We start from the raw sequence: 128,472 nt of genomic DNA, 5'->3' as shown, positions 1-128,472 counted from the left end.
GGAGATAAATCAGAGTGTTAATCTTTAACCCATAATGCAGCAGCAGCTTGTGTCTTCAAAAGCATATTCTTGATCTAAGAGATGTCTACTTTCATGTGGATGGAAAATTTTTAGCTCGGAGCAAAGCCAATGTTTAAATTCCGATTAGATTGTGCTGCTCTGCTCTACTCCTCTCCTTCGTTGAAACCACAGTTTGTGGAAATAAGACAGTGGACATTGGTGGGATTACAAGCATACAACTGGCACTGATGGAGTTAATTGGAAATAAAAAACATGAATCCTTTAAACACCTTTAGAAAATGTTTCTACTACATAGCTCATCAGATATTTACATCCAATGTCTCTACTTAAATACATTGTATGTACAGTAGTGATTTGCCGATCGTTTGTACTCACACTGAACATCTATATGTACAGATGTGGAGTTTCTCTGGCCATACTTATTCTCAGACTGTCAGTGGTAGTTCCCGCTATCATCTAAGCTGATAGAAGTGAAATGATAAATATATTTTGGTCTTAGAAGCGGAATCTGGTTCTCCTTGTACTGCTGCTGGGTTAGCATCAATGCTACAGGTCAGAGTCACTGAACTGCCCTCCACTATCTCAGCAGAGGGACTCACTGACACAGAGCGAAGCTTTGGAGCATCTGGAGGAGAAAAGAGGGACTAATTATGATTTTTTTATTTAGGCATAGACTGCCACAGGCTAGGAGGAGCAAAACAAGTATTGTGGTGACTATGTTAGAGCTGAAGAGCTTTGCCGAATTATTAAATCAAGACGAGTTCAGTCTTAATTTCCATCTTTTTACACAGGCTTGAGCCGGGCTCGGGCTTGTGCTCTGGATTCTTGTGGGTTAATGAGCGGTCAGGTGATGCGTTTTGATTAGCGCAGGATGGATGCTGAGGAGGTGAAACAGAGGCTGGCCTCTGGAGGACTTATTTTGTGCCAGGATTGTGTTAACGCTCACAAAATTGTGCTTGGTTTAAGCTTTTGCCCAGTTTTTAGGGAAAGAATGGCCCAAATACATTTACTCATATGTAAAATAATAAGTAGGTTTTAATGTAATGTAATGTTTTATACTTACACTGGACATCTATAAATTGAGATGTAGAGTTGATCTGTCCGTGTTGATTCTCAGACTTGCAGTAATAGTTCCCTCTTTCCTCAGATCTGATGGAACTGAAATGGTAGATTGGTTGTTGTCCTTGAATCAGTGTTTGGTTCTCCTTGTACCAGGTGTATTTAGCTGCTGGGTTAGCATCACTGCTACAGGTCAGAGTCACTGAACTGCCCTCCACTATCTCAGCAGAGGGACTCACTGACACAGAGGGAAGCTTTGGACCATCTGGAGGAGATGTGTTAACAGAGATTAATCTAGGTTAAAGGTGACTCACTACAGAAGAACACATGGTATTTTTAATTACTGACTGTGAATAGTTGTCTATATCAGCATTTTAGACTTTGAAGGTGGTCTGACTACAATGATGTGTGATGGTTTGAGTCCTAAAACCCACAAAACCCTAAAATCTCCTGGAGCTGCTCAGTGAATATCAGAAGACTGAATGGGAAGCAAGAGCTAGAGCTGAAGAAAGTAGTTATGATCAGTACAAATATTTTCCTGGACTGGACAGATTTAAGCTTAATATTTTTAAATAAACTGTTTCACTCACATTTCACATCAATATGCGTGTATTGAGATGTCCTCCTCCCAGCTTGTTCTCAGCTGTACAGGAATACTGTCCAGAGTCAGAGGACTGGATGGAGCTGAAGACGAGCTGTGGTTGACGTTGAAGGTTTAGATTTCCATTCTCCTTGTACCAGGTGTATTTAGCTGCTGGGTTAGCATCACTGCTACAGGTCAGAGTCACTGAACTGCCCTCCACTATCTCAGCAGAGGTACTCACTGACACAGAGGGAAGATTTGGAGCATCTGGAGGAGACATTAACATGAATAACTTAAAGATTAGAATACATGAACAAATGACAAATGAATTATTTAATTATTACTTTTAAACTATCCCTATTATTATTGTCCCTGGCAGCTGTCCAGAGTGCAGATCACTTCCTTGTCATGATTTGTAAATAATTCTGCCTATTCTGTTGTCAGTGAGGAGTAAACCTTGAGTTTTATTTCAGAAAAATGCTCTTATTAATATTTTCATTGGGCCATCCATCCATCCATCTTCGTCCGCTTATCCGGTGTCGGGTCGCGGGGGGAGCAGCTCCAGCAGGGGACCCCAAACTTCCCTTTCTCGAGCCACATTAACCAGCTCATATACAGGTACGGTGTGATAAATTGAATGTAATACCGCACCCGCTGCGCCGATTCTCTGACCAATCTCCCGCTCCATTGTCCCCTCACTCACGAACAAGACCCCAAGGTACTTGAACTCCTTCACTTGGGGTAAGGAGTCATTCCCTACCTGGAGTAGGCACTGCATCGGTTTCCTGCTGAGAACCACAGATTTAGAGGTGCTGATCCTCATTCCAGCCACTTCACACTTGGCTGTGAACCGATCCAGTGAGTGCTGAAGGTCACAGGCCGATGATGCCATCAGGACCACATCATCTGCAAAGAGCAGCGATGAGATCCCCAGCCCACCGAACTGCAACCCCTCCCCACCCCGACTACGCCTTGATATCCTGTCCATAAATATTACAAACATTTTGGTGACAAAGCGCAGCCCTGGCGGAGGCCAACACTCCCCAAACAAGTCAGACTTACTGCCGAGAATCCGACACACAGCTCTCACTTTGGTCATTCAGAGATTGGATGGCCCTGAGAAGAGACCCCTCACCCCATACTCCCGCAGCACCTCCCACAGTATCTCCCGGGGAACCCGGTCATACGCCTTCTCCAAATCCATGAAACACACGTAGACCGGATCCCAGGCTCCCTCCAGGATCCTTGCGAGAGTGAAGAGCTGGTCCATTGTTCCACGACCAGGACGGAATCCACATTGTTCCTCTTCAATCAGAGGTTCGACTATCGACTGAACCCTCCTTTCCAGCACCTTGGAGTAGACTTTACCAGGGAGGCTGAGAAGTGTGATACCCTGTAATTGGCACACACCCTCTGGTCCCCCTTTTTAAAAGGGGAACCACCACCCAGTCTGCCACTCCTTTGGCACTGTCCCAGACTTCCACGCAATGTTGAAGAGGTGTGTCAACCAGGACAGCCCCTCCACACCCAGAGCCTTGAGCATTCCTGGACGGATCTCATCAATCCCTGGGGCTTTGCCACTGTGGAGTTGTTTGACTACATCAGTGACTTCCGCCTGGGAAATTGATTTTCATTGGGCCGTCCCCCATGAATTAGAGAAATACAACAAACTACCTCCTAATTTTCTTTATACTACACACGTGTTATCTTTACAAGAGTAAACATAAATATTGAGTCTTGTTTGTGTTCAGATGCTGTTTTAGTTTTGTTGTTACAGTTTAAAAATGTTACAGGCCAGTTTCATATTATTTTATCCAGCCTTTGTGGTTATAGCATCACTATGTTGTGTGAAAAGTTACAGACTAACAGTAACCTATGGATTCTCTCTCAGTCAAAAACTGTTCAATTAACTGCAGTTTAGAGTTATTGATCATGATATCATCTATCATCAAGTAATGGAGAATGTGAATAACAGAAACAATAAACATAACAGAATATTTTACAGTTCAAATATTCCTGAAGTAATAATAGGAACACATTTTGAAATGTTACATAAAAAATAAAATATATATCTGAATATTTATTCTACTTGTAGTATTTTAGGTTTTTGTCATGGCACAGTAATATCTTCTCAGTGTTCATTTCTTCTGTCCCCTTTTCATTGACTAAATCTTTTTTTCTTTGTCTCTTCATGTTTTGAATGTCATGTTAGGAGGATTTTTTCTGGGTTTCCTTTGCATTTTACTTAATGTATCTTTTGTTGTGTTTATTTTTTTTTTTAACATATAAATAAATCAAACCAAACTTACACACTGAAGGAGAGGGGAACTTCTCATGTCCTTTTAAAGCACAATAGATTATGTCTCTGAGAGAAAACCAGCCTTTATAAGTAGATGTCTCCACCAAGTAATGTGTTTTCCGTTCTTGAACCAGACATAGGGGGAGACGACCAGCTGGACTGCAGCTGCTGTGACACTTCAGCTCTGCATAGATCTGAGACTGATAGACTGCTACTCTGATCACCTGCACCTGCAGAGCTGGATATGAGGACAAAAATCTATATTTTATCACAGGTTCTAAAAAAAAAAAAGAAAGAAAAGATGTCCATATCGTCAACACAAAAATCCTAGAAGTAGTAATGAGCATTGGTATTTATTAATTAACAGTAATTTCCAAAACTAAACGTTATCAACATGTTCAGTGTTTTTAAATGTACTGTGTAGGTGTATTTACATCTGTTTGTAATGATCAGTACCTGTGACAGTCAGAGTTGTTCCAGGTAAACTACTCCTCCATTCAAATCTTGGTGTTATGAACTTGAAGTGATACTCAGCTGAGTCTCTCTCTCTCAGGTCAGAGATTCTCAGAGTGGAGAATCCTCTCTCTGTTTCAACATGAACACGACCTGTATACTGGGAGTCTGTACTAAGGTCTTCAGGCTGGGGAGGATTCTGCCCTCCATGATTACGCTCACGACTGAACCACAATGTTGATTTGTCAGGATAATTGTAGCTGTTGTACAAGCAAGAAATGTTCACTGAAGAGCCTTTGGAGGCACAGATGCTTCTGTCAGTGTACGTCACTCTGTAGCAGGATTCACCTTGGACACCTGAAAGATAAAACCATTTTGACCATTTGTAAACCAGAGTCTGTGAGGAATCACAATAGGAATTTCCAGATTAAAACTACACTACATGAAGTTATAAGGCTCCACTAAATGGTGTTGTGTTGGAAGAATGTTGAGTAAACTCACACACTGAAGGAGATGGGAAATCTTCATATCCTTGAAGAGCACAGGAATAGCTGTCTGAATAATACACAGGGTATAAATAATAAGATGTTTGTGTCTGAATTTCCTGTCCATTCTTGTACCAGACATAGGAAGGATTATTAGGTAGACGACAACTGCTCTGACACTCCAGCCTGTTAGAATACTGTCTGCTCAACTGGAGACCTGGATCTGTAAAGAAGGAACATTAATGTTATGTTAGACAAAACTGTCAACATACAACAACTGATTTATTAAACTGTCAACTAACAACTGCAAATAAACACACAACACATTTATATTATTGTTTTCTAGATCTTGAACATTTGGAAATAATTAACATATTAATAGAAATGTTACCTGCTGTGACAGACAAAGTGACTCCAGGTGAACCGGTATATCTTCCACCTTCTTGGTTTGTTGTGAAAATGAACTCATACACAGCTGAGTCTCTCTCTCTCAGGTCTGAGATTCTCAGAGTGCAGTCCTTGTTTTTATAACTGTACTGCACACGACCTGAATATTCTGAGTCTGTTGTCAGATCTACAGGTTCAGTATTATTAATTTTAGTAAACCAAAATTTTCTCTGAACTCTAGTAACACTGCTTTTCCATCTGTATGGGTATCTGTAGCTGCAGGGTATGATCACTGTTGATCCTTTAACAGCACAGATCTGAGTAGAGGTGTAAGTCACTCCCCAGCCATCCTGACCCTGTATCACTGTAACACAGAGAACATCAGGAAGACCAATCAGACTCAGAACTACATCAGGAGACAGACTTACATGTAGTGAAGGGGCTTCAGTGTGTGAAGCTACATTTCCCAAAACTACTTCTACTCTCACACTTACCACTCACATCCCAAGTCAGTGTGCAACACAAATAATAGTACCAACTTGTTTTTGAGTTTTGGGGACGTGGACAAACTTTACTAAACTCAGACTGCTTTACTAGAACTGAGCTTAACACTGTATCACACAGATTTTTCTTATATTTGTACTTCTTTGTTGGGGCTCTTTCTAATGTCTGTTTTTAAAAATGTGTATATGAATCAAGTACTAATGTTATTTTTAGTTTATGCCAAAGTGAACAGAGGAATGATGAAATATGCAAATCGTTCAGTTAGAACAAAAATATAAAGGCAGAAGATCAATATTACAAGGGTGAAGTGTGGGTCTGCTATCGGGCGACATAGTTTTGAATGAACACAAAAGATTATGGGTTCGTCCGGCCACAATAACAGGGTGTAGAATAATAGTAAGAGACTGGAAATCAACTAGTCCATCCTGTTTTATGGAATGGATCGAGTTGATGACAAAGATGGCTACTTTTGAATGGGTTACTCATAGACAAGGGGGTAAGATTCGCTTCAGAACTTGAACCTCCTATGGCGCCACATTAATGCTACCAGACGATCACCCGACGTTAGCATTCCTTTGACTGCCATTCATTTGGACGTCACTTTGACAGCGAAATAACTTTACATCTGAAGCGTTTAAAGACTTCATTTGTCCATTGTTTATTTCTAAAAAAACACGACAATGTTTAAAAGGCTCCATTACCTTCTTATGTACGTTATGGCTCCGTAGCAGACGTTTTTATAAAAATAGGCTAATGATTGTGTCATAACCACGCGACTTACTGTCGCATAGTAAAGGAATTACCATACAGTACAGGAGAAGCTCGCAGGCAGTTTCGACTTACATTAGCTGTTTAAGTTGAATTACTAATGTTAACTAGCATGGTAGTTAGCAATAATTAGCCTGTGCCTATGTTATCTCCTTACATATATCTACGCTCTCCGTCTCTGTAAGATTGGGAATGATTGAGATTTCTCTTGGCACAGCTACCAAAAGACTTATAACTTTCAGACACGTTGCTCACGCCACATCTACGTCTTCAAGCTCAGTTGGAGGCTGCGCAGTAACACTCAGCGTTCACTGTTAAAGTGCTTCTAATAACCTTCACTGGTCTCCAGGGGCGTAGCACAAGACCCTGGGCCCTATGCATAGGCAGTCCTGATGGGCCCCCATGTTCCTCAACTCACCCCTCCCAAAAAAAAATTATAATAATCAGGCCTCTGTACACATTAATCTGTAGGCCTAGATGTTTATAGGGTAATAACTATTAACTGTAATGCTTAGAGTAGCCTGATGACACACATTTCAAACCTCCTTTCTCAACATTCTCTAGCCTACTTTACTGTGGTTACTACTACATTTTGTTTGTTTTCTCTGTACCTTTACTTGCCAACTTGCATACTATGGTGTCTCTCTGATCATCTGTTAATTTATCTATTTATTTATCTGGCCATAGTCCTGGATCCTCTGGCAAAAACTGGTTTACACTGCTCTGCCTACTTTCCAGTTCCTCAGCTCTCATTTCCACACTGTGCTCAGAGCAACAGCTCCCTGCTGTCTTCACTCCCATCATCCTCAATCACATCTTCTCCATCATCTTTCTCTATGAAGGATACATCTTATATTAACCTCTTATCCTAATTGTAACCTAATATAATAAAACACACTGAGATGTTAGTGTTACTTAACACCTTTCAGTCAAAATGGCTAAACATGGTTTACTTTAATTTTGATATAAGCTCACCTTGTCTCAAATCCAAAGAGGAGGCTGAGGGGTCTGTTGCTCCCTGGTGTGACAGTTTCTGAAACTGAGGGCCTTGTGTTCCACAATGTTAACATCTACTGAATCTGACATAACTATAATGTTGACATGATATGTATCTACCGATGAGCTACCAAGCTACCCATGACACTGATTAACCTATTATTGCTAATTATAGACATTATAGCCTATTCATTTAAAATTAAACATGTTTTAAATTAGGCTATTACAATGGTGTGTTGTATGCAAACAGCATTGTTAGTGTAGTTTATTTATTTAACCTTTAGCTTAGATTACATGTATAACCAAATTATCATTTAAAGTGTATGTTCTGCTCTTTCAGTGGGTTGTCTCAGTTTGTTTTTAGCACTAACAGTCGCAGAGATATTCAAGCAGTTTAGCACCATGGATTTTGTTTTCTAGTTAGTGCTCACCTTTCTTTGAAAAGAAGTCAGTTACCAATTGTTTCCCCTCCTTTCGTTTTCTCTCCTCCTCCTGTCTTTCCTTTCTTTTGGTAGCCTGATTTGGCTTTCTTTGAGAAAGACATTTCTACAGCAGAAGTTTGCGCTCCACCAGACGCTCAACTGAACTAACATAAACAAAATGCGTGCAGATGGACTAAACCATTTGGCGCATTAGCAAGGGTGGGTGAGACCTTAGATAGTCTTTTTTGTAAACAAAATGTAGTCAGTCAATCAACCAAGTCATTCAGCCAGGTCATCTGGCACAGCACCATCACTCTCCTTCTTGGTCAAATAGCCCTTACACAGCCTGGAGGTGTGTTTGGGGTCATTATCCTGTTGAAAAATAAATGATGGTCCAACTAAACGCAAACCGGATGGGATGGCATGTCGCTGCAGGATGCTGTGGTAGCCATGCTGGTTCAGTATGCCTTCAATTTTGAATAAATCCCCAACAGTGTCACCAGCAAATCACCCCCACACCATCATACCTCCTCCTCCATGCTTCACGGTGGGAACCAGGCATGTAGAATCCATCTGTTCACCTTTTCTGCGTCGCACAAAGACATGGCGGTTGGAACCAAAGATCTCAAATTTGGACTCATCAGACCAAAGCACAGATTTCCACTGGTCTAATGTCCATTCCTTGTGTTTCTTGGCACAAACAAATCTCTTCTGCTTGTTGCCTCTCCTTGGCAGTGGTTTCCTAGCAGCTACTTGACACTTGTTGTGTATCAATCTGACTTCTGAGGCCTGTACTACGAAGCAGGATTTGGCGTTAACGAGCTAACTTAAGGCTCAACCCAGGATTTTCTATACTACGAAGGTGGATCAGTTGTTATCGGGTTCAATCGCCGTGGTAACTCATTCTGAACACCTAACCTGGTCGGGAGCAGGTTAAGTTGGAGATCAGAGATCAACCGGTATAAAAGCACCGCCTTCTGACCAATCAATAGATCGATTAATAACGGCGTCACCCTTCTTAAAGAAGATCGGGCGGAGCTCGGTGCAGAGAGAGAGAGGGGGAGAGAGAGGGGTGCGCTCATAAAAGTTAAAACATTTACATTTATTTTTTTTAGAGACCAACAACCCCGTTAACATGGGTATTTTTATGAAATATAGCCTATATATTTTAATGGGAGGGAATTACATATCGGCTTCTTGAGCCGTGTGTCGCCAATATGCACATCGGTTTGAATTATGTTTTTATATGTTTTATTTGCTCTAACAATCGCTTCCCACTGCCAAGGTTGCAACTGAAATAATAGGCTAAAGCAACGACAGTTTATGGAAAGCACAAGTGTAATTATGGTCAGATCTTGGTCCTGACTGATGAGGAAGTGATATTAATAAGCGTTGTGATTTAAACATCTACAGCGTCGGCTATTTATTTATTTTTTTGCCAGCTTTCCTTCCTGTTTTAGGAAGCAGCGACTGTATTGCGTTTTCCCTGTAAAACTGTGTCTGTGTTCTTCATATTTATGGAGAATTATAATTTGCTCTTCTTATATATAACATGCGGCTCTGGTAGATGTTTGTGATTGGTCGTGGTGCGCAAACACCGCCTCTTTTATGTGAACGTGCGCGCCGCTGGATTGGGAAACCCTGAGTTGACTGAACTAGTTGATAACCAGCGTTGTAGTACAGGTTATGCGGGACCGCGGTTGTTAGGTTAGGTAAAGCCGGATAACTGAAAGAAATCCAGGACAAGTTGATCTTGCTTCGTAGTACAGGCCTCTGCACAACACAACTGATGGTCCCAACCCCATTAATAAGGAAAAAAAAATCCACTAATGGCTACTTTGAAGAATCTAAAATATAAGATATGTTTTCAGTTATTTCACACTTTTTGTTAAGTACATAATTCCATATGTGTTCATTCATAGTTTTGATGCCTTCAATGAGAATCTACAATGTAAATAGTCATGAAAATAAAGAAAACGCATTGAATGAGAAGGTGTGTCCAAACTTTTGGCCGGTACTGTATATATATATATATATATATATATACAGTGGGGGGAAATAAGTATTTGACCCCTTGCTGATTTTGCAGGTTTGCCCACTTACAAAGAATGCAAAAATCTACAATTGTAATCATATGTACATTCTAACAGTGAAAGACAGAATCCCAAAGAAAATTCCAGAAAATCACATCATATGAATTTATTAAAATTGATAACCATCTGATGAGGAAAAACAAGTATTTGACCCCCTGGACAAACACAGCCCCAATTCGAACCAATTATCTACATCAAATACACCTGCCTCACCTCGTTACCTGTATAAAAGACACCTGTCAACACCCAAACAACCAGCATCCAACATCACCACCATGGGCAAGACCAAATAGCTTTCTACGGACATCAGGGACAAGATTGTTGATCTGCACAAGGCTGGGATGGGCTACAAGAGAATCGGAAAGCAACTTGGAGAAAAGATCAACTGTCGGTGCAGTTATCAGGAAATGGAAGAAGCACCACACCACCGCCAACCTCCTCGGTCTGGGCCTCCACACAAGATCTTGCCTCGTGGGGTGTCCCTGATCATGCGAACGGTGAGGAATCATCCCAAAACCACAAGGGGGGGAACTGATGAATCAACTGAAGGCAGCTGGGACCACAGTTACAAAAGAAACGGTTGGTAACACACTACGCCGTCATGGATTGAAATCCTGCAGCGCACGCAAGGTCCCCCTGCTCAAGAAGAAACATGTACAGGCCCGCATGAAGTTCGCCATTCACCACCTGGATGACTCAGAAGAGGCCTGGAAGAAGGTGATGTGGTCAGATGAGACCAAAATAGAACTTTTTGGCCTCAACTCAACTCGTCGTGTTTGGAGGGCAAAGAACACCGAGTACAACCCAAAGAACACCATCCCCACCGTCAAGCATGGTGGTGGCAACATCATGCTTTGGGGGTGCTTTTCAGCCAAGGGGACGGGACAACTCCATCGTATTGAGGGGAGGATGGACGGGGCCATGTATCGTGGAATTCTGGACCGACATCTCCTTCCCTCAGTGAGAGAGCTGAAGATGGGTCGAGGACGGGTGTTTCAGCACGACAACGACCCTAAGCACACCGCCAAAGCAACAAAAGAGTGGCTGAAGAAGAAGCACATCAAGGTTCTGGAGTGGCCTAGCCAGTCTCCAGACCTGAATCTGATTGAAAATCTTTGGAGGGAGCTTAAAATTCGAGTTGCCAGGCGACAACCTCGAACCTGAATGATTTGGAGGCTGTCTGCAGGGAGGAGTGGGCCAACATCCCTGCCGAAATGTGCACAAACCTTGTCACCAACTATAAAAACCGTTTGACATCTGTGCTGGCCAATAATGGCTTTTCTACAAAATATTAACATGGTGTTTGTCCAGGGGGTCAAATACTTGTTTTTCCTCATCAGATGGTTATCAATTTTAATAAATTCATATGATGTGATTTTCTGGAATTTTCTTGGGGATTCTGTCTTTCACTGTTAGAATGTACATATGATTAAAATTGTAGATTTTTGCATTCTTTGTAAGTGGGCAAACCTGCAAAATCAGCAAGGGGTCAAATACTTATTTCCCCCACTGTACACACACATATATATATACACACATATATACACACACACATATATATATGTATATGTAAATATAAAGAACATGCCAGTGATTAAGTTCATGGATAGACAAAGCAGGCCAACCAACCCTAGCATACAGGGATCAAGTTAGGGCCTTAAGATTTGTTATGGACCTCAATGCTCCATGGTATACAGTATCTAAGAAGTGAAGGCATTAGGAAGATGCATATATAAAACAGCACCATAGTCAAACACAGACATAAAAGTGTCAAAAGAAAAGCAAGACTTATTTCTGAAATAAAAACCCAGCCTCAGCTTCAACTTCTTCACAAGTTGCTGAATTTGAGGCTTAACCCTTGTGTTGTCTTCCCATCAACCATGCAACTTTGTTTTTCTGGGTTGAAATTTCAACATTTTGTTGTTCTTTTTCTACACTTTTCTCAATGTTTTTGTCGATTTTATTCAAATTTTTTGTCACATTTTTGTCAAATCTTTTGTCACTTTTTTAATTATGTTTTTGTCAGTTTATGTTTAAGTTTTTTGTCGCTTTTTCCAATGTTTTTTTCCCACTTTTTTAAACAATTTTTTTTTTCTGCATTCTTTTGTCATAGTTCAGATATAGAACATTTTTGTAAATGGGTCAAATTTGAGGACAACAGGAAGCTTAAAAGAAAGATTCAAAATCAATTTCAGCTCATGAAAGCTGTGTTGTAGTATCAATAATAAAAGCTGCTAAATGTCTTACAATATACTGTAAATGTAGATGTGCACTACAGTACCTTGTACAGAGAGAAGGAAGACAACAAATCCACTCGCTGCTGCTGTTAAACTCATAGCTGCTCCTCTGGTCTCTGTTAAATCAGCAGGTAGATCACATACATGAGAAATACTGGGTGGCACTAACTCAAAATAAACATGTCTACATTAGAAAAAGGGAGGATGTGGTCTCTGAAGACAGTGTGTGTCTTCTGGTCTCAGTACAGTAGTGTTAAATAGATATCAAGCTGTTTAAAACCCGCCTGACTTCCTTCCTCTTTACATCATTAATACGCATGAGCAGACAAATGTCTGTAAATCCCCAAGTTGAAATGAAGAAATGATTCTTACTGGTGTATTGCAAACAATGCATTAAGTTCTTAAAATACAGTTTATGGAAATGAAGGGCAGGGAAGTGCCTCTAACACTTTCCATGAGAGGACAAGGTTCAGCAAAAAACACGTTTAAATCACTCCTTTTTTCACCCTATATTGAAAGTCAGGTCCAATTTTATTTATAGCCCCAGTCCATATGATAAACGGGCCATAAATAGAGATACAATGTACGTAAAGCACTTTGGTCTGGGTGTGCATAAACCAGGTATGAACAAAAACTGAAAGTGAAACTAATAAAACAGATTTGTTTTGATTCATTTGACCTTTTCTTTTCCAAAGTGTTGAGAGCCAAGCTGGACTGTTGCCCAACAGCTGAGGACTGCATGTACATTTCCTCAACGCTCTCTGAAGGTTAGAATTATTTGGGTTTAGTCTAATGTTGTTATCAGAGTGAAAGTGATCTTTAAGATAAGTGCATTGGAAAAGTTTAGTGTTGAGAGCAGATGTTAGGGTGTGGTTGGCATGGAGCACATCACAGCTTCCTGTGTGAACCACTGGGAGGAGTTGTGCTCTAATTCAAAAGAATATCTTAGGTAAGAGGTGCAATAATAATAATTACAATACTGTTTCCATCATTTCTGCAACAAGAGAAACCAGAACAAAGGTTAGTCAAATCAACAGCAACATGTCTAGATACTGAGATAAAACGATTACTGAGATAATAAGTAGATAAAGAACATGCAAAGACAGATAATATCTGGTGCTGGAGTGTAAAACACAAGTTCGATCATGATACATTATTCTATCAATTACAAACGAATAGCTAATTCAAAACATGCTTGGCTTTGCAAACTGAAACACTTTCATACTGCAGCATTTTTCGTTTAATAACAACGCCATGATAAGCAGAAGCATGTTAATATCAATCACAACATGAAACAAACACTGACAAACCCTGTCCACTTATTAGTCAGGTGCTAGACAGTGAACACAAATTCATAATGAAAGTGACACAAACAAAACCATATAAGAAGATAGATGGATAAGCATTGAGTATGGCAGACCAAATATTTAAAGTTATTTACAGCAAAAAGATTTTTCCACATGTGGATCTAGGTGGTGGGAAGGTGGTGGTTGGATCTTGAGCAAAATGTGCTGCACTTAAAGGTGCAGCAGTGGTTTCTGGTCGCTTCCTCCTGTACTTAACTAGCGTTGTGACAGCTTCAAGGAGTTAATAATTAACATTACTGACATCAAATTTCCACACAATGCTATGTTGTTCTGTGTGAAACTCAATAACACATTGTTAGGATAATTATTTATCAAAGAATAGACAGAGACACTGAAGATATCTTAAAGTTTGTTTTTTACTTGCGAACTCAAGCAGTCAATTTCAGCACTACAGCATAGTACAGAAAATGTCTAACAAGAAGCCCTCTACTTCAGCTTATTTATGGTGAAATACTGTTATAATACAGAGTCGGTGTCGTCAGTTGTTATCTGGTCAGAGTCGATGACGTCTCCCTTATCTGGTCAGGGGAGTGCATCTTCTAAAATGTAAATTACAATTTTTCGAACATTCCCGTCTTTGTAAACGTTTGCATCTTCACTAATACAATATTAAATGGTTATAAGCATATGAATATGAGAGTAAATATTACATGAGTATATGAATATGTGTATAACGTTGTGTATTTCTGCAATTTCTCAGTACATTTACTCTTCTTTCGATTTTCATAATGTACATCATTAAGCATTCACGTCAACATGAAACAGTTTTTAAGTAGAGGTTGGTCATGGTTTCAAATCCATCTCAGTACTAAAGATCAAACAATATCCACAGGTGGTGGTGGTGTGATAGTGTGGGGGATGCTATCCTATCGATATGGGCCAACATTTCTAAAGAATGCTTCCAGCACCTTGTTGAATCAGTGCCACAAAGAATTAATTTAAGTTCTGGAGGTGAAAGGGGGTTAAACACGTTATTAGTATGGTGCACCTAATAATCCTTTAGGTGAGTGTATAATTAGTGCAGCTGTGGAAAGAAAACACATCGTTCCTCTGAGACTGCACAGTCCTGGAAGTCTAAATGGATGCCTTGTGCGTTGGCGGCCCATTTCATTGGGTTTCTGGTTAGAGACTCCTTACTGATAAGTCTAGTTCACTCTAATGTGGTTGAGGGATGTTATATATATATATATATATATATATATATATATATATATATATATCCCTTGTGTCGTCTTTGGGTCAAATTTGACCCGTTTTCAAAGTTTCTTTATCAGAAATATGGGTTTCTTTCAACCAAATTAACCAAAAATAGCATGGATGGTTCCCAATTAAGTTCTTCGCAAGTAAAATTAATGATCACTGCTTTCATAGAATTTTGGGTGTTTTATTTAATTTTATTGCATTTGTGTTCTTCCCGGGTCAATTTTGACCCGGTGGTGCAATGGGGCACTTTTGCGCTCAACAGCAGATGAACACACACACACGTACATGAATGCACATGCGGAGACACACAAACACCCCCACACACATGCACACACATACACCCCCAAACACACACACACACGGACAACAAACGTGCACATGTACACATGTGTGCGCGCACATGCATTCACACACACACACACACACACACACACACAGAGACACACACACACACACACACACACACACACACACACACACACACACACACACACACACACACACACACACACACAGTAGCTGAGACCTGCAAAAGATTACACTATTGTGCTTTTCAGCACATGAACGCACGCACACAAACACACACACGCACACAAACACACACACGCACACACACGCACACACACACACACACACACACACACACACCCGTTGCAGTGGATCACACTACTGTTCTTTTCAGCAGATGAACACGCACACACACAGACACACATGTACACATGCAGACGTGCACATGCACGCACGCACGCACATGCGTGCCCACACACACACACACATGCGCGCGCACACACACACACACACATGCGCGCGCGCACACACACACACACACACACACACACACACACACACTCAGAAACAGCTGAGACCTGCAATATATCACACTATTGAGCTGTCCTGATATAAAAATGTACACAGACACACATGCACACACATATATGTGCGCGTATGTACACAAACACACACACACACAAATACAAACATACAGACACAACTTCAAACTACAGTTTTGTAAACTTATTGTTATAACACCTTTGATGTGTCTTTTCCTAAAAGGGGCCAAGTAAACTTTCCGTAAATATTTTTTTTCCCTTTTTGGTAGCTCTCCTTTGTTTGTGAATGCAATTGCATTCGTTAATTTTAACCTGGGAATATAATAATTGTCACATACCAGCCATTAATCCAAACACAACTTTCTCAATATCTCAGATCTCAACTGATTTTACTCAGAAGGTAGGTATAATTTTATGTAAATGAGGTCTGTTGGCCATAAATAGAACAGAATAAGTGTAAAACTAGTTGAGATGAATTGAAATGAAGTTGAATAAAAGTGGTTACACAGATTTGAGTGATTAATTATAATTGCCTATGCTTTATAAACACGCAAAGCAGATCAGGTCACTTTTTGCCCAGGAAGACACCAGGTGTGATTATTGGCTGCCATTCAAAATAATAAAATGGTTTCAAAACCATATCCTGACTAATCACTACCATATACCAGTCAGTGATTATCCACAAACATAGGTTCATCTGAGCTTAACTATAATGAAAATAATTCATAATTTGATTATTTTACCCCTAAAATTAGGTATTATTTCATGTAAATGAAGTTTATTCACCATAAATTCCAAAAATAAGTGTAAAACTAGTGGTAATGAGTTTGAATGAAGTTGTTAAGAAGGTGTTAAATAGAATTGGGTGATAATTCATACTTTAAGCTTTATTAATAGCCATTAGCCAATAGCTATTCCATTAAAAAAATTGAAATAGTTTCAAAACAGTATTTTCACTAAACTTTGACTTATACTTGTCCGTGATAACCCATCAACATATGTTCCCATTGATCTCAACTGTTAGTCAAAATAATTCATAATTTCAGCTTTTTTGAACTCAGAAATTAGATATAATTTGATATAAATGTGTTTTTTTGACCATATATAAAGAAAATAAGTGTAAAACTAGTGGTAATATGTTCAAAAGAAGTTGATAAGAAGGTGTAAAATAGAATTGGGTGATAATTCATACTTTATGCTTTTATTAATAAAAGGAAAAGGAAACTTCAGAAAGATGCAAGCTTTCATGAGGAGTACAACAACTTTCTTGCTGATATCATTAGCAATAGCTATGCCGAAGAAGTGCCGCAGCATCAGTTGAAAACACCAACAGGGAAGGAAAGCTACGAGTGGTGTTTGTCTGTGGAGCAAAGTACAAAGGGGTCTTGCTCAACAGTCAGCTCTTGCAAGGACCGAACCTCACCAGCTCGTTAGTTGGAGTTCTTATGAGGTTCAGACAGGAACAAGTGGCCATAATGGCGGACATAAAGGCTATGTTCCACCAGGTTAAGATGGCAGAGGAACATCGGGACTACTTAAGATTCTTATGGTGGCCTCAAGGTAACCTGGAGCAAGATCTTGTAGAGCATCGCATGGTTTCATTATCCAGTGTCGCCTGCCTTGCTCTTAGAAAGACCGCTGAAGACAATCAGGCCAACTTTCCAACAGAAGTGATTGAATCGGTCATCCGAAACTTCTATATGGATGACCTACTGAAGAGTCGGCCCTCTGAAGAGGATGCAGTCACCATGGTTAAGAACCTTATAACCATTTGCGGCAGAGGAGGGTTCACCCTCACTCAATGGATCAGTAACAGTCGAGAAGTGTTTCAAAGCCTCCCAGAGGATCTCAAGTCCAAGAACCTGCATGAGCTTGATCTGGACAGGGATAAGCTGCCATTGGACTGAGCTTTGGGTTTGCAGTGGTGTATCGAGACGGACACTATCAAATTCAAACTGAAAGCCAAAGAGAAGCCGGCAACCAAGCGAGGCATGCTATCCATCATCAGTTCCGTCTACGATCCATTGGGATTCCTGGCACCTCTAGTACTCCCCGCCAAGCTGCTGTTGCAGGAGTTATGCAGGATGAAGTGTGATTGGGACGATCCAATACCTCCAGCTTTCCAGCAGAAGTGGAACAAATGGCTGACAGATCTTGAGAAGGTGGCATATTTCAAGATCCACAGATGTGTGAAGCCTGAACGATTTGGGAGGACTGTCAGCGCCCAATTGCATCACTTTGCCGACACAAGCAAGAACAGCTACTTACCTGAGGATGCAGAACATGGATGAGAGGGTTCATCTTGCTTTTCAGTGGCCCCTCTGAAGCCTGTCACCATTCCCCATTTGGAGCTCACCGCTGCCGTTGTTGCAGTACGAGTGTACAAGATGCTTCAATCAGAGATCCAGCTTCCACTAAAGAAGACTTGCTTTTGGACTGACAGCACATCAGTTCTTAAGTACATAAAGAATGAGGACCTAAGATTTCAAACCTTTGTAGCAAACAGGGTAACCACCATCAGGGACAACTCGGAAGTTGAGCAGTGGAGATACGTTCCCACATCCCTGAACCTTGCTGACAATGCTTCACGTGGATTGAAGGCAGAAGATCTTGTGAAGCAAAGATGGATAGAAGGCCCAGAATTCCTACGAGAACCTGAAGAAACGTGGCCAACATTTCCTGTGGATACAAGTGTCACTGCCGACGACCCAGAAGTAAAGAGAAGTCTGACAGTCAATGCAATACTTGTTTACACCATTGCCACATCGCAACTGATGACTAGTAATGGTCAAATGAAGCTTCGCGAACCACTGTCTTTACTTTCTGAGCTCACTAGATGGCGCTCTCTGTTCAAAGAAAAAGGTTAAATGAATGGCAATTCAATGGGTTTTCAAACACTTTGTTGAACAGAGAGCGCCATCTAGTGAGCTCTGAAAGTAAAGACACTGGTTCGCGAAGCTTCATTTGACCATCACTACTGATGACCCATTTCTCTGATTGGCAAAGATTGAAGGTTGCAGTTGCATGGCTCCTTAAGCTGAAAGGAACTCTGCTCAAACTGAGGTAGAAAAGAAAAGAGTTGGAGCGTGCAAACACAAGTGCTATTGGAGCAGCAAGGTTGGATGTGCAAAAGGAGATGCAAGTTTTCTCAACATCACTTGGGAATCAGAAGGTGACGCTGGAAGATCTCTTGGAGGCTGAGACCTCCATAATCGCTTTTTGCCAGCAAGAGAGATTCCCCACTGAATTTTTCTGCACTAACCTCTGGCAAGCCACAAGTGCTAAGAAGTAGCATCATCCTCAAATTGGATCCGGTTCTAAAAGGAGGACTTCTATGAGTTGGGGGACGGCTGAATAAGGCAGCAATCCCTGAGGACATTAAACACCCCCTCATCTTGTCAATAAACCAACACATCTCCGACCTTATCCTCCGTCATGTCCATTTACAGCTTGGACATGGAGGTAGAACTCATGTTCTTTCGGCTACAAGGAGAAAATACTGGATCACAAGTGGACCTACTGCAGTGAGGAAGATCATATCAAGATGCCTCATCTGTAAGGAGGAGGAAAAACCGGTGAGCAAAAAATGGCAGACCTGCCAGAAGAGAGAGTGGTTCCTGATTTACCGCTGTTCACTAACGTTGGCGTAGATTACTTTGGGCTTGTTGACGTGAAAAGAGGGCGTAGCATCGTGAAAAGATATGGAGTAGTATTCACTTGCATGACAAGCAGGGCCGTGCACCTGGAAGTGGCCTATTCCCTTGACACAGACTCGTGCATCAACGCATTGGGAAAGGTTCATCTGTCGAAGAGCACAAGTCTCACTCTTGAGAATCGACAATGGCACCAACTTTGTGGGTGCAGAAGGCAGCTGCGAGAAGCCTTAGCCTCTTTGGACCATGACCACATTGAAAGAACCTTGTCCAAGAAGGGAATCAAGTGGAGCTTTAACCCCTCCAGCTGGGACACATCATGGTGGCGCTTGGGAGCGCATGATACGGATGATCAGGAGGATTTTGTGCTCTGTGCTCAGTCAGCAAACCTTGGATGACGAAGGGTTCCATGCCGTGCTCTGTGAGGCTGAAGCTATGCTCAACGATCGCCCCATCACAAGGCTGTCAGAGGACCCCAACAACCTTGAGGCGTTGACGCCAAACCATCTGCTACTGCTCAAAGGAAAACCAGTTCTCCCACCAGGACTGTTCGACAAAAGGGATGTTTACGGAGAAGGTGGAAACAAACCCAGTACATCTCGGATTTCTTTTGGAAGAGGTGGATCCGCGAGTGTCCAGGAGCGTCAAAAATGGAACCAGGAGAAGAGGAGCTTTGTTCCTGGAGACCTGGTCATGGTTGCGGACTCCACAGCACCACGTGGGTCATGGATGCTAGGAAGAATCCTGGAAACCTTCCCTGATAGGAAAGGTCTGGTATGTGTGGTTCGTTTGCAGAACAAGACAAACATCATTGAACGACCCATAACCAAAATATGCTTGCTTAATGAAGCTAAAGAGTAATTGGTTCCCATTTAAAATGGGCTAGTTTTTCAGTATTTATGTCTCTTTTGAATTTGGTGTAATTGCTCTGGCAGACGCAATTAGGGGCTGGAGTATATGAGCCATAGGCTATTCATTTTGTATTATTTCATGTAATTTTGTTGCCACTTAGGGGGCTGTATGTGCTTTGTGGCTCAGCTGACTTCGGGTCAGCCCAGGTAGGCCATTTACCCTAGAGGTAACCCAGACACAGGTGTTGCTGATTTGGGAAGCAAACAGTTTTCGACTGTGCCTTTGTGCCTTTGTGCTTTGCCTTCGTGTTGAGCAATTCAGTTTGTTGTTTTGTTTCGTTACATGTATTATTAGTCAAAGTTATGGCCGCTGTATGATATATGGAGGTAAATAAACGGTGCAAGATAATTGTAACATTGAACTCTCTGTTCGCTATATTCGAGCGCACTGGGCGCACGTCTAAACCTAATCCGCCGTATTAGCAACTAGTACAAGACTTCGTTTAGGACTTAGTCAGTACATTATTCATTTTATAATGTTGGCCCTTGAGGTAACAAGTCTCCCCTGGTTTTCTGACCACGGTTGGAAGCAAAGTAATCAGGAAAGGTTAACACATTCAACATTTTAACAGCTTATTAACGTGCGCTTGTTGCCCCTTGTGCGCCGATGCGCTAATCTGTTGACCTTTCCGAATGCCTTCCTACAGTTGCTTAATAAAAGCAGGCTTTCCACACAAACAAACGTACATGTGTCATTAGTATGAGAACAAATTTAGATTTTAACTGTGTCTGGCTCGGGTCGGGCTCGGACACAAATTTCTTAATGCCTGTCGGGCTTGGGTCGGGTTCGGTCACGGCTTTGTCGGACGTGGGCCGGGCTAGGACAGAAAAATTCTCATTACTCTCCCTCCCTCTCTCCCTTTGCAGTTTGATTCCTAGAGTTTTGGTTATTTCTAGTGTTCTGGTTTCTGAGTGTTTAGGATTATTTTTTAGATATTCCTTTTGAAAGTTTTTTACCTGCCTGCTTCAGGACACCTTTTGTTGTAGCCGTTTTTGAACTTGTACTTTGAGTATTTTCTTTGCATGCTACTTTCTACTACTCCACTACATCAATCTGACAGCTACAGTTACTAGTTACTTTACAAATTAAGATTTTTGCACACAAAAACTGTAGTTTATAAATGTACAATGTTTTATCATAAATTAAACTACCCAACAATATAAGGGCCTACAAGTATAGCTGAAATAAATTGCTGATAAGACATTTACAGTAGTTGATTGAACAAAGTGTTTTGATCATTTCCAGTTTCTAAAATGTGAGGATTTTTCTGCGTTGACAATTTTTGCTTTTAATACTTTAAGTAAATTTTTGTGATGATGCTTACATACTTCTCCTTAAGTAAAATTTTCAATGCAGGACTTTAACTTTTAACAGAGTAATTTTACAGTGTGGTATAAGTAATTTAACTTAAGTAAAATATGTGAATACTACTACCACTGACCAGGTGTGTTTAGCTGCTGGGTTAGCATCACTGCTACAGGTCAGAAACATTGAATAATCTTTCATAATGTCACCAGGGAGACTTGAGTGTGACTGAACACCAGAGATGGCAAAAGTACTCACTTCCCGTACTCAAGTAGAAGTACAGATACTTGTGTTAAAAAATACTCTGGTAAAAGTAGAAGTACTGATTTAACTTCTTTACTCAAGTAAAAGTAACAAAGTAAAGGCTTGGAAATTTACTTAAAGTATAAAAGTAAAAGTAGCCTTACCAATGACAATAATTTTTTATGCAAAGCTACCTGGGCCTCATTTTTAAAACGCAGATTCTATTCTGAAAGATTTTGTGCACCAAAATGTCAGAATTTTCATACACAAAAACAAAATTCTGATTTATAATACCTTGCAGCGCACACCCGTACGCACTCTTCTCGTTATGAATACGGATGTGCGTTACCTTATGCGGTGTCATGCTCCTCCCAAGGTCGTCCCATATATCCTAATAAGGTCCATGTTAATCAATTAATGAATATAGTAGCCTTGTAAAGAAGCCCTTGATGACCAATCATGAAACAGAACAAATGGGGAAAAAACATGATTCAGTGATTGTGAGATCGATGTACTCCTAACAGAGGTAGAACATCGAAACAAAATCCTGTTTGGAAGCCCTTGTGTGGTGTTCATATTTTTGTTACACAGCCTTAATACTTAACAGATTTAGTTCAATTACCAATGATTTATACATCATTTATGGTTCATATTTGCCATTTACCCCTGTGAGATCATATGATCATTTTACAAGATTTTTGATCATTATTGGTGCTTATTTCTTAGAACTTAATCAGAACAGGTGAAAATGCTTGAAATGTAACAATTTTGTAACTTTGTGTGGGAATAACAGGTGCAGAAAGACAACATTCCCACACACAGACACCTAAAATTTAGAGCGTGCTCACATCAACAGATTCTCACTCCCATCTAGTAAAATACGGACGTTTGGTCAGGTGCCTTTGTTGTTCTTATTGATGCTAAAAGTCTCCTTTAGCGTCCCCTGCATGGTGTGGGAGGATCCCCTGCCTCTCCCCGTTGCTGGCAGCCCCTCGCCGGGCACTGCGACCGGCTCTGGGTGGGCTTGGAAAGAATGGGATTGTTGGGTTCAGGAAAACAAAATCTGGGTTGGGTTCGAAAAACGGGGATACCATCGTATAGTTCATTAAAATGCAGTCTATAAAACCTTGGGAGCATTATGCACGATCGCACGCATGGTCAAAGGGTTTTCCGGAAAACTGGGCCCATTTTTACACGTGGAAATTCTTTATAAATCCCAACTTTTGCAAGGAATGTTGCGACGGCAAATTTCACCATGCTTCACGCAACTTTTTCTTGCGTAACAGGTCTTATAAATGAGGCTCCTGGACCACACAAATGTTACTAGAATGCAAACTGAGAAACTTCAGTGGACATGGAAAAAAGGCTCCTTATATGCCATTGCCTACATTTTAAAGCACCCATATTATGCTCATTTTCAGGTTCATAATTGCATTTTAAGGTTGTACCAGAATAGGTTTACATGGTTTAATTTTCAAAAAACACCATATTTTTGTTGTACTGCACAGCTCTCTCTCACTGCTGCAGATTCTCTTTTCACCTTGTCTCTGTTTAAGCTACAGAGGGAGATATCTTTTCTTCGCACATTTCCAGTAGCTCAGATCGTAGATCATGTCAGCTAGCTCCATAGACAGTAAAAGAATGGCTGTTTCTCCAACTTCGGTCAGTTACAAGAGACTTGTAAATGGACTGTTCTTATATAGCGCTTTTCTAGTCTCAACGACTACTCAAAGTGCTTTAATATAGCACAGGAACCATTCACCATTCACACACATTCATACACTGTGGCCGAGGCTGCCGTACAAGGTGCAACCTGCTCATCAGATAATCATTCACACACACATTTACACACCGATGCACAGCATCGGGGGAAACTCTGGGTTCAGTGTCTTGCCCAAGGACACTTTGACATGGGACTGCAGGACCAAGGATTGAACCACCAAGCTTCTGATTGGCAGGCAACTGCTCTACCACTCAGCCACAGCCCCCCCTTCTGAAGGAGGGCGCAAATGTAAGTAGTTCATTTGTAGATTATGGTGAAGTTGTGTGTGTTGCAGCAGTGCTTTGCTAGGGAGAACGAGGTAGCATGCTAACGGTTGCGGTTAGACAGCTCGTGTCGGCTAGTGACGTAAAAAGCCGTGCAGATTTTGACCAGCTCACCCGGAGACTGAAGGCAGGATACATTCAGAAACCGTATCTCACTCAAAACAGCATGGGTGGATTTCTTTCAAAGTCTGTATGCGTGTGGAAGAACCAGAGACACAAAATAACACCCCAAATCCCAGAAAAAGTGGGGTTTTTTTCATAATATGGGCACTTTAAACAGATGTTTGTTAAAATAAAGTAAAAATATCTGGAAAATCTACTGGAGTACAGTAACAAAGTATTTGTACTTGGTTACTTTCTAGTACTTTTTTTAAACGCAAGGGTTTTACTTCCTATGTAATTTCAACACTGAACACAGAAGAAAAATAGTGACAGTTGGAACAATATAAATTAGTAATTGAATATCTTCAATTAAATATCAGGTTATTTAAAGGGGAGATAGAATGGTTATATACGGTATTTCACGTTGCTCCTTAAGGTCTCCTAATAGGGTATGTAACATTGGTTGGGCTGAAAATAACTCTTTTGCTGTTTTTTTTGGCCCTAATGCTACCCTGTTAAATGGGACTGGACTGAAATGAGAGCTTTTCTGCCTTATATAGTCTGCTCATGACTATTTCGATGAGCTGCACGCTGATTGGTTGAGCTTAAAACACACACACCTCTATCAGTACTATCGGTATTGATTCAGTGTTTTTTTTTTCTAGCTACAGTGTTCATTTAATGAAAAGTATATTTTTTTCAGACATCAGCAATGGTTTAACTTTTTACCACCTAACACTTCAAACTTGATTTCTGACCCGAGCCCCCGACACAAACTCATCAACTAATCATACTGTGCAAAGCACCAGATACAGTGTTTCATTACAGTCTATTCATCCTCCTGCGTGTCGCGCCCACACACACACACTTATGCTTTCGGCACTGTTCGCTGAGGATCCATGTTGGGGGAAAAAAAAACACTGAGAACCGTGAACCACTGCCAGTAGGCAGTTCCTGCACACCGCCCCTTGAGAGTCCACTGCACTACTGATTTAAATCCACATGTCCCACTCAATTGTCCGATATCTACTCCTTTTCTCTGGGCTAGTATTCCGCATCTCCTGAGAGAGCTCCAGCCAGCATGCAGCGGGGTCTGACAGTCCAGGCAGAAAGTCAGTGATCTGGGCAGGTACTGCGCCGCTGTCACGGCAAAACTGTGGAGCTCCTGAACTCCGAAACGTTGTACTAAATATGCAATTAGTCATACATTTTTGTAAAACGGCCCATATTTGAGCTTTATATAGTTGATTTCTCTCATAAAATCTCAGAAGTGAATTTATTAATGTAATAGATGAAAAATGTATAAAATTTGGGATTTGCATGAACGAGATTTAAAAGACTAACTGGCCTATGTAAATTTTGGGGCATTACAAAGATAGAGCCAAATGAGGAATTGAGAAGTTGACAACTTTTAGCTTTGTTCAGAGTCGCTAATTTTCAGAGGCAGTTTCAAATTGTGAGATTTGCGGAGGAAAGAGGTGTCAATGGGATTTTGAGCTTCTATGTATGTCCTATTTACCCACCAAACTGTTTTTCCAACTATGAAAAGATAAAAATCGGTTTTGCATTCTATCATTCCTTTAAACAATAGAAATCAGTGCAATCAATTCAGTTTAACAAACTCCAGCCAAAGAATGAAAAACAGTGTGAAATAAGAACAAAACCAGTTTAAAAAAAAAAAAAAAAAAAAAAAAAAAAAGATTAAGTTTTAAGATCGGTATCCTACTTAAACAAAAGATTAACTTACTGTAGGAAAGGAATGCGCCAGAAGTAAAATAAAAAGAAAATAGAATAAAAACTGATAAAACAGGAGAGCAGAGAAAATTTGTGGTAAAGAAATATCATATACAAAGAAATACTTGACAAGATTTGTTAACACTGGCAGTAGAACATTGCTCCTTAGTAACTTTTCAGAAAATTGTGTATTGGTATTTATAAATTACAAGCTTACCAGCAGTTAACTGATGACACTAGAGAAATGACCCAATGCAGCATGTCATAACAAATACTCAATCTTAATATTCATAAGTGTGTTGACTTGCTTGAACACTGCTAAAGAGACCAAAGATCTGTATTGTGTTCAAACTCTTGGGTGTTTGCTGACCGTGCTGTACAGTTCATATAAATCCTCCGCAGCCTCTTGATAGTCAGATCTGTGAGTGAATGAAAAAAAAAAAAAAAAAAAACAATAGTTAGAGAATAATAACCTCAAAAAACTCACAATATTAATTAGGACAGGTTAAAAAAACAAGCAGATGCAACAGCAATAAAACAGTGGGAATAAAAACATTGACCATTCCAAACTTTGTGCAGCAAAGGAAATTTTCTGATGGACTCACTCTGCGGTAGCACTGGAACTCTTAAAGTTGACAGTAGTGTACTCCACATCCTCGTCCTCCTCTTCCTCCTTGTGTCTGTGAGGCTGAGCTAGCCTGATGTTGGAGTAGAGAGGATCTTCCTGGTTTTTAGAGAAGATCACGCTGGCATAGCAAAGGTCTTCGTGCGGCTCTGCTGGAGTTCTCTGGACTGGAGCTGAAGGGCTGTCATACACTGAACCCTGAAGGTAAAATAGACAAGAGTCCTCAGCCTCATAGGTAAGTGTTTCAAGGTCCCATACTATGTTTATTTTTTAGGTTCATACTTGTATTTTGGGTTTCTACTAAAACTGTCAGGCTTGTAGGCTAAGACCCAAATGCAGAGATGAGAGGAGAGGCAGCAGTAGAAATAATAGGTTTAATAGGAATAGACTTACAAATGTAAGCAGAGCAGGTGAGCAAATCCAAAAAACAACTCCAGGAACACGGAAAGAAGGAGTACAAATCCAGGAGGCAACAAAAAACGAGAAATCCAGGAACACGGAGATACAGCAAACTCACAGGAATAGAACCACAAGGACTGCCGACAAACGACAATCCACCAACAACAGACACAGCAGACACATGGACTAAATAAACAGGGTAATGAGTAAACGAGAGACAGCTGACACAAGGAGAAGGAAACAGGTGAAACACATTAGGGCAATCACAAGGGTGGGAAAACATAGAAAGAAAGCCAAAGAAGACTAGGGAGAAAAGACAGACTTCAAAATAAAACAGGAAATGGGAAAACCAACAGAAACAGGAAACCGACTAAAACAAAGAAACTTGACACAAGGACTGGTGAACAGGTGAAAGACATCAGACAATAACAAAGGCGGGAAAACCAAAAGACAGTAAGTAACAAAACAAGAAATACTAAGGGCAACAGAAAAACTTCGAAATAAACACAATAAGAGCGGGGCAGGCGTAACAAAAACATGTTTACATGCTTTAATTCTAAAAAGACACCTTATTTTCCTCATACTGTCTGTCTGAATATACCTGTATTCACCCTCTGTCTGAAGCGCTCCGTTTTAGTGCCTTTCTCTTTAAGCCCCTCCTGAAAAAGTCTTGTCTGCTCTGATTGGTCAGCGTCTCCGGATCTTCTGTATCTGCTCTCGCTGTGTCTCTGCACCATCATTACAGCCAGAAAATGACTGTAGCAGCACTTTTTACCTTTATATATATAGTATAGCTGTGATATCAGAACCATACTGGAGTCCTAATGGCTCATTTAAAGGGGTGATAGAATGGTTATATAGGGTATTACACACTGTTCCTTAAGGTTTCCTAATAGGGTTTGTAACATTGGTTGGGCGGAAAATGGCCCAGGTGCTATTCTATGGGTCTGTAAATACCCTGTGAATATGGCCCTATTTGGAACGACAGCTTTTCTTCCAAATATGGTATGCTCTTGAATATTTAGATAAGCTGTGCGCTGATTGTTTGAGCGAAGCAGGTCTCATATTTCAGACACTGCAGTGTTATACATTGTTTGTCTACTATTTAATTACTAAATTCACTTCTGAGACTTTTTTATGCGAGAAATCAACTTGTAAAGCTCAAATATGGGCTGTTGTACGAAAATTGATGACTAATAGCAAATTTGGTAAGACATGTCGGACTTCAGGAGCTCTGACGAAACAGACACAAACACAGACACAGCGCTGCACGCAAACACACGCATGCACAGACACACAGAGCTGCGTGCACACACACACATATACACACAGACACACTGTCTGTTACCGACAGACTTCCAAAAGTACAGACATGCCCAGACATGCAGCGCGGCTAAAACAGGCAAGACAAAATGCTAAGTTTCTACACTTTCATTACAACTAGTGTTGTTGTAATGTTACCCTTGGGACATAAAAAACCTCCACCAAGGAATCACAACTCACCCTGTAGCTAGTAAGCACTAGGGTTTAATATTTTTCCCGAAAATGAGATGAATCAGATCCCGGGAAATAGACAGCCCATATTCCGGGAATCCCGGGAAATGGCCGGGAAATGGCCATTTCCATTTCCATGTTTTTTTTTGGTTTGTTTTTAGCCCAAGTAATGTATTGATATCATTCAAATATGCATTCCCAAAATCCCAAACTGACATTTTTTATATTATTTGTCTCATTTTTAGGACTAAAGAACACAGTTTATGTCCATCATCAACACAGTTTGCAATGATCAATTCTGCTGCGTGATCAAGTGAGCTGCGTGCTGCAGCGTGACATCTGCTGCAGCGCTAATTATGAAATGCCAGGTGGAATGTCTGGGACTTGTCTTCTGAAAATCTAGGAAACCCTTATATAATCAATGTTTTATAGAAATCTATTATAAAAACTAATGAAATATGCTTAAGTAAACCATTGAATGATTCCTAAACCATTACGTTATCGAAATCCATTCTGTGGCTGTTGAGGATGTGTAAGCGGCTGCAAACGGGGAATAATCACTCAAAGTTAACCAAATATTTATTTCGTTCTCGAACGTTTTGAAACTTTCGGTGGGTTTTCTTCGGGAACTTTCTCATGCTGAGATTCTAAATGTCTGCACAATCCGGTTGTCGACCCCCCGGAACACCTTATAAACCGGTCACACAACTTGCACTGAGCTGTTTCATTGTCCGGTCTTTCAAAATGCTCCCAACAAAGCTGGCCGCAGACATCATTAGCGGAGCTAGGTAGCCCAGCTGCGTAGTGCGTGCTGCGCAATGAACTTCTTCTTCTTTAATGAATGAATGTACTGCACCTGTGTAATGATTTAGGGAGCCTGTATTACCGTAGCTACCGTCGCCTGCATCAGCGTTACCGTATGAGAAAAATAGACACGCACTCCTTGCCTTTTTTTATTTTATTTTATTTCCCGTTTCCCGTCATAACCTTTCCCGGGAAAGGGGAAATGGTTTTGATCAGATTTCCCGGGATTAAACCCTAGTAAGCACGGGGAAATTTTGCGGAGAGTGAAGCCCTGCAGGCACGTCCTCTGCGCTGCTGCATTAGATCCACAACTCCCGCTCCATTGTCCGATATCTACTCGTTCTAAACACTTTTCTCTGGGCCAGTAGGCTATTCCGTTTTACAGCCTGGAACACTGCATTTACGACCGTGGTTTCTTTTCAATATCCTTGAAAAACGTTCTTCTTTCTAAAGTACACAGCGCAGCTCGTGTGTGAGATCCTGTCAGAGCTCCAGCTCATAGCGGGTCTGTGAAGGTGGAGAGGCCGACCGGGAAGGCACTTGTCACTAGTGATGGTCAAATGAAGCTTCGTGAACCAGTGTCTTTACTTTCTGAGCTCACTAGATGGCGCTCTCTGTTCAACAAAGGGTTTGAAAACCCATTGAATTGCCATTCATTTAACCTTTTTCTTTGAACAGAGAGCGCCATCTAGTGAGCTCAGAAAGTAAAGACACTGGTTCGCAAAGTTTCATTTGACCATCACTACCTGTCACAGCAGATTGTGGAGCTCCTGAAGTCCGACACAGACATACAACATTTTAGTAAAACAACTCTGTGTAGTTGATTTCTTGCATAAAAAAACTCTCAGAAGTGAATTTAGTAATGAAATAGCAGACAAACAATATATAAAATTTCTGAGATCTGCGCAACCTATTCAGAAGACTAACTGACTTCATATCAGTCAGTGGCCTATGTAAATTTTTGGGCGTTACAAAGATAGAAGGTAGAGCCAAATAAGGTAGGAGTTGAGGAGTTGACGTCAACTTTCAGCTTGGTTGAGATTCACCCTTTTTCAGCAGCAGTTTCAAATTGTAAGATTTGCATAGGAAAGATGGGATTTTGAGGTACTATGTATTCAATACAATTTTATTTATAGTATCAAATCATAACAAGAGTTATCTCGAGAAACTTTACAGATTAAAGTAGGTCTAGACCACACTCTATAAATTCCAAAACCCCAACAATTACAGTAATTCCCTCAAAGCAAGCATTAGCAGTGGCTATTGCGAGAAAAAACTCCCTTTTAGGAAGAAACCTCGGCAGACCCAGACTCTTGGTAGGCGGTGTCTGACGGGGCCGGTTGGGTGTGTGATGTATGTCCTATTTTACCCACCGAACTGTCGTCATTCAACTATGACAAGGTAAACTTGGTTTTGCATTCTATCACCCCTTTAAAGACACAGTTTCTGAATAAGCACTGTGTGTGTTTCTCTGTGGATTGAGCAGTTTGATACATTTACAGTATTTATATAGCACCTCGACCTGCTTTATACTAAAAAGACATGACTAAATATGGGACCTTTAAGTATGATTTGTATTGCCCTGTAAAAAAAAAATCCTCGTATTGTAAAGCATCTGCAGGGTTAAAGGTGAGGGGCTTGTTCTGCAATTCCAGTGAATTTACAAATACTTCACCAGGCGATCCAAATTCCTGGTTTCAACATTTATTTCATTGTCTCTGTTGTGGGATAAAGTCTCGTTTTCAAAGCCAAACAGTGAACCACAGGTTTGAGGTCACTTCTGTTTTGTCATTGTAATGCCTACTGATCACCAGCAGAGGGAAATACAATTCAAGGATTGCCTAAATCCTCTTTATTTACAAACACTATCATGTCTGTGTAGATGGAGAGGTTTATATTATTTTATACAGTGTCCCTGTCTCAGCACCTTATAATTTAGCAGAGGACATGAAGCATAATTCAAATGTTTCCAGGTGAGAGAGGACTCTGACTGAACTCTTCTTCTGACCTGAGCTTGGTTGTCTGGTCTCTCTCCAGGCTCGCTGGTTCGTTTCCAGAACCTCTTTCTTCTGGAAAGGAGAATGAATGAACAACCAAATTAATCATCAAAATACAATTCTAAATGACTAATGTAATGAAGGATGCATTACTGAATGTAATCACAGTAAAACTGAACTGTTCACCTAATAAATAGGAAGGCACAGAGGAATATGATAGCCAGGAAAATAGCAGTGATGGATCCAGCAGCTACTGATTTCATTGAACCTGGGAAACAGTGATGAAACCAGACGATTCATTATGGAATTACAAGTTGTTTGGGTCCTTTAGCAACTGATAATTAGACATAAGATCATGGATCCTCAGACAGATGCATTCCACATAATGACTCATGTGTACTGTAGTTTTGCTTGTGGTTTTTACTTATGTCCCATAATGTAAAAATGATCTTTCCAACAATGTGTGTTAATGTGAGTTTTTATGAATGTCAAATCTTTAGATTAGCTATTATTGTTTGGTGCAAACATTTCATTTGCAAATGTATTCATGTTGACATCTATTTGTCATTAGATAGGTGGATAAAGAAATGGAAGGTTAAGATCATGTGGAAATATGATTACCTGCTACAACAGTCAGATGTAAGGTGGAGGTCTGACGTCCTCTTCTGTTCTGGGCTTCACAGTAATAATTCCCACTGTGTTCAGGTCTAACATCAGTGATGGTGAAGATCTGTCCTGATGCTTTTGGTGAGTCTTCATTCCCCTTGTACCAGGTGTAGTTAGCTGCTGGGTTAGCATCACTGCTACAGGTCAGATTCACTGAACTGCCCTCCACTATCTCAGCAGAGGGACTCACTGACACAGAGAGAAGCTTCGGAGCATCTGGAGGACAACATATACAGAGAAAACTGTTGTTAATCAAAGGTAAATTAGGTTGATTATGACTGCCACCTGGGAGCGGCAACAAACTAAAATGTTAATAACATAACGCAAAAACAAGAGACACTCATCATGCTCCCCCTGATATCATGAAGCTGTGCTGCAGGCTGCTCAGGGAGAAACTGTGTAGTGACTAACTTGCATCTATAGCATTTAGAATCTTTGTCCTGGTAGTTGTGTGTAGGTTTACTGCCAGTGTCTCAGCAAGAAGGCCAATCATCCCTCTGTGGCCTCATTTGTTACCTCTCTGAGTTACTCCCTGATTTGGTTTGTGTTCTACTGTACGCAAATCTCAGGAGATAAATCAGAGTGTTAATCTTTTACCCATAATGCAGCAGCAGCTTGTGTCTTCAAAAGCATTTTCTTGATCTAAGAGATGTCTACTTTCTGCATGGACAGTTCAATTGTTAGCTTGGAGCAAAGCCAATGTTTAAATTACATATTAGATTGTGCCACTCTGCTCTACTCCTCTCCTTCGTTGGAAACCAGTTTGTGGTAATAAGACAGTGGACATTGGTGTGATCACAAAAATACACAACCCGGTATCAGGCCAGGTCTCACACCCGCGCAGGGGCACACAACAACGGGGAAATGAAACGCCGCACGGCGGCCAAAACAACGGACCGGCCGCCACTCGCGACCCGCCACTCGCAGGACACGATCCCCGGCCGCAGGGACACACAACAACGGGGAAATGAAACACCACAACGGGGAAATGAAACACCACAATAACGAGACGGTTGGGGTTAGGAAAAAAAAAAGAACGGGGAAAGGAACCGTCACACGCGGCACACGCCGACAAAGGAACTGCAATACGCGGGACAAAGTTACTGCCACACGTGTGTTTTCTGACCCATCCACCACCCAGACCAACCTCCCTACGCGGACTTTCGCCTTATCAACTACTCGCTACCGTCAGCGTTCTGGGATCACGAAATATGCTTCCCATTAAAATGCAATGCTTTCAATTGCGTAATCGCCACACGAAAAAAAAAACGGCATTTACGTAACCTGTCCATGACTTAATAGATTACAATAACATGACCATATAACAACATGGCATGAGACTGGGCTGAAAAACAACCGGCAATGATGGAGTTAATCGGAAAAAAAAACATGAATCCTTTAAACACTTTTAGAAAATGTTTATACTCCGTAGCTAGTGACTATGCAGGTCTCCGGCGCCCCAGTGACTGCCCCAGTGACTTTGCCGGTCTCCGGCGCCCAAGTGGTTTGGCCATTCTCCGGCACCTGCTTGGCCGCCTGAGGGGATCTACCTTCGCCCACCTTTGGCCGCCTGAGGATCTTCCCTGTCCTGTTCGACCTCCTGAAGGTCCTCGATGGCCTGTTAGGCCACCCAAGGGGTTCCGCCTTCGCTGCTGTCCGCAGCCCTGGACCCCAGGACTAGCTGTACTCTCTTTCCCTTGCCCCGAGTGACTCTTGTGCCTTCCCTCGCCCCTCGGGGTTGCTTTATTTCGTCTATTTGGGTCGTCCCTCCTCCGGGCCCCCTCCGCCCTCCCATGGTTGGTTTTTGTTGTCCCTCCTCTGTTTCCCTCCGCCCTCCCTGGTTTGACATTTGCTCCTTGGTTGCTTTTTAACATCTGGGATCTGTCCCTTGGGGGGGGTCGTTTTTAGTCTGTTTTGTATTTCGCTCAGTTTCCTGTTTTATTTTGATAGTCTGGTTTTACTTCCTGTCTTGTGTTTTAGCATCTTGTTTGATTACTCTGCCCAGTCCTAATGTGTTTCACCTGTTTCCCAGCCATTGTGTCACCTGTCTTGTGTTATCTCATTACCCTCTGTATTTAGTCTTGGTGTTCCCCTTGTCCAGTGTCAGATCATTGTTTGTCTTGTTGCCAGTTTGGAGTCTTGTGTGTTTTTGTGTTTGCTTGTGCCTGTCGTGTCTTCCACAGTCAGTTCGTGTCTGGTTCTTTGCTCCCTGGATTTCCTTTGTTCTCAAGTTTTTGGTTTGTTTCTGCTCTTGTTTTTTGGATTCCCTTTTTGTTTTCTTCACTCTGGATTAGTTTTTTGCCTGCTGCTTTCAGGACTCCCTTTGTTAATTTGTACTTTGTTTTTATGGACTAATAAACCTTCCACCTCAAACGTTCTCCTGCCTGCTCTCTGCCTTTGGGTCCTCAACTTCACTGAACCCTAACATTATTATTGTGTCGGACAATTGATTGTACTGTTTACCTCTTTCACGAACTGCAACAACTAACACTAATTGACACACCTGTAGAACCCCGTTCACATCAGCAATCTAATTTGCCAGTTGCTCAGACCACTCCCAATAAAAGGATGCTAGATCCCTTACCGAAGAGAGAGAGAGAAAACACTCTGGACGAATGGACGTGCCGTTTGCTGCAGCGGACTGGTTTGCCGATCTCCCCTTCCCTCGGTGTTGCTGTTGACTGGATCTTCTGTGCCCTGGTGGAGCCGACTCCCAGACCCCGCAGTGTCAACGCTCACAAACTCTGACTAAAGCCCAATGCATGCCGGTTAGATTTGAGTCCGACTTGATCCCAACTTGCAGTGACGTCATGCACATGTGGGCAATGATAACCTCACGAGATCAAGGCGGCCACAGTTTTGAGATGCCGGCAGCACAGTTGCTTTTCACCGACTGCAAGACCCAGGCGGACCCAGGGCATGCTGGGAAACGCCGGCCACTCATTTTTTATATAAACTTTTTATTATTTTGAATTGGAGTGATTTTAACTGCTCTTTGTCTGATTTAAAGGCTTATTCTGTACAGAACACTTTCTGTGGCTGATAGTTACGTTTAGAAGTCAGAGAGACTAAATATGAGATTACAGATCATCTACAGTGTGTTAATTAAAATCAGCAACAGGTCGCATGTAGAGCATTTTGAGAGCTACTCTGTCATAATTAAAACTACTGGAGACTGTGTACAAGCTGGTATATGGGTCTGATAACATTTTTATTAAATCGGAATCGGACTACAGTGTTTCTGTGACTTCCTGTTCAGCCTGAAGGCTGATGGAATCAGCTGGAAAACTGTCCGACTTGACAACGGATTTTTGTCACTGCCCCCGGCTGCTGCCGCCTGCTCTTGTCTACTTTACAGGCGAGGTGCAGTTCATCTCGAACAAGCTTACTATTTCCCCATTGACAGAAGCAGAGCGGCCCCATGGAATTCCTGGCTTGGATTTCTGGACTGGAGTAGGCTACTCGAAGCTCCGCTGAAGCAGACTTCCTGTGCCGGCGCCAAGGGAAACAGGGAGCTGACTCCAGGCTGGACTGGACTTGGGTATTGTTTAACCCAGGTGCAGAATATTGGACAATCCATGTTTTCTTCATTTTCTCCCCATTTGTTTTAAAAGAGGAGATTGTCAGTTAAAGTTGCAGCCCCATAAATGTTTCCAGAGGAAAGTCAATGTCATCTCTGGTGAGGGAATATCCACAGATCCCGAAAAGACAGTTGTCATTGAGAACTGGCCCTTCCCCTCTACCATTAAGCATGATCATTCCTTGGTTTTGTGGGGTACTACAGAAGGTTTGTTAAAGGTTTTTCTAAAATAGCAGCACCCCTGAATGCTTTCCTAGTAGGTTCTGCTAGTATGCGGAAAGGAAATGCTGCCAGATCCCGATCCAGGGGCCAACAGCGGAGCAGCAGGGACGGCAGAATTTGTTGAGGAGTGCACATGAAGTCTAGGAAAGGAAAGTTGTCACACTAGACACCAGAGACTGTTTTAAAGTTGCCGGGCTACAAGCAGGCTGCCCATTGATTTTACTATTTCCCCATTGACAGAAGCAGAGCGGCCCCACGGAATTCCTGGCTTGGATTTCTGGACAGGAGTAGGCTACTCGAGCCCAGCTGAAGCAGACTTCCTGTGCCAGCGCCAAGAGAAAAAGGGAGCTGACTCCAGGCTGGACTGGACTTGGGTATCGTTTAACCCTGGTGCAGAACATTGGACAATCCATGTTTTCTTCATTGTCTCCCCCTTTTTTTTACAAGAGGAGATTGTCAGTTATTTTAAACAGAAAATAATAAAATACTATTTAGGGCCCGAGCGCCAACAGCGGCGAAGGCCCTATTGAAAGTGAAGGAATTATTATTCTTTTTTATCCGGCAAATGAATTGCCTTTTTTGAGGGGCTTATGTGTTGTACTTTAACAAACTCCTCCTAGAGATTTCATCAACTTCAAATTTGGTCTGTGCCATCGTAAGACCTTAGCAATGAATGAATGAATGCGTGGCGGCGCAACAATTTTGTGCGTTTCATAGCACCCCCCGCTGGCAACAGGAAATCAGCCTTATATGACAAACATCATCCGATTTACATGAAACTCAGAATGTGTGGTCTACATGTGTTACTGAGCCACCCCCTATACTTCAACCATGCCCACTTACTTGGGCCACGCCCCCTTTCATACCATTTGAACCATTGACGGTAGACCCTTGTGTGAGGTGTCATTGAACTCAGTAGACAGTTTCTTTTTGATTGGTGATGGTTTGACCCACCCCCTATTCTGCAACCACGCCCCTTTCTTATAACTTATGACCCGTTTGATATAGACCCTTGTGTGAGGTATCATTGAAGTCAGCAGAGTTCCTTATTCATTGGTGATGGTTTGGCCCACCCCCCTATGCTTACGCCACGCCCCCTTTTATAACTGGTGACCCGTTTAAGGTAGAGTCTTGTGTGAGGTATCAACGAACTCAGCAGAGACGTCCTTATTCATTGGTAAAGGTTTGCCCCAACCCCTATGCTTTGGCCACGCCCCCTTTCACAGCTAATGAACTGCATGACATAGAGGCTTGTGTGAGGTATCCTTGAACTCAGCAGGGAGTTCCCTTTTTATTGCTTACGATTTGCAGTGTCTGAGTGCTGCGCAAATGCACGGTCGCAAGGAGCGGCGTCCGCCAGTAACCCTGACGCGCACAGAGGCCCGAGGGCCCGTCCAACGCTGCTTGCAGCTTTATTTTTATACATATTTCTTTCTTTCTAAAATAACTTGAAATTAACAGACTTTCAATCTGTTACATTTACATCCAATGTCTCTACTTAAACACATTGTATGTAGAGTAGAAGTGATATGCTGATGCATTGTACTCACACTGAACATCTATGTGTACAGATGTGGAGTTTCTCTGGCCATGCTTATTCTCAGACTGGCAGTGGTAGTTCCCGCTATCATCTAAGCTGATAGAAGTGAAATGATAAATATATTTTGATGTTTGAAGCAGGATCTGTTTTTTCTTGTACCAGGTGTAGTTAGCTGCTGGGTTAGCATCACTGCTACACGTCAGAATCACTGAACTGCCCTCCACTATCTCAGCAGAGGGACTCACTGACACAAAGGTAAGATTTGGAGCATCTGGAGGAGAAAAGAGGGACTAATTATGAATTTTTATTTAGGCATGGACTGCCACAGGCTAGGAGGAGCAACACAAGTATTGTGGTGACTATGTTCCACCTACTTTATAAATCCTGCTTAATGAGACACAATTTGTTTTTTGTGTGGAGCCTAAAAAGACAAATAAAGGAATGTTGAATCTTGTCACCTCAAAGCTAGCTGGCAGGCTAAATTAACCACTAATAGACCTGTACATGAATCAGGTGTCTTCTACAGTCTTAGTGGCCTCCCACACCCATCATAAAAATTTAAAGTGACCCGAAATCTTCACACATTGTGGACAAAAGTATTTCTCCCCAGTTTCTGAAGGAATGTGCCTGCTAGGAATTTACATTTTTGGCAAACTGTTCCAGGATTGTGTAAACACTGACAAACTTTTGCAACAAAAGCTTTTGCCCAGTTTTTAGGTAAAGAATGGCCCAAAGACATTTACTCATATGTCAAATAATAAGTAGGTTTTAATGTTATAATGTTTTGTACTTACACTGTACATCTATAAATTGAGATGTAGAGTTGATCTGTCCGTGTTGATTCTCAGACTTGCAGTAGTAGTTCCCACTGTCCTCAGAGCTGATGGAGGTGAAATGGTAGATGCCTTGTTGTCCATGAGGCAGTGTTTGGTTCTCCTTGTACCAGGTGTAGTTAGCTGCTGGGTTAGCATCACTGCTACAGGTCAGAGTCACTGAACTGCCCTCCACTATCTCAGCAGAGGGACTCACTGACACAGAGGGAAGCTTTGGACCATCTGGAGGAGATGTGTTAACAGAGATTACTCTAGGTTAAAGGTGATGTAATACAAAATAACACATGGTATTTTAATTACTGACTGTGAATAGTTGTGTCTGAGTATTTTAGACTTAAAGGTGGTCTGACTACATTGATGTGTGATGGTTTGAGTCCTAAAACTGCACAAAACCCCTAAAATCTCCTGGAGCTGCTCAGTGAATATCAGAAGACTGTGAATGAGCTAGAGCTAAAGAAAGTAGTTATGATCAGTAAATATATTTACCTGCAAATACTGGACAGATTTAAGCTTTTTATTTTTGAATAAACTGTTTCACTTACATTTCACATCAATAGAGATGGATCTAGATGTCCTCCCCAGCTTATTCTCAGCTGTACAGTAATACTCTCCAGAGTCTGAGGACTGGATGGAGCTAAAGACGAGCTGTGGTTTTTCACTGAAACGTTGAAGGTTTAGATTTCCATTCTCCTTGTACCAGGTGTAGTTAGCTGCTGGGTTAGCATCACTGCTACAGGTCAGAGTCACTGAACTGTTCTCCACTATCTCAGCAGAGGGACTCACTGACACAGAGGGAAGATTTGGACCATCTGGAGGAGACATTAACATGAATAACTTAATAAAGGTAAGAATATATAGACCATTGACTATTGTAATTATTATTTTGTTTCTTTTAAACTATCCCTATTTTTTTCATGGCAGCTGTCCAGAGTGCAGATCACTTCCTGGTCATGTTTTGTAAATAATTCTGCTGATTCTGTTGTGGGTGAGGAGTGAACCTTGAGTTTTATTTTGGAAAAAGGCTCTTATTAATATTTTCATTGGGCCGTCCCCATGAATTGGAAAAATACTACAAACTACCTTCTAATATTTCTTTATACTCACAGCTGTTGCATCATTAACTACACACGTGTTATCTTTACAAGACTGAACATAAATATTCAGTCTTGTTTGTGTTCAGATGCTGTTTTAGTTTTGTTGTTACAGTTTGCAAATGTTACCGGTCAGTTTCAGATTATTTTATCAAGTTCCTGTGGTTATAGTAGTAGTCAAGTTGTGCATTCTGTTGAGTCAGTATCTATTCTCTGTGAGATGAAAATAAATGTGAATATAATTAAATGGATTTCAGATTTATCCTTACTAACATAAATTCTGTTATGAATAAATCTTCAGAATCTGCAAACTCCATTTTAAAGTTTAAAATCAAACTAACAAGCTGACAGCATGGATTCTGTTTCAGTCCAAAACTGTTCAATTAACTGCAGTTTAGAGCTTTCGGCCATGACATCATAAATCATCAAGTAATGGAGCATCTCAATAACAGAATTATTAAACATAAAATGAAGCAACAGCATATTTTACACTTCAAATCGTCCTGAAATAATAGTAGGAAAGAATTTGGAATGTAACATCAGAAGATAAAGTATATCTGAATATTTCTACTAGTGGAGTGATTTTTGTTTCTATGAATAATCCTGCTGCACCTACATTAAGAATCAGAAGACTCCAGTGAGATTACGTCTGAAATTGTCATTGTATTGTAATGTCAGTGTGTTTGTGTCCTGACACAGTAAACTCACACACTGAAGGAGAGGGGAACTTCTCATGTCCTTTCAACGCACAGGAGAAGACATCTGTGGGATTAAACCTGGTTGTATAAGTAGATGTCTCCACCGAGGTAATGTGTTCTCTGTTCTTGAACCAGACGTAGGAGAGACCACCAGCTGGACTGCAGCTGCTGTGACACTTCAGCTCTGCCTCGGTATAATACTGCTGGACTGTTGCTCTGATCACCTGCACCTGCAGAGCTGGACATGAGAACAAGAAACAATATTTTATCACAGGTTCTTAAAAAAAAAAAAGTACATACATGTCACCACAACAGTTACAATTCCTAGAAGTAGCAGCGAGCAATTAGTAACTGTATTAATTTATTAACTGTAATTTCTTCTTGAATGTAATTTCACAAACTGATTGACCGTTATCAACATGTTCAGTGTTTTAAATGTACTGTGTTGGTGTATTTCCATCAGTTTGTGTTGATCAGTACCTGTGACAGTCAGAGTTGTACCAGGTAAACTACTCCTCCATTCAAAGTTTGGTGTTCTGAACTTGAAGTGATACTCAGCTGAGTCTCTCTCTCTCAGGTCAGAGATTCTCAGAGTGGAGAATCCTCTCTCTGTTTCAACATGAACACGACCTGTATACTGGGAGTCTGTACTAAGGTCTTCAGGCTGGGGAGGATTCTGCCCTCCATGATTACGCTCACGACTGAACCACAATGTTGATTCGTCATGATAATTGAAGCTGTGGTACAAGCAAGAAATGTCCACTGAAGAGCCTTTGGAGGCACAGATGCTTCTGTCAGTGTACGTCACTCTGTTGCAGGATTTACCATGGACACCTGAAAGATAAAACCATTTTTCATAAGTGAGGTCTCCATATTAAAAATTCAGATAGTTATAAGGCTCCACTAAATGTTGTGAAAATGTGTAAATGTGTTATGTTAGTAAAGGTTTGTGGCAAACTTGGTGTAAACTCACACGCAGAAGGAGAGGGGAAATCTTCAAGTCCGTGTACAGCACAGGAATAGCTGTCTTTGTTATTTAATTTGTTTAAATAATAAGATGTTTGTGCCTGAATTTCCTGTCCATTCTTGTACCAGACATAGGAAGGATTATTAGGTAGACGACAACTGCTCCGACACTCCAGCCAGTTAGAATATGATATCACCTGGAGACCTGGATGTGTGAAGAAGGAACATGATGTTATTTTGAACATCTGGAAGTATTTAACATATTAATGACAATATTACCTGTGACAGACAAAGTGACTTCACGTGATCCGGTATATCTTCCACCTTCTTGGTTTGTTATGAACCTGAACTTGTACTCAGCTGAGTCTCTCTCTCTCAGGTCTGAGATTCTCAGAGTGCAGTCCTTGTTATTACAACTGTACTGCACACGACCTGAATATTCTGAGTCTGTTGTCAGATCTACAGGTTCATCATTTTTCATTTTAGTAAACCAAAATGTTTTCTCAACTGTAGTATAACTGCCTTTCCACCAGTAGGGGTATGTGTAGCTGCAGTGTATTTCCACTGTTGATCCTTTAACAGCACAGATCTGAGTAGAGGTGTAAGTCACTCCCCAGTCATCCTGACCCTGTATCACTGTAACACAGAGAACATCAGGAAGACCAATCAGACTCAGAACTACATCAGGAGACAGACTTACATGTAGTCAAGATGCTTCAGTGTTTGAAGCTACATTTCTTAAAACTACTTCTGCTTAAAATACTTACCACTCACATCCCAAGTCAGTGTGAGACAAAGGTAATCTAATAGTACCAACTCGTTTTGGGGTTTTGGGGACGTGGAAAAACTTGACTAAACTCAGACTGCTTTACTAGAACTGAGCTTAACATTGTATCACACAGGTTTTTCTTATATTTGAACTTCTTTGTTGGGGACTTTCTAACGTCTCTTTTTAAATGTAAATGTGAATCAAGTGTTAATGTTATTTTTTGTTTATGCCAAAGTGAACAGAGGAATGGACAAATATGCAAATCGTTCAGTTTTACATGAGAATTTATAATGCTAAGGAACAGTCACAGCTGAACACATGATCTCTGCTCTGCAGTTAATCTCTAGGTGCACTGAGGCAGGACATCATACAGAGGGTGCAGTGAAGGAACAGAAATGTAATGTGTACCTGTGAATAAAATAAAAACGCAGAAGATTAATATTAGAAGGGTGAAGTGTGTGGAAATAAAAGAATCTGCTTTGCTCGGTTGCTTTTCTGTCTGTGGTCACTCAGGCTGCTGCAGAGTGTGAATGGAAACTGTAGAGAAATGCAGAACACTGAGGCGAGGACAAATAGTGTGACATGTAGATAACATACACACGCACACACACACACACACACACACACACACACACATACATATATATATATATATATATATACATGCAAGTGATTAAAGCGTAACTCTCACAAAAATGCAACTTAGGGTCTTTTTGTGAATGTACCCGAGTCACACTTTCATTTAAAAGCATAATTAGGACAGAATCGCCCCTTTCAAGCTTCACTGTATTCTTGTTTCCGGTCAAATGGCCTTTTGAATGGGAAAGCTAGGGGCACTACTATGATCGCATCAAAATCACTATTTTTAAAACACTAAGAAGGCTCGACACAACATGAAACTTTGCTCAAAGTATTACCAGGGTCTCTACACATGAACGCGAGCATTGAGAACATTGTTTGTGTGCCCAAAGTTTACTATAAAGAAAGGTATTGAACGATTCACTTTCGCAGTTGTTGTTTACGCTACCCGCCATCTTGTCAGTCAAAAAGTGTCGATCTCCGAATGCAAATGAACGGACTCCATAGGAGGAAATGTCATTCTTATATGAGGCTCCTTTTTCAACTACACGGTCAATAATCCATGCATTCTGGAGTTCATGTGTTGAATCCTTGGTGATACTTAAAGCAAAGTTTCATGTTGTGTCGAGCCTTCTTAGTGTTTTAAAAATAGTGATTTTGATGCTATCATAGTAGTGCCCCTAGCTCTCCCACTGAAAAACGAAAATACGGTAAATCTTACAAGTGACGTTTCCGTCCTAATTATGCTTTTAAACAAAAGTTTGACTTGAGTATATTCACAAAAAGACCCTAGGTTGCATTTTGGCGAGAGTTACGCTTTAGGTTTACGGATGTACAAAGCAGGCCAACCAACCCTAGCATACAGGGATCAATGGTGAGTTAGGGCCCTAAGATTTCTTATGGACCTCAATGCTCCATGGTATACAGTATCTAAGAAGTGAAGGCATTAGGAAGATGCATATATAAAACAGCACCATAGTCAAACACAGACATCAAAGTAGCAGCAACAAGTTAACTTTTTGCATCAAAAGAAAAGCAAGACTTATTTCTGAAATAAAAACCCAGCCTCAGCTTCAACTTCTTCACAAGTTGCTGAATTTGAGGCTTAAAAGAGAGAGAATCGTCAATTAAGAATCTTAGGTATTTATATGAAGATACAGACTGAGTCACGTTGCCCTGAAACGTAAGAAAAGACGATCATGACATTTGTTTTGTCAGGATTCAAAATCAATTTCAGCTCATGAAAGCTGTGTTGTAGTATCAATAATAAAAGCTGCTAAATGCCTTACAATATACTGTAAATGTAGATGTGCACTACAGTACCTTGTACAGAGAGAAGGAAGACAACAAATCCCCTCGCTGCTGCTGTTAAACTCATAGCTGCTCCTCTGGTCTCTGTTAAATCAGCAGGTAGATCACATACATGAGAAATACTGGGTGGCACTAACTCACAATAAACATGTCTACATTAGAAAAAGGAGGATGTGGTCTCTGAAGACAGTGTGTGTCTTCTGAGCTCAATACAGTAGTGTTAAATAGATATCAAGCTGTTTAAAACCCGCCTAACTTCCTTCCTCTTTACATCATTAATACGCATGAGCAGACAAATGTCTGTAAATCCCCAAGTTGAAATGAAGAAATGATTCTTACTGGTGTTTTGCAAACAATGCATTAAGTTCTTAAAATATAGTTTATGGAAATGAAGGGCAGGGAAGTGCCTCTAACACTTTCCATGAGAGGACAAGCAAAAAACATGTTTTAATCACTCCTTTTTTCACCCTATATTGCAAGTCAGGTTCAATTTTATTTATAGCCCCAGTCCATATGATAAACGGGCCATAAATAGAGATACAATGTACGTAAAGCACTTTGGTCTGGGTGTGCATAAACCTGCTATGAACATAAACTAAAAGTGAAACTAATAAAACAGATTTGTTTTGATTCATTTGACCTTTTCTTTTCCAATGTGTTGAGAGCCAAGCTGGACTGTTGCCCAACAGCTGAGGACTGTGTGTACATTTCCTCAACGCTCTCTGAAGGTTAGAATTATTTGGGTTTAGTCTAATGTTGTGATCAGAGTGAACAGTGATCCTTAAGATAAGTGCATTGGAAAAGTTTAGTGTTGAGAGCAGATGTTAGGGTGTGGTTGGCATGGAGCACATCACAGCTTCCTGTGTGAACCACTGGGAGGAGTTGTGCTCTAATTCAAAAGAATATCTTAGATAAGAGGTGCACTTGATAATAATAATTGCAAACCTGCTTCCGTCATTTCTGCAACAAGAGAAACCAGAACAAAAGTTAGACAAATCAACAGCAACAATATGTTGAGATACTGAGATAAAACTATTAGTGAGATACTGATGATTCAGGTGAAAAAAGCTTGTACAGGGAATATATGATGAAACAGTTAAGCCTATTTTTCAGGTTTGGAGCAATAGGTATGAGACACGAGGGAATTCTTTAAAACTTTACCCTAGAACATGCCTGTCTGAAAAGAGAGAGAATTTTTTCACACTCCATGCGGTAAAATCATGGAACGAGTTTCCCGAAGAAGTTGTGCGTTCCCCTTCAATTAATTCTTTTAAGAATAGGTTGGATGCATTTTGCCTGTCAAAAGGTGTAATGTATAATTATAAAGCTTGTCAGTAATGTATAAAACTTATTTATGAATTTTTAGAAAATTTAAATCATGAAATGAATGTGTTTTATGAAAACAACATGTTAAAATGTGAATATATATATACAGTATATATTTTGTTTTGTGTTGCTTGAGTCTGGAATAGAGGCTTTTATATCCTGTACCAGAATTTTTTTCAATAAATTTCAATAATAAGTAGATAAAGAACATGCAAAGACAGATACTATCTGGTGCTGGAATGTAAAACACAAGTTTGATTACAATATATTATTCTATCAATTACAAACGAATAGCTAATTCAAAACATGCTTGGCTTTGCAAACTGAAACACTTTCATACTGCAGCATCTTATCGTTTAATAACAACGCCATGATAAGCAGAAGCAGTGCTAGACAGTGAGCACTGCTTAACACCTTCAAAATAAAAGCCCCAAATTCATAATTAAAGTGACACAAACAAATCCTTATAAGAACATAGATGAAAAAAGCATTGAGTATGGCAGACACAACATTTAAAGTTATTTACAGCAAAAATATTTTTCCACATGTGGCTCTAGGTGGTGGGAAGGTGGTAGTTGGATGTTGAGCAAAAAGCGCGGCACTTAAAGGTGCAGCAGTGGTTTCTGGTCGCTTCCTCCTGTGCTTAGCTAGCGTTGTGACAACTTCAAGGAGTTAATAATTAACATTATTGACGTCAAATTTCCACACAATGCTATGTTGTTCTGTGTTGTTGTAAAACTCAATAACACATTCACAAAAATTTGGAAAATATATTTATATATTTTTATTCTTTATCATTGCTATTGCCAAAGCAATTATTAATGTTGCTGTGGGAGTAAACACATTTCTCGAATGAAAGTTCTCTTTGCCAACGTCTAGGCAAGAGACGGGTCAGATGTTTGGCAGAAAACACCCGGCGGACAGCTGGGGGGCAGGTGAGGCGTGGCAGGGTCTGGAATGACAGGAGAGGTAAAATCATGACAGTTGGAGAACAACAAAGTTTAATAAAGCAGTGTAGATGACACAAATAGTCCACCAAAAAAATTAAAATAATTCTGAACATTTGCCAGTTAAATACTACATACTGATTTACAGCAGGCTGTATAGTATTGATTATAAACGAGTTAAGATGACACTGCATTAACTAAGGTGACACTGTGTTTTTGGTTGTTTTTTTACCATTTATGTTGATTGAAATAAACTAAACTAAACGAAAGGCAGGCTTTGACCTCAGAAAAAACAAAAAACTACTTTCTGTTGCCCGTTGCACAGTGACACTCACTATTAGTCACAGTTTGATTAACATGTTTCGGAACATATGTGTAATTACCTTTTAACATAAATGGTAAAGTGTTGTGGAAAATGTCTTTGGTGTTCGGTGATGAAGCTGGAAATTAAGATTGTCTGACACACTGGAGTTATCTATGTTATTTTCTTTATTCTCCTGCAAGTAGAGGGAGGCAGTTTAACAGAGTGTCAAGCAGTCTGCAAAAGCGCGTCAACGAACAAAGAAAACTCTGGGTTTTTATGGGTGAGCATGCAGGGGGAGGGACTGTATTCTTGTCGACTCAGCAATCCTGGTCCAATGGCTTCTTTGGACATCTTCTGAGGGGCGTACAGACACTTCATTCTCTGTGGTTCCTTTTTCGCTGACTCTACCCTCTGTACACTCGCTGATTCTGCTCATTTTCTGCTTAGTCTGTACTGCTTCAGGATATTGGCCCTTTGCCAGGTGCTGCCTAGTATGGCACTACACGAGAGGGAGGGAGCAGCGTAGCCTCAGTGCTACGGAGGCAGAAGAAAGCTATGGTTTCCTTTTAAGATAATAGAGTACTATAATGGATCCCTATAACTGATATATCATAATATCAAATAGAAAACAGAGTAAATATTGTATAGTATAAACGTAAATACATATAAAGTCATGAAAATATAAAAACCCATGCAGTAATGGATAATATATGAAAGAAAGATCACACATCAGTATGACAGATAAAAACTTTCCACTACAAAAGTCAAACCATTTTCTCAGGTACTTACTAGGAAATAAGACTTAAGCCAAAATTTTACTTTCAGCATCCACAAGTACGCGAAGGTCTGCGAGATGTAGGCTGCACTTGGTAATCAGCGGGTGTACAGCACGCATTGGATCTGGGCGATCTACTGCGCATGTGTCACAATGTGTCCTCCAAGCAGACTCCAAAAAGTAGTATAGACAGAACTGCTACAGCCAAAATGATACTGTCCGCAAGGGTCTGCTGGGGTCCGGGTGACGCAACTGCCGTCATCTTCGTCAGAGGGTATACGCATACTGTAGGCTCTGTTTTTTTACCTCGCGGACATGTTTATTTTCAACATTGGGGGGGACACATTATAACTGGGGGGGTCAAGGGTTCTCCCCGATAAAGTATTCATCAAACACCAGCATCATCCCATCCAAAAATTTCACCCAACCCACCCGGTAGTTTGTAAGATATTTCAGTCTGGACCACTGAACTCTTCTTACCTGTGCGATGGTGTTTAGTTTCTGCCTGAGCTCAAACCGTTGATTGGGCAACTTGTATCTTCTTGATAGGAGAATAAATAAAAACGACAACGACAAAAAAGTATCATCGTTTGTATTGAACAGATGGCTAAATTGTATTGGTTAATATAACCACAGTGATGCTCACCTAATTCCTAGGTAGACAGAGAGGACGACGACAAACAGGACAAAAGTGAGCAGTATTCTTGCGTGTGATCTGGATGCACCTGTGACAGAAATCAGATGACATGTCATTGCAGGATGTTTGGGTCCATTAGACTGTGTCCTGCTCTCTGTCTGAGTGCATTTAAAACTGTTAAATGGAATTGTGTGGGGGCGAAATCTAGCTTACTTAGTAGAGCATGCGCCATGCAGGCGGCGCATTCAAATCTCACCCACAGCCCTTTGCTGCATGTCTTAAACACCCCCCTCCCCCGTTTCCTGTCTTCAAGCTGTCCTGTCATTAAAGGCCGTTAAAGCCCCAAAAAATAATCTTTATAGATATTATATTATAGAATTGTGTGTGCTGCAGTGCCTTTCATTGTCATTCAACAGCAGTGGCATAAAATGGCTCTTTAGGCAATTTATGTTATGTGAAGTACAGTATGAGTCTCGTGATTATAACTAACCTGCCACAACAGTCAGATGTAAGGTGGAGCTCTGACATCCTCTTCTGTTCTGGGCTTCACAGTAATAATTCCCACTGTGTTCAGGTCCAACATCAGTGATGGTGAAGATCTGTCCTGATGCTTTTGGTGAGTCTTCATTCTCCTTGTACCAGGTGTAGTTAGCTGCTGGGTTAGCATCACTGCTACAGGTCAGAGTCACTGAACTGCCCTCCACTATCTCAGCAGAGGGCCTCACTGACACAGAGGGAAGCTTTGGACCATCTAGAGGAGAATATTAAGACAGTAAATTCAGTCATATTTTATAGAAAGTGGCGTGAGTTTGATTTCCTTCATAATAATAATAATACATTTTGAACTGTTAACAATATATTAGAAGATGTATTTTTCATTTGGGCAGGTGATGCAAATACAATTGCACATGTGATTTCAATAGATCTTCATTTTGACAAACCTAGAACAAATTAAGCCTGTTCTTTTTAAAATGTAGTTTGAAATTGATGCCACAGACTTGGAAAATAAACCATGAACTAATCCAGGCTTAAAATGAAAACTGTAAACTGCCTGCGAAATTGCTTCAGAACATCACTCCCACTAGCATTAACTTATCATACAGTAGATGAATCATAATGTACTTTTACTTTTAAAGTGATCGGTAGATGTTTTGTACTTACACTGGACATTTATAAATAGAGATGAAGAGTTGATCTGTCCATGTGGATTCTCAGACTTGCAGTAGTAGTTCCCTCTGTCCTCAGAGCTGATGGAGGTGAATTGATAACTTCTTTCTGGTCTATGAGACAGTGTTTGGTTCTCCTTGTACCAGGTGTAGTTAGCTGCTGGGTTAGCATCACTGCTACAGCTCAGAGTCACTGAACTGCCCTCCACTATCTCAGCAGAGGGACTCACTGACACAGAGGGAAGCTTTGGACCATCTGGAGGAGAATATTAAAACAGTAAATTCAGTCATATTTGATGGAAAGTGGCATGAGTTTGATTTCCTTCATAATAATAATAATACATTTTGGACTGTTAACAATATATTAGAAGATGTATTTTTCATTTGGGCAGGTGATGCAAATACAATTGCATATGTGATTTCAATAGATCTTCATTTTGACAAACCTAGAACAAATTAAGCCTGTTCTTTTTAAAATGTAGTTTAAAATTGGTGCCACAGACTTGGAAAATAAACCATGAACTAATCCAGGCTTAAAATGAAAACTGTAAACTGCCTGCGAAATTGCTTCAGAACATCACTCCCACTAGCATTAACTTATCATACAGTAGATGAATCATAATGTACTTTTACTTTTAAATTGATCTGTTGATGTTTTGTACTTACACTGGACATCTATAAATAGAGATGAAGAGTTGATCTGTCCATGTGGATTCTCAGACTTGCAGTAGTAGTTCCCTCTGTCCTCAGAGCTGATGGAGGTGAATTGATAACTTCTTTCTGGTCCATGAGACAGTGTTTGGTTCTCCTTGTACCAGGTGTAGTTAGCTGCTGGGTTAGCATCACTGCTACAGGTCAGAGTCACTGAACTTCCCTCCACTATCTCAGCAGAGGGACTCACTGACACAGAGGGAACCTTTGGAGCATCTGGAAGAGACATTTGTTAACTGATTATTAAATACTATATTATGTGGCAGCATCTGAAACAGAATGTGTGGTGGGTTTGAAGCAAATCTGTTTCCTAATAGTGAATCAAACTACCTCAGTAGTTGTGTATTGCTTTCAAAAAGGTTTTACTCACATTTCACATTAATTAATGCATATTCAGATGTCCTCCCCAGCTGGTTCTCAGCTGTACAGTAATACTGTCCAGAGTCAAAGGACTGGATGGAGCTGAAGAGGAGCTGTGATCCTTCACCGAGAAAGCCTGGATTCTCCTTGTACCAGGTGTATTTAGCTGCTGGGTTAGCATCACTGCTACAGGTCAGAGTCACTGAACTGCCCTCCACTATCTCAGCAGAGGGACTCACTGACACAGAGGGAAGCTTTGGACCATCTAGAGGAGAATATTAAGACAGTAAATTCAGTCATATTTGATAGAAAGTGGCATGAGTTTGATTTCCTTCATAGTAATAATAATACATTTTTGACTGTTAACAATATATTAGAAGATGTATTTTTCATTTGGGCAGGTGATGCAAATACAGTTGTATATGTGATTTCAATAGATCTTCATTTTGACAAACCTAAAACAAATTAAGCCTGTTCTTTTTAAAATGTAGTTTGAAATTGATGCCACAGACTTGGAAAATAAACCATGAACTAATCCAGGATTAAAATGAAAACTGTAAACTGCCTGCGAAATTGCTTCAGAACATCACTCCCACTAGCATTAACTTATCATACAGTAGATGAATCATAATGTACTTTTACTTTTAAAGTGATCGGTAGATGTTTTGTACTTACACTGGACATCTATAAATAGAGATGAAGAGTTGATCTGTCCATGTGGATTCTCAGACTTGCAGTAGTAGTTCCCTCTGTCCTCAGAGCTGATGGAGGTGAATTTATAACTTCTTTCTGGTCCATGAGACAGTGTTTGGTTCTCCTTGTACCAGGTGTAGTTAGCTGCTGGGTTAGCATCACTGCTACAGGTCAGATTCACTGAACTGCCCTCCACTATCTCAGCAGAGGGACTCACTGACACAGAGGGAAGCTTTGGACCGTCTGGGAGAGACATTTATTAACTGATTATTAAATACTATATTATGTGGCAGCATTTGAAACAGGATGTGGTGGGTATGGGGCAAATCTGCTCCCTAATAGTGAATTAAACTACCTTATAGTAGTTATGTAATGCTTTCAAAAAGGTTTTTACTCACATTTCACATTAATCAATGCATATTCAGATGTCCTCCTCCCCAGCTCGTTCTCAGCTGCACAGTAATACTGTCCAGAGTCAGAGAACTGGATGGAGCTGAAGACGAGCTGTGGTTCTTCACTGAGAGGGTTGTCTTCATTCTCCTTGTACCAGGTGTAGTTAGCTGCTGGGTTAGCATCACTGCTACAGGTCAGAGTCACTGAACTGCCCTCCACTATCTCAGCAGAGGGACTCACTGACACAGAGGGAAGCTTTGGACCATCTGGAGGAGAAGGAATATGAACATAAATTAACTTTAAGATGAGAATATCGTACATACAATCTTTTCTTTGTTGTAGTTCCTAATTTAAAAATGTTTTGTTCACAGAAAGAAACATTTTATTTGTATTTGTAACATTTATTTATGGCCTGAATACTCCGAGGAGATCTCTAGCAGTCTTTCTGCTTGGCTCTCTATATAACCATGCTGTGTTTCCTGTACATCAAAATTCAATGTTTTCTGCACTCAACACCAATTACCCATCATTGCAGTGGTAAACAAATGATTTATCCTTTCTTTTCGGTTTACATTTGTAGTTTTCCATTTTCAAATTGAATCTTCTCTCTGGTTAAAATGACCCATCATTCCTCCAAACTGAATTATGGTGTCTATGTATTTTACTTTTGGATTAACCAGATAAAATCATAATATGACAGTGGTGAACTCACACACTGAAAGAGAGCGAGATTCCTCATGTCCTTTGAAAGCACATGAGATGGCGTCTCCAGGATTAAAGTAATCCGCGTGAGTAGAAGTTTTCTCTGTCATATTTTTCAGTGCGTTCTTGAACCAGACGTAGGAAAGACCACCGGCTGGACTGCAGCGGCTGTGGCACTTCAGCTCTGCATAGGTCTGAGACTGATAGACTGTTGTTCTGATCAACTGCATCTGGAGATCTGCATATGAGAACAAAAAAAATATTGTATGTGATGGGACACTTCGTAATCACAGGCATCTTAGTCTATATCCACGACGTTCCACTTCGGAGATTGCTCCGTTGCTGCCGGAAATTCTGCGGGATGCGTGTCTTTTCACCCAGATGTCCGTTACCTTCCGCTTTCTTTGTGCTGGCGTTCTAACCTCTGGTGGATTTCTGAGGACTATGGTTAACTGCTCCTCAGATCTCTGGAGGGTAAATCCAGACAGCTAGCTAGACTATCTGTCCAATCAGAGTTTTCTGTTGCACGACTAAAACAACCTTTGAACCTACACATGTTCCACCAAAACAAGTTCCTTCCTGAGGCTATTTTGCAGAGGCACCTCTGCTCTGTCCTGCACTTAGCGCCGCCCAACAACGATTGTCATTGGTTTGAAAATGTGAAATGCCAATAAACCAGAGCATGTTTTCCTCCCATCCCATGATGCTGTGTGGACTAGCCAGACCCTCCTCTGCATCGCTTTGGAGGAAGGTCTGGCAAAAGTGAGGCTACAGGCATCTATACCTAACAAATAGGTCACAATTCCTTGTCATACGCCAAGAAAAAAAAACAAAAAACATCATACTATACATACTCATAATATAGAATTATTGTCAACATGTTCAGAGTTTTTAAATGTACTGTGTTGGTGTATTTCCATCAGTTTGTGTTGATCAGTACCTGTGACAGTCAGAGTTGTTCCAGGTAAACTACTCCTCCATTCAAAGTTTGGCGTTTTGAACTTGAAGTGATACTCAGCTGAGTCTCTCTCTCTCAGGTCAGAGATTCTCAGAGTGGAGAATCCTCTCTCTGTTTTAACATGAACACGACCTGTATACTGGGAGTCTGTACTAAGGTCTTCAGGCTGGGGAGGATTCTGCCACTGAGAACTACGATCAGGACTGAACCAGAATGTAGATTCAACTTGATCTTCGTAACTGTTAAACGTGCAAGAAATGTCCACTGAAGAGCCATTAGAGACGCAGATGCTTCTGGCTGCGTATGTCACTCTGTTGCAGATTTGACCAAAGACACCTGAAATATAAAATGGATTTCTTACATTAATAATTATTGTTAACCTCTCAGGAAGCATTGTTCATGTACGTATGGCAAAATCTCTGACAGTTGACAAATATATGTTATCCATATATGGACCTACAGGAAGCAATAGTACAAATTAGGGCTGCCACCTCTTAGTCGATTAGTCAACTAATCGGTCGTTTTGGTCTTAGTCAACTAAGATTTCTTTAGTCGATTAGTCATTTTTTATGCTTATTCATGCTTAATTACTCATTTCCAAGAAACTTATGAGCACATTTATGGTAAACACAAGATTTAAAGTGGTGCTTTTGCAGGATTAATTGTGGAGAAACTCAGTTTTACAGATGGTTAATTAACTACATTTATATTGTGCTTTTCTAGTCTTAACCACCTCTCAAAGCGCACAGCTCTGTCAATTAAATCAACTAATCGATTAGTCGACAAAATTGTATAAGTGTTAAGAATTTCTTTAGTCAACGACAGCCCTAGTACAAATGTACCTAAGACAGTCAATGTTTAAGTACAACAAAACTTACAATTCACTAATGTGTCTATGCTAAATGCTAAAAACTATGCATCCCTTTTTTCCGTACACAGTGGTCATCAATCATTACATTTTACATTTTCTTTGGGAATGAAGTTAACTATGGTTGGTTAAACTCTCAGCACACCAGCATCACAATGACATCACAGTCAGGGGCTGAACGAGGGTGTGGCTTCTGGGGCTCCAGCACGGAATGTTTTCTCAAAAAGCCCCGAATCTTGGAGGGTTTTTAAATAAATTCAACTTTGTGTCATTTCCCCTCAGTCTCTTTGATTCTGTTTATGCCTACCCTATCGACTCTTCTGTACATTACTAAGTAGAAACATCAATATGTTGCCTCTCTCGAGGTGGATCAGTTGTGTTTTGTTTTCAAAATGATGACAACAGTTGGAGAACAATTAGATACAAAATAGGACGGACTCTACAGGATGATTCTTTCCCTCGGAAACTATCGTTTCCCAAATTTGTTTTTCCCAAATGATGTACAGATTTTTAGACAGTCTGTTATCAAATGGCTTGAAAAATAGTGCACATAGCTGCCGTAAATGGAGCATACCCACGGCATACCCCTAGATTTAGGCTGAGCCTCTTTACAACATCTGGCACTGCCCATGATCACAGTGTCTGTCGGTGTAAACGTTGTGCTGAAAATAGTTCCAGTTCGTTTATTACAGTTAGTGGCAGTCACCAGTTCCCCTCCATGTGTCAATTTTGGTTCAGTGCTGCGCTTAGAGCATGACTTGCTAAATGTGTTTCAAAAAGGAGATGTGAGAATAGCTTGAACGCAGAATACTATTTTGGTGGTGTGCTGATAAAGAAGGCAGGGGCGATACTAAGTATCTACATTTTTAGAAGCCTTGTTTACGGTATTTATACGTGTGCTTAACTTTAGTTCAGTGTGATGTTTAGTGTGCTGGATATGTAGTATGGTCAAATGTGATAATGCAGACGGCAGCTTGAGCTTTGTTTGACAAACTGTCTAAGCAATAGATGGAAAAAAAACTGTGAAAAAGCTCCACCAGATGGCGTTCTTTTATAGTGAAAGACAGTGGAGTACACTCACACACTGGAGGAGCAGAGAAATCTGCATGTCCTTTCACAGCACAGGAATAACTGTCTGCAGGCTCAACGTAATCTGAATATGAGGATGATGTTTCCTCCTGAATTGTCTGCCCGTTCTTGTACCAGATGTAGGATGGACGATCAGGTAAATGACAAGTGCTTTGACAAAACTGCTGAGCCCAGGTAAAATACGATCTTCTCACCTGCACCCGGAGATCTGGATCTGTGAAGAAGGAGCAAACTGTCAGCATTCACAAACGTGCAAATACACAGTAATTAGTAGTAGGGCTGCACAATATATCGTTTTCTATCGTCAGCACGATATCAACTTGCACAATAAACATATCGCAAAAGGCTGCAACATATCGCGAAAGGGCAGCGACTTATTGGGAAAGGCTGTAACTTATCGCGAAAGGATGTGACATATTGTGAAAAGACTGCGACATCGCGAAATGCGGCGACATATTGTTAAATTGCTGTAACTTATCATGAAAGGGCAGCGACATATCGCGAAAGGCTATGACTAATCGCAAAAAGGCTGCGACATATTGCGAAAGGCTGCGACTTATCGCGAAAGGCTGCGACATATCGCGAAAGGCTGCGACATATTGCGAAAGGCTGCGACATATCGCAAAAAGGCTGCGACATATCGCGAAAGGCTGCGATTTATCGCGAAAGGCTGCGACATATCGCGAAAGGCTGCGACATATCGCGAAAGGTTGCGACATAAAGCGAAAGGCTGTGACTTATTGCGAAAGGCTGTGACATACCGCAAAAGGCAGTCCGCGACATATCGCAAAAGGATATTGCGTGGAGTTTGTTTGTTGAAAAACAATATCAGTAGAAAACTGCACTTTCATTCTTTTTTTAACGGTGCTTTTTATATTCAATTCAGTGTTCAATTTGTTCAAAAAAAGAATGATGGAAATGATTTCCTTTCACTTGTTTTAAATTCAACAAGCAATTTGTTGTATTTTGGCAGAATACTGAAAGCAGCAAAACGGATTACACTTTAATATCCTAATAGCCCTTTAATTATTAACATATCCTAGATGGTAAACATTTGGAAATTAAAAAATGTGACCTGTGACAGATAAAGTGACTCCCGGTGAACCTTTTAATCTCCCGACTCGTTTGTGTTTGAACCTGAACTTGTACTCGGCAGAGTCGCTCTCTCTCAGGTCTGAGATTCTTAAAGTGCAGGTGGTTGTATCACAGTAATACTTCACACGGCCTGCGTACTCCGAGTCTGTTCTCAGATCCACAGGTCCGTCTTCCTGCATTTCAGTAAACCATAATATGTTCTCTACTGGGACAGGGTGTCTTTTTACTGTGGATGGCTGTCTGCAGGTGCAGCGTATGTCCACTGTTGATCCTCTCACGGCACAGACCTGAGCAGACATGTAAGTCACCCCATTCCTGCTTTCTGCCACTGTAACACAGAAGATTACAAACACATTAGAAACCACAATCAAATTCACAATATGTAACATAAGATGACTTTCATCTGCAGTGAAGTCTGATTTGGGGGCAAGCAAAAATACAGAAAAGGTGTTCTGTTTTACAGACTGTAAAGGAACAAACAAGGAAAGATACAGATCCTTTTTATATAAATACTGGTTCACTGAGGCAGGACATCATACAGGCTGAAGGTGATGGATCTTCAATGCATTGGAAATGCAAACTTTAAAAGGTCCCATGATATGGTGCTCTTTGGATGCTTTTAGTGGTCCCCTAATACTAAATCTGAAGTCTATTTTATATAGACCTTAGTGGTCCTCTAATACTGTATCTGAAGTCTCTTTTATATAGGCCTTAGTGGTCCCCTAATACTGTACCTGAAGTCTATTTTATATAGACCTTAGTGGTCCCCTAATACTGTATCTGAAGTCTCTTTTATATAGGCCTTAGTGGTCCCCTAATACTATATCTGAAGTCTCTTTTATATAGACCTTAGTGTTCCTCTAATACTGTATCTGAAGTCTCTTTCCTGAAATTCAGCCTTGGTGCAGAATTACAGCCATTAGAGCCAGTCCCACAATGAGCTTTCCTCAGTATGTGCCATTTCTGTGTCTGTAGCTATTGAGGAGGAGAGAGGGTGGGCAAGATGGAGGGTGGGGGTTTGGCCTTGACCAACTGCCACTTCGCTTGTTTGAAAGCCATGATGTCTCTCTCTTTCTCATGGACGGGCCAAATTCTCTGGGCAGGCAAAGCAGAAAAGGGGAGATTCCAGATCAGCCCATCTGAGCTTTCATTTTCTCAAAGGCAGAGCAGGATACCCAGGGCTCGGTTTACACCTATCACCATTTCTAACCACTGGGGGGGGCCATAGTCAGGCTGGGGGAACTCATATTAATGTTAAAAAACCTCATAAAGTGACATTTTCATGCCATGGGACCTTTAATGAAGTTTGACGGACCATGATGAATGTCCATAAACTGTTAAGTGAATGTCATACTAGTCGTTCTTAGAAAGGTGTGGTCTGTTTTGCTTGGTTCATTTCCTCTCTGTGGACTTGTGTAAAAAAAAACTGCAGAGAAACATAGAGGCACACTAAGTCATGGCTGGGCAACTATCCAGAGCTAGAGATAATAAGATAGCTAACAAAAACAAAAAGATAACTATACAAAAGAGATATCTTAGCATACACAACCTTGTCTCTTTTTTTCCCTCCAAAAACATTTCCTGTTGAGCTAGAAAGCAGAATGGGGATTTCCATTGTCATAAAAGTATTTAACCAGTACAAACATATATTCCATTTTTACACCTCAAAGATGCAGGCAGGGACTTGAATATGAATTTTAAAAGCAAGAAACTGTTTGGTCTCAGGTTGGGCTGACCATCTCACACAACAACTGATGTATGAGTGTACTCAACTGTATATTGCTGCATATGTCCTACCAGCATTGCTCATGACAGACTTTGCTTTTCTTAGATCTTTAGTGGAGCAAAAATGTAAAGCCTGTTGCTATATTGCATAACTTTTATCATCTTAAGTTGTACTTTGTCAGCTGTAGCTGTATTCAGAGCTACAATACTGCAACATGCAGATCCACAGTTATGTCAACATTCTAGCGTTTAGTACCGGTATGTAACTATGTTAGCATTATGCTCCAAGTGCCACTGAGTTATACTAATGTTAACATGTCAACAGCAAACTCTAAAATGCTGACATTTAGCTTGTCAAGCTATGTAAGCATTAATCCAAGTGCTTCTGAATAATGCTAACCTTAGCATGTTAGCATGCCAACCAATGAGCTAACATTTAGCTGGCATATTGGCAAATTCTACCATTGTTAATATCGTAACACGCTTAGCCTTAAAGATAGCATAACATAGGCTACTAAATCTATATAAAAAGCAAGCAGAAATGAGGCTGTTTTTTTCAGATACTAACATTTGATGTTTATGAAAGATTTTGTAAAATTCTGCTGCTTTCACATTATATGGAAGTTGCTGTATTACTGATTTCTTACTTATGATATACAGTTGTGTTCAAAATAATAGCAGTGTGATTTAAAAAAGTGAATAATGCTCAAAATCCTTAGAATAGCTTTTAATTCCATAATATCAATGCATTGGGAACACTGCAGATTCAATTCTAAATCAAAACATAACCAAAATGGATAGAGTTTTTGTTATACCTTTACAGAAAGTGAAGAAAATGGAATATTAGGCTGTTCAAAAAAATAGCAGTATTTGCATTTTTCTTTACAAACTCAAACATTTAGTGTATAAACTGAAAAATGTCTCAAGGGTTTTCTTTACTTTGAATCACTGCACTAATTTTTAGTTGCATAACCATTATTTCTGAGAACTGCTTCACATCTGTGTTGCATGGAGTCGACCAACTTCTGGCACCTGTGAACAGGTGTTCCAGCCCAGGACGATTGCACTATAGTCCACAAATCCTCTGCATTACTGGGTTTTGCCTCAGAAACAGCATTTTTGATGTCACCTATGGGATTGAGGTCTGGGGATTGGGCTGGCCACTCCATAACATCGATCTTGGTCATCTGGAACCAAGACTTTGCTCGCTTACTGGTGTGTTTTGGGTCATTGTCTTGTTGAAAGACCCATTTCAAAGGCATTTCCTCTTCAGCATAAGACAACATGACCTCTTCAAGTATTTTGATGTATTGAAACTGATCCATGATCCCTGGTATGCAATAAATAGGCCAAACACCACAGTACGAGAAACATCCCCATTACATTACTGTCTTCACAGTAATCTGGCTTGAATTCAGTGCATGGGGGTCGTCGGACAAACTGTCTGCGGCTCTCTATTTGTTAAAACACAACATCAGGTGGCTCTTGTACGGAGCACGTATTTGTACATCTATGTGAACTTCAGAAGGATGTGGTCTTGTGGTTCAAATCTGTCACGTCTTTCTTCCGCTTCACATTATGGGAAAACAAAATTTAAGAATACTTTTTAGGCCTGTTAGCACATGCACTGCTCATATTGTGTATATACCCCAGCCTAACAATAATGGAGGGGACTATTTGAAGACAAGTTTTTTAATCTTTGCTTGAGTACCTGTTGTTTCAGATTCAATTTAGTAGCATGCCATCAGTTCCAAACAGGGCTAATTATGTATTCGGACAAACTGTCTGCGGCCCTTAAACTCAAAAAGAACAATTTTGCTCTCATCAATCCACAGAATTTTCCTTTGGCCGGTCAATGTGTCCTTTGGCAAATTTCAACCTATTCAGTAGATGTCTTTTGGAGCTGATCATTGGTTGAGCCTTTGCCATTTTGGCTATTCTTCGAGCCCTTCGAATGGTAGTTAACTGTTTTTCCCACGTCGTTCAGGCTTTGGATGCCATTTCAAGGCATTTGAAATCATTTTGGCTGAGCAGCCTATAGTTTTTTTGCACTTCTTTATATGTTTTCCCCTCTCCAATCAACTTTTTAATCAAAGTCCGCTGTTCCTCAGAGCAATGACTGGAACGACCCATTTTGCTGAGTATTTCAGTGTGAAATGCACCATAACCAGCATGCACAAAATTTGCTTCCTTCCTTCCTTCAATATAGGCCATAATTGATGCCTGTGTCTTCACAGAATCAATCACCTCACTAAGTGAACACAACACTGCTATTATTTTGAACATGCCCCTTTCAATTACAGATTCAATTACACAGAATGAGCAGCATGCATGTCACGACTGTTGAGTCTGTTGGTTTTCTATGACTCTACAACACTTACTAGTAAATTATTTGCCATGTAGAAATATCACTTCTACCAAAAAATTTGATTTATGAGGTTAATAGTGATGTTGGACTGCTATTATTCTGAACACAACTGTATATCCAACTTAAAACAAATGTTAGTGTCTCAGATCAGCCAAAATCCACTATTTGAGATAACAATACCAGGAGACAATAACATGTAATTGTCATTTTCCCATCAATGTTTAGGTAAAAAGATACAGTGAGATGTTGTGAAAAAAATGAAGTTTACAGAACGACAAGTGAATGTTTGCATCTCATAACACATACTGTATCTAGAACAGTGGCAAACTGAGAGTTCAAACCAACCTTCCTCTGAAGTTCTTTGAGTCAACTGAATAAATGTCATACATTCACTAAAACTTAAATGTACAGTACCTGTCATGGACAGAAAGAGGACAACAAATCCCCTTGTTGCTGCTGTTAAACCCATAGCAGCTCCTCTCATCTCTTTATTTGTTAAAACACACCAGGTGGCTCTTGTACGGAGCACGTATTTGTACATCTATGAGCACTTCAGATGGCTGTGGTTTTGTGGTTAAAATCTGTCACGTCTTTCTTCCGCTTCACATTATGGGAAAACAAAATTTAAGAATACTTTTTAGGCCTGTAAGCACATGCACTGCTCATATTGTGTATATACCCCAGCCTAACAATAATGGAGGGGACTATTTGAAGACATGTTTTTAATCTTTGCTTGAGTACCTGTTGTGACGGTTCAGATTCAATTTAGTAGCATGCCATCAGTCCCAAACATGGCTAATTACGTATAGAATAGGACAGGGTTAAATCATCTAAAGAGACATCAAGTGGCATGGGGAAGATACAATCACATCCTCCATCACCATCTGGTACGCTGCTAGCACTGCCAAGGACAAGGGCAGACTGCAGCATGTCATTCGGTCTGCAGAGAAGGTGATTGGCTGCAATCTGCCGCCGCTCCTGAACCTTTACGCCACCAGGACTCTGAAGCGTGCTGGAAAGATTGTGGCCGACCCCTCCCATCCCGACCACAAACTCTGGCAGGAGGCTGAGGTCCATCAGGACCAAAACCTCACGCCACAAGAACAGTTTTTTCCCCTCCGCCACTAGCCTTATCAACAAGGCCCGGAATCCACCCTGACTCTCTCCACACTCCACATCCACCTCTGGCTCTACATGTCACTGTACTTACTCTGCTGCTCATTTTATTTTTATATTTATTTTTAATTAATACAAACTGTGTATATATGTTTATACTTATATTGTTATATTCTGGTGCTTGATTCTCTTAGCCTTCTTGTATTTAGAGATTGTGTGACGCGCACCTACAGCACCAAAACAAATTCCCTGTATGTGTAAAAAACGTACTTGGCAATAAAGCTTTTCTGATCCTGATTCAATGTCCATAATTTCAAATGGATTTTTCAGATTTTCAGAGAACTATTTAACAATTTCATTAAATGTTATGTATAGTGTCAAATCATAACCTAATTTGCCTGAGGAGGTTCTCAGTCATCCAGGTCGTGATAGTTCTCTAAAAGCAAAGGCAACATTTGAATTCTTATCATTTCTAATGTGTTAGTTGGGATTTGAAAGAGTTAACTGGTTGAAGGTGTTGAGTAAACACGAAAACATTTCAATGTGTTTAATTTAGTTGATTTATTGTTTGTTTTTTCAAATACATTTGAAATGCTCTTTAAAAAATATGAAAAATAACTCTTGACTTCAATGTAATCCAAGAGGGGTGTTAAAGAGATAAAGTTTGTCACTGAGCTTGAGTTTTGAGAAGTGTTTCCGATATGGTTCAACCAAACGTATTCGTCCAAGTAAATCCTTCTGATGACAGATGACTGATACTTCCCACAGAGCAGAGATCTCCACGCAGAAACCTTATCGGATCCAAATGGAGCCAAGAGACTCTTAGCCACGCTTCCAATGATTTAAATTCCTTGGAGGACTTCCTTACATCAGAAGTTCTGCGTTATCATGTGAATTCTTTAAGCATATTTCTGAGGTTAGGGCTCTCGACGTTCTAACCCCATCGTGTCAGAGACCCAACCTCTGACTTTGGCTATCACATACATACCATATCTGACTCTCTCTTTCCCACAAACATGTTCACGTGTCCACTCCATGCTCGCTGTCCTTCTTGTTCCCGCTCCCCGTCTAAATCTTTCATTAATGCGTCCTGATGCTGGGGTTGGGAGGGCAGGGGTCGCAGTTAGGGATGCCATGGTTTCTTGTCTCGACCTTGTTGGTCTGGTATGTGTTTGAAACGGCACTTGTCGCCATAGAAACAGCCCGTGGTCCGCCAGTAGAAGCACTCGTCTCCATAGATAGGTACACACCGTCTGGACCTGCTTGGACAGAACCAGAGGAGACGATTCCTGCGTCACGTTCACAGACAAATGCACGTAAACATGCAGGCAAGCGATGGAATGCTAATGGTGAACGGAGACTGAGACAATGAGACAATAAAGCACACAAGATGATGACCTGTCGTCATGTTAACTCCTGTGTTGAAGGATTATTCTGTTTTTTTTAACCACTGATTATTGTGGATGGAAGATGTTGGATCTTAGCCTGAACACGCTTTAAGGAACTGAGATTTGTCCTCTCTAGTAACGTTTTTCTTTTCATCCTCCCAAAACATCACACCGACATTTCTAATATTATTCTTTACCCTAACTTTAACAACACAGTTAATGCTAATCTTTATCCCTAAAACAACTTAAAGATGTGATAGCTGGTAAAGATGTCCTAACTTTATAAAGGACCAATGTGACTTTACACCAGGGGTTAATGCATAGACTGTATAAGTGAAGCCAAAACATCTGGATCGTCCTCTGGCGGCTGCAGTACAGGTCATAAACCCCACCCTCCTCCATTAGCAGATGGGCCATTGGCCAAATGAAAAAGTCAAAGTGCACGCCAAATAAATGTTTCCCTACAGATGGTTTCTGTCATTTAGATAGTTCTTATCATGCTGATGTTTGCTCAACTGTCATTTTTCTGATAAGTTTGGTTTTTATTAGTTATTTGATGCTATAAAAATAGCTGGGATTGACTTGCGATTGGGTGTATGGGCAGGCAGGGTTCAAAATTCACTTTTTTGCCAGCCGCCAAATGTCTAGTACATTTTCAAATTTGACCAACCACTCAATAGATTACCATTGTTTTTTTGGGCTGGCGAGTGAAGCAAATCTACCAGCCACTTGCATATTTTACCAGCATTTGGCTGGTAGATGGTGCTAATTTTAAACCATGTGGGCGGGACTTTCTTACCGCGGCTCCACCGCCCGATCACTACTGCGCAGACTCTGGCTCCAAAATTACAAGATGGCGGCGCCCGTATCCGGGATATTTTGGCTTCACTTTGGTACAGTGGGAGGAAGGATCTTGTTTTACAGTCTACGGTTTACGCCTGCAGAGTGGGTACAATGTTGCACCACACAGATACACATGTCGAGAGGAAGTTGCCCAGTACCCTATAGCAGCTGAGCTCGGCAGTGTTCCCGCAGCGTTGGAGCTGAGGCTGGTGTTGTTCTTTTGGATGGGCGGCAGGGGGCGCTGGATCCAACGATCTGGGTACCTCATCACCAGTTTGCTGCTGCCCAGCTCTACCCCCTGCACAGGAAGAAGCCGCACATTAACATACTCGTACAATGACTATTACATTCGAGAGGAGTAACATCGCGTTGAGTTTTGTTCATCACTCGCCTGCAGCTTATCAAGGGCTTTGGCAGCCACGTTGGCATTCTTGAAGTTGACGAAGGCACAGAAACGCTCATGAAGAACTCTGATGCTCTCTATTTCACCAAACCTGTAACCATGGAAACACAGAGCCTTTGACTTAGTGGGTGACAATTTTTCGGGACTCCCGTGGTACGGGCCTAACTGCCAAGTTTGGCGCACCCACTACTACGTCACACCCGTTGGAATGTTCCTGGAACACCGTAGCCTGCACTGCTTAAAACTTATTAATTATTGCTGCAGCTGTTGTAGTTGGTGCTTTTTATTACCCTTCATAAAATATGATTATGTGAAGTATGTCTTCTTTGTATAGTTGTACTGCCTTCATTTGTTTTTCACTACATATAAAACCTAACACACACACACACACACACCCACACACACACACACACACACACAGTGTTTTTACATTTTGAAGAGATCCCAGAGGTCTGTCTCTGTAACCTCCACTGTAATGTTCCCAACCCACAGAGAGCGACAGCTCCTGCAGAATAGAAAAGAGAAGTTAGTGGGGGAAAAGAGAAGGCTGTGAACAGGAAGAACAGAAGTAAGGCAAAGATCACAGGAGAGGATAATATGTGAGAGTGATTATTTGTCCAGTATTTGAAAGCCAAAAGTTTACATGACATTATAATTTTTATTGACCCGGCCACAGTATAAGATATTAACAGTTCCCAGTGTATATATTTAACTGAAAGATAACATGTGATTTATATATGTCTATAAAAATAGAGGATTGGTTTGCTTCATGTTTGAAATGATACTGTATTAACATTCACGCCCTCAAAACATTCTGCAGTCCTGAAGATTTCAAAGTGATTGGTGTGATTATGTGTATTGCTAATAGCCATACAACATACCCACTCTGGTCCTGCTGAGATGTGAGCTTTAGTGCTGGAAGTCAGAGACAGGAAGTAGACATTATGGAATGACAAAACAATAAAAACACGGCATCGATATGATGTATTTACCATGGGTCAACCACTGATGTCGGCTGTAAATTACATATCTTTCTCTGGCTAGCTGCGCTATTGTGCCAACACTGTATAAATTAAACATAATATCGATCAACGTCATTTGGAAAACTGCAGATTCTTCAAGGGGCCACACGTGGCTTTAACACACTTTAGAACAGTTTATGCATGGTAAGTGTTTGTCGGTTTACTTATAGGATCTACTCCATGTCTACTAGTATAAAGAGTGCAGATTCATTCTGTATGTCTTTATATCCAACACACTGATTTCACTCTGCAGATTACACATTTCTCTGCCCCTAATACCGTCCTAACTTCAAAGTATTGTCTGTATGTGCTGTTCATTGTACAGTAGAAAATCGATATTTTAATGTTCATGTTTTTTAATAATGTCTATACACATAGGTCTTTCTGTCATGATGTACGCTCAGTTACCCCCAATTTCCACCGGTTGCGGAACGTCTGCGGATCTGCTCCGGTGGTCCACAGCCCTCCGGAGCAGATACGCAGAGCTTCTATTTTTGCCGGACGCCGGAGAGCTCTGCAGCAAATCAGCACACGGCAGATAGTGCAGGACAGCAAGTCGAGCACAGAAACAAAATAAAATACACCGGGCTCACGGCGGATCATATTTCCCTGCACTACACCTTGAAAACACACAGCACAGAGTTGTTTCCCCTCTACTCCTCTGGATGGAAACTAACTGTTGTTTGGTTTTATGGTTCTATTCTACGTGAATTCGCGAGATCTCGTGGGCCCTCGTGACTACAACTGTCAGTCATGGCTGCAGCCGTTATGCAACAAATCCGGACCGGGTGGGTATTGATGGACGGCGGAGCACGCAGCAGACACGCAGCGGAGCCGGTCCGCAGACGTTCTGCATTCGGTGGAAATCCCCGGTTAGTAGCAGCATGTGTCTCCTATTGACGTCTGATGTGACTGCTGCCCCAGTGTGGACAGCTGTGGCACTGCAGCTGGTTCTTACTTTTGGCCTCGGGTGAGGTGGTGGCCGCCTGAACGGTGGTGAACTTCTCCAGCAGCAGTTTACTCTGCTCTTCCTCAAAACCCAACTCCTAAAAGTAAAAAGGCAAATATGCACATTAAAGTTACATCGTGTACACATCACTCTTCCTTTCAAATGCCCTGACGCAAGACACTTTATCCATATTTGGACAAGAGCAACACTTTAGTTCTAACCAACTGGTTAGGAGGCATGAGATTCTGATATGTCAAAAGAAATAAACTTCCCTCCAACACACCCACTAGCTTACAGAGCTCTAGTGGGCCTCAACCTGTGGATGCTAATTTCAGAGTAAAAAAACCTGACACTGGTCATCAAAGCTACAATATTATCTAACTCTTAGTCCATCTTGACCTATTAACAGCCAGCTAACCACATGTTCATGAGGTTTTTTTTGACACAGTAATTTTGGTTTGATATATCCTGTAGATGTCATGTTCTTTAACCCTCCTGTTGTGTATATCAGAACTATGACAAATGAATGTTGGAAAAAGTGAGAAATGTTGGAAAAATCGACAAAAAACATTTAAAAAAAAAAAGTAACCAAAAAAAAACCTGCAAAAAATTGACAATTTTTTTTTTAATAAAATCAACAAAAACGTCGAGAAAAGTGTCGAAAAAGAATGTTGAATGTTGAAATTTCGACTCCGAAATACACAAAGTTGCATGGTCGACGGGAAGACAACACAAGGGTTAAAATTATCCCCACAAAATAACAAAACAAAAAAAAAAACTTTGACCGCAGCCTCGGAGGAAGTCGACCCTTCTAGTCACTTGTCCTCCTCACCATGAGCTGCAGGAGCCGGCAGGTAAAGAGTTTACCGGATGCTTCCTTACAGCGCTGATCCAACTTCAGCACCTGCTCCATGGCTGCCTCCGCCTCACTGTACCGCTGGAACACACACAACACACAACACACACACACACACACACACACACACACACACACACACACACACAGACAGATCTGTTTAAAAACATTAATATTCAAGCAGGTAGCATCCCTTTGGTCCAAATACTAAATCACAGAGTGCAAATCATTACTTTTTTGGGTTGTACGTCAGGTGCTAACCTTTAACCCCATCAGAGCACACCCCTTACGGAAGTATCCCTTCGGCCAATAAGGAGCCAGCTGGATGGACCTCTGAGCGTCCGTGAGGGCGGAGGAGTACTGCTCCAGAACCCAATAGCAGTGAGAGCGGTTTCCATAGAACCTGCGAGAGTCACAGAGAGACACAGACGGAGATATTTATTTAAGGCAAAGTGAATGTGATGAGGGAAAAGAGGCGCAGGGCAAGAGGAGGTGAGTTGGGTTCACGTTTCAGCTAACCTGTGGTCCCTCGGGTCGCAGTAGATGGCTTCTGTAAACATGTCCACTGCCTGGCTGTACTGGCCTTGCTCAAACATCTGAATGCCCTGCACTGGAGAAGGTACACACACATACATTTGCACTTAAACTATGAGGACTTTACTGGCATAATGCATTCCCTCACACATACTTATATCTTCTACTTTCTTATAAAAAATACATTGACATTGTGTTCTGTGAATTATTTTTAGTACCCAGGACATTGTTTTTGAAAGGTAATGCTACAGTTTCATGTTTTTAACATAGCATTTTTCATTATATTTACGGAATGTGAGAAAATAGAAAAAAGGTTTTTTGTAATTTGGGTAAACTAACCTTTAACGCTACTGCATTAGCAGTAGTCTCACATTGCCAGACCTATCTCCGCAGCGCTGTGTCAGCACTAGAGTAAAATCTGGCTACAGCGCTTATTTATTCTGGGATGGGGGGGGGTGGGAAAAATGCTCTGGCTTGTTTTTTTTGTTTTTTTTAACCAATCACAACCGTGGGTGGCGCTAAGCCTCGGATGCAGCACTTGCAAAATAGAAAGCGGAGATAGCAGAAGGGGAGAAACATTCAATGTCAGGCTTTATCCCAGCACTGTGCATCCGTTGAGCTAGACTACTTTAGCAACAAGTCAGTAACAATTCCTCACCTTATTCTACGTTTTTTATCCAACTTACGTTTTATAAACTAATCTGTTTCCCTGTGCTTCATCCAAAGTTTGACTCAACACATATTACATAAAATGTCAAGCTACTGCATTTATAATGGTAATTAAGTTATGTCTACTAATTATGATTAGAGGATAAAATAAGCATGAAACTAGATAATACAGCCTTGCAGTTGTATGCCTCCCCCTCAATCAGTCAAGTTGCAGTTAGCAGCCACGTTTGTCTCAGGGCGGTCCTGAGATGTGTAGTTATGAGGTGTATCTTGTGCACTAGACTTATTAAAAGGGAACCAGGTGTACAGTAATCAAAGGACAGCAAATAGATAGATTCACCTGTCAGAGACTCCCCCCTCCTCTTCATTTCTTCTGTGCTTTCCACCTGCAATCACAACAGACAGTGTAGGAGCCAAAAAAGCAATTTTGGTTTATATTTAAAGAACAATAGTATAGTAGTATTTTAAAACATCCCATATTTTGGTTATAGTTCTAGCCCGCTGATTTTGATTGACAGCTAGGCCACTGATTGGCAAATCGGCCACACCGTAGTAATTGTGGGTGTGGTATAACTGATAAAGGGAAGTTGGAAACAGATTTTTTTTTTTGGAAGTCCTAGCTTTAGTTGAGACCAAACACAGTTTTTTAACCACATCTAGTCATCATGTTTCATCTTATTTGATATAATTTAAGAAACCTTAAGTATTGTTTATTTTCCCCTGATCCACACACACATGCAACACTAGCCTACAACATTTTGGTAGGATCATAAAGATTTATTTCTATAGGTAGGATACTTGTGTTTAATTATTATTTTCAAACAACGACCGCATGCCTGGATCAACAACATTAAAACAATGCTGCGTTAAAAACGCTCTTCTATTGCTGGGGCAGTGGCTATAATTTGGAAAAGGAATAGCCACAACAGACAGTGTTGTTAGTATAGTGTAAGCAATGCTGATTTTCTGGTTTCCACATTTGTCATCAGACAAATAAAAAAAAAACTGCTGGAGAATTGTCCATTGTTCCCACGAAAAGACGGAGGCAGTTGGGAGGTTGAATTAATAGCTACAAACTGGATGAATGGATGCAACATGAATGGATGTGTGGGTGGGTGTGTGTGTGTGTGTGTGTGTGTGTGTGTGTGTGTGTGTGTGTGTGTGTGTGTGTGTGTGTGTACCTGGCTGCTCCTGGCCTCGTTCTCGTTGTTCTCTCTGGAGATCAGTATTGCTCTGTTCTTCAGAGCTTTGACTTTGATGTGGCTGGCAGCGTTGGCCACAAATGCACTGCTGACATCCCACTCGGGCTCCTAAAACATCAGGAAAGTAACACGAAAAACACTAAATACAACCGGCTGACAAAATGTGATAATTATCTTCAAAAACAAAAAGGAAAAACAAGGACACCTGTTCTTGATTTAATTGTATCGGATTCAAATGTTTAGCAAATCAACATAGCTCCATCTCAATTATCCAGGTGGTATCATCTCTGGGCAGAGATGTATAGTAACAAAGTAGAACTACCTCACTACTGTACTTAAATACTAAAAGACTGAATCTTTACTCTACTGGAGTATTATTTTTTTCTCCTACTTCCACTTTTACTTTAGTACATATTTTCCATAGGGCTGGGCAACATATTGATATTGTATCGATATCGTGATATGAGACTAGATATCGTCTTAGATTTTGGATATCGTCATATCGTGATATGACATAAGTGTTGTCTTTTCCTGGTTTTAAAGGCTGCATTACAGTGAAGTGATGTACTTTTCTGAACCTACCAGACTGTACTAGCTGTTCTATTATTTGCCTTTTCCCCACTTAGACATTATGTCCACATTACTGATGATTATTTATCTAAAATCTAAGTGTGAAGATATTTTGTTAAAGCACCAATTGTCAACCCTAGACTATCAATATTGATATCGAAGTATTTGGTCAAGAATATCGTGATAGCTGATTTTCTCCATATCGCCCGGCCCTAATTTCTGATGAGTTTAATACTTTTACTCCGATACATTTTTTATGTGCTGCATCGTTACTCGTTACCATTATAAAAATGTTCTGAATCATTCCAAACCAACATTATCCCTGCCAGAGTGGTAGAGGGCTCTGTCACCAGGTCTGATGAAGCTGGCTCATCACTGAGCGAATCAAGCGATCAAGCTGTCTTATAAGAAGACAGCGCCTGCTCCCGTTCTGCCTTTCGCTCTGTTGCCTGCATTGAAAACACTTGAGCTTTGTTAGTTGTTTCGAGATGGAAGAACCAGAACCAGAACACCACCTTCAACACCTTCGGTGATGGTGGCGGTGAGGGTGAGGAAGGAGACCACCCCTGGCCCTACTTAGAGTCCATGTTTTCATTTGTCGGAGTGAAAGACAATTCGTATAGAATGCACTGCCTACTCTGCCTCCCGAAAGACTGCGAAATAATGGCCTTCAAAACTTCACTGTGGCACACCAGTTTGAGCTATCAGTAAGCGCTAGCTAACTAGCTACCCGCGGTTCATGACATGCTGCTGTGTTGTACATTCCTGTCCTTGTACTGCTGCTACAGCCAAAGGAATTGTGAGTGTCCTTTAGGCTAAACATTTGAAATAATATAAACAATATGATAATCAAATGTTTAACTGCTTTCTTTAACCTTTAAACACTGTTTGTTGAGCACCCCAATTTGGCACAACATACACTTAATGTCTGGTAACAAACCTTTTGTTTATAACCAGTGGAGTAACAGAGGTATTTATACTCTAGACCAGCTATTCAATGATGAAGGTATGTTAAGTTTTGAAGACTGAGAACTAGCTTGGAGGTCCCTAGGACATCCTTCTTCCTTTATCTTCTGATCAGCCCTAAAATGTTATGGTGTACCATGGAGAAGACCCACGAGACCCACCCAATCAATAAATAGCTTGTTGTTTCTCCTGTGAGAGGATTGGTGTCCAGGATCTATGCTAAACTATCCGTAGAGAACTTTCAATAGTAAAGAAATGGGAGCGAGAGCTAAGCTCTGAGGGGAACATAATTAATTGGGAGACAGTTTGGGACAACAATTCCCTCTGTTCCAAGAACCCAAATCACCAGCAGATCCACTTCAACCTATGTCATAGGACATCTTGGACACCTCAGAAGAGAAATGTGTCCAAAGCCATTCTTACTCCCTATTGCACATTCTGTCAACCTGAACAAACTGGAACTTTCCTGCACATGGTCTGGGAGTGTGAACAGGTGCATGAGTTCTGGAATAAAATAACATCAATAATATCTGATGTGATAGGATGTCCACTTCCTACTGACCCGATTGTTTTGTTACTTAATGATGACTCTAAATTACATCTGCTTGGGAGACAGAGGAAGATTCGGCTAGCTGGTTCAACCGCGACCAAGAAAATGATAGCTCAATGCTGGCTCCCTTCCCCCACTCGTCTTGTATAAAACAGTGGTTGTTGTATTTTCTGGACATAGTTATGCTTGAGCTCTCTACAGCGAGGATTAACAAAGCTAAATCATAGACTTTAGACCTATGGAAAAACGCAGCAGCACTAATATTAGTCCTAATGACCTCAGCATCATAAGAATTAGAGGAGTGACTAGGCAAGGTGTGCTTTCTGTTTTTGTTTATTTTTGTTTTTGTTTTCCTCGAGATGTTTGTTGTTCCCCCCCCCCTTAATTTACTGTTTTCGGTCAAATTTGACCGGAAAGTTTTAACTGCTCTTATTTTAACATAAATGCAAATACTTATTGTAAGAGAAACTTATTAGAACATTAACATCTACAACGTGTGTGTGGGTGTTTTTGTTTTTGTGTGTGCGTGCATGCATGTGTGTGTGAACAAGTGGCAACATGACACATGAACTGTGTGTGTGTGTATATCTGTCTGTTTGTGGGTGTGGGTGTTTCTGTGTGTGTGTGCATGCATTTCTGTGCGAACATTGGTGGTTCACATGCACAAGTGGCAACATGACAACATGAACTGTGTGTGTGTGTGTGTGTGTGTGTGTGTGTGTGTGTGTGTGTGTGTGTGTGTGTGTGTGTGTGTGGGGGGGGGCGGTCTGTCTGTTTGTGGATGTGTGGGTGTGTGTGTCTGTCTGTTTGTGGGTGTGGGTGTTTTTGTGTTCATGTGTGTGCAAACATTGGTGGTTCACACGCAGAAGTGGAAACATGACAACATGAACTGACAACATGAAGTGTGTCTGAGAGTGTGTAATAAATAAACCAGAGCAAGTTTTTCTCCCATCCCGGAATACTGTGTGGACTAGCCAGACCCTCCTCCGCAGCGCTGTGGAGGAAGGTCTGGCAAAGCGAGACTAGAGAAAAATTAAACAATTTCATGCTGTGGATGTGAAATATTAACTTTAACAATGGAAGACAAGTTTTAATTAAAGATATTTTAATATGTACTGGCAAGTAATCCTCATAATAGTGGTAGCTGATTTCTGGTTTCCAAATGGTTGTTTTTTGAGAACTGAGGAATTTCTTTTGTTTATCTCTAAGAAGTCAGGCTGAGTGCCTCTGGAGCAGGTAGGGGCTCAAAGTCTTGCTAAAGGATACTGCAGTTGGGGCTGAGGAGGTTACAATTGTGATTTTTGACCTTATCTATATGAAAAAATATCTCTATAACCATAACATACCATCATCAGAAGCCTCTGTACCTTGAATTACATTAAACATTTCAGACATCTTGCAACAACTGACGTCATGTCAAAGATACTTTAAAGGTCCTATAACATGCTGCTTTTTGGATGCTTTTATATACAGTAGGCCTTAGTGGTCCCCTAATACTGTATCTGAAGTCTCTTTTATATAGGCCTTAGTGGTCCCCTAATACTGTATCTGAAGTCTCTTTTATATAGACCTTAGTGGTCCCCTAATACTGTATCTGAAGTCTCTTTTATATAGGCCTTAGTGGTCCCCTAATGCTGTATCTGAAGTCTCTTTTATATAGGCCTTAGTGGTCCCCTAATACTGTATCTGAAGTCTCTTTTATATAGACCTTAGTGGTCCCCTAATGCTGTATCTGAAGTCTCTTTTATATAGACCTTAGTGGTCCCCTAATACTGTATCTGAAGTCTCTTTTATATAGGCCTTAGTGGTCCCCTAATACTATATCTGAAGTCTCTTTTATATATACCTTAGTGGTCCCCTAATACTGTATCTGAAGTCTCTTTTATATAGACCTTAGTGGTCCCCTAATACTGTATCTGAAGTCTCTTTTATATAGACCTTAGTGGTCCCCTAATACTGTATCTGAAGTCTCTTTTATATAGACCTTAGTGGTCCCCTAATACTGTATCTGAAGTCTCTTTTATATAGGCCTTAGAGGTCCCCTCTTTCTGTATCTGAAGTCTCTTTTATATAGGCCTTAGAGGTCTCCTAATACTGTATCTGAAGTCTCTTTTATATAGACCTTAGTGGTCCCCTAATACTGTATCTGAAGTCTCTTTTATATAGGCCTTAGTGGTCCCCTAATACTGTATCTGAAGTCTCTTTTATATAGGCCTTAGAGGTCATCTAATACTGTATCTGAAGTCTCTTTTATATAGACCTTAGTGGTCCCCTAATACTGTATCTGAAGTCTCTTTTATATAGGCCTTAGAGGTCCCCTAATACTGTATCTGAAGTCTCTTTTATATAGGCCTTAGAGGTCCCCTAATACTGTATCTGAAGTTTCTTTTATCTAGGCCTTAGAGGTCCCCTAATACTGTATCTGAAGTCTCTTTTATATAGACCTTAGTGGTCCCCTAATACTGTATCTGAAGTCTCTTTTATCTAGGCCTTAGAGGTCCCCTAATACTGTATCTGAAGTCTCTCACCTGAAATTCAGCCTTGGTGCAGAATTACAGCCCCTACGAGCCAGTCCCACAATGAGACGTAGAACGTGCCATTTCTGTGTCTGTAGCTTTAAATGCTATTGAGGAGGAGAGGGGCAAGAGGGGGGGGGGGCAAGGTGGAGGGTGGGGGTGTGGCCTTTACCAGCTTGCCATGGGCAAAGCAGAGAAAGGGGAGGTAACCTTTCCCCTTATGACAACATATAGGGAAGATTCCAGATTGGCCCATCTGAGCTTTCATTTTCTCAAAGGCAGAGCAGGATACCCAGGGCTCGGTTTACACCTATCACCATTTCTAGCCACTGGGGGGGGCCATAGGCAGGCTATGGGAACTCATATTAATTTTAAAAAACCTCATAAAGTGACATTTTCATGCCATGGGACCTTTAAGCACTTTGATTTCTAAAGAAGACTAAAACAGGTACTTTTGAACATATGAAGCTCAGCGCAGATTCTTTCAGGAAGACGTCATTAACCCAAGCCCTACTCATTCTTAAATCAAATCAGCTGTCTAGAAGTGACGCTTTCAGTTATACCAATCAGACTTGGCCACAAAATTCAAGGGCCAATCACAGCCTTACAACTCTGCTTTAAATCTGTTTTCTCCCTGTGCTGTCAGCTGTCGTTTCAGGCCCTCCTCCTCCCCTGCCGCCTCCGGTCTTCGTGTTTCTCCCGGCTGACCACTTCGTTGCCTCTTCGGTCCGGTCTCTGGTCTCTTTCTCCGCCACCAGTGTCTAGACTCCATCGGGGGGTTATGTTCCTATTCTCTACCCCATTAAAAATATTATTAATTCGATGGAGTCTAATCTTCATATTATACAGTTGTACAATAAATATTTTTGCATATCTGCAAACGAAGTCTCTCCTGATTGAAATGTTTGCTGCATTGCAGTGCTCTTTTCATGGTGCTAAATAAGGGTGAGTTTCTACCAAGAATGTTTGGAGTTTGCAGTGTTAACTTCTCTTGTTTGGTTAGTTTTATCGGGGTGAGGGGGGGGCGATCAGAAGCAGCTGCTACAAAGTAACTGCACCAGATACCTTAAAATAGAGGTCTTGGTCCTCTTCCAAGGAAAGTGCGGAATGCTTCATTCATGTTCTTAAGCGGTATGAACACAACAGATGGTAAATTATGGAAAAGAGAACAGACCAGTCTATTAATGCTTAGTTGAAAGTAGAGGTACTTTATTATCTAAATTCCAAGTTGCAGGAAGGCAAGGAAAAACTTTACAAAACTTGCGATTTTTGTTTTTCTACTTGTAACTTGGAAGTGACAAACCAACAACAAAAATTCAAAGAGAACTTTTTCACTCAGGACCAGACTAAAGCTAGACTACGGCATAAAAAGGAGGTTTAACAAGCTTTACTTTATCAATGCAGCGCACACTGACAATGAATAATTTTGCATCTCATTCACAAGTGTTTCTTAGTTTACAGCTGTTCTTTTCTTTTATCAAATACTAATTAGTCGGACCTACTGATAAACAAGCATGACATTTGTTATTTTTTGGTTCGAGTACACTGTCAACATTAGGCAAATGTGGCATATTGTTGTCGAATACGGCAATGCCAACAAATGCCAGTTGACTCTTTTGAGATTTGTTTTAGGACACCACACCCAGAAGTTGTTTGTCATTTTGCCTGGGCCAATTTCAAAGCATGCACGGTACACAACCAACTTCACAGTGAGTGAGCGGAGAAAGATTCCATAGCTGTGTTTGAAACCGTACCCTTATTCACTCACTCCCTATTCCCTATATAGTGTTTATTAAATAGTGAAGTATATAGGGAACGATCAAACGAGATTTGGTACACTCAATGAAAACACTGTTGTGTCAGGAGATGCGCCGGTTATTTGTGTGGTGGAGGTGGGCGCGCCCAGCATCATGTAAACAAACCGAAACAAAAATACTTTTAATACGATCCCTGAAACAAACCGAGCACTCAGAATAGATAGATAGTAGGGCTGCTCCCTCTTAGTCGATTAGTCGACTAATCGGTCGTTTTGGTCTTAGTCAACTTAGATTTCTTTAGTCGATTAGTCATGTTTTATGCTTTTTTCATGCTGAATGACTTATTTCCAAGAAACGTACGAGCACATCTCTGGTAAACACAAGAATTAAAGTGGTGCTTTTGCATGACTCTTTGCGGAGAAACTCAGATTTACAGATCTGTCGATTAAATCAACTAATCGATTAGTCGATACAATTGAATGAGTGTTAGTCGACTAAGAATTTCTTCAATTGAGCACAGCCCTAATAGATAGAAGGACATAGAGATACTTTATTTATCCCTAAGGAAATTAAGGTGTCCAATAGCTTGTACACAACATACATACATAGGCACACAGACATATGACATCCACGCACACATACTACAAAAATACAAAAGGAAGATATCAATAGTGTGCCCTTACAGTAAAGTTTGGATGTAGCATGTTTAAAGAAGCAGAAAAAAATGCAGAAAGGTGCAATGGTATCATAGTGCAAGATAGTGTAAGTGCAAATTCTATTCTACCTATATATGATAGTAAAAGTTTGTATATAAGTTGCATGTTAAATTTCAACTATTGAGAAACGAAAGCCCGCTCAATTTTTTTCCTTTTCAGTTTTCGCAGGTGCTTCTGCTTCTTCTTCTCCTCCTCTCAGAGAAAACACGACCCCGTTGCATTGTGGTATACTATACGGGAGCAAAATGTAGGGTATATCGTATGTACACTAAAATTATCTGTGCGTTGTGGGTATTTTATAGTGGACTATACAGTGAGTGAAATTAACCGCGGCGAATTCGAACACCACTACAAAATGGCAAACACACTACAGTATATAATGCACTTTTTCCTTGATAGGGAACAGTGTCGAACACAGCTCAGGTCTCACTCATGTATTCAACAGGACACTTCACCAGGGACTCTGGTTTATTATTCATTTTATTTTGAAGGGATTAATGAGCTCCTCACCTCCTCCGAGGGCCTGTGGGGCACCTGGCCGTTGCTCTTGTTCTCTGAGGTCACCAGGGCGGGGACTGATTCAGGGTTGCATTTGTTTCTGGGTCGAACGGCGGTCCATTCCTTCACCTCCTCTTTCAATTCCTCCTCGCTGTCACTCTCTGACACCGCTCCAGCCACTTCCTCTTCCTGTTCACAGTAAAAAGTAGAACTTACGCCAAAAGAAGTCACATATAACACACATCATGGGGTTTTCAAAAGGTATTATGCAACATAAGTGCAAAAGCTATCAGCAGGAGTGTTTTCTAAATGGAACGTTGAGTAATGCTTTCATTGTTATTTAGTTGTGTTGTAAGTCATATTTTTTAAGAGTCTAAACACCTGTTGGCCGAATCAGAGTGTTTAAATAATGTCACAAAGTAACTTCATGTTGGATTTTAACATATCCAATATTTTTCGAATACACCTCAACTGTCAGTTACCTTTTCTACTTATTCCACTGTAAAAGCTGGTCAAGGGACACAGGCACTAAATTCACATTTATTTTGCTGAGATTTGCTTGACATGCAGTATAGGCAATCATTTATTGGAAACATCACTATCACAATCAGGTCAACAACCAACAGACTGAAAAACAGCGTTTTCCCACAGGCAGTTCAATGCACTGAGTCATGTGTTCATGACCCTGTCATGACACTCTTATGTAGATACCTTCAAGTAAAGGGTTAACCATTCATTCAAACACGTGCACATCCAGATCTATGTGTACATATACTGTACACATGAATGCTTGCATACATGTGGACATAAAGGTTTATTGTGTGAACATATGGCAACATACCAACTCCGCAACTTTATTACATTAAAGAAATATTTAAAAAAAATAATTAATAGATGACAGATTCTGTTTAGGCCGTGACGTTCTCACCTGTTCTGAAGCGTCCTCCATCCTCTCCAGTTTCTTCCGTTCTTTCTGCCTCTGAAAGGAGAGCACGGACATGATGGCTGTGGGATGGTACAGAGTTATGTATGGACACAAATGTAGAGGCAGATGTGCAGCATCAGGTGTGTCATAAAAAAAAATGAGAATAGGGAATAAGTTATGAAGAGGGTGCAGTAAAATGTTTGTTATCAGGGATGGATGTATGAACAGAGAAAGCTGTGACACAGGAGTAGACACGAGTAAATAAGGGAGTGGTAACAGGTCTGGTGGTGGAATGTAGCAGACAAATTAATTTCAGTTAGTAGAGGAATCATCAACAATAAAGACATGAGCTACAACATGGACATTGTGTAATTATCCTTGCATTTCCATTTCGTTACTTAGTAGATTTTTGTCAAAGTGGTGATGTGACTAAACTGTTGCACACATTGTATTTTTGTTTTAAATAATTTAAATAAGTTTCTGACTTCAGACATTTTTGAAAAAAAACGTGGATTTATCACAATCTTACTTCCGATATCCCTGTTTTTAGACTACATACTTTACACTTTAGCTAGAAATTAACCTTTACAAAAATTTGTCTTATGTGTGATCATCATTTGTATTTTATGTAGGATTTTCCTAGAATTTTGAGCAATCAGTGCAATTACTGTCTACTGTTTATTTATTACGTTTTTAAAAAGGAACACGCCGACTTATTGGGACTTTAGCTTAGGCCGGTTACACACTGCACGCGTCGCGCGAGCGTGTCAGCCGCGTGGCGTGTCAGCCGCGTGGCGTGTCAGCCGCGTGGCGTGTCCGTTTATATTTCGGCTCCCATGTTAACAGGTTAGAGCTTACACACTGCCGGCGTGAGACGCGCGTCTCAAGCGCGGCTCGTGCCCGCTAGAAATAGAACCGACGCCTATTTTTCACGCGAGACGCGAGCGTGTTGGAAGCGTTTCCAGGCAAAATAGAATAGGAAAATATGTGTATATGTCATTTAGACACGAACGCACATTAATAAATGACATCTTGATGTTTGAAAGTCTAGGTTTTGACATCAATGTAGATATAAATGTAATACAAAATTTCAGAGAAAATATTTTCAAATATTGCACCTGTCATACAGAACGAAATATTCTGTAACATATTTTGCAGTCAATACTGCCTACGTTGTCTTGCTTTAATCAAATCAGTAGGCTATATATAAATGGTAGGACAGGCTACGATAACAACGTAGTGTGTGTTCTGAGTGACGGTCCAACATCAGATCTTTACATAGGGTGATCAGATTTCCCGGAACTAAAACCGGGACATTTTGCGCGTGGCCGTAGTGCTCGTGCACCCACCCACTTTTTAACATGAACATGTGCCAGCCCAGGTCAAACATAGACTCAGACAGATTACAGACGTAGACCACTACAATTGATTGACACACACATACACACGTTAAAATCATACGCTGGATGCTTTATAAGTCTTTCTACATGGGTTTAGTTAATGCTCAGGCTATAATAAGACCACGTCAGCTATGTAATCGCTGACAACCGGGACAATTTCATAGTGGTTGGTGTAAACCGGGACATTTTAGCATCCCGATAGGCTTTTGTCGGGACTCGGGACAGGCAACTCAAAATCGGGACTGTCCCTGTCAAACCGGGACGTCTAGTCACCCTATCTTTACAGCTACACAAAGTTGTTATAAACAGACAGCCCACTTACCCATTTTTCAGAGTTTGAATCTGTCGGCACTATGTCCCGAGATCAGCCCTCCCTGTACCTAGCAACAGGAGCAGCGCCGCGTCAGACACGCTTCTTGTGTGTAGGACAGAAAAATCCACGCAGCTGACACGCAGCTGACACGCAACAGAAACGCCACGCTCGCGCAACGCGTGCATAACGTGTGTTATAATGCGTGTGTAACCGGCCTTATTCACCGTATCCCCCAGAGTTAGATAAGTCCATACATACCCTTCTCATCTCTGTGCATGTTGTAACTCTGTTTGATTGCCCCACCTGTAGCCTAGCTTAGCACAGATCCTGGAGGTAACCGGTTCCATCTAGCCTACTGCTCCGAATAAGTGACAAAATAATGCCAACATGTTCCTGTTTACATGTTGTGATTTGTATAGTAGACCGGTTACCTCCAGGATCTGTGCTAGGCTAAGTTAGCGCTGGGGGCGTCAGACAGAGTTATAAGGGTATGTATGGACTTATCAAACTCTGGGGGGTTACGGTGAATAAGCTAAAGTCCCAATAAGTCGGCGTGTTCCTTTAAATGTGATGTGTTGGTAGCAGTCCATCCGTACTGGTGCTGTACCCGTATGATGTTTGATTATTTTTGGTAGTTGCGACTTTTAAAGCCTTGAAGTGTAATGTCACGTCAGTCAGATTGCATTCTTGTTACTCACTTTCCTTTTAGCTCTCCTCCTCTCGGCTCTCCTTCTTGTTCTCTCCTCATCATCCAAACCCTCCTCACTGTTCAGCATTGCCTGCTTGAGACACAGGAACACACACACACACACACACACACACACACACACACACACACACACACACACACACACACACACTGTTCAGGTAACTGAAGAAGAGCTTGGAGTCACTTCTTAACTTACCTAAACACAAAATGATTTTTCTTTAGAATTAGTGCTATTGTTTATTAAGTGCAGCAACAATTCAGAGAGAAAAGATAGCTTTTGAGACATAAATGGAGTTTTTTTTCTTTTTTTACATTGCATGTCTGGAGATAAACTTGGCACCTATTGAATGGATCCCCTGGCCTGGGAAAACCCTGACGAACTTTTGTTTTTGAAATTTGCTCTGCAAGTCAGTCATTCAAGCCCATTTCCAATGTTTCCAAATCGAGGAACCAATCACAACTGCTGAGGCGGGCTTTACACCAATCACAACTGTTGAGGCGGGCTTTACACCAATCACAACTGTTGAGGCGGGCTTACACCAATCACAACTGTTGAGGCGGGCTTTACACCAGTTACAACTGAGAAGGGTCTGGTGTCAACCAGGCTAGAATGGATCCCCAAGAAGCCAGATATTTTGAGCCAAAAGTGTGGCCATTATTGTTACTGCATCTTAACGCACTTCAGCATTCACGGCTTTAGCTCAATGAAGACATCAGATTTGCGATAATATGTGCCTGGAGATCAGAAAACTGTGATCTATGTTTTTACAGTACCCCTAGTCTGGATGGTCTGGATGAACAACCCAGAGCTTTTTTTCTCCTATCCTGGAATGTATCTGTGGAGGAGCCAGACCTTATTCTGTAGCGCTGTGGAGATAGGTCTGGCAATGCCAGACTACAGTACCCCAGAAGCCCATTTAGTGTACAGTATGTGTTTTACTAGTACTCCATTTGTTTTTTTACACTTATGTCCAACTAAGTATTTCTAAAAACCAGGAAAAAACGAATCCATAGTATATATAGTATAGTAATCTTTCAGTCTACCTGTGATGAGCCTTGGTCTTTTCTTCTGTCCGTCAAGTCAGGCGCTCCATTCTGAACCTCCATCTCTTCCTCACATGGCCCCCCTAAAGACACAAGGTATGGCATGGAGAGATAAACATCCCTTCTATTGCTGTCAGTTTTTGTCTAGGTTTAAATGCATCTCTTTTAAAATTTCAAATGTCTCCATTTGTCGAGAGAGAGAGAGAGAGAGAGAGAGAGAGAGAGAGAGAGAGTTGCATGAGACATTCCCTATGCAAAACTACACAGGTGATGTCATGGCAGCTTGTGATTGGACGATGCAAGCAGACGAGGGTAAGAGTGTGTGTGAACCTTTATTTAGGCCGATGTTTCTCCTCGCGTTTTATGAAGAATGGAAACATTCGGCTTTATGGGCAGCAGTGAGTGTAAGTACAAAAAAAATGCATTTGTCGCAAATTATAAAATAAAAGCCCCTTTTAGTCAAATAATGCTGTTATACAAATATACAGAGATGTGCTTTATTCAAATTAACAATAGTCTGTCCCAAATGAAGGCAGTAAAATAGAAGGTACATATTTACATAATGACATACACTGGTTAACACTTGAATGAAGACACGGCCAATATGAGTACATTATGTTTTGATGCTGTAATTTCCTCTAAATGTGAGCTCATTATGGATTCAATTGAATTATTTGAATCCTAAATTTTACATGTTTTCACTGGCTCTTAAATGTGTTGTTAGTGATTATTGATTCCAAAAAAGATTCAAGGTGCAAATCATAGAGGCCCATTTTAAAATGTTAACAAGTAACAAAGCTATAAAATCTGATTAGCTGTATTAGAGTCATGATCTTGGAAACCAGTTTTTGGTGCATGTTAATATGGCGCCAGGCAGACGTGTGACACACTAAGAGGCCACCATGCCAGAAATATCTAAGGCCCATGGACAGAAATAGTGCTTAGGTACCCAGAAGCATTCTAGAAATATTTCACTCTGTCACTCGTGTTTAAAAATCAACTGAACCATGTTATCACATTGTGATTAAATCTATTTTTGAGTGAGTGAGTTGACACATTTGGTAAAAAAAATAAATAAATAAACAACCCTGCTACGATATCGGAATTTGCATGGTAGTACATTTTCACTCAGCTGACGAGCCCTCCCTTTGCTGAAGCAGATCATTTACCATTCACTCACTGCAGCAGCAGCAGCGAGAGCCACAACAGGTGTGCCTGGAGACTTTTATTTCACGGGATTGCTAGAGGGCCCATCTGTTTGCTGTATTTGGCATGCCACTGTCTATTTACAGGGCAGTCGGTAAACAAGAACACAGCATGGAGGAGGATTTCAGATAGCTGTAGGACGAATCTATTTAACATTGCTTAATGACTATTTAGCAAAGAGCAATATTTGTATGTGAAATTAATGTCACCGAATGTATCTACCCGTCCATTCATGTTTTGAGGCAACCACACCCGACTGTGGTTTGTGTACTTCCAAAGTCTGGGATATACGTAAACCTGTCACCAGTCAATAATTTGCCCTATATAGAGCACTGACAAGTTTTTCTTCAACTAAAATGTTAAAGCTCCAATATCCAGATCGAGATCCGGTATCAGTTGGGTTCTAGTAACAGCAGATCAGCTAAATTCTACGATCAATCTTTTACGACCTATTTTAAGACAAACGGATGATGTAAACAGATTAAAGAGGCATCACTAAAGAAAGATTATTGGATATTTAAAATTGTAAATAGGACGACAAATGATCTCGCGTACAGAGTGGAAAGAGAAGAGATAGAATCAGAAATTCTTCAGGACCCACATCCACGCTTCTAAAGATGTATATAATGCACTGATTGATAAAAAATACTTCAATATAACACGGTATGTACCTATAAGGCCGAAATATAACAACAGACCCCTACATTAGGAATTGGGGGAGAAAGTACATAACATCCTATCCAGGCCATTAAGAGCAGCGGAAAGTTCAAGAACAATTTACCATATTCAATGTGTACTCCAAAGGAAATTATTGAAACTTTAAAACAATTCTACATGAATTTATATGCATCAGAATTACCAGAGGACTTCATCATGATAGTTACATTTTTATACTATACTGAGTTGCAAAAGAAGGACCAGTAAGAACAGAAGTGCTCCCAAAACGCCTTACAATCTAATAAATCTCCTAGTACTTCAAACTCAAAGCCTCCCTGAGTCATTCTCTTGGCTATAATTACTGTAATTCCTGTTAAAATGCTCTTCCTTTCAGCCCATTTTTGAATTCAGACTATACATTGAACACAACCTCTAGCTAACAGACCAAGCCACTTCTTTTTTAAAACTGATAAATCAAGACCAGACTGGCTTTATTTTTGATCCTCTGCCAGTAATCTGTGCCGGCTCCTCAACATCATCCACTTGGCACGTTCCAGCCATGCGTGGCTGTTACTCCCTGTTGGCTTTTGACAGGCTTGAGTGGCCTTATCTGTTCAGGGCCTTGGCTAAGTTTGGGTTTGGGTCAACATGATTTATATGTAAAAAACCTCAAGACAGAATTATTACCAATGGTCAAATGTCAACTCCTGACCCCGAACCCTGAGTAGATCCAGCAGACAGGCCATTGTCTCCTGGGCTCTTCGTCCTAGCAATTAAACCTCTGTTAATTCTTCTTCTAACTGATGATATCATTTTTTTATATAACTAATCCATACAATTCCCTTGCCAAATTACAAACTTTCTTGATGGAGCTTATGGGGCAATCTGAGGCTATAAAGTTAGTGTATTATCCCACTAACACATTTTCTTTTCAAATTTTGATTACACTGAGTATCAATAACCTCGCCCATTTAAATGGTCCTCAAAAAAGGGCTCCAAAATGGTTGTAAATAATCTTAGAAATGTGTACAAACTTAATTACCCTGCATTGGTTAGTAAAATAGAAGAGGACTTTCATAGGCTTTCCAGTCTGTGTCCATTCCAGCACCCCAGAGTTTCTTCAAAACTCTTAATATAATGTACTGTACATATTAGAGAATACAAAGTTTTCATCAGCAGGTTAAAGGTTGCATCGATTTTATGAAACAAAACTGCTAATACAGAGGAACAGTTTGCATCTCCTGGATAAGAGACAGATAACAAGTACTTGGAGAGTACTTGGCCTCCCACCCCCTCCCCCCCAAACACAAGATGTAGATAGACGAAAAACGAGGGGAGAAAACTCTGTCCCTGAATAGTTCCCCCTCTGTTCAGAAATTTTAAGAATGAGTAGAAACTGAATCTGTTAAGCATTAAGAGCCACAAGACCACCTGACTCACAGAAAGACCAAAGGCAAATGAAAAGCTGGAATAACTAAAGAGGGAAGGAGGGAGGATGTTTGTGAGAGACTAGCGTGCTTGTTTTGGGTAACCATCCACATTTAGCCAATTTCAAATTATAGGTTTGAAACTGGAACATGAAATCACGTAGTGTACAAGACCACGGCCTATAGAATACTCCTTACGCTATGCATCGAGCTCTTGAGCACAGCTGCTATTTATGCAGCAGCAACAAAACACATGGGGCATGTCAAACAAAGTACAGTCTGCAAACATTTACAGTGTTATTCAGTGAGAACACACACTAGATTGAAGTTTTTATTTTTTATTTTATATATCAGTCTTTTCCAATAATTCCCAGGATTTCTGGCCATAAATTAGGTTTGATTTTAAACGCAGAGCTGCAAATAATGAACGATAAAATGGTGTTTATTCAAACTGTCTGATGGTATTATGTGCGGATATGTTCTATCATGTGTTACTTTCAGTAAGTAGGCTATGTTTTATTGTTTTAAGCTTGCGTGGGAGTAGAACAATGTGTACTAACTCTGAGGTCTTAAGACATCTTATTTATGGTCCTGACCTGAAGGCTTCAGATTTTGGAGAGAATTTCTAGGAAATATCAGTATCTTAATTCCTAGTATTCATCCCTATTCCCAAGGGTGTTGATAAGCTCTAGGACTCTGCAGTGATTTGTTTTTATATTTTGTCTTATTCACATGAATTTGTGAATGGGCTGTATTTTGATAGCGATAGTGGCTAGCGATTGATAGCCACCGATTGGAAAGCTAGAGTGTTTTTGCAGACAACATGCACAGACTGCGAATGTGTCTGTGCGTGTTCGAAACCTCTGAGTCAGATTCATCTTAAAACTTCCACTTGTCTTTGTAGACCATTTTCATTCAGGCAGCTAGTAGGACAAAAGCGGAGACAAAATGATCCACTGTCGTCAGCCTCAACATCCACTCATGTAACATCGCGGTGTAAACAACTCCATGAGATTTAAATACCGGGGGCTCCCCACTCGTCAGCAGAACTAAAAAAAGACCCTTGGATGAGGGACAAAAACACCTTCGAGTCGACTATTTCGGTCCAGTGGATTGTTCCTTCTGTCTCGACGAGCTGTTTCCTGTTATTTTCCTCCAGACCGGTCAGACAGCTTTTGGGATGAGTGTTAATTTTGTTAAAACATTTACCTCAGTTTGCGCTAAATGCAGAAAACCCACATTCATATACGCAAACGTCCGTCTAGAATTCACTTTGCGTTCAGCCTGATGTGGTGAAACCCAGCATGCGTGCTTGATCAACATGCCAGGAGGAATCATTTAGTTATGCTGAGAGTCTAACATCCAGTATATTGCTTCCCAAAGGTCACATAGATACTTACACAACCAACCACTCTAAAACAATCTGCGTATCGCAGGCAGAACATTTCCACAAGCGTCTTTGATCCATCACATATTGTTATGATTTTATGGCCCGCAGCCATGAACAAAGCACACCATGGGAAATAATCGGAAACATTTGGGTTTTCATCTGAGGCCTGATTTAGACTGAATAGCTGCTGCAGCCTGATGACTTCTCTGATAAACATGCATTTTGACATGATGTAGTGAAGTCTTAACTGGTTTTCATTCGGCTTTGGCTCATAATATTTACTCAACAGATTAAAAACGCCATGGAAACTTTCACATGAACTACAAAAGACAAATAAAAAAGTTCTTGCCAGGTTTCCACAAAGATATTTGCATGTGAGCTCATGTGTAATTGGCAAAATGTCAGCAAGACTTGCACAGTTTTCTTACGCGCTGCCATATACTGTAGGTTCCAATAAAGGCAATGGCGTGAACAGTAAAAAGGATGGATAAATCTGCGGTTTTATTTCAACTACAGAAATGTTGAAGGGGAGGAGGCAGTCAAGAAAGAGCTCTGTGTAACACACCATGTGTTACTGTTTGATATGAGAACCACCTGGGCTGAAATCTGGTTCTCAAGGCTGTCGGGCAGGGTGGCCTTGACAGTTTCCTCCCCTCTTTCAAACACACACCCATATTAACACGGACACGTCTCTCTTTTCTCAACATCAGTGTTTGTCTTCCTGATTATGTGCAGGGAAAAAAAAAAAAAGAGCATACTTTTGTGAAAAATAGAGACTTCGTGGCTAGAGCTATACACTTCTAAGAGATGATTCAAAATGCAACATCGGAGGGAAAGACTTTGTCGGGTTACACAGCTTTTTATAGTGTTGGAAAAAATGATCAGGATACAAACAACTTCTAATAATACGTTGCGTCCAGTGGTATAGTGTAGGGAAATAATTTCTAAAAAGCGAGTCAGACACACGAAACGTGGGACACGTAGCCTGTTAGCTGTTATTTTGACATCAAATAGAGACGAGGCAAACCTACACACAGGGTCTCAAGGATAATTATATACTCAAATAAACTTATGGTCATTGAATAGTTATCATTCAAATACGGCGGTCAGTACGAACAAATAAAAGGTTGCTCCCAGAGGAGGCCACACGACAACAAGAGTCGTGCAACGCTCCACTGTATCTTTTTAACAGACGTGCCGCTCTCACACACTGTTTACGTCTTTTCGACTATCTAACGGATACATTTTTTTCGTTGGATATTGGATGTTAAAAGAAGGAAATGGTTCTAACGTTGCACTTTAGATGTGTGTGAATTTCCCACACCAGGAGTCATTTATATAGCCTATTTCTATTTTATAGTGACCCATTATCTGTTCCAGGGCTCCAGACTGCGACCAAATGGTTAAACGTTAAACATCAAAATTTCTGTACCTCAGAGCGCGTAAGCGCCAGCTTATCTGTCCTCTCTGAAAATTGACAGAGAGCAGAGCTCTGACACAAACACACACACTCGCACACACGCAGAGCTGCAGACGATGCAAACTACATCGGCTCTGCAGTTTTGTTGAAGTCACTGAGAGTCACGGAAATGCCAATAAAGTGGTTTCAACTGTGGTTACAGTTTTTCATAACTTCACGCAGACAGCATTTGCTGTGATATGATATTAATGGCGAGCCGAAAGCGGTCGCAGTGCTGTTGATGTTACACTTCCTCGGAGACGAGCAGCCAGGCACAACAGTGGTTTCTATGCCCTGGTGACTGACTGACAGGCTGAGGTTGTAAAGCAAGGCAACTTTTTTTCTACAGCACCTTTCAGCAACAAGGCAATTCAAAGTGCTTTACATGAAGCATTAAAGAGCAATTAAAAACTGTCATGATGAAAATAAAACAGGCTAAAAAATAATATCCAAATACAATAATAAACAAAATATATATTTTTTTTTTTACTGTCATGACAGCGATGGGGCTGTCAGTTTACCTTAGGCTATATGTTGCATCTTCAAAAGTGACACTGAATTTGAAACAGCACATTGTAATTTCTGCATCTATTATCAAAGTATTTATTAGTAATACAGTGGAAATTAGAAATGTGAATATTTGGTTAGCATTTTGATTTACGGTGTGTGCCCCTAAATTTTCTGGTTGTGCCCCTAAAATTTTCAGTTGGGGGCCACTGTGCTCCTAGTGAAAAAAGTTAGTCTGGAGCCCTGTGTTCAGAAAATGTTTTATGTTCTGTGCAAAATGTTCTATTAAAGAAAAGACAGAAAATAAATATTTGTGTGTGCTGTAAAGTGGTTGGAAAAAATGAAATCGGAATCGGCTAGAATCGGTATGGGCTGGCCTAACTCAAAGAAAATCGGAAATCGGCGTAGAAAGTTGTTATCGGTGCACCTCTACTTTCTGTGGCTGTTTCAAAATCCAGTGAAGACATTATGGTCCCTGAACTGATAGATGGCTTTTTATTGTCATTCAACTACAGTGTACATATGAACGAAATGTCGTTACACTGGCTCATACTGTAACTGCTTTAACTATAAAAAAGGGGGAAGGGGGGGTGTTGCCATCTGACGGGGGGACGGGGACTGACAACCTCAGCCTGTCAGTCAGGCATTAGGGCATAGTGAACACAGTGGTGCCTGCCTCTAACAGAGGAAGTCTAACGTTAACCCATACCGCATTAATATTATTATTATTATTGCACATACTGAATGGCAGCATATAATAAAAAACTGTTATTGCACATTTAAGAAAAACAGATACTGTTATAAGTTATGACTGTGATGGAGGTTTAAATGTGAGAAACAATGAAAGAAATGTTGACTTATGGGAGCACTTCAGAAAACAAAGAGGATTCGTCCTAGACGATTTAACTTCCCCAGCCAAGCCAGTATTGGAGAATTTAAACAAATATTTGATATTGTTGAACCAATAAAGAAGGTACTTAATACACGCACGGGTAATATTTACTTTCGTTTTCATGAATTTGATTTATAGCTCGTTTTCATACACTTAAATGACCCACAGAGACCCTGTACAAATGTTTTCTGGTGCTGCGTTCACATCACTGATGTGTGTTCGACAAAGTTGCAAAACTGGCGTTATGATAGACTGAAACACAAAACTAATTTCTCATTTTAAAGTCAAACTTAGGTTGGACAATTAAAAAATATAAAATAATATACTGTAAAGATTACAACCAGTAGAGATAAAAAAACGAATTGTAATACAAATCTTAAACAGACCGACATACTTTACATTTCACTTGTTTCACTTCAGACGTTACTACGCATTCTTTGTTTATTTATTTTAATAATAATAAAATAATAATAAAATACAATTTCCGTTGCACTTTAAATTAGAGGACACAGCTGTTGTTTTGCACAGTTTATATAAATAAAGGAATAGTTTTGAGTCATTTGTCTGCAGCTCATTCAGTTTTTAAAAAAACTTTAGTGCATAATTTGATATTAATGAACGTCCGTTACATTCAAGCCGTTGCCAAAAGAGTTGCTACAAAGCTAATTAAGACTCAGCTCCACACAACTCTCTCTGGATTTCTCAGTAGGACTATGTTCAGAAGATTGTGGCGTTCGGCGACTTTCGCGTGCAGAAACTCAAGTGAAGATCATTACTATCTTCTGAAGAGTGCATCATGTCTTTTTAATCCTCCGTGTCCTCCTTGGCTACTAGCAGCTGTGTGGAGGAGGGGGCTGGGTCGCAAAACTGGCATTATGATAGACTGAAACACAAAAATAATTTCTCATTTAAAAGTCAAACTAAGGTTGGACAATTCAAAAATATACTGTAAAGAGATATACTTTTTTTTTTTTTTTAAACGTCCGTTACATTCAAGCCATTGCCAAATGAATTGCTACAAAGCTAATTAAGACTACCAGCTCCACAGAGCTCTCTCTGGATTTCTCAGTACGGCTGTGTTCAGAAGATTGGTGTCGTCTGCGACAGTTTCGTTGTCATTACTTAGAATTCCTCAGCAGAAACTACGCACTACAGCTTTAAGAAATTAACGGAAAAACAACCACTACGTCAAATTAAAGATGAAAAACTATATAAAACTGATAACGAGAATATACATCTCTGTATATCTCTCAAAAAGAACACAGAATGCTCTCTGACCTGCTCTACATTTCTATGCGCAAAGCGCAGACAAACCAAAAAAGTCATTCGATTTTCATAAATCCAAACGACAACAATGATATTGGCATTCAAAAGAGTGTGGTTGCGTCCCTGTCTCTCTCTCTCTCTCTCTTTCATTAGCTAAATCATTTCAAGGAACAGGAAACTCAGGCATAATGAGTGTCTGTGGTGAACACTGTGTCATTTGCCCCTCCTTGGCCTATTCACTGAACAGCTCACACACAGGCGCGCCCAAAGAAAAAGGAAACAGTAACAAATACAAAATGAAACGTAGAAAGGTATGCTGGTCCAAACTGAAGTGCTCTCTCTCTGACTCATCAACATTACACTCGCTCTACGCTGACACAAGACAAACAGCGCTGTGCCGAGACCTGACGTCTGGTTCAAATATAATATAAAACTAAATGTTTTCTGTTTATTTGCATGTTTCTGATATCTTAGACCTTACTTCACGTGAGTTTCAGAAACGTTTTACGGTTTGAAAGATGTGCTGCTTTATCTCAGTCAGAGCTGCAATAACTGGGATTACTAATGTGACGAAAATAATCTGGACTCAAGGTCCGCTTACTAGCTTCCTTTTTCCAGGGCTTTTGACTGAATCTCACAGTCGTCATTGGACCAAACTCACTTGGAGGCGAATGTTAAAATCTTGTAAAGTAGAGAAACGATGAAGACGATAAAGATGCAGTTGAAACCCCCCCAGACAAAGAATGAGTAGATTTTCAAACTACCATTTCCAAAAAGAAATTAATTAAATTAAATCATTTTAATGCTTATTCTATCAGACTTTTGAGAGCAATAAACACATAAGAACGTGTGTGTTAGTCATAAGAAATGTGGAAAATATGTTGATTGAGTTCTTCCACAGAGGGGATTTTTTCTTTAAAAAAAATTCAATAAATAACCAAGTGAGATAAAGTGAGAGCGAAATGAGGAGCATTATGTACCAGAGTGAGACAGTCCAGGGACAAGGGGTTTGATGAACCCGGTAGGAAACTCGCACTGATTTGCGACAAACCTAATTTATGTCTGGAAGGAATAAATGACAGGAAGAGAAGATTGTGTTTAGCACTTAGGCGTTTTTCTAACCAGAAAGGCTGCAGGCCTCAAAGATCATCATTTGACTGATGATTATTTACATTCTATGATGTAATTCATGAGTCACTTTAGTCAAGTGTGATTTTCCTTCCAATTTCCGCTGACGTTGTTAGAGGAACACAACTTTTAGGTGAGTTTTCCGTTCAACGGCACATGTGTTGGCTATGACATCGACGACGTTCCACTGTCAGGATTGTTCAGGTGCCGCCGGAAATTCTACCGGATATCCGTCACATTCCTCTTCCTTTGTGTTGGCGTTCTAAACTCTGGTGGATTTCTGAGGACTATGGTTAACTGCTCCTCAGATCTCTGCAGGGTAAATCCAGACAGCTAGCTAGACTATCTGTCCAATCAGAATTGTCTCTCGCATGACTAAAACTACTTTTGAACATACACTCGTTCCACCAAAACAAGTTCCTTCCCGAGGCTATTTTGCAGCAGCACCGCTGCTATGTCCGGTGCGTAGCACCGCCCAAGACGACTGTGATTGGTTTAAAGAAATGCCAATACACCAGAGCATGTTTTTCTCCCATCCCGTATTGCTGTGTGGACTAGCCAGACCAGAGGTATAGTCTACGTGATAAGCAGGTATACGCAGTATACCCACTAAGAAAGCTCCAGGATTTCCATATACCCACTTAAAAATGCGCAATGACATGTAACAACATACTTTGCATTATTATTTTAATATATTTTGAATTGTCATCTGGTTTTTTTCTTCACAAAGGCTACTTAAAAGGTATTTCCACCGGAAATGAAATGAATGCATAAGTGTGTCAGAATGCAGGAAATGAAGTCTTTGACGATCAAAATTGGGCGTGGGGGAGGACACCCAGACCCCCCACTATGATACGGCCCCCCATTCTGGCCCATACATATACAGTACAGTATACCCACTACAATACATCAGACTACACCACTGACCCCAGACCCTCCTCCGCAGCGCTGTGGCGGAAGGTCTGGCTATGCAAGACTAACTATGACAAGACACCAATGTCCATGGAAGATAATTTCCCCGTTACTATGACAGGCTTCCTGTTCATTCGCCCACTTACTGCCCAACTACTCACCAAAGCTATAACCCGTTTGAAACAAAATATAGATTTTTTTTTTATGATTTACAATAACTTTGTCAACAAATGAATCCTGTAGTATTGCTTGTTTTTTCAAGAGAGTGCGTGTGCTGCTGCGGATGCTGCTGATTAAAAACAAACAAACGGATAGAAATGCACTTAAACAAACAACGCCACCCGGGAAAAACCAACAGAACGAAGAAAAAAACATGGAGATTAAACAGTCTCTTATCGTCATGTCTGCAGAAATTAGAAAGGTGGTTAAACAACAATCCAAACTACTGGGACACAATGGAGGAAGTGTGAGAGCTGAAACTGGCAATCAAGGAGAAGGACAAACGAATGAATGATCTGGAGTGACGCGTCGATGATCTGGAGCAATGCACTCGGTAAGGACGGCTGAGTTACTCATAAGTGGTCTTGCAACAGGACGTCCAACTTATGCCGGCGCTGCAACGGGAGAGAAAGGAGAGGACGCCGAGCCGAGTGCACAATACTCGCTGGGAAAGAAGAGAGGTGGTCCACGCTCTTTCAAAAGTAAAGATATGGAACTACAAGCCAATGCGCTCCCAGTAACTGAGCCGGTAATTGTAATACGTTTCACCAACAGAAAGGCCTTAACAGAATTACCCGAGGAAGGGCAGGAAGCTGCGCGGGTCAGATGTAATGTATTTCTAAAGGACCATCTGACCAAAAACAACGCCGACATAGCAAAGGCAGGCACAGATCTTGAAAAAACAGAACGAACGTACAAGCCACTTGGACGAGGAAGTGCAAAGTGTGGATTAAGTTGAATGGATCTCCCGCGGAAGCAAGAAACATCATGGTAAGAGAACTCAATTAATTAGACAAATGTAGATGATGAGTCAGTGCCGGTTTGACTGATGAATGAGCCATAAAGTCAAAGGGAAAGACACAAACCCTAATACTAGGGATCATTGCTGTGTTCCCTAGTAATATTTGACAGTGAATAATGGACATTCGACATGGATATACATTTTGAGATGAATGGAAATGAATCAAACATTTGAAGAGAACCATGAAAGTTTAGAACTGAGAAGATCTGGCTACACTGAAGTTAAGAAATGGAGAGAGAGAGATAAAGATCCTGAGTAGGGCTGGGCAATGTATCGATGTTATATCGATATCGTGATATGTGTCTAGATATCGTCTTAGATTTTGGATATTGTAATATCGTAATATGACAAAAGTGGTGTCTTTTCCTGGTTTTACGAGCTGCATTACAAAAAAGTGATTGTGAATCATACCCTGAACTTACCAGACTGTTCCAGCTGTTCTATTATTTGCCTTTACCCACTTAATCATTATATTCACATAACTGATCATTATTAATCACAAATCTTTTGTGAAAGTGCCAATAGTAGGCCTGTTGCAATATGCAATAAATCAATTAATCGCATGATAAATAAAAATGAGCTCGATGATTTTTAAATGGAAATTATCGCGGCCGGAAAAAAATCCATTTTATTTATTGTTTTTGGTTGTTTTGTTCCATTTATTGGGGATATTTAAAATGTCTTCCAGATCCAGTGTTAAATATTCTTTAGAAATAAAAGTTTATTGATCTTTGATCAGGTGTACCTGCATTATTATGCCATTATCATTAAATTAGATGAAATTGGTCTCAGAAGACAATATTATCGTTTATCGCAATCATTTCTGGAACAATTCATCGTCCAGTAAAATTTGTTATCGTGACAGGCCTAGCCAACAGTCAACACTACAATATCGTTGCAATATCGATATTGAAGAATTTGGTCAAAAATATCGTGATATGTGATTTTCTCCATATCGCTGAGCCCTAATCCTGAGAATATTTTTTTTCCACAATTTACAAATCCAGCGCAAATATTATACTGATGACCGATTTAATGTTAAGGGGGAAAAAAATGGATGGAGCAGTATCCATAATATATTTCAACAGCAGGGAGCCTAAATTCAAACTTCTCAGAGATCCAAGAGTGAGGCTCACTCAGTTGACATTTTTAAATCTAGACTGAAAACCCACCTCTACTCATTATACTACAGCCAACCATAGCACGCCATCATTACTGCTTTAATGCTGTTCACTTGTTTAGTCACTTTTGTCTGTTATTTCTGTGTTCCTTTAATTGTAAAGTGCACTGAGACCATGTCTAATGGTGATTTTACACTTGAAATACATTTGATTAATTGATAGATGTGCGGCAAAATTAACAAACAATTGAGTTTATTTATATGCAAATTAATAAAACGCATGATTTTGCATGGGTTAAAAATGCCACAATTAGCCAAAAGGCTATTTTTCCTCTGTTGTCCCCTGACCTCAATGTTAAAAAAAAAAAATAAAAGGCTTTTTAAAATACAAAGAAACAAAAAGAAGGATAACACAAGCAAGACAAAACTTGGCACAAAACAGCACCGAAGCAGAAAGATTAGCAACAAGACAAGACACAACACAGAAGCAAAAAGATAAACAGAGATGATCGAGCTGCAAAGTTTGAAATAGAGGGATATGAGAGGTTTTTTTATGAACAGAAGAAAAAGAAAGGGAGGGGAGAGTTGCTCTGTACATACTCAAAATATAAAGCAAATTTGTGAGTTACTTGTTATATAGACAAAGTGGTTTCTCTTTGCCAGACCTTCCTCTACAGCGCTGCGGAGGAGGGTCCGGCTAGTCCACACAGCAATTCGGGATGGGAGAAAAACGTGCTCTGGTTTATTGGCAGTTCTTTAAACCAATCACAATCGTGAATCCCTAACGGTGGCACTGTCCGGCGCTTAGCGGCGCCCAAGGCCACGCTGCAAAATAGCCTCGGGAAGGAACTTGTTTTGGTGGACCTTGTGTACGTTCGAAAGTAGTTTTAGTCGTGCAACAGAAAACTCAGATTGGACAGATAGTCTAGCTAGCTGTCTGGATTTACCCTGCAGAGATCTGAGGGGCAGTTAACCATAGTCCTCACAAATCCACCGGAGGTTAGAACGCCAACACAAAGGAAGAGGAAGGTGACGGACATCCGGCGGAAGTATCGGCAGGACCGGAGCAACCCCGGAAGTGGAACGTCGTGGATATAGACAAAGTTATTCAGATTGAGAAACTAGTAAATCAATCGTTAAATATTTCCATAATCGATTAATTGGTTTTTGTCATTTTTTATGAAATAAATTTGAGTTTAGGGCTGCTGGGTAGCTCAGCTGGTACAGCGCGTGCCCAAATACAGGAGGGTTACTCCCTGAAGCTGCCTTTGCCGCACGTCATCCCCCCTCTCTCTCACTCCTTTGAGTCGTGGACAAAACAAGACATTGGAGGATGCTCATCGACATTTTTCAGCATTTTATAGCCTAAACAACTTAACTGATTCCTCGAGAAAATAATCGACAGATTATTCAACAATTAAAACATTAGTGGCAGCCCTACATGAGAGTGATCATGTTAATGTTATCTAAAGAAGATTAGATGAAGTGCGCGAACATTATCGTGGACATGAATAAAAAGCAAATAATTCTGATTAAAATATAAAAAACTGGACACGCTGTCCTCATGTGTTCCTCATGTGGGAATGGTTATGTTCTCGCATCTGAAGGTTAAGGCTGTTAGCGCCAGGTCATGTCAATCATAACAGAGAACTTTTAAATTCTGGAACTGATCATATGCTTGAACTAAATGAAAATTATTTTACTTTTTAAAAACCAAACGTCATATTTGTAGTCTGGTTCAGCTAATCATTTCCTCTTTTGTACTCCCATTACATAGGTGTGATACTTTTATTTCAGGATATAATGCTTGTTTCGTAAGTGTCATGGGATAAGGCCGGGTGATGGGAGTTTCAGAATTACCCCAGGAAATGGTTTAGTAGACACACTCATTCAATAAAAGGCATTCAGTGTGTGAGATAGCAACTCTGCTCTTGTTTGCCTAATGATTATTATTTTTAGTTCATAAAAGTGCATTGGGCTATATTTTTATGATTTTAGCGGTTTCTGGGAAGATGGCCCACTTTTGCTGTAAAACTGTGGGAAATCCTGAAGTAATTTATAACTAGGGGTGCACCGATCCGACTTTTTCAGTCCCGATACCGATGCCGGGGCTTTGTGTATCTGTCGATACCCGATACCGATCCGATACCGTTGTTGAATTAATAATAAATTGTATACATTCTACCTTCTACCTTCCTTCCACCATGTGGAAGAGACTAAAGGCACCAGACCTTCCTAACTAAACATTACTTTCCTAACTAAGACAAAATAACATTGATGTAATGTATTGAATTCTTATTTATTTGGACACTCAACTCTTCCAGCATGCGACACATGTGCGACAGAGGGGAAAAAAACTAACAAAACTGGATCAGCCCGTGGATCTGTTCATTTTTCCGATCCCCGATCCAGTTATTTTGTCAATATCAGGACTGATATCCAATCTTAATATCGGATCGGTGCACCCCTATTTATAACATTGTTCCTAACAAGAGAGTAGCTTTTCACAGGTTTTAGCCGAGAATCCTATCTGACATATCTATCCTAATACTCACTTTAATAATCTGGATCAATCAAGCAATCAATGAACTTTCGTTCAACCTTCCTTACAAAAAGTTATTTTTGAACCATGTTTTACCAAACAAGAGAATTAAAGTTGCAGCTGTGGTCCAACCAGTTTCTGAACATTCTTGTGGGGTGTTGAACAACTCATTTGCCAGTCAAATGCCTTTGGTTGGGTTTATGACACGCTGCCAGCTCAGTCTAAACATTTCAAACGCCGGCACAGGTTAGCGCTCCTCAAATAGATCATTTTTGTAAATCAAACACAAAGATTAATAGGCAGGCGCATCTGCGGGCAGCCTGGTGTTGTTGTTGCACGCTGCCCCTAGATTCAATTACCAACAGAGTGAGCAGACCTCACCCAGTGCCTAAGGAAGGAGCTGTTCCTCGGAGAAAACGGTAAGGATTATATTCTTAAAGTCCTATATATTTAATGAAAAACGTATGACATGTTACTGCCAACTTTGAGAAAAAAACATGAATAGGCGACATGACGTTCGGCTACTTTGGATATTAATAGCTGTCATGTCATGCTGTCATCTCACAATAATTAAGCTAGAATTTTGCAATCACAGACAGTGGATCTGAGACTTTTATTATTTGTTCTGTTTGTGTGTCTATATTTGAGAAGGTTGTCAACTCAATGCAGAGAAAGAAGTTGTAGTTAAAAGAGTCCACCGCACCATAGGCTAGTGAAGGACTGGCTTTGCTTTGCTAGCGTCGTTGCTAGGGTTGCTACCGAGTAGACCCGCTGCTAATATGGCACCTGTGCCTTAACGACCCGTATCTACCGGACCGAATAGCAACGCGGATTTCTGTGAGTCATTTCGGCGCCACTGATATGCCTGCGTTGCTCTCTGATGCTCGAAAACGAATGTTAGAATAACAGAAACATCGCAGCATGTGACGCTAGTTAACATTACACTCGTCAGCAGCTAATGTTAGCCTACCGTTAGCTAGCAGATGGATTAAACACAATTAAAATGCTGACAGCTAAACGGTGTAAAGTGTGATTTATTTCAGTGTATATGATCCAACAGCAGCATGTTAAGCAGTGTGCAGATGCCGTTGTCTACTTGTCTGAAGAACAACACAGACGGTGCGTCGCGGTGCATTCAAAGTTGTTGTAAAATACCCTTTTGCCATGGTGGTTGTTTTTGTCGTTCAACAGCAATTTACTAGTGAAATACATTATTGTTATAAGTTATAGTTATTACATTATTATTAAATCATTTAATTTTGACCATATGGCCTAAAGTTGTTTTCAGCCCTTTTGCGATAATTAGGTTTTGTCCATTTGGCGTTGTCTGTCAACAAACAAAACAAAACAAAAATACATGTTTCAGGACAGTTTTTGGGAAGATGATAGAAACGTTTTAAGCCTTGTATCACTTACAATGCACTGAATTATTAGCTGATTTATAAAACAAATGTTAGATTTTACCTATCTATAAAATGACTTGAAGAAGATATTATACAAAAATACTAACTTAACCTTGTATTTTCCCCCTTTTTTAGTCATTAAGTCTGATGGCTGAAAAGAAAACCAGCCCCTTATGGCAGCGCTTCACCCAGCCAGCACCAAAACAAAGAAATGCTGCTGGTTGCTACTGTGTGTCAGCACTACTATTGTTAAAATGGTTAATTTATTTTATTGTTCTCAGATGTTTGATAAATGCTGCTAAGTGCACTAAACTTTATCTTTTCATTGAAAAGTTTATTTGACAAAGTTAAGTTTATTTTTCTTTCTTTCTTCTTACCAGTTTTGTTTATTTATACAATATATGTGTTTACATTATACATGTTTAATGCAAGTATACAAGTGCAGACTGGTGTTCAAGTGTTCAATAAATGTTTTTGTTGAGAAATTTTGTGTATCTTAAGTACTTATTAGTGTTAAATTTTATCTTTCAAATAGAGGTTAAAAACAAGCAAATATCGGCCAAAAATAATCGGCAGCATATATCGGCCATCGGCCGACCCTGATTTCAAAAGATCGGCATCGGAAAACCCATATCGGTTGACCTCTAGGTGCTAACAAAGATCCTTTACACTAAAGGCATGGCCAATGGTATGAAACGGTACACACTGTCTCCTAAAAAGGCGTGGCCTTGTTTGAACGTGTAGTGAACGTCATGTGGATGAATGAAAAGTTACATTTGCATAATGTATTAATATTTATATTTAGATGTTTACACAGCTAAAAGACATATTTAGCATCACGGAGATTAGTTTTGTTAGGGCGTTCACGAACGTTAGCTGACGTTAGCATCTCTGTGTTGCCAGATCTCGCGAGAGTTCGGTCCTGAGACAGAAACAGGTATCAAACAAAGTTCATTTTCTCTTGATGTGTCCGTCTGAAATATGCCATTTTAGTGTCAGAATGTTCTGGAGATAAGTGGCTTGTGAGATATGGGTCCAATATCTACTTTGTTGACTATGGGGCAAAAGGGTCGCTCATAATCTGTGTTCACGTTCACTTCTCCCATTGTAATCAACACACTCGGACCTGAATGCTTTTACACAAAGCATTCATTCACTGTCACCCAGAATTTGTTATAACCACTTCATACGCAACAACACAATATGATATGCTTTCTGTGTCCTATAGCCTAAATATAGACCCACTTAGAATTGGGCAATATATCGACAGTATATCGATATAGAATATCTCTAATATCGATATTGTGATATAAGACTGGATATCTTCTTAGATTTTGGATATCGTAATACTGTTATATGGCAAAAGTGTTGTCTTTTTCTGGTTTTAAAGGCTGCATTACAGTAAAGTGATTTGATTTGATCATTTTCTGAACTTACCAGACTGTTGTAACTGTAACACTTAGTCATTATATCCATATTACTGATGAACTCACCAGACTGTTCTAGATGTTCTATTATTTGCCTTTACCCACTTAGTCATTATATCCACATTACTGTAAATACATTAAATATTTTGTGAAAGCACCAATAGTCAACACTACAATATCGTTGCGGTATTGATATTGATGTATTTGGTAAAAAATATTGTGATATTTGATGTTCTCGTATCGCCCAGCCCTATGATGATAATTAGGCAAAATTCAAAAACTATAAAAAAGCCACAAAATGTAACTGGCATTCATTCATATAAGCCACTTCAGCATAGAAGTTAGCTTTAAGATGCATTTAACTATCAGCAAACAGGTTCAGAATAGAACTTACATAAGCCTATGCATGGCAATTTTAATGTTTTTTACCCATACGTCTAACGTTATTTAGAGGCTGTGAAATGTATTATTTCAGCATGGCGTTATCAGTGCTATTACAGGCTGTGAAATGGAATTATTCAGTACAACTGAACTCCGCGTAACATAACTTAACAACCTGCGGCACTAACTTGCCTGGGAAACCGATAGTTGTCGACGGCTGTCTGGCAGTTTTACTCACCGCCTCCTAAGCCCAGCAACCGGCAGATATCTCTGGTGAACTTCATCCGGTTTTACCGTGCGGCATTATCGGCACACGCTCCGAATAAAAGTGAAACTGTCACACCAGACACGACGACAAGTCTCCAGGCTTCATTTACTGCTGACACCTCGCCGGTGAGGCTGCCGGTTCATGAGAAATTTCGCCCGCTGACCCTCCTCCTCCTCCGCCAGTCCAGTCACCTACACTGTGGACGCTGTGGCTACATACACGACTTCCGGTAGTCACTTACAACAATAAAACGATTACGGTTCTCTACTTTTTTATTTATTTTCTACATATATTTTTCTTTGTATATGCACCTCTGGTATTGACTATTTGTATATGTACATACTGGCGATGTATCTATGTTCTTTACTAAATAAAAAAAAAAGAAACAAATAAAAAATAAAACGATGACGGGCAGAATTCGAAGATGACTTCCGGTTACAACCATTAAAATAAAATTAGCGTTTTGGTAATAACTCATTATAGTTATGTTATTGTATAGCCTATGGTTTATTTGTATTAACAACTGATTTAGGATTTAGTGAGTAAATGCAGAACAAAACATAATTACCAATTAAATGTCTCTTTTCTAAATTAAAAAACGTTCCTGGTCTCCTATGTCTGCTCATTGATTAATTTCTCTACTGCATTTTTTTCTTTATGCAATTTGATTTGATCCCTTGGTTTGCTATAGTTTTCTATTAATGAGCTGAAAATGTGACTGACAAGTATGTCATTTAGTTGGCAATAATTTTTTTATTAACTTCAATTAGGGCCTAATTGGAATTGATTAGTCAGTTTAGGAGCAGGTAGGCCTAAACGAAATGCAAAAATGTTAAATATGGCTACATGTAAACTTAAAATATCAAACAAACTTTCCAATAATTAAAATATAATTTATTTTGTGTGTAAATATTTTAGAAATGTAAAAGACAGCTCAAGGTCCAAACATCTTCTGCCGCAGGCTAAAAACAGAATATTTTCCGACTCTACTTAGCTTAGAAGATGATGGTTATATGTACTTTTTTTATGCAATTACATGTGGCACTTTGTTGTTTGGCTTATTTGAACCTAATTTACTAATTAACTATGTGATTCTTGCTGTTCTGAGTTTGAGCCTTCATTGTTGAATGCACTTTTTGGAAGTTGCTTAGGAAGGGCTTATAAACTGTTTCAGAACGTTGTCTCTATTTAGGGACAAATCCACCAATCGGCCAAGAAAGAGAAAAATATGCTGAACAACAGACTGTAAGACATCTGGTATTTCCTGGCAAGTTGACTCACTTAAAAATGGAGCGCAGTGGTCTCTGGTCTGGATGAAATGGATTTTTGTGGGTACAGATAAGATGAATTGCAAGAAACATGATGCACAAGGAATGCACACTGCACTTGTCCACTGGGTGGTATTACAGCACTGTCACAGAGGTTAATGGGAATCACGTATTTATTTCTTAGTTGTCACATTCACATACACACAGTAGAATGTAGTAACAATTCAATTACTGCTTTCAACCCATCCTATGTATTAGGAGCAGTGGACAGCTATACATACAGCATCTGGGGAGCAACTTGGTGTTCAGTGTCTTGCTCTGGGACACTTTGACATGACAGAAATGAAGGATACTTGCTTTACCCCGAGAGAGAGATCTGCCTCTACTGCACTTTGCATAATGAATTCAAACAGGCTAGAGGCTTTCAGTGCAGGACAATAAGACAATAAGATTAAGGTCCAAATTAGGCTCAAGACTTATTACGTTGTGGTCTGCCAACTGCATGTGGGACTGACGCCCACTGCACATACATTATATCTTATAAAGTAGCAGTGTCAGTAGTTTCTGTCAAAAGCATACTGAAGAAGAAGAATACATGCTTTAATAATCCCTAAAGGGAAATTCCATTTTATATTTTTTTTACACACAGGTCTGAAATACACGCACACGTGCACAAGCAGGACCTTATACATGCACTAGAAGAGATGTCAGAGTGAGGAGGTGGCCTATAAAAGGCACCTCGAGCAGTTGGGGGTTCAGGGCACGTCAGCAGTGCCCAAGAAGTCTGGCACCTCTCCAGCTACCAGTCCACAGTTCATACATGGTCCGTACGGGGACTCGAAATGGCAATCTTCCAGTTCCCAAGTCCAGTCCCTACAGACTGAGCTACTGGCCCCCAGAGAGAGAGAGAGAGAGAGAGAGAGAGAGAGAGAGAGAGAGAGAGAGAGAGAGAGAGAGAGAGAGAGAGAGAGAGAGAGATCTACTGCTATTGTAGTTTGCATAATGAATTCAATTACTAGAGGCTTGCAGTGCACTTTCAATTACCCTTCTTTATTTTTTAATTGTTTGATAATAAGAATATATATTAAGGTCCAAATAAGGCTAGAAACTTCTTAATGGTAAATATAACTCGATAAACAATATAATACACTATATATAACTATTTGCATCCTTATATACGAATCAGGCTGTAGCAATAAATATTTTCATTTTAAAAAAGAAAGAGGAAGAAACTGATATTTACAATTCAAATCCAATAACTTTATTTGAATTTGGTATTTGTAAAAACGGCAGGATTGTGATTAAAAAAAGTTGTATTATCTTTATGTTTGTGATGAAGATGAAAAAAAAAAAAAAACACTTGCCTACAACCTGCTGTCACAAACAGCCGTCCAATCCAATCCCCTCTCACTGTAATACAAATAGACAGCCAGATGAACCAATCGGAATCCACTGTCTCCTGGGTCTGCACCAATTGTATGTCGAATCGACTTAACTGGGCGGGGACACTGTGGAAGCGACGGGCTGGCTCAGCAGCCATTGATGCGCTTTATTTTCCAAGAGGACAAACCGACATTAATTCTTCCATATTTTTGGTTTTCTGTGAGCCGGAGCCATGGTTTCTCACTCTCTCGCGCTGCCCATGATCTGCTTCACCACGCTGTGGGCCCTGGTGGGCGTCGTGGCTCCGTTTCTAGTGCCTAAAGGACCCAACCGGGGGTAGGTGGGCTCGCTGCCGTTCATTTGCTGCAATTAACGGTTGATTATTGAGCGTGTCCTTTCATTGTATACTCTAACGTTAAAATTCACACACACACGTCTATATTTAATTATCCTAAATCAAAATGTTTACTCCGCACTCAGCTGCATAGCATCTTTACGAACGCACGAGCGTGCGCTCGTGTGATGGAGGCCCTGAGCGTCATCTTGCGTCTATCCCAACATCCTCTGCTTCCATCCACCCATCTCCCACCCCCCCCACACACACACACACACACACACACACACACACACACACACACACACACACACACACACACACACACACACACGCACGCACGCACACACACGCAAGGCAGTAAGGTTAAAGGGTCAATTCTTAACAGAGCATAATAGAGTTTGGTTTTTAATGTTAAAAAAAAAGCTGAATTGGGAGTCTTGTGCATGGGAGTAACAGTGATGCTGAAGCCACACTGGCTCACTATGTAATCAAGTTACAAAATGAAAGTGGATTTAGTTAATTATTTATCCGAAACTGCTTTAACCCTTGTGTTGACTTTGGGTCACATTGACACGTTTTCAATTATTGTTTTATATCAGAAAATATGGGACGTAGAAATAAGCGCCGAAAATGTGTAGAAGAAAAATGTAACAATTTAAAACGTTGGAAAAAGCAAAAACAAACTGTGAAAAAAAGGCATAAAAAACGTGTTTTCTTCAAGGTTGGCGGGGAGACAACACAAGGGATTAAAGTACTCAAGTAGACCAATAAGGACATAATGCTAAATGTCCTCTTCTGTTTGTTTTGTAAGACACTTGGGCCTACTCCAAGTGACATAATTAGGCCTATATGACCTCACTGCAATTATCTTGACTGTTAAGTTATGTAGTTCATTTGAACTTTTATTTTATTTATTTTTTTAATTTGTACATTACTGTTGTTAGCCAATTATATGTATGGCACCTACTTAAGGCTGGGCGATATGTAAAACAAATCGGATATCGCAATATTCTTGAACTAATACCTCGATGTCGATATTGTGGCGATATTATATGGTTGACAATTGGTGCTTTAACAAAATATCTTCACAATGAGATTTAAGATATGTAATCTTCAGTAATGTAGATATAATGTCTGGTTAAAAAATAATTGAAGAGCTAGAGTAGTCTGGTAACACAGAAAATGACATCACTTTACTGTAATGCAGCCTTTAAAACCAAGAAAAGACAACACGATATCTAGTCTCATATCACGATATCGATATAATATCGATATATTGCCCAGCCCTACACCTACTGTTAACCTGGTTGCTTTTGTGGTATTGTGTACATTTGGTTTTTGCCACTGATATTATATTCTATTCATATTAAGTTTATTTGAGCTTCCTGTCTGTCTTCTCTGACAGTGTGATTGTCACCAGTCTCATCCTCACAGCGGTCTGCTGTTACTTGTTGTAAGTACAAACTCTTCTTCTTTGTATAAAGCTGCTGTCCTGTTGCATGTGACGCTGGTTATATCTGCATAATGAAACTTTAAAACATTGCAAATGTAAAGGTCCAGTGTGTAACGTGTTTAGTTGTTCACTATCAAAATCTGTGTTGCCCGTTCACCAACTTGTCCTTTTTCATGAATATTTCCAAGTATTCCTATTGGCTTGAAATTTTACATTTGCGTTTGCATGAACTGAGGCAGACGCTCCATATTCATGCTCCATCTTGAAATACGTTAGCCGGTAAGGGACATACAGGACGTACTGCTCCGCCTTTCACGTTTTCGCTGACACATGATAAACTCACAGGTGCTGCTAACGCTGCTAACGGGTATCGTAGCTTCCCGGCCCCCGGCAAGTTTGAAGAAGGAAAACATGGAGGACCAAAACGTATTCAAAAATCTGAATTTCAGGAACAGGAGTCTTCTTCTTCTTCGCCCAGAAAAAGAAAAAGGAGATTGAAAAGAGCAAGAGACCGGCTTTCTGAAGCGTGACGGCTACCGTAGCTGTAATACGTACTTTGAACTGCGTGGCCACTGGACCTTTTAAAGTGTTTCCTCTAACCTCTATGAATGACTAGTGAGTGTAGTTACATGAAAAACAGTTTGGTGTTTTTTTTTCCCCAAGTGCTTTTATATCAAATGGCTTCAGGTGAGGCTGTGCGTGTACAGGAGTCACACACTCAGCTTCAGTGGATTTCTGAAAGTGTCTGAAAGCTAAAGAGTATCAGAAATTAATCAAAAAAACCTGCAGCTAGGGCTGCACGGTATGAGGAAGATGTGTAATAACCTTTCAGGATTCTGCTATAACACAACAAATAGTTTGCTGAATTTGAAAACAAATGAAGGGATATCTTTTTTCCTTTTATTGAAGCTCTACCGCTCCTATACTGAAACAACCCGCAAGAGAAATTGACAGCTGTGGACAGTAGATGCAAGATATTTAATAGTTTTAACAACATGGCACCATGACTTTGCTTAAACATACACGCCACTTTCCTAAAGCCAAATGGCGTGTTATCTGTACGCATTTTGAGCCATCCACGTGTATGTCTACGCTGTATACAGCGGATGGAAACATACACACCACGTGGCGTGTTATCGCGAGAACAACATCACACGCGTGTAAAAAAAAAAAGTTGGGTTTAGGAAAAGAACATGGGGAAAGGCAAAAACATGACCAACGTCACACACTTAGGACAACAATAAACGGTTGTGTTTAGGAAAGAAACATTGGGGAAAGCTTAAAAAAAAAAAAAAGGTTGATAAACGCCACACGCGGGACGCAATCACGGCTGTCCTGGGTGAAAGTCCTGTGTTTTACCCCTCCGCCACCGCAGCCAGCCTCCTTTCACAGACATAAGTCCTTTCATACATGGCGATAATTCACATGTAATGTGGGTCAATGGCGGCGGAACGGCGTTGATAAACACGCTAAAAAGCGATTATGCGTCTTGATAACACGCCACAATGGCATACAAATTGGCGTGTCATACATACGCCACTTTATGAGATCAGTCTGGTTTTAAATGTATTTGAATGATATTAAAGGAGCACCAGAGGATACAAAGGCATTCTTTTAATGATTGTGTGTGTGTGGGGGGGGGACTATGAAAACTTTTACTCTCTCATGAAGTTAACCTACGAAACCAACAAGCTCATATAACCCTGAAGAGTTGAGTTGTTAAAACAGATCCACATTAATGATTTTTTTTTTGCAGACATGGCTATACAGATGAAGTGATGAAGAAACAGTGTGAGAGAAGTAGTACGTGTACGCAGGATTATCACTTAGCCACTAGAGGGAGCCCCAGCTCCTTCAGAGGGTTACCTGAACCCTCATTTTCTCAAACCGCCTGCACGGTATTAGGTTTAGTTTGGAAATGACGTACCTGGATGAGTTGGAGGAGCTTGAATGGAAGCAGAGGAGTAAAGAAGGAATACACACTGCTGATAAACAGATTCATTGTGCAAACAATATATGTGCTTTTAGGGATTAGTTCCAACTGGAGAACTCGGATTAGCTGAGAAATGGACCACGCTGTACGGGTCTCTTCTTATGCAACTCGCAGTATTCCTTCTTAATGATACCTTCAATTGTTACTGTGTGTTGTTGAAATCCTGTACATAAGCTCTTCTCGTTCTTGCTGTGCCTGTTTATTACTTTCAAACTTTTTTAAATGCTAATATAATATAGTCAAATAGGCCTGGAACAAACCAGGGCTGCAACTAACGATTATTTCCATAGTCGATGAATCTGTCGATTATTTTCTCAATTAAGTGATTAGTCGTTTGGTATATAAAAAGTCAGATGTCAGTGTCGTTAAGCCCATGAGGACGTCCCTCAAATGTCTTGTTTTGTCCACAACTCAAAGGTATTCAGCTTACTGCCACAGAGGAGTGAATACACTGGAAAATATTCACATTTAAGAAGCTGGAATCAGAGAATTTTAATTTCTTTTTCTTTTTTTTCAGACAAAATGGCTCAAGCCGATTAATTGATTCGAAAGCCTTGCTTTTCCTGTGAGTTTGTGGTTCTGCAAAAGAAAGTGGATTTACAAAAAGGCAGTTTAGGCATGCAGATGAAGTATTAAAGAAGTATAACTACAAAACACAAGGGCTTAAAGCTACAGTGCAGAACTTTTACATATATAATTCCAGGCTTTGCTAAACAATTTCACACAACTCCGATTTAGCCGATCACCACCGGGAGAGGCTCTCTGTATTTCTCAATAAACTGGAGATGTGGTGTCGGGTTTCTGTGATCCCCACGCTGGCGCAGCGGAAGGATGCCGATGCAGCTTATTTGTACTCAGATTGAGTAGTTTATTAACTCCTCAGCAACATCTGCTGCAACAAATGGCGTCCAAGTGCTCCTCGGAACGCTCCCATTTCCCAAGTTGGGAAGTCGTTCTTCCGACTTAAGCGTGTTGATGTTAACGATCACACATGCACGAAAATAACAACTTCCCTTCCATTATACGCGAGTGAAGGGGCAAAGAAAACATTCGCTTCCAGTGGCTTTAGCAAATTCACATCTTCGCTCCACCTTAATATCAATTAGGTCAAAGCCACAGGGAAGCCATCTTCCCTTAGTATGTAGCATTAGCATTTAGCCTGCTCAGCTTCCACAAATAAGCATCCCACATCTTATCAGATGTGCGTCCATTAACGATCTATAAATCATCACAGTGCTACAATGCATTCCTGTAAATACCAAGTGGCATAATCACGCCAAGCTAGCATGTGAGCTGCTACCAGCTACTAGCTAGTAAATTAAAATCAAACTACTAAAATTTGCTTTGCTAAACGTGTGTAAATAATGGGAGAAAACTGCTGAAGGCACTTACAATTTGCAGCATAGACATTTCAGTCCAGAATAGCATTTACCATGAGTAATGCCACTGAAGTTTGCCACTTTGCCTGAAAGGCGCTCTAATAGTGCGTTCCGCTCCGTGCATCAACAGTTGTAACATTTATACGCACTTCTGTGTTATTTGTGTCTCACTAAATCAGTCGTACATGCAGCGTTGTCTATATTCTGTCAGTGGACAATGGTGTTACGCTGTTTATATGCACAGCGTAATGCGTTGTTATAAACTGGTATTGGTAACAATGGCTAACCTGGCTAGAGCTAGTGAAAACAATGAAAATCCGACTTTTAAATGGAACGCATTCAACAAGGGTGTGTGTGACGTCATTCCCAGCTAGCAAGTCCCGCCCTATGAATTGGTTGGGGTTAGGCATTGACCTCGAGTGGTTTAGGTTAGCCGATTGGTCGGGGGATAGGACCTGAACAAATCGGGTTCCGTTACCTTGCGTAAGCATGGACGCCTGGCCAGTAGTAGTGTGTGAATGCTATTGAAGGGGCGGGTCTTGTCTAGAAGTTGCGTAGATTCCATAATAATCAAGGGGGTAAGCTAAGCTTCAGAACTCAAAACTCTGATGGCGCCATTTTCTTGCTACAAAGGTATCACCTCTTGTTAGCATTCCACTGACCGCCATTTTTTTTTACGTCACTTGACTGTGAATAACTTTACATCTGAAGCTTTTAAAGACTCTATTTGTCCGTTGTTTATTTCTTAAACACGACAATGTATAAAAGGCTCCATTACCTTGTACCTCACGTTATGGCTCCGTAGCAGATTGTGTCATAACCACGAGACTTACTGTCACACAGTAGAGGAATTATCGTATAGTACAGGAGAAGCTCGCAGGCAGTTTGGACTTACATGAGCTGTTTAGGTTTAATTACTAATGTTAACTAGCATGTTAGTTAGCAATAATTAGCCTGTGCTTATGTTATCTCCTTACATATACCTACGCTCTCCGTCTCTGTAAGATTGGAAATGATTGAGATTTCTCTTGTCACAGCTACCAGAAGACTTCCAACTTTCAGACAGGTTGCTCACGTCACATTTACGTTGTCTCTGTCAGTTGGAGGCTGCGCAGTAAAGCAAGAGATCACCGGAAAAGTGCTTCTAATAGCCTTCACCGGTCTCCGTCCAGAGCAACGGGGTCTATTGGTCCATTATATATGTCAATGATAATAACGTGTCCTTTGTCGATTCTTCCTAGCTGGGTCCTGTAATAGGTGGCCAACACTATGCCTGACTTAAAGTCCTGGAAATAGAGATGAAGCTTACACTCATCTGTAAGTTTGACCTACATTAAGGTTATAATAGCATGGTATTCACCACCATTATTGTAGAGACTGTGGACGTAAGCGCTGGAAACTGCTTCAGTCCAGATGAGCCAAAGAACTACAGGCCGTCAAACAACTTCTGCTTTGTTTGAACCATCTGCACCATGTCTTGTTGTGTGTGAATTCGCAGTGGTAATGATGACAGCCAGGTTGTTAAGAAAACGTAGCTGCATCCAGGTCAGCCTGCAGGTTGAACTCATTAGTAGCCTTGCAAGGCAACAGAGGCTCATTGTGGATTACAGTTTTTCTCAATCGCTTTGGTACATTTCTCGAATCAACCTCGACATTTGCACAACAGTAAGTGCATTTCTCAAAACAATTCATACAAATAGCAAAACCCCATGGGTTACCTGCAAAAGCCAGTCTCTTGCTCAAAATCCTTAGTTCATCTTTTCTAAGTAAATATCTGTGTCAATGAGCATGTCAGTGCCATCAGAATGACAAGTCCTTGTGTCATTGTGTGCGGATAAGACAGTCAAATTGCTTAGACATGTTGTCAGTACAACAGTGTTCTCTGGAGGGATGTTCTGATGTAAACTATGGCTAATGTTTTGATGACAGTTATTGTAAATTGTAGGTTACACCTTAGTGTATGTGGGAGTTTGATTGCAAGCTACTGGACAAGATTCACATTTACGCTTATTGCTGTTTGTACTATAATGTTTTGACAGACCATAACATTGCGATACAGAAAGGAAAAGACAGCACTGCATAGCACAAAGAAAAAAAAGAAGAAATGTGAACATAGGACAATCTCCTTAGGGAAAACTGTACATGCAGCGCTATAGGAATTACAGTGCATATTCTTCCTACACCTCCTGACGTTCATTGTAACATTGCTATATACTGTATATACTTGTATATACTTCAAGATTCACCTGGGTGGAATTTACCAATTCAGGACAGATTTAGAAAAAAAGTTTAATGGAAATGTATAGAAAACATGCTTGACAACTTGTTCAACCATTTTGCATGAACTAATGCCTAAATGTTGTGGGGGGTGAGACTATTCAACAGACCCATTATAATACATTTTGATCAACATGCTTGTCAATGGCAATTGATAATGTAGGAAACAGCCGAGAATTGTACATAATCATTTTTATGGACTTACCAAAGCATTTGCAACGTGTTCAAAGAAATGAGAAACTGCTTTTTTGATGCGCACAAGTGACACAATGATGTGAAGATCAAACAGGTAGTTTTGAGAATTTCGATTCTGATGGGAGAAATGTACCAAAGCGACTGAGAAAAGCTGTAATACGGTGATAAAATAATGTTCACATTCATTAAGACCTCTAAATCACTGCTTGGAGACTTAAAATATATAGTTGAAAGTTGTTGGAGTCTCTCAGGTCCTCGGCCTCTTCAGACATCAGATTAGATTAGATCAGATTTTATATGACATGCACAGCACAGCAGGGGCGATTCTAGGACCTGACTTTTAGGGGGGCTCGGCCCCTAATGAGAATGTGACACGGATAGAACTTTTCGTCGATGAGATGAATCATACATTGTGCCTTTGTATTAACAGAAGAGATTGAAGAAAGTTGATAATCTTTTCTGTTTTTTTTTCTCTTTACTCAGTTGGTTGATAGCCATTCTGGCCCAAGCCAACCCTCTGTTTGGCCCGCAGCTGAAGAATGAAACTATATGGTATCTGCGCTACTTCTGGGAGTAAACAAGGTGAGTCTTGATACCAACCGTTTGTGGTTCCTCGGGCCGCGTGCAAATAAAAAAAAACTCAATTTATCTCTTTAAGAGCAGTGGAAACAGCAATCGCTGCCACTAAACTGTGCACAGTGACATAAGTGGCATTCAGGCGTGAATATTTCTCAACTCTATGAACAAAATGAGCTGAGTGAAATGTAAAAAAATGGCACGTTTAATGTTTTTTGAAAAGCATGTTTGCTCTGAGCCACTCGTGCTCTTGGATCACGCAGTACTCTAGATTTTTTTTAAGATTGTTCTTTGGGCATTTTAGGCCTTTTATTTATATAGGACAGCTGATGACGTGAAAGGGGAGAGGGAGGGGGAATGACACGCAGCAAAGGGCCGCAGGGCGGAGTCGAACCTGCGGCCGCTGCGTCGAGGAGTAACAGCTGGAACAAACCGTGCGCGTAAGTGTCGCGTAGCAGTGTTTCCTTTAGGATTTTTTTTTAGCAGTGGGGGCAGGTCTATCCGAACAACAACCCCAACCCCCCCCATCATTTAAAAGGCAACCGCGAGTCCACGACTACTGTTTTTGTACAGCCCTATTTCTACCGTGGTGGCAGAAATTTTGCCATGGTGGGCCGCCACTACAAAATCAACATAGGGGAAAAATGTGTAGCGTAGATACGTCTCCGGGTCCCTGATCGCGTGTCTCGCTGTGGGAAGTCAGGACAGCCAAAATCCCCATAAACCTGGCTGTTTTATTTTGAAATGTGTTTATTTTAGTAAAATATCCGGCTGCGCTGTGGTCTTCCTGTATGTGATTACTGCCTGGCTTGACACAAACGCTCACGTAGAAATCGAGGAGACGCCAGGGGCGGGTCTAGAGGAATATGATTGCCCCCCTCCCACCCCCCAATCCATTGGGCTAGAGTGCTGTCAATCTGACAAATGTGATTTCCATTGGATTACCATTGGAGTACTGTCACTTTGCTGCCTGTTCTGCCATCCGCTGCCTTTCCATTTGGCAAATGGATATATACATTAAACACACATTGTATGGCAACTGTGTACTTTGTTGACATTTTGAGGACAGTTTAGAAGTAGAAACATTAGCAAAATTACATTGTGTTGTTCTATCCTATCCAATATTTAATATATTTCTAAGCTGTATTTTGATCAAATCCCCCCCCCGACTGATTATTGCCCCCCACGTGCCACCTCACTTAAAAAGTCCTGGAATCGCCCCTGGGAGACGCCGAAACTGTCGCTACGTGTGGCTATCTGTGGCCTGACAGATTGCATAACATGGTTGCTGAAATAGAAAATAGCTGCACTACGCTACGTGTGCGGTGAGTTCCAGCTGTAAACCTCTATATATGGGCGCCTGCTCTACCAGGCGCCGTACTTAGCTATTTCTTATCCTGCTTTCACGCTTACAGTCAATACTACTGCTCGTAAGGAAATTTAACCTAAAAGAATATAAAAAATACTTACTATTACACTACTATTATCACTTTCACTGAGTTACATTTTGAACCAACATCAGTCCTGGTCATAACATAATTACAGACACGGCAGATTCGCACTGGATTAAGATCACAGACGGCCTCCGCAATTATTACAAATTAAAAGAGGTAATACTGGCTATAAATTTGGAGGAAAAAAAATCCCACACCCTTGCCAAAATGTATGCCATATGCATCAACACAGTCAAAAGGATTGAAAATGAATGTAAAAGACAACCAGGTCCCTAGTGATGCACAAGGGTTAAGTTGATTCCTGTTGTGCTGACCTCTGTTTTTCCTCACTGTTCCAGGACTGTGTGACGTGCTGCCTCTCATCATTCCTGTCTCGTGGTTGGCTGGACTTTATTTCAACATAACTCCTAACCCCCCCACACACACACACACACACACACACACACACAATCTGCAGACTTAATGAAACATCAACTGAAAAGTCGGTTTTCTTTGCAACCTTTGGAAATATTTACAATTATTTACAGTACCTGGAATTGAAGATTTAGAGTGTATTACAACACATGTTGTGGGTTTTAAAACAAGGAGAAGAATACATCTTGTGACCCAGATACAACGCAACGCGAACAAATCAGAGGAAAGCATTGTGTTTTTTTTTGTTTTTTTTTTACTGATCCGGATGATTTCCAGTGAAACTATCATCTGTTAGAAGTAGATATTAATCTTCTGTCTGTGAAATGTGCAATCTTTTGGTACTTTAGTTTAATTTGTGTTGGTTTACATTTCTGTGTCCCTGCCGTCAGGGAACATTAATTTCTCAGTATTTGTATTTATTTTGACCCACGGACACTGATGTAAGCGCGTTGTAATTTACCTCAGTGTCCGCACGGTCTTGTTATATAACTGTTATTATCTGTGATGTAATGGTGTGAGAGTGTGTGAGAGTGTGTGAGAGTGTGTGTGTGTGAAGAGTTCATTACTGTGAGTGCTTGGGCCGCGGCCATGAGAATCTCCCAAAACCACGAAATTGAAGAGCGATTCCCTCCACTTTAGACCACTTCAGCATGAAACTCCCTCCCACACTACTCCCCCCACCCCCCCATGCACTTCACCGCGGAGGTTCTCGTTGCCATGGTGATCTCATCGCCCAATTCAGTCCCTTTCCACTAGACCCCCTTTTTTTTTTTTTTTTAAATCCTGCCCATTCATGCCAGCTTGTGTACAGATGTACTGTAGGCTGTACTGTAGGGACATGTTTTTTTGGATTGAAGCTGCTGGAAGCTGCTGATAGATTTGGCCATAATATCCACCATCTTTCATTGTTCAAGTACTTTTCCCTTATAATCAGCCTGTACAGCAAATTCATCATTTCAACTAAAAAGCTAAAGCTTTTCAGTAGCAGAGTAGCAGAGAAAAGAGCCGCTCTTTAATGGATTCACATACCAGAAAACAAAGCAATGGGAAAATAAGTGCATTTAACAAAACAAAGTGTTCATTCATTGCGTTTTCAGTAGCTGTAATCTGTTGGAAACCCCCGTTTATATCAGTGGTGGATGCCTCTGCCTGGCTGATGTTGGATATTTAATCAAAGGCCAACAATGTTGGTACTAGTTTGTAGTTTGATGTCGATTGGGCTAAATAATTAATTGTTTTCTGCGGATAGAAAGTAAGACATGCTGGGTTTTTCCAAAAAAACATTAATCTATTTTACTGTAAAAGTCCAGTTGCAGGAAAACCAAAAACCAAAATGTTGGCTTCGAATCCTGTGTTCATAAGAGCAAGACCAATCATTGGAACTACATTTACAGCATGTGCTGACTGTACTGTACTAACTGTGCTGCCCTGTATGCAAGAGAGTGCACATGTTAATCCGTACACATGCATGTGAGTGGAGCTTTGGAAGTTTGTGTGCATCGCCAGAGGTCAAGGTTATTTCTTTAAAGATAATCTTTTGGGCTTTTTCCACCTTTATTTGACAGGACAGCTAGGTGAGAAAGGGGAGAGAGAGGGGGAGGAGGGACATGCAGGAAATCGTCACAGGTCGGATTTGAACCCTGGACCTCTGCGTCGAGGCATAAACCTCCAAGTAGATGTGAATTTCTTGCCTATAGCGTTGACGTACCATCTTCTCTGCAGCAACGTGGCCAGCTAGCTCAGATCAGTTGATGGGTAAATAGTCTGGATCAGCGGGAAGTACGTTTCCAGGACATTCACCTCCTGTGGGTTGCAGTTCTGAAACAAAATGCGTTCTCTTCGGAAAACAACAACAAACTTCGAGCTCGCAAGCTACACGCTGATAATGGCACTTTTTAAAGAAAAGTTGGATCGCGCAACAAGGCAGGGCCTGCTCGGTTCTTTCGGGGAACGATTGTAAAGATTTACAAAGAACATGTTTACAGCATAAAATAACAAAAAAAAATTGCCGATAGTAAGAAGACATGGTGCAACGGCAATTTTTTTGTTATTTTATACTGTTGTGTCCTGCCTTGGTTGCACCGGATTGCTGTGGTCCGCAGAAGCGCAGAGAACTAGTAAACCTTTTTACCTGAACACGTTTACAGAATTTCCTCTCTAACTCGGACATTTTGGGACCGATTGATGGGATTGCTGTGGACCAAGTACACACGGCGATACGCTGGTAAGAGCAAATGAGATTTAACCATGTATCCGGCTCATTTAAATAGCTCACGTCACTGTATTGCGTGAACAATTAACTTAATTCAATATTTCATGTAGCGTTTTCTTTTGCGGGGTGCAAATGTTCCACCAAAACGAGTTCCTTCCCGAGACTATTTTGCAGAACCACCGTCGCTGCGTCTAGAGCTTAGCAACGCCCAAGACGATTGTGGTTGGTTTAAAGAAATGCAAACAACCCAGAGTGTTTTTTATTCTCTCCTATCCCAGGATATGTGTGTGGTGTAGCCAGACCTTATAGATCTGAGATAGAGCTGGCAACGCGAGACTAACAAGCAGAGAAAAACAGTACAGCGGCATGCTTCATAGCAGTCTAAACATCCAAAACAGTTTGTCCGAAATTTAGTTAAGGTCATGATGGTGTTGGACGGCAAGTTGCCAACGGCGCCAAAGTTTGTGGTTCTTGGGTACATCTGTTTAACAGCATATATTATGTTCCTTCTTCCAGCGGTTAGGCTTACAACAAGGTTACCTATTTTATCATTCACTTTGAATAAGATGCTGGTGTGACACACCTGCCTCCTCCTGGTTGCTTTTAAGAGTCTCAGCTGCAAGCCACTACCACAACTACGTCTCTCCCTTACACTCCCCATCTCCAACCCTGAGACCCCTTCCCTCCCCCCACCCCATCCTTCCTTAACACTGTCCCTCTTTGTCCTCTTCTCTAAAACCACTTTGCTTCAGCCAAAAAGAATCAAAATCAATATACAGCTACTTTTTAGAAAGACCAAATTGCTTTGTATCTTTTCCTCCAGCCCTCTTTGGTAGTTGTGGTGGCGGCATGCACCTAAAAGTGGATGTACAGCAGTGTAACGTACAGTCACAGTTACACAAGCAGGGCCCACATCAAATAGAGTGCGAGCGGCCGTGATCACACCAAGAGAGTGAGGCTTTCCTTGCCAGAATGATGGTATTTAGTTTGCCATTTCAAGCGAACTAGAGCTTGCGGACTCATAAGTAGCTCAGCCGATGGCGAAAGGTTTGGTAACATATCAACCCGGCCATGTTAGAGATGGTTGGTGCTGTCGGGGAGTCAACACAAATCTGTCCTGTAACTAGGGCTGTCCTCGACTATAGAAATTCTTAGTTCATATAATGCAACATAAATGCAGTCCATGGCACGTATCCGTAAATCGGAGTTTCTCCACAAAAGCACCACTTTAAATGTTGTTTACCAGAACTGTGCTCATAGGTTTCTTGGAAATAAATCATTCAGCATGAAAAAGCATAAAAAATTGACTAACTGACAAATTATAGTCAACTAAGACCAAAACGACCGATAATGGGTCGATTTGGTCTTAGTCAGCCCTACCTGTAACTAAAGCTCAGTGTTGTGTTTAGGTCTCTGGTGTTCATACCAGTCCAGAGCACATATAGAAAAAGCTGAATATGAGCATCAGTCAAGACTGTGGTTTTGCTCACACTGTTTTCTTCTGTCGAGCTTTCCAACTATGAACTGCGTGCTATCAGATGTACCCATAAACCCTTGTGCTTTGGGTTCGTTTCCGTCGTTGGTTTGGATTACATTCCCAATCAGACTCATAACGCAAAGTGCTGCAGTTAGCTGGCAAAAGGACAGAGTCACATTCTCAGTGTCAGTGAATCATTGGACAACAAATGGCAATGTTCTCGGCCGGCCAAACACACCGAACTAGAGTAGTGAACACTCCACAACACGCTGGTGACGTGTGAAATGACCCGGAAAATGATTTTCTTTTTCTCACAAATCTGTTCAGTTCTTTTGGTAACTGGCTGCTGCGTATCTGTTAAATATTCCTGGCAACATAGATGGAGATCGTGCTAGAATTTGTGTGTGTGTGTGGTCAAAGTCACCATGGTTACAAAATTCCTATATGCAACCTTGTATTGGTGTGAAGTAAATGTGAGTGGAATTGTATGTGAAACACCCAATAAAAAATATGTCTCATACAAGCCTGCTGCTCTCTTGACATTGTGAACATTTCTTTTGAGAAGGCTGGAATGCATGTGAATTGTGACTTAAACACACACATTACACACTTTACTTGGGTTTCAATGAAAATGCTACATTGCACAGGATGTTTTCTTTGCATGACTCAACTCAACCCTTTAATGCACACTGAATCCTATCTCACAAGGACACAATAACAAGTAGGCCTACACACGTCTACACAAACACACATATCTTTATTAGGTTACAGGTTCATTGTATCAGCAGTGATTCCCAACCAGGGGATATGTGGAAAGATCATAGCGTAGCTCAACTAATTAAAAAGAAAAATTGAAATTATGATTTGATTAAAAGAATATATAAGCTATACACCTAAACACGAGTTACTGCAGTTATGTAAGAGTCCTGGAAAACTAGTTAGCAAGTGAGCGCAGAAGTTGAAACCGTTAGTTAGCTAAAAGTAATGAATAAATGGTAGAAATAATTAGCAAAAAGTAATGGCTAAACAGTTGAAATAGTAAGCTAAAAGTAACGGCTAAACAGTTGAAATAGTTAGCTAAAAGTAATGGATGAACAGTTGAAATAGTTAGCTAAAAGTAATGGATGAACAGTTGAAATAGTTAACTTAAAGTAACGAATAAATGGTAGAAATAAGTAGCTAAAAGTAGCTATACAATTGAAATAGTGAGCTAACAGTAATGGATAAACACTTAGTTATCTTAAAGTAATGGCTAAACATTAGAAATAATCCGGCTAGCTTAAACTATTGCACAGGTTGCTAAAATGGTTATCTTAAAGTAGGCCTACTGACTAAACAGTTCAAATAGTTAGCTAAAATGGATAAATGGTTGAAAGATTCAGCAATCTAAATTTTGACAGTTCAACAAGTATGAAAACACTAACAATTTCCAATTTTATTTAATGAACAGTGTTATACATTTGGAACATAGGAATTGATGAAGGGGTAGGCTACTGAGTTCATCTGACATGGCTGTGGGGGTCATTAGCCCAAAAAGGTTGGGAACCAGTGACTTAGAGTCCTGTCTAGAGTCCTGTGTGTGTTTGTGCAAAAGAGAAAAATAAATATGATGCATGTTGCCCTTCCTGTGGAATCTCTTGCTGATGTTGCTGCACTGCCTGTGAGAGAGGCGGCCGACTGACTGGTGAAGGACTGAGGCAGTTTGTTGAAGTTACCTTGGCAATCAAGGACAATGTTGACTCCCTCATACAAGACTCTTAACAATGACGCAGGGAGGCACCCATGCATGATTCACAGTCATTCAAGCTCATTTTGCTCACCTTATCTATCAGGCAGACCTGTATTTTGCTGGAAGAAAAGGCAGAACTTTACAACGAGGACCTCAAAATACACGCCTGCACAAGGAACAATGTAAGATTTTTGACCATTCAAATACTCAAATTCAGGAACAAGCTAATAGGAAGATATTCGCTCAATAAATGTACTTTTTTGTAACAGGAAAACTGAAGGAGCTAAAAAGTGAAAGGCTTTATGAGTTAACATAAATTTGCCTGCTTGTTAGTAAGATGATCTGTTTTTAAAGAAGTCAAGTCTCCACAGCACCAGCTAGCCGCAAATTACGCAAAACAGTCAGGAAATATGACCCTAGTTGCCTCAAAATTTCGGATTCAGTTGGAGCGGGATGGAGGAAGTGCAGCGTGGCTGTCGACAATAAATGTAAATTTTTTTAGGAATAAATCTGCCTCCTGCGTGAACTGTCCGTAGCTGAATAGAGGAGGCCTATGCTGCTCTATTTTATTTATTTTTTTAAGATTATTTTTTTTGCCATTTATTTAGTATCTCTGTTGTCTCTTTTAAAAAGTATCTGAAAACATGTTTATTTAGGAAAACTTTTGGTTGATGGGTTTTCACTAGTCACTTTAACACATGTATATACATTTTTATATTGTTTGTTTTACCTATTGTTTTGTACAGCACTTTGTGATTTTATCTGTGAAATGCTCTTTATAAATAAATTTTACTTACTTACTAATAGGACATATTAGGCATGATAGGGGAGGGAGAGGGGGACCGGCATGGAGCCTCTGAGCCTCTGTACATGGGGCGCACGCGTCAGCTAATCAGGCTGCTCTATTTTAACGTGGGCCATAATGGTGGTACTTAGAGAGCCTAATATTTTCTTAAGTGGTATGTGGCGTAAAAAGTTTGAGAACCACTGGTCTAGTTTATTGTAGTGGGTATACTACAATAGTCTCACTGCATGTTCTGCAGCATTTGTTCGGTTTGCGGTCACGTAACTCGACCCGTATTTGCCAACTGTCAGGGTTGCAACAGGTGGACCCAAATTCAAGACTCTACCAGCGAATGTGCAGAACAAACTCTTTATTTTAACTCACACAACTAACAAACTCAAAACTACAAATGACCAGGACTTACACAGGACTGACGGGGAAAGACGAACCGACAAGAGACAAAAGGAAACAGAGAGACTAAATACACAGGGTAACGAGGACTAACAAGGAACAGGAGGCACAACAGGTGAAACAAATCAGACAATCACAAGGGAGGGAAAACCAAGGACAGGAAGTAACTAGACAAGACAAGGGAGACAAGACAGACTTCAAAATAAAACAGGAAACAGAACATAACAGAACCCACAATCATGACAGAAACAACAAATAGCTAAAGTGAAAGTTCGGGCACAAAACTATGTTGTTACGTATCATTGCGCATTTTTAAGTGGGTATACGGAAATTCTGGAGCTTTCTTAGTGTGTATAAGGCATATACCTGCATATCACGTGGACTACACCACTGGATAGCACAACAGAAACGTAGTAGTATTACGGTCCTGGATCAGCTAAAAGCATTGACCTCAACTATAGTCTTTTGCCCACATCAATGTATTTTGTGTCAGTCTTTGTTGTAATTTTAATCAAGAAGACATGAATTAATTGTGATTTAATGAGGTCTAAATGTCATTCTTGCCTTAAAATACTTGTTTTATCAGTGTTAAATGAAATAAATGTTCGAGCAGAGCCAGAAATTCTTAAATAAGGTTCAGAAACAAAATAATGACACAACGTGTGGAACGTGTAGGCACAGGATGTGGGCTCAGCACACATTGTGCTGAATTATGATTATGTTACTGTATATACAATTACTCTCACTGCATTATTACCTAAGAGGAAAAAAACACCCATCCATAATTTAACAGCAAATAAATGAGTGGTGGTGCAGCGCAGTCACAGTCTCAGTAGATGCCGATTCATTAATGAGTAAACAGCCCATAAAATCTACATGACATTTTGAAAAAAAGCGACAGTGTTTTGTGATAGGCGTCACAACTGAGAAAGAAAGATAATGGAGTGAGGACAGAGCCCACTATTCAAAATGGCGGCATTGTCCTTTAAGTATGATATGTCGAAGCCTTTGGACTAAATGTCTGTTTAAACAGATGAATGCCAGTTATTACACATTATTTAAGAGCACGCACACAAACAGCCTACAGGCCTACACATATAACTGACAGGCACAGATAAACGCACAGCCCACAGCCTGTCTTCTATAATATTCATATATGGTGGCTTAATGCGCCATGACAACCTGCTTTACTCCAAGAGTACATTTACAATCTTTATGCAAACAGCTATATGAGCTGGCCTAAATAACACCAGCTCCTATATAAAGGGGGTTTTTCTTTTCATCACTAGGGAGCAGCTGCAAGCCTGATAATGCATAATTTAATCCCTCAATTTAAATATACAGTATGTTTAAAAGTAGACCCTGACAGATGCAGGATTTCTAGGCTGATACCGATGTTCTTTTTTTAGCATAGACATTTGGATAAGGAGCCCTTAAATTTGGTTATTGAAGCATTGCGATTAAGATATGTACTGAGTTTGACATTTAACAGCTAAAAAAGGAAATTCAGAAGCATAACGGCAAATATAACATAGATAATAATATAGATAGATATAAACAATAATAATATAAATAAATAATCATCAATAATGTGAATATGTGAAAATAAGTGGTCATATTAATGTTATATTGTGAAGATATTGGTTACCAGAACCTAATCTAACATATTATGTTATGATAAATAGGTCTATATTTAAAACATAGACATTAAACGAAATGGACCAACAGATCCCATTGCTCTGGACGGAGACCAGTGAAAGGATATTAGAAGCACTTTTCCGGTGAGCGCTGAGCATTACTGCGCAGCCTCCAACTGAGAGAGACGACGTAGATGTGACGTTAGCAACCTGTCTGAAAGTGTGAAGTCTTCTGGTAGCTGGGCCAAGAGAAATCTCAATCATTCCCAATCTTACAGAGACGGAGACTGTAGGTATATGTAAGGAGATAACATGGGCACAGGCTAATTATTGCTAACTAACATGCTAGTTAACGTTAGTAATTAAACCTAAACAGCTAATGTAAGTTCAAACTGCCTGCGAGCTTCTCCTGTACTATACGTTAATTCCTCTACTGTGCGACAGTAAGTCACGTGGTTATGACACAATTGTTAGCCTATTTTTACAAAAATGTCTGCTACGGAGCCATAACGTGAGGTACAAGGTAATGAAGCCTTTTATACATTGTTGTGTTTCTTTAGAAATAAACAATGGACAAATAGAGTCTTTAAACGCTTCAAGATGTAAAGTTATTCGCTGTCAAAGTGACGTCAAAATGAATGGGAGTCAATGGGATGCTAACGGGAGGTGATGGCTTTGTAGCATAAAAATGGCAACATAGGAGCTACGCTGTGTGGAAGTTGGCTTACCCCCTTGATTTAAAGAGGTGCTATGCAGTTTTGGCCATTTCTTCGCAGTTTTCTCGCAGGTTTCTCTATAGAGCTCCCCCTAGAGCTTCCGAATAGATATTTGGCAGCTCCTATGTTTACTCGTGTCTGACTCCTCGCTCGGTCAGTCTGCCGTTTCATCTTTCTCAGTTCCTCAGACAATACTTTCCTAGCTTTCTTCTTCTTTTTAGCCATTATTTATTCTGTCATCAATTCAAAAACAATTTTTATCAGCCATGACGATAGTGTGAAAAACTCCATCGCTACCTTGTTAGCCGGTTCCTGAATGGGCGTGGTGTGCAGTACCGTGAGGCAATATGTAACATCGCGAGACCTGATATCACGCGATATTTCCTGGCACTGAGGCCAGGGGCTCGCCGGCCGAAAGTTGCAAGGGTGGTTTTTCCACCCCCAGGCGCTCACGACCACCACTCAACTCGAAAAAAAGTCATATAACAATTCCAATGACTCCGAAGCTGTTCAGTTAAGATAAATTAAGCTAAAAAAAAACTGTTTCTCATTCTTATATAAACTCAGTTGCCAATTTGGGTTACACTTTACTTGAAGGTATCTACATAAGATTGACACTACACATCATGAACGTGTCAAACATTATAAACAAGTCCTAAAAGTTTATGACGTAACGCTTCTTATAGTGTCATTCGTTTTTTTGTCATGGCAAGTTATGGTTAGGGTTAGGGTAATAATATACAGTCTATAGTTAGGGTTCATGTGTTCATGACAGTGTCATGTCACTCTTATGTACATACCTTAGTAAATTGTTATCCCAATTTCGTATATGTGCACCTAAAGTCTAATATAGCAGCCCTGCAATAAAAAACCTCCTTTCATTAAGTTATAATGTGTGTAATTTGTTGACAGCTGTAGAGGTGATGAACTGCATATATGGTCATTTTTTTAAGCTGTAGTTTATGGTGCTGTTGAAGTATTGTGTTTTTTAACTGAGAGGTGTTTCTTATATTTTGTCCACCAAATGATCAATAAGAGAAGATTTAGTATAGGTTTCTCAATCATCTTCACATTTATCAAAAAGTGAACCACTAAGAAGTGAGTTTACCGAGGAAAGTGCAGCTTTGTGGTCGCTTTTAAGTTGTGGTTAACCGGCTGTGGAGGCCGCCTGCCGGGGTCTGCTGCTCCGTGTAATGTCGGTATGGAGCGGAGGTGAAAAGCGGTTTTTCATCGGGCCTCTGCGGTTCTGAAGCAACCCGGGCCAGCGTTGGGGTCAGCGGGTTCACACAGCTTCAGACGTCCTTAAAGACGGGTCGTATGCCCCCGCCCCTGTGACGACGCCGTGTCGTAGTTACAAACCGTGTTCGTTTTCACCGCTGGCTCTAATATGGGTCAAGCTATCAACAGTCAGGTAGCACCGAACCGGAAATACGGTTGTGTGCTTTTCATAATAAAAAACAGCACAGACCAAAAAAACTATAAACTATTTCATGTAGAGCATGTTAGGCTACTCCAATACCTTTAGCGATTCCAATACCAATACCAATGCTCAGTTGCCTGGTAAGGAAAGCCAGCACCATCAGCCAATAGCAAAAGCAAATTGCAAAAGCTGGATATCAAGCAGTAGAGGCGAGTCGCTATGCAGAATTCAAATACTTTGCACTACAGTGTCAAGATTTGGACCTGAATCCATCAACAATGCCCATATACATTGGTTTTCAGCAACAACAAAAAAAAAAAAAAAAAAAAAAAAAGGTTTATTATCACGGATCAGGAAGACAGAAACTGTTATAATAATTTCTAACTTGTAGCCTACATTTATATTTAGATACAATCTCCAAAATCAGAATCAAAATCAGCTTTACTGGACGATGTGTAGGCTACACCATAGAAAAAACATACAAGACACTGTTAATTACACAGAAATAGATAGCCTACAGATAAAAACAAGATCAACAAAACTGGACACAAAAAAACCCGGTGTAGATATAAATATATATCGCCTATATATATGTAAACAACAATTACATTTGTAAACAGTAAGACTCTCACTATTACTTACACAAGCATGGGCGTAAAAGGGGTATTGGTAATATTGTAGCATATCGATCTTCAATTAAAATGTTGCCTTTTCCTCAACGCGACCTTTATTTTGAAACTCCCGGCAAGAAATCCGGCACACTAAATCTCTCAATATTGACAATTGGTCTACGGGATTATTCGTGAACTCAAGTGCCCCCAATCCTCCGAAGAGAGCTGCAACTGTTTTTACAGCTGACACACTTCCACTTTCGATCAGGTCAGTCACTCCCAGCTGCTTTTTGCACCTTTACGCTTGGCTGAACGATGAAATGTGTAGCTAATTACTGCGTAAACAACAACACCGGCACACACACACAACAACAACAACAACAACAACAACAAAAGAGCACCTTAAACCTGCGCAACGCATCCAGCCGAGCGAATCCACGCCCTCTATCTCTCTTTTTTTACGTTTTTGTCTTCCTTTCTGTCCCTAAAAAGTGAATTTAAACCGCGCGGGGCCTGTTTGTTTTGTGCGAGGGCACAGTGTTGTACACACACACACACACACACAGCAGCTGCAACTTACAAGACTGTAAAACTTTATTAATAAAAGGAATTAGCTTCAGGGTGGAGGGTGGGAGAGATGAGAGCTGTTATTCTCCCCACCGTCTCATCTCCAAAACGTTAAGCTTCTGCTCCAATGGAGGGAGGGAGAGACATGAGGAGGAGGAGGAGGTGGTGGTGGTGAAGGGGGGGGAGTGTTAACAGTCCTACAACCATCTTTTCTGTCCCGTTTTATCCGCCATATAGGCCAGCTCGCGACTGCTGTAAACTAACTTCCTGCATGTGGCCGTATAGGTGAAAATGGGATTTTACGGCTGAGCGGCCGCTGCCGTCCACGCGGGGCTGTTTTGCGGATGGTGCTTATTAATAATCTCATCTGGAGAGGCCGAGGCCGACATTTTACCCTGGTCCGGAGGAGCCTTTAAACCCGAGGGGGGGACCATCCGAGGACGCGCGGTAAGGTAAAAGCCATATCTCACAGATGTCTGCGTACGGCCAAATGAAATGCGCGTTCACATCAAGTTTCACGACTGAGAAGTTGTTGACAAACGGAGAGGGGGAATTACATGTACGCTTTTAACGGTCTTCTATGATTAAAAAAATGGCCACTTTCACATGGATAATACATAGTAGTAGCGTGCATGGCACACTTGACTTGGAGTAAAATGCGTTATTCTATCCGAGGATGGAATATGAGCTTGATTCAAGGAAACATATAGTCAACAAGATTTGCAACATATGTATATTTTAAAACTACCGGCCAGCTCATCATACTCACATTTTTTTGTTTGTGTGTGTGTGTGTGCGCGCATATTTCCTATAATTCTTGCGCATGCAGGACGATACAATTGCACCCTGTGTGTTTTATCCTTGCCAACTTTACAGTTTGATGGTGATTAAAGCTACGTTTTTGCACCGAGAAATAACTTGCCCGGGCCTGTAACATTACCACCGCCGATCGGCAGCAGCACCGAGCAGGTGGACGAGCCGCAGCCAAAACTTGTTCCTGTGATTTATTCCTCGCGTTCAACTTTAATAATTTCACCTCAGGTCCGAGGTGGCGTGGCCATAAAACAGACTTTATAACCTGCGCGTAAGCAGCAGGAGCAGTTAAACGGCGAAGCCGATCCACATGCTCAGAAATCGGCCGTATTAACTATTAATATTGGACATCCGGTGGCACTGCCAGCTGCGCCCCATTTTTATTGTTGTCTTGCGCTGAAAGGATCCCTGTTGTCTCGGCTGCTGGATACTCCGCGACGCGTGGTATCTTCTTTTGGTAGGAATTCACGATTTCTTTTTTTTCTTTTTAATAATAATATATGAATAAAAATGCATGGCTTGTGAATTTGCAGTGTGAAATAGAAAAGAGGGGTCTGGATGTGGAAGCGCGGCTCCTCGGCCGTGCCGTGCCATGCGGGACACACTGCTGGCTGCCACCATGGCACCTTCCCTTCCCATCCCATCCCTTGCTCTGGCTCTCTGTTTGTGTGCTGCTGTTGTGCTATCCAGCTGTGCGGACACACAGCACCGTCATGCCCCATCAGTTATGTTGCACTGCTCGGTTCATCGGGAGATTGGCAGGCTTTATTACGGGGAGAGCGGGACGCGCACCGCATGGACGGGGAGCGAGGCGATACAGGGGGGCGGCACACAGGGACCACTTTTGCTTTCCTTCGTTACGGGAAACGGAGCTCCAAGGACACGGAGAGGAGAGACAGGGGGCGCATCCGGGTCGTATTGGGTGCTTGTTGTTTTCTCCCCCTGCCCCCCCTTGCTGTGATCGAAGTTTAGTGTATTTTATTAGACGAGAAGGAGAGATTTCCCAGGCGAGACGGAGCTTTGTCCGCCGCCCAGATTTTTGGAGCTTTAATTTGGCAAATTGGCCTCCCAGACAGACAGGCAGACCGACTCTCTCCCCCCTCCCCCTCTCTCCTCCTCGCTGTTTTCGGGCACACTCTCCGCCATCACAGCCTCTTTATGGACTCTGGCCTAATTTACTTTTTTTCCCCCCTGTCGCTCGTCTCTCCGTGCGTAACATCCATCCATCCGTTACGAACGGCGCTGTCTTCTACCACACTGGAGGTCTTTTCTTGTCTTTTACTAAAGAGGCCGCCAGCTGTTAAAGGTCCATTGTCTGGTCGGACACTTGCTCGTGCTCTAAATTTGCTTCATGCTCTAAATTTGCCTCATGGTCAACAGTCAGCATGACTTGCTTCCACGTTTAAAAGTGGTTGCCACATGTTTGCATGAGTGAAATTGTGACTCATAATCAGCTTCGAAAACGCCTTTTTTTATTTTGAAAGTTGCTATCCAAACACAAGTTAGTGTAGAGATACCATATGGGATGGAAACACCAAACGTCATTAGAAAAACTACAAACACATCAGGGTATTTAATGATACAAGTCTAGAAATATATATATACACACATATATAATGTATAAGTATACTTTTATATACATTTGACCTAGGGCTGGGCAATATATTGATATATCGATATCGTGATATGAGACTAGATATCGTCTTAGATTTTGGATATCGTAATATGTCATAAGCGTAGTCTATTCCTGGTTTTATTTGCCTTTACCCCACTTAGTCATTATATCCACATTACTGATGATTATTTATCTAAAATCTAAGTGTGAAGATATTTTGTTAAAGCACCAATTGTCAACCCTAGAATATCGCCGCAATATCGATATCGAGGTATTTGGTCAAAAATATTGTGATATCTGATTTTTCTCCATATCGTCCAGCCCTAATTTGACCCCCTGATAGTGATACCATATTACAAAGAATACCATAATAAAGTCATATTTCTACCACAAACGCATTGTATTACCCTGTTGAAATGTAGTTGAGCCGAAACGATTAGTTGATTGATCGTTTAGTTGTTTGACAGAAAATGAATCAAACTATTGTAAATTGATGGTGTTCAGACCGTTCGTTCAGTTTTGAGGATTTGCTGCTTTTCTCTGTCTAATGTGATAGCCTAGGTAAATGGATTATATGTGGAATTTAGACTGTTGGTTGAACATAATGGTCAGCCACTTGAAGTGGTAACCTTGGGCCGATTCGTCAATGGTAAAATAATCTTTAGTTGGCAGAATAGAACATTGGTAGGTACATTATGGCGTGATATGCATTCATTGAATACCCTGGCCTGTTTCAGAGTTGTTACATAAAAAGCTGTTGCAATGGTCTGGGGTCTTTTTCTTCTCTTCCCACACGGTGTTTAGGATCATTCATCCAGTGCATTACTAATACACTACTACAAGGGTCAGTTGTAAGTAAATGTATGGCTGGAAATGACCAAAATGGTGTTTACGTGTGTACATTTCATCTAACAGTAAACATAACATTTCTTTAAGAGCCATTTTTTGAAGAGGACACAAATAATACAGCCCAAATTGTATTTAGGATACGTGTAGTTGTCAGGCATTTAAATGCGGTTTGTCTATATAAGTGAAAGCAAATTCTGCACACATGCACGAACCACAAACGCACCGCACTGTGAATGTAAGCATGCATGCATGTATTCGGTGTATTTGTTACATAAGCCGCAGGCAGTTGTTGTGTCGGCATCCACTTTTTCTTGCGGTCTTGTTTACAGAAAGCGAAATGGATCGTTGTCTGCACATAAAGGCGGTTATTGACCCACAGCAGTTTATGATGAAGCAATTTACTTTTCTTTCCCCCGCGTTGCGTTAGAGTGAACTCTGCCTGTGTGTTTACGAGCACGGAGACCTTTGGACTAAGCCTATGTTGAACCAACACACAATAAACGATAGCAGGATTGTTATTGCACGAAGGCACACCTGGCTCCTACATCAGCTGGTGTTTGAACAAATAGAAATAAGAACCTGTTTGTGTGCATCAGTTTCCGCGTGTAAATGTAGGCCTACCTTGTAAAAACAGCAAATAAGCCAGAGAAGTGCTCTAGTCAGATAAAGGGAGATTAGAGGAAATGATGACAGTGAGATTGATGCATATATGTATGTGTTTATAGGGGCATGAAGTAGTTGGACAAATGTGGCTCCTTCTCTGACAGAATAATAGCTGAAAAAATGAGATAAGCCTTAAGTGATCAGAGTTAAAAATCTCAAAACAGTGTGCACCATTTTTTTCTACGGTTTCCGGGTTGAATGCCTTGTTTGCGTTAGGCAACCGGGTGCAACAGGCTTTACGATATGTTTTTCTCTAGTTTGGGCAGGTGTGTCAGAAGTGTTAACCAAACAGCAGCACCGTGTATGTAAACTCATGGTATCAAAACGGCACTCTGGGTGTCCAATGCACCGCCGCTTCAGTTTAAATAAAGGTTTTTCTACGGTTTGTCGGTGCAGAACCATAGACTGTTAATATTAACTGCAGTCAATGTGCAGAACGCACCCCAAGTGTTGCAGTAGCACAAGGACGGAAATAAGCACAGGTAGAGAAAAGTAAAATAAAGAAATACTTGGAAGCATATAAAATAACTATAAGAATAGAAAATCAAAACCATATGAGAGCAGTTCAACTCAAAATTACAATGCAAGCAATAAAAGTAATAGGGAAGTGACATAGTAGCCGCAATGTCAGTAAAGTATATATATGTAAGATGATAGGGCTGCTCGATTTATGGAAAAAAATATAATCACGATTATTTTGGTCAATATTGAAATCACGATAATTTAACACGATTACTTGTTGACTTCTGGAAAGATGTTTCAATTATTGAACTTAAAAAAAAACAGTGGAAAAAGTTAAATAAATCAACAGTAACACAAGAGAAAATAAGAGTTTACTTGCAAAACGTAATGAGCTAAATGTTTTTCTCGATTATTCTGTTTTTGTGATCATTG

General features: G+C 40.6%; 5 protein-coding genes across 6 annotated transcripts; 1 reads left to right on the top strand and 4 right to left on the bottom strand.

Moving 5' to 3' along the window:
• Positions 1-346: 346 nt before the first annotated feature.
• On the bottom strand, positions 347-2,175 carry LOC114563449 (B-cell receptor CD22-like). Its single transcript, XM_028590302.1, has 3 exons — positions 1,819-2,175; positions 1,085-1,233; positions 347-646 (listed from the first exon to the last, which is right to left on the bottom strand). Exons 1-3 carry the CDS (start codon positions 1,947-1,949, stop codon positions 474-476), a joined length of 453 nt encoding a protein of 150 aa, XP_028446103.1. The 5' UTR covers positions 1,950-2,175; the 3' UTR covers positions 347-473.
• Positions 2,176-2,496: 321 nt separating this feature from the next.
• Positions 2,497-12,753, bottom strand: LOC114545979 (uncharacterized). The gene is made up of 6 exons (XM_028564610.1): positions 12,352-12,753; positions 5,292-5,651; positions 4,917-5,123; positions 4,419-4,772; positions 4,099-4,200; positions 2,497-2,528 (listed from the first exon to the last, which is right to left on the bottom strand). The coding sequence occupies exons 1-6, from the start codon at positions 12,404-12,406 to the stop codon at positions 2,497-2,499; spliced, it is 1,110 nt and encodes a 369-aa protein (XP_028420411.1). The 5' UTR covers positions 12,407-12,753.
• Positions 12,754-25,788: 13,035 nt separating this feature from the next.
• LOC114545875 (basement membrane-specific heparan sulfate proteoglycan core protein) lies at positions 25,789-61,453 on the bottom strand. Its single transcript, XM_028564438.1, has 14 exons — positions 61,449-61,453; positions 59,808-59,879; positions 55,528-55,628; positions 54,198-54,419; positions 52,231-52,584; positions 39,662-39,889; positions 38,405-38,671; positions 37,824-38,084; positions 37,040-37,300; positions 31,643-31,903; positions 31,208-31,289; positions 31,033-31,093; positions 26,308-26,525; positions 25,789-26,121 (listed from the first exon to the last, which is right to left on the bottom strand). Exons 1-14 carry the CDS (start codon positions 61,451-61,453, stop codon positions 26,049-26,051), a joined length of 2,466 nt encoding a protein of 821 aa, XP_028420239.1. The 3' UTR covers positions 25,789-26,048.
• Positions 61,056-99,568, bottom strand: LOC114571169 (tetratricopeptide repeat protein 31). Of its 2 annotated transcripts, none has more exons than XM_028602012.1 (16): positions 99,316-99,568; positions 80,340-80,422; positions 79,285-79,368; positions 76,877-76,927; positions 75,961-76,137; positions 68,355-68,483; positions 67,514-67,559; positions 66,490-66,580; positions 66,232-66,373; positions 65,947-66,051; positions 65,124-65,211; positions 64,025-64,058; positions 63,574-63,648; positions 63,132-63,234; positions 62,899-63,038; positions 61,056-61,768 (listed from the first exon to the last, which is right to left on the bottom strand). In XM_028602012.1, the coding sequence occupies exons 1-16, from the start codon at positions 99,359-99,361 to the stop codon at positions 61,633-61,635; spliced, it is 1,530 nt and encodes a 509-aa protein (XP_028457813.1). In that variant the 5' UTR covers positions 99,362-99,568; the 3' UTR covers positions 61,056-61,632. The 2 variants fall into 2 exon arrangements, with proteins under 2 accessions (XP_028457813.1, XP_028457821.1); XM_028602020.1 differs by having other exon boundaries at positions 79,285-79,365.
• Positions 99,569-102,121: 2,553 nt separating this feature from the next.
• atpv0e2 (ATPase H+ transporting V0 subunit e2) lies at positions 102,122-112,078 on the top strand. The gene is made up of 4 exons (XM_028567945.1): positions 102,122-102,332; positions 103,739-103,786; positions 110,114-110,212; positions 111,999-112,078. The coding sequence occupies exons 1-3, from the start codon at positions 102,229-102,231 to the stop codon at positions 110,205-110,207; spliced, it is 246 nt and encodes an 81-aa protein (XP_028423746.1). The 5' UTR covers positions 102,122-102,228; the 3' UTR covers positions 110,208-110,212; positions 111,999-112,078.
• The last annotated feature ends 16,394 nt before the right edge of the window (positions 112,079-128,472 follow it).

The sequence above is a fragment of the Perca flavescens genome, chromosome 2 (assembly GCF_004354835.1).
Source record: "Perca flavescens isolate YP-PL-M2 chromosome 2, PFLA_1.0, whole genome shotgun sequence".
NCBI lineage: Eukaryota > Metazoa > Chordata > Actinopteri > Perciformes > Percidae > Perca > Perca flavescens.
The sequence above is the reverse complement of the archived record's forward strand: the minus strand, read 5'-3'. Positions and strand labels throughout refer to the sequence as shown.

Coding starts and splice junctions, on each gene's coding strand:
- LOC114545875 (XM_028564438.1), bottom strand. Junction 31,290..31,642: donor ACATCTGACTGTTGTAGCAG/GTAATCATATTT, acceptor ACTGTTTCCCAG/GTTCAATGAAATCAGTAGCT. Junction 26,526..31,032: donor GACCAGACAACCAAGCTCAG/GTCAGAAGAAGA, acceptor TTTTACCTTCAG/GGTTCAGTGTATGACAGCCC.
- atpv0e2 (XM_028567945.1), top strand. CDS start 102,229: ATGGTTTCTCACTCTCTCGCGCTGCCCATGATCTGCTTCACCACGCTG. Junction 102,333..103,738: donor CCTAAAGGACCCAACCGGGG/GTAGGTGGGCTC, acceptor CTTCTCTGACAG/TGTGATTGTCACCAGTCTCA. Junction 103,787..110,113: donor GCGGTCTGCTGTTACTTGTT/GTAAGTACAAAC, acceptor CTCTTTACTCAG/TTGGTTGATAGCCATTCTGG.
- LOC114571169 (XM_028602012.1), bottom strand. CDS start 99,361: ATGAAGTTCACCAGAGATATCTGCCGGTTGCTGGGCTTAGGAGGCG. Junction 66,052..66,231: donor GTGCTCTGATGGGGTTAAAG/GTTAGCACCTGA, acceptor TGTGTGTTCCAG/CGGTACAGTGAGGCGGAGGC. Junction 63,235..63,573: donor CTCTGGGATCTCTTCAAAAT/GTAAAAACACTG, acceptor CCATGGTTACAG/GTTTGGTGAAATAGAGAGCA.
- LOC114545979 (XM_028564610.1), bottom strand. CDS start 12,406: ATGAGTTTAACAGCAGCAGCGAGTGGATTTGTTGTCTTCCTTCTCTCT. Junction 4,201..4,418: donor AACAACTCTGACTGTCACAG/GTACTGATCATT, acceptor CCTCATATCCAG/CTCTGCAGGTGCAGGTGATC. Junction 2,529..4,098: donor AGCTGGTCGTCTCCCCCTAT/GTCTGGTTCAAG, acceptor TGTGACCTTCAG/CACTCACTGGATCGGTTCAC.
- LOC114563449 (XM_028590302.1), bottom strand. CDS start 1,949: ATGTTAATGTCTCCTCCAGATGCTCCAAATCTTCCCTCTGTGTCAGTG. Junction 1,234..1,818: donor CCAGCAGCTAAATACACCTG/GTACAAGGAGAA, acceptor TAAATACACCTG/GTACAAGGAGAACCAAACAC. Junction 647..1,084: donor TCAATTTATAGATGTCCAGT/GTAAGTATAAAA, acceptor TTTCTCCTCCAG/ATGCTCCAAAGCTTCGCTCT.